This window comes from Rana temporaria, chromosome 3 (genome assembly GCF_905171775.1).
Source record: "Rana temporaria chromosome 3, aRanTem1.1, whole genome shotgun sequence".
In the NCBI taxonomy this organism is placed as follows: Eukaryota; Metazoa; Chordata; class Amphibia; order Anura; family Ranidae; genus Rana; species Rana temporaria.
Genome location: NC_053491.1, coordinates 262,096,723 through 262,212,648, shown reverse-complemented (window position 1 = coordinate 262,212,648; position 115,926 = coordinate 262,096,723). Strand labels below are relative to the sequence as shown.

General features: G+C 43.9%; 1 protein-coding gene across 5 annotated transcripts; it reads left to right on the top strand.

Annotated features, from left to right (window-relative positions):
- The first annotated feature begins 27,544 nt into the window (after positions 1 to 27,544).
- RNF14 (ring finger protein 14) lies at positions 27,545 to 102,094 on the top strand. Of its 5 annotated transcripts, XM_040344614.1 has the most exons (10): positions 27,599 to 27,682; positions 31,825 to 31,899; positions 35,540 to 35,561; positions 38,086 to 38,246; positions 44,292 to 44,443; positions 68,574 to 69,077; positions 80,701 to 80,929; positions 82,548 to 82,720; positions 97,565 to 97,695; positions 101,660 to 102,006. In XM_040344614.1, the coding sequence occupies exons 4-10, from the start codon at positions 38,093 to 38,095 to the stop codon at positions 101,712 to 101,714; spliced, it is 1,398 nt and encodes a 465-aa protein (XP_040200548.1). In that variant the 5' UTR covers positions 27,599 to 27,682; positions 31,825 to 31,899; positions 35,540 to 35,561; positions 38,086 to 38,092; the 3' UTR covers positions 101,715 to 102,006. The 5 variants fall into 5 exon arrangements, with proteins under 5 accessions (XP_040200549.1, XP_040200548.1, XP_040200547.1 ...); XM_040344615.1 differs by lacking the exon at positions 35,540 to 35,561 and having other exon boundaries at positions 27,545 to 27,609; XM_040344613.1 differs by lacking the exon at positions 35,540 to 35,561 and having other exon boundaries at positions 101,660 to 102,094.
- Positions 102,095 to 115,926: the final 13,832 nt, after the last annotated feature.

Genomic DNA, 115,926 nt, shown 5'->3' with positions numbered 1-115,926 from the left:
ATTAAATTAACCTGGAAGACGAGCGCTAAAAACAAACATTTTTATTTTTTTTTTAATAGAAAAAAAACCACAATGGTTTGGTTACAAAAACTTTTTTTACGGAAACAAACAGAAATTCGTATATACCTTTTAATAGGTGTCATCATAGGACCTGGCTAACAAATATCCCTAGAGGCTAGTATATGTGGGTTAAAAGAAACTTAACTAAAGAAGATTTTCAAATTCAATCAGAAAAACTAACAAATATGTTCTTCGATAAGGGCCATGAAAAAGTATTCTTGCAAAGAAAATGTTTCAAAGTCAAATACTTACTAAGAGAAGAATTAATAAAGGATAAAGTAACACAAGGGGTAGCTGAAAATGAAAAGATGGGAGGCGTTGTGTTGGATTATAATGTCCAACACAGGGCTGTTGAGAAAATCATAAGTAAACATTGGCAAATATTAAACAAGATCAACTTAAATATTATTATTATTTTTTTTTTTTTTAATTAGTAATGGCTGGCTGCCATTTTTTTCATGACTGCGTCATTATGGCGGACACTTTTAACGCTATTTTGGGACCATTGTCATTTATACAGCGATCAGTGCTATAAAAATGCACTGATTACTGTGTAAATTACACTGGCAGGGAAGGGGTTAACCACTAGGGGGTGAGGAAGGGGTTTAGTGTGTTCTAGGGAGTGATTCTAACTGTGGGGGGCTGGGCTACAAGTGACACCACAGTAATCACTGCTCCTGATGACAGGGAGCAGTAGATCACTGTCCTGTCACTAGGCAGAACAGGGAAGTGCCTTGTTTACATTGGCATCTTCCTGTTCTGCCTCTCCGTGACATGATCGCTGGGCGCAGGCGAAAATCGAGTTTGCGGGGCATATGACTTTTTAAAGGGAACATACAGGTACGTCCATTTGCCCACCGCTGCCATTCTGCCGACGTATATCGGCGTGCAGCGGTCGGCAAGTGTTTAACCCCATCAAACAAAAATCTTATGCTATTAAGTATTTTATATCATGTGACACCAGGGGGGTTTGTATATGCCCTCCAATGTTCTTGTGACCTGATCTATATAGGTAGAACAAAAATACACATTTAAAGTGGTTGTATGCCACGTGGGTGTCCTCTTCTCGGCAAGAAGCTCTGATTTTCCGGCAGCATCCACCGGACCTTAGGAGCGCACGCGTCGTTGATCTCAGCGGCTGCATGCAAGATTAATATCTCCTAAACTGTACAGGTTTAGAAGATATATTCATTTTACCTACAGGTAAGCCTTGTTATAGGCTTACCTGTAGGTAAAAATGTGAAAGTGAGGTATACAACCACTTTAAAATGTAGAATAAAATAACATATTTACAACAGTACAGGATACAAAAAACATAATCTCTCCTTGCATTTTAAAAATGTTCATAATGGAGCTCATAGGGGGTTGCAATTTTGAGGCATATAAGCCCTAAAAAAAAAAAAAAAACACTGGAGAGGCCCAAATGGCGTCAGAGGGCTAAGTAAGAGGGAATCATGTTATATCCATGAATTATCTGTATTGCCACCAAACGGTTTAACCACTTAAGGACCAGCCTTTGCAGTTATACTGTTCCAGATTGGCTCCCCTCGGCAAATCGCTGTATGTGTACGTCTGCCACTTTAAGATTCGTAGGGGGGTGCACACCTGAGCCAATGCGCAATCGCTCCTGACAGAGACAGAACGAAGATCTATCAGTGTAAATAGACAGATTTCCATTCTGTCAGGAGAGAGGAGACAGATCTGCTGTTCATACTGATTATGAACGGCGATCGGTCTGCTCCCCCAGGCAGCCCCCCCACAGTTGGAAATACTTCCTAGGTTACACACTTATTTTTAGCTCTGATCGCTGTATAAATGTCAATGGTCCAAAAAAAAAAGTATCAAAGGTGTTCTGATCTGTCCGCCGTAATGAAAATCCCCCAGACCTGTGTCTCCTGTCCTCCAAACGCACCCGCAGCCTGCAACCTCGCCATAACCAGCCCTTAACCCCTCAATCACGAGACAAGCCACACAGGTGTTGAGGGTTAAACATGCAGAGCATAAACTGTTTATTTAATACAAGACATACACTTTTACACAGTTAGGGGCACTCCCCTTAGCTTTGTCATAGAGGGGAGGGGGTAGGGGACAAGGAACAACCAATGGGAACGGAACACTTGTACATTGAAACAGAATACAGATAAACATAAAAGGATTATGGTAAGCAGGCAGCCTCTCAATACACATCCCCTGCGGAGAGATGTCTCCAGTCCAGACCATTGTCTATGTGCCATTGACCAACACAGTTAGACACAGCAACAAGAGGGGGGGATGGGGGAGAAGGGATGTAGCATTACATTACATTATCTCAATGCCAGCTTGTCTCCAGTCTCTTCTGGGCCATAATCTGTGGGTGAGAGGCCAGCCCACAGTCCCTTACAAAACACACAATGGCCCAGATTCAAGAAGCTATTGCGCCCGCGCAACAATAGGTTGTGCGGCGCAAAAGCTGTTTTGCTCCCGCGTAGCGAATGCCCCTGATTTAGGAACATCGCTACGCGGACTGCAGCCTAGGATATGACGGGCATAAGCCTCCTTATGCCTTCATATCTCAGGCTGCATTCTTGCGTTGTCCGCTAGGGGGCGCGGCCATTGTGATCGGCGTATAGTATGCAAATTGCATACTACCACCGATTCACAAAAGTTGCGCGGACCCTGTGCACGCAAGGTACGGAGTTTCCGTACGGCGACTTTAGCGCAAGGTTGCTCCTGCTATAGCAGGGGCAGCCAATGCTAAAGTATAGCCGCCCTTCCCGCTCGTGAAATTTAAATTTCACGTCGTTTACGTAAGTGATTCGTGAATGGCGCTGGACGCCATTCACATTCACTTAGAAGCAAATGACGTCCTTGCGACGTCATTTGCCCCAATGCACGTCGGGAAAGTTTCCCGACGGAGCATGCACTGTTCGCTCGGCGCGGGAGCGCGCCTAATTTAAATGATTCCCGCCCCCGGCGGGATCATTTACATTAGGCGCCCTTACGCCGGGCTATTTAGCATAGCGCCCGCGCAATTTACGGAGCTACTGCTCCGTGAATCGCGGGCATATCAAAATATTTGCGTGGGCGCAGAGCAAAAATCGTTGCCCTTTGCCCACGCAAATATTGCGCGGATCTACCTGAATCTGGCCCAGTGACAGTGGGTTCTGTCACAGCCACCATTACTAGTAAAAAAAAAATATGTATAATAAAAATGCCATAAATCTATCCCCTATTTTGTAGACGCTATAACTTTTGGGCAAACCAATTAATATACACTTATTGTGACAGACAGCCTATATTAGTGGCTCCTTCCTAATGCCAGTAGTGCATACCTCTCAATCCCAGCTCCATGTAAGCTATTCATCCTCAATATCTTCCCTTTCTCTCCTTCCTTTGTAATTGGAGTTTCAATTAGAGTTTATTGTTTTTTTTATATTTCTTACATAATAGTGGATGCACCTACTCCTGATGAAGTGTCTTGGTAACACGAAACACACTGAGAATGATGGGATACACCATGTTTTTATTCAATTCAACAATCATTGCTACATGCATTCTATAATATCTGCTACTTTCTAATCCTTATACTTAGTAATTACTCCATACATGGGTTACTGGAATGTGCTGCTATTTCGCTTTTATAATTTGTGTATATGTATATGAACTGTTTGGCATATGTAATTATATTATTATTGCTATGTATTCATGAACTGTACTTTATCCATTTGTGTGTATATATTCAATGGCTTTGCTATACATTTCATACTGAGTGCGATTTTATACCCTCTTTATGACAAATAAACAAATTGCTAAGCCATCTGTACGTTTATTACCCTATTTGGTTGCCACCTGCCTCACACAAAGTCCCATCTCCCTCTTTGTGTTCAATTGAATCAGGCATGGAGTACACAGTATGATGCCTCATGCAAAGTCCCAAACCTCTTTCCCCCCATTTATATTACTCCTCGTTTAACGACTTACCTGTTTAATGATTGCTCAGACTTACGACCAGTTCTCCCCACCCGAATGACATGCTGTACATCATTGTATTGTACAGTACAGAATTTTCGTGTGTTCTGTACTTATGCTAATTAAAACAACATTATTGAGCTGGAGTTTTGTGTTTAGACATTTTTTTTACAGTACAGTAGTCAAGAATGCTTAAAATATTGAATACTTGTGGCTTCTCGTTTAACTGCTTGCCAACCGCCCACCGAAGTTTTACGGCGGCTGGTTGGCTCGGCTGCGCAAAATCATGTAATATTACGTGATTTTGCATTTCAGCCACTAGGGGCACGTGCCCCCTCTGCTTGCCCCTTTCGACGACGCGGCACCCGCGATCATTCGTTACAGAACGAGAACCTGGAGCTGTGTGTGTAAACACACAGCTCCCGGTCCTTTCAGGGGGAGAAATGACTGATCGCATGTTCATACAATGTATGAACAGCGATCTGTCATTTCCCCTAGTCAGTCCCACCCCTCTTCAGTTAGAACACACCAAGGGAACATAATTAACCCCTTCCTCGCCCCCTAGTGTTAACCCCTTCCCTGCCAGTGAAATTTTTACAGTAATCAATGAATTTTTATAGCACTGATCGCTATAAAAATGCCAATGGTCCCAAAAATGTGTCAGAAGTGTCCGCCATAAGGTCGCAGTACTGATAAAAATCTCAGATCGCCGCCATTACTAGTAAAAAAAATAAATGTGTATAATAAAAATGCCATAAAACTATCCCCTATTTTGTAAACGCTATAACTTTTGCGCAAACCAATCAATAAACGCTTATTGCGATTTTTTTTTTTACGAAAAATAAGTAGAAGAATACGTATCAGCCTAAACTGAGGAAAAAAATTGTTTTTTTATATATTTTTTGGGGGATATTTATTACAGCAAAAAGTAAAAAATATTATTTTTTTTTCAAAATTGTCGCTCTATTTTTCTTTATAGCGCAACAAAAATAAAAACCGCAGAGGTGATCAAATACCACCAAATAAAAGCTCTATTTGTGGGAAAAAAAGGACGCCAATTTTGTTTGGGAGCCACGTCGCACGACCGCGTAATTGTCAGAGCGACGCAGTGCCGAATCGCAAAAAGTGGACCGGTTATTGACCAGCAAAATGGTCCGGGGCTGAAGTGGTTAACGACCAATTTGTTAACTACTTGCCGACCGCCCACCGCCGTTATACGTCATCACTTTAGAGATGAATATCTCGGTAACGGTAGCAGCTGCTGCCACAATCGAGATATTCATCTCTTCTGTGGGCGGCCATGTTAACGATAATGGCGGTCTCCGCGGCGAATCCGCCGCAAGATCGCCGTTATCGGTGGCGGGAGAGGGGCCCCCCCCCTCCCGCCGCTGTTCCGCGCCCTCCGCCGCTTACCGGAGCCGTCGGTAGCGGCGGAGGAGATCGCGACCATCCGGCAGCTGAGCGGGGACGAGACTGAAGGAAAAATCTCCTTCGCCCGTCCCCATAGCTCCGCTGGGGGGAAGTGACGTCAAAACGTCAGTCCCGCCCAGCGTCTTAAAGAAACATTTTTTTTTTTTGTCATTTGAAAAAATGACATTTCCAAATTTTTTTTTTTTTTTTTTGCATTTAAGCCTAAATATGAGATCTGAGGTCTTTTTGACCCCAGATCCCATATTTAAGAGGACCTGTCATGCTTTTTTCTATTACAAGGGATGTTTACATTCCTTGTAATAGGAATAAAAGTGATAATTTTTTTTTTTTTTTTTCAGTGTTAAAAATTGTAAAATAAATAAAAATAAATGCGAAAAGCAAAAAAAAATTTTTTTAAAGCGCCCCGTCCCGACGAGCTCGCGCGTAGAAGCGAACGTATACGCGAGTAGCGCCGACATATGAAAACGGTATTCAAACCACACAAGTGAGGTATCGCCGCGATCGTTAGAGCGAGAGCATTAATTTTAGCCCTAGGCCTACTCTGTAACTCAAAAAATGCAACCTGTAGAATTTTTTAAACGTCGCCTATCAAGATTTTTAAGGGTAAAAGTTTGACGCCATGCCACGAGCGGGCGAAATTTTTAAGCGTGACATGTTGGGTATCATTTTACTCGGCGTAACATTATCTTTCACAATATATAAAAAAATTGGGCCAAATTTATTGTTGTCTTATTTTTTCATTTAAAAAAGTGATTTTTTTCCAAAAAAAGTGCGCTTGTAAGACCGCTGCGCAAATACGGTGTGACAAAAAGTATTGCAATGACTTCCATTTTATTCTCTAGGGTGTTAGAAAAAAAAAATATATAATGTTTGGGGGTTTTAAGTAATTTTCTAGCAAAAAAAATGGTTTTGTCTCGTAAACACCGACTCTGAAAAACAGGCCCGGGGCTAAAGTGGTTAAAGGACCTAGTCATTGGAACGGAACCTGGTCATTAAGTGAGGAGAGCCTATATTGTATTGATACAATTTTAGATATAGTGCTTATTGTATTTAATTTTAATCTATTTTATAATACTTTTATTCATATTTTCATTATAATATATATATAAAATCACATTCATGCAGTAAAGATATGTGAACTGGTGGAATTATGCAATTTTTGGTTGGATTTTTTATATATTGTAAGCCATCGCACAGCCACAACATTGGGAAATGATCTTAAAATATCCCACATACATAAGAAAATTAGGCAACTCGGTTGATTAACCATGATAAATTCCATGTGCGACGATGTCAATCATGAGCAGTGGTATACACTTTGGCCCCTTTCACACTGGGGCGGGAGGCGCGGCGCTATACCATGGGAAATGCCGCGGAATTCGACCGCTAGCGGTGCGGTATTAACCCCCCCTAGCGGCTGATAAAGGGTTAATACCGCCCGCAATGCGCCTCTGCAGAGGCGCATTGCGGGCGGTATTACTGTGGTTTCCCATTGTTTTAAATGGGAAGGAGCGGTATACACGCCGCTCCTCTCACCGCTCCAAAGATGCTGCTGGCAGGAGATTTTTTTTGTCTTCCGTCAGCGCATCGCCTCAGTGTGAAAGCCCTCGGGCTTTCATATTGAGTATGCAGTGCAGGAGTTTTTCAGGCGGTATAGCAGCGCTATTTTTAGTGATGTACCGCCTGAAAAACTCCTCAGTGTGAAAGGGGTCTTAGTGTATACCACCGTACCATGGACTTCAAGAAAATGGCGGAGTAGTATAGCATACAGCGTCTTGTTGGCCAATAGTAATCACCCTGAGGAAGTCATGTGACCCTGTGACGTAACACGTAGGGGAGGGGCGGATGGTGTGACGAGACTCAGACACTTATCGGAGCAACAACTTACTTTTTAAAAATAAACCTGTAACGGGAGTCCCTTTTGGGCATAGGATGACTGAGAACTGATATCTCGGATTACATGAGATGGGACATAAATGATAATTTGTGTATTACAGGATATCTTGACATATTACAGGTGGTTTATTCTGACCCCCAACAGGTCAATAAGAGTGGCTCATTCAATGTGCAACATAGACTGTTGAGATGCTAATTAAGTCCACCTGGCTGGGGCTTGTTGTGATTGCATTCAATTGTCCATTGGGCTAACTAGGTCTGCTTCTACAGACCTTTTCATTGTGTGATGCTAATGACACTATATTGTGTGAAAGTCTATTGATGATAAGATGTGGAATGTGACTTGTCAGCTGTAGTAATTAACTCCTCTAGATTCTGTGCCAACAAGTCTAACCTTTCAGGTATAGTGAGTTAGCATGTCAATTATGTTTAGTAAAGGAATGTGTTGTGTGTAACAGGTGGGGATAACTTATCGCAGAGCCAGACCGTCTAGATCAGGGATATGCAATTGGCGGACCTCCAGCTGTTGCAAAACTACAAGTCCCATCATGCTTCTGACTCTGGTGTCATGCTTGTGGCTGTCAGAGTCTTGCTATGCCTCATGGGAATTGTAGTTCTGCAACAGCTGGAGGTCCGCTAATTGCATATCCCCGGTCTAGATAATGATTAGTAATTAGCCCATCTGAATGTGTATTGAAGCCCCCATTGTGTGATGTTGGGGGTGAAGAGTTTCATTGTCCCTGTGATTACTGTAGCATGCTTGTAACTGTATATAACAAGCTGAGTGTACCATTAAAGTATTCATTCGTTTTGGAACCAGAGAGAACAGAGCTTGTGTCTCGTCTTTATCCTGGGGGAATGGAATGGGTCCTGTCTGCTGGATTGTGGATTGTCGGATGAGCTGTCGTGGTTGGTGGAATGGAAGATCGTAAACGGTGTTAACCCCTGACCGTTACAAAACCTTTTTACTCATTTAATACACTATGTGGAGCCTTTATCATTGTTTTTACATGGTGGATATTGCTGTCATCACTTGTGAATGAGACCCAATTGGATCACATACGTCTGAATTACATCACTGGGAGTGATTGCCCTTTTATATGCGGTTCATGATCCCCTGTAATAAGGGATCATGGAGTTCTGGTAAGAATCCAATCAATAGCCTGGTGGAGGACTTATTACTGTTCCCTTTGGTCACATTATCTACTACATGACATTTGGCACAACTCACGGGTGTTTTGATGAAATCTTCGTCAACATTTTATGGACTTTTTTGTTAGTTTATAATTTAATAAAATTTATATTAGTTTATATATTATATTTTACCTGTTTTTGCTCATTTTGATTTCCAGCTTCTGTTCATATATGTTTTTTGATTGAAATGTATATATTGTTTTTGTTGGTATCACTATAACAATGCGTATTAATATTGATGGGTGGTGAGATGGCCACCTAGCGCCCTCTAGTGGCTACCCACTCCCACCACGCGATATATATTTTTTTGACACCGCTATATATAGCACTATATATCACTGGCATCTAGAAATCACTGTTTTGTGCTTTCAATAGTTCTTTATTGGGATTTTATGTGACAGACCAACACAAAGTGGCACATAATTGTGAAGTGGAAGGAAAATTAAAAATGGTTTTCACGAAATATCTGAAAAGTGTGGCGTGCATTTGTATTCAGCCCCCCTGAGTCAATACTTTGTAATTTGTCACTGCAATTACAGTTGCAAGTCTTTTTGGTTATGTATCTAGCAGCTTTTCACATCTAGAGAGTGACATTTTGCCCATTCTTCTTTACAAAATAGCTCAAGTTCTGTCAGACTGGACAAGGAGCGTCTGTGAACATCAATTTTCAAGCATCTTGCTTTTTGTAACGCCACTGGCGTTATTTTATACAAGATGAGCGCAGCCTTGCCTCTTTCCCTCGGCTGCGCTCCTCTCTCAGCTCTGGCCGCGTCACTTCCGCTGTTTGCGTTCTACGCTGGAACGCGGAAGTGCGCCCCAGCATGCTGCGCTGTTTCCCGCGTCCTGGCGGCTATTTAAATCACCAGTAATGACGGCAGGGTGTTCCGCTATTTTGTTGGACCCCTGCCGTCACCTGGAAGCCACTCAAGACTCCCCAGAGAACCTGCTCCAGTACCCAGAGTCTCCCCATCCACCATTGGGACCAGCACAACCGCTCCAGGCTTCAGTCCAAGCCCCTCCAGGCAGCAGCTCTACAGGCATTCCTTACCAGCCTATGTCCACTGACTACAGGAAGGATTCTGAACAGCCTGCAGCAAAGCACTCGCATTACAACCTCCTCATCTGATGACAGCAGTACCACAAGTATCCTTTTCTTTCATGCTAATATCACTCAGGGTGTATTGAGCTGAACCTCAAAAGGAACTCTGTATATTTATAAATATCCTTACCTGACTTACTGACATTGTGATTGAATATTCATCGCTAAGGCTGGAATAAGCAATGTTACTTGAATCATTAGCACTGTACTGAACCAGAGACTTTATTTAAGTTTATTCTACTAAAAACATACGCTACCTGCTCAGTCAGATACCTTAGTTATTACTGATTGGTACATAACATATGCTTATGACGCAATAAGCTTCTTGATTACTTTGGGATTCTATCTGAGGTTGTGATGATTTAAACCATTAACTCTTTAACCAGTTAATAGAGTGACTGTTGGTTTATACCTGAGAAACCTCCGCAGCTGAGATCCAATTAATCACAATTATATCAAGACAGGATCATTACACTTTTAGGCCAAAAAGTAAAATTTTGGTCTCATCTGACAAGAGCACCTCCTTCCACATGTTTGCTGTGTCCCCCACGTGGCTTCTCGCAAACTGAAAACAGGACTTTTCCACCTAATGGGGGAGAACTTGGGCGCATGTTAGGCACATGCATGAAATGTGAAGATAGAAGGAAGTTTAAAAGATGCCACTTTGCACTGGAACACTTAAAGTGTTTTTTTTAGCCACGTGATGGGGCACAACCGGTAAGGATCTGATGGACCAGGAAATAGGAAGAGCCTGAACATCGCTGTCACTGCTGCTTTATTTTTACTTTGATGTAAGTTTCTACAGCTTTATTTATTAAAAATCCCTTGCTGTACTTCACGGTGGAGTGTCTCTTTTGATTTTACTGGGGCTCAAATCGAGGAGAGAACTTGTGAGGCTATCTGTACCCGTGGAGACAGACAGTAGCTGGGAATCTATGTGAAGGAACCATCCCTGGACCTACCCACACTCATACAAGTCTGCATATACCTGCCTTAAGGTAAGCGCTCTGTGAGCACAGCACCTAGAAGATTTATACAGAAGATTGTGAAGTTCCTTTAAGATTTGGATTGCACAAGGACCCTCATTAATTATTTTTTGCCATTTTCTGTTCACTTATGTTTGCACTTTGGGACTATTAGCATTCATTGCACATTATTGTCACTTATCACTTATTTTGTTTTACATTAGTGGTTTTATTATCTATATTATTTATTTATTGGACTGTATGCGCTGATCACTCTTTTATCAATATCACTACAGGTATTTATTTACTTACTTACCCATATAGATTTAGCAGCATATTTAAAAAAAAAAATTACGGTTATTCTACACTTAAGTGGCGGCACGGTAGCACTATTCATATATTAATCTGGCTAAAAACGTTTGGCATAGAAATTCGATATAAAAACAGCGCAGATGAGTTGTTGAAAGTAACTAATGATATATGCTAATTGCAGTTATATAAATGGTACGATCTGAAGCACAAGTAAACATAATTATATAAGTGAATTTAATTATATATACACATACACACATGGAGGAGAAGAGGACAACAAAGGTCAAGGGGTATATATGTGTGTGTAGATATATATCTTTGTTTACCATAATAGGGGGTATTATTGGAAAGAATTATCAAAAAAATATCAAAAAATATATTATAAAAAGAATAACAAAAAAAATATATATACATAACACATTTTTTTTAAAGAATTGGCAAATAAGTAATAAGATAAATCAAATTAAATTAAAATTATATGGGCCAGATCCACGTACATGCGCCTATCTTTAGGCGGGCGTAGCGTATCTCAGAAACGCTACGCCGCCGTAACTTAGAAAGGCGAGTACTGTATTCACAAAGAAGTTACGCCTTAAGTTACGGCGGCCTAGCGTATATCGGGCGGCGTAAGCCCGCCTAATTCAAAAGGGACTGGTTGGGGGCGTGTTCTATGCTAACTAATCGTGACCCCACGTATTTGACGTTTTTACGAACGGCGCATGCGCCGTCCGTGAAACAATTCCAGTGCGCATGCTCCAAATTACGCCGCAAATCGTCAATGCTTTAGACGTGAACGTAACTTACGCACAGCCCTATTCGCGAATGACTTACGCAAACGACGTAAAACGTAAAAAATTTGACAGTGGCCCGACGTCCATACTTAACATTGTGTACGCCTTATATAGAAGGGGTAACTTTACACCGGAAAAAGCCTTACGTAAGCGACGTAAAAATATGCGGCGGACGTACGTTTGTGAATCAGCGTATCTACCTACTTTGCATATTTCTCGTGTAAATCTACGGAAGCGCCACCTAGCGGCCAGTGTAAATATGCAACTAAGATACAACGGTGTAAGAGGTTTAGAAACGGCCTCCATCACCCAAACACAGAGTCCCGCTGAGAACTGCTGATGGAAATCTTTGAAGTGTCTAGCGACACTGTATTTGTCACGACCCTTTTCCACAAAATTGACATGTTCTCGGAACCTCTTACGTAAAGTACGAATGGTGCGGCCCACATAAAAAAGGCTGCATGGGCAAGTCAGGCAGTACACAACATACTAAGAAAAGCGTGTATAAAAGTCAGATATGGTGTACTGCTTACCCTTGCACATGAAGTCCTTCTGTCTATGGGTAACATGTTTGCAGGTGAGGCATAAAGTCTTTTTGCACTGATACATTCCCTTCAAGTTAAAGAATGTTAGGGACGGAGTGGCCTTAGGCCCTAAGATTTTGATCTTAATCTGCACTATTTGGGCCTTAATATTTTTAGCTCCTCTATAGCTAACTACGGGACGGTCAGAAAGTGTGGATCTGAGATGGGGGTCTTCATTTAGTATGGGCCAGTGTTTGGAAAAAATCTTTTCCATTTTTCTAAAGTGACTGTGAAATTGGGTAACGAACCGAACTGGTAGCAAATTTTCTTCCTGTCTCTTAATAGTTTTGAGTGTGACATCTGTATTATGATAATGTTGGTAGGCACCTTCTACAAGCTCCTCGGGATAACCCTTATCTATAAATTTCTCCTTTAGCTTTAATCCATGAAAAATTTAATCCTGTGGTCTGGTGCAATTATGTTTTAATCTACAAAATTGACTTTTTGGGATATTATTCACCCATTGTGGGTGATGGCAACTCTCAAAGTGTAAAAAGGAGTTGCCTGCAGTGGGCTTGACGTAATTTTGAGCACAGATGGTTGTCTTATCATGGAATAGCTCTAGGTCCAGAAAGGCAAGTGTGTTCACATCCGTTACTGACTGAAGGAAAGGCCCATAGAATTTGAATTGCAATGTTGAAGAAACTGGGGAATTAGGGTTTCAGGGCAATCCCAAATGATCACTATGTCGTCTATGTAGCGACCAAAAAATATGAGATGGGATGCAAATGGATTATTTTGCAAAATGTGGGACTGTTCCCAATATCCCATGGTGAGATTGGCATAGCTGGGAGCAAAATTGCCCCCCATGGCGGTTCCCTGAGTTTGAATGAAGAACTCACCATTACTTTCAAAATAGTTGTGTTTTAAACAGAAATTCAGCATATCAAGCAAGAAGTGTACCTGCCGGGGATTAAGCAGGGGATCTTGATTCAAAAAGTATTGTGTGGCTAATAGACCTACTTGGTGAGGAATAGATGTATAAAGGATCTCAAAAATATTCCGATTGCACACCTTCAGGCAAAATGGCCAAGTAGTAAAAGGGTGCTGAAACGATCACCGGCTGGGAACCGGAAAGCAAATCATATATATATATATATTCGCCAGCACACCAGGGATCATCTTAAAACAACGTCCAAAGATTTAATGCATATCTATTGATCCAAAAGAGCAACGTTTCGAGGCCACGCAGGACCTCTTCGTCAGGCAAAAAGATACAAACACAATAAGGCAAAAAAATATATATAAGAAGCTGTCACCAATAAAAATCTGTGAAAAATAAAACCCACCCACCCCAAACACCTCCTCCCTCTACCCACCCATCCAATCAGGAGTCTACATCGGGTATGTTATGCAAGCACCTATTAGTGACCAGTTAATTGCAAACAGACATAAGCAAAGAGTCACATGGGGTACATACCCCCAGCTGTGTTCACGATCGCAACAGCGATAGCTGCTCAGTTGTACATTGCCAGAAAAAATGTATAAATCACATACCTGCAAAAGGAGCCATCCATGTACCCCTCCGCTGTGTCATCGATCGTAATCACGATCGCACAGCTGATACCACGTGTACTGTCCTGTGGTTTCCCTCAGCCAATGACAATCTGCAAAATTGCAGTCAGCGCCGTTATGCGGCCGCCGTCGCCATAGGGACAATGACGTCGGCGCGCCACACGTCGGCTCGGCCAATCGGCTTCCACCAATGTGACAGTGAGGCTTGGAAAGCAAGCCTACGTCACATGATACAAGGGGCCAAGGAGAGCGCGGCTTAACAATTCAAGTCAGTGTGACAGCGAGGCTTGGAAAGCAAGCCCCTGTCACATGGTAGCAGGGGTCAAGGAGAGCGCAGCCTGACAATTCAGGCTAATGTGACAGCGCGACTTGTAAAACAAGCCGCTGTGATGTGGTCCAAGGGGAGGTACTACAGAGGAAGCGTGCTATGTTCACCCAGGATAAAATAATAAGTGAAGAAAAGAAGAAACTTATAAAAAAGATGAATGACTAATAATGAGCACCAATACAGAACCACACACCTACATAAATAGACAAAAGAAAAAAAGATAAAATTAAACAATAATAGACAACTAGAAAAAAATAAAAATAAAGAATGGAAATGAAAATAAAAATAATAATAAATGTAAATTAACATAAATAAAAATAAATATAAATATGAAAATAAAAATAAAAATAATGAATATGAAAATAAAGAAATATTAATAAAAAAGGGGAAAGAAGAATAAAAATAAACATAAAAATAAATAAATGAAAATAAAAATAGAAATAGAAATAAAAATAAAGATAAATATAAAATAAAACAAAAATAAAACAAAAATGAAACAAAACAAAACAGAAAACAAAAAACAAAACAAAATAAAATTACTGAAACAAAAGAAAAAGAGGGACATTCCAAAAAAAGGGAAAGAAAATACCGAAAAGCAAAAAGGTAAAAAGCACCCGGGTGAACAGACTAATAAAAAAGTGTAAGATATGACATGTAGACACAATACAAAGGGCTAACGGTCCGGGTGAGAACACCAACAGACAAATGGTCACTCAAAACTAGCCTTATCAATGTACATCCTATATCAAACCTGCCTAAAGGTCTAAGTTGATGGGGTCATCGTCCATACATAGTCAAATGTACAATGTCTACATTGTCAACCTGAAAAAAGAAAACAAAAATATAGTCAAAAGAAGCCCACGGGGGCTTGAAAAAAACCGATGGTATAAGCAATACCATATGGGATGTCGTTCCTAATAAGCAATGGCAAGACAAGATCAGAGAATAACTTTAAATAAATACGACGGCGCAAGAATAATATATGATTGAAAAAGAACACTAGACAGATAAGCCTAATCAAAGGCCATAAAGGCATTACATAGGGGAGCTTAATGGAAGACACAGCGATCAATCAGCGATCATCTATAAAGCACGTCAGAGACAAATTAGCGTTCAACCCACCAGGTTGCACTGTCCCTAATGTGTGTATCCAATAGGCCTCGCGGCAAAGTATCCATAAGGGCATCACGCCCCTTAAAATTCGGCCTATAGTTTCCGGCACTGGTTCTGTCACCCAGCCATTGGCCCAGGTTGTGGATTATTATCTACAACCGGTAGTCAAGGATTTACCAGCATACATCCGTGATACGGGTGATTTCCTTGACAAACTTGGTCCCTCCTCCACATTTGATGACGGTTGGAAGCTTGCCACAATGGACATCTCCTCACTATATACCTGCATACCCAATGAGGCTGGTCTTCAGGCTGTTGATCATTTCTTGTCTAAACGAGGTTCCCTTGGGTTACCAAGGGCTTTCGTTATTGAATGTCTTGAATTTATTTTGGTGAACAATCATTTCAGATTTGAAGGAACGATGTATACACAGATTAGAGGGACAGCTATGGGGAGCTCCGCAGCTCCCTCTTTTGCTAACTTGTTTGTAGGCTATCTGGAAGAGGTGTATATCTATCCATCTCCTTTGTTTCATCAATATGTAAAAAAATGGATGAGATATATAGACGACGTCTTTTTTATATGGACGGGGAGTGAGACGGACTTTGTGAGATTTGTGGAGTATATCAACAGCGTTTTCCCAGGGATTGTGTTTAACCCAGAGATTTCGGGTGAATGTATTCCATTCCTCGATGTACTTATCACCATCACTGGTGGTGGTATGACCACATCCCTATATACTAAACCCACCGATAGAAACACTCTGCTACATTTTCAGAGTGCACATCCAACACATTTGCGCCACAATTTGCCGATCTCACAGTTTGTACGGGTCTTACGGATCTGCTCAGATGAGCAAGATAAAAAGAAAGAACTTGATATCATGTACCAGAAATTTCTCGAACGGGGTTATCCCAGATCAATTCTGGATCAAGCTCTAGATAAGGCATTAACTGGTAGCAGCAAAAGTTCTAGGTCTAGTTCGTGCCCTATGCTAGTTCACACGTACAATCAAGAGTCAGGCACAATTAAATGCGCCACGGAACGCAATTTGAAAATATTGCAGTCAGATAGATCTTTGAGTCCTGAAATTAAGACCAAACCAATGATGGCGTACAAACGCGGAAAAACGCTACGAGACCATCTAGTACAGGCTGACCCACGACACAAGTACGCGAAGACGGCAACTAAGATATCCCTCAAAACCGGATGTTTTAGATGCTATAACTGTAATGTATGCAACTCCCTTATTTGTGGTGAATATTTTTCACATCCACATATGGGAGGTCGCTATCCCATACGCGAATACTTAAACTGCAACACCGACTTCTGTGTCTATATTCTAAAATGTCCCTGTACATTGGTATATGTTGGAAAGACTATAGGCCCATTTAAGAAGCGTTTCCAAAAACATAGGAGTGACATTAGGGTAGCTCTGACTAAAACCGCCAAGGGGGAACAGGTAGATTTTAACAAACCTGTGGCTTTACATTTCGTGACAGTCAAACACCAGATCCACGAACTCCGGGGTATGGTTATTGAACACGTTAAAGCACCCTATAGGGGTGGCGATCGGAATCGAGCACTACTTTGCCGCGAGGCCTATTGGATACACACATTAGGGACAGTGCAACCTGGTGGGTTGAACGCTAATTTGTCTCTGACGTGCTTTATAGATGATCGCTGATTGATCGCTGTGTCTTCCATTAAGCTCCCCTATGTAATGCCTTTATGGCCTTTGATTAGGCTTATCTGTCTAGTGTTCTTTTTCAATCATATATTATTCTTGCGCCGTCGTATTTATTTAAAGTTATTCTCTGATCTTGTCTTGCCATTGCTTATTAGGAACGACATCCCATATGGTATTGCTTATACCATCGGTTTTTTTCAAGCCCCCGTGGGCTTCTTTTGACTATATTTTTGTTTTCTTTTTTCAGGTTGACAATGTAGACATTGTACATTTGACTATGTATGGACGATGACCCCATCAACTTAGACCTTTAGGCAGGTTTGATATAGGATGTACATTGATAAGGCTCGTTTTGAGTGACCATTTGTCTGTTGGTGTTCTCACCCGGACCGTTAGCCCTTTGTATTGTGTCTACATGTCATATCTTACACTTTTTTATTAGTCTGTTCACCCGGGTGCTTTTTACCTTTTTGCTTTTCGGTATTTTCTTTCCCTTTTTTTGGAATGTCCCTCTTTTTCTTTTGTTTCAGTAATTTTATTTTGTTTTGTTTTTTGTTTTCTGTTTTGTTTTGTTTCATTTTTGTTTTATTTTTGTTTTATTTTATATTTATCTTTATTTTTATTTGTATTTGTATTTTTATTTTTATTTTTATTTTCATTTATTTATTTTTATGTTTATTTTTATTCTTCTTTCCCCTTTTTTATTAATATTTCTTTATTTTCATATTCATTATTTTTATTTTTATTTTCATATTTATATTTATTTTTATTTATGTTAATTTACATTTATTATTATTTTTATTTTCATTTCCATTCTTTATTTTTATTTTTTTCTAGTTGTCTATTATTGTTTAATTTTATCTTTTTTTCTTTTGTCTATTTATGTAGGTGTGTGGTTCTGTATTGGTGCTCATTATTAGTCATTCATCTTTTTTATAAGTTTCTTCTTTTCTTCACTTATTATTTTATCCTGGGTGAACATAGCACGCTTCCTCTGTAGTACCTCCCCTTGGACCACATCACAGCGGCTTGTTTTACAAGTCGCGCTGTCACATTAGCCTGAATTGTCAGGCTGCGCTCTCCTTGACCCCTGCTACCATGTGACAGGGGCTTGCTTTCCAAGCCTCGCTGTCACACTGACTTGAATTGTTAAGCCGCGCTCTCCTTGGCCCCTTGTATCATGTGACGTAGGCTTGCTTTCCAAGCCTCACTGTCACATTGGTGGAAGCCGATTGGCCGAGCCGACGTGTGGCGCGCCGACGTCATTGTCCCTATGGCGACGGCGGCCGCATAACGGCGCTGACTGCAATTTTGCAGATTGTCATTGGCTGAGGGAAACCACAGGACAGTACACGTGGTATCAGCTGTGCGATCGTGATTACGATCGATGACACAGCGGAGGGGTACATGGATGGCTCCTTTTGCAGGTATGTGATTTATACATTTTTTCTGGCAATGTACAACTAAGCAGCTATCGCTGTTGCGATCGTGAACACAGCTGGGGGTATGTACCCCATGTGACTCTTTGCTTATGTCTGTTTGCAATTAACTGGTCACTAATAGGTGCTTGCATAACATACCCGATGTAGACTCCTGATTGGATGGGTGGGTAGAGGGAGGAGGTGTTTGGGGTGGGTGGGTTTTATTTTTCACAGATTTTTATTGGTGACAGCTTCTTATATATATTTGTTTGCCTTATTGTGTTTGTATCTTTTTGCCTGACGAAGAGGTCCTGCGTGGCCTCGAAACGTTGCTCTTTTGGATCAATAGATATGCATTAAATCTTTGGACGTTGTTTTAAGATGATCCCTGGTGTGCTGGCGAATATATATATAGATGTATAAAGGGACACGACATCTAAGGAAAGCCAGCGGTATGTGGCTTCCCATTGATATTGTTGCAAAGTCTTGAGCAGTTGGATACTGTCTTTGATATATGACGGAAGATTAATGACTAAGGGCTGTAAGAAATTATCAATATAAATGGAGAAGTAGCTGGTGACACTCTCCATGGCCGCCACTATCGGCCTTCCTGGTGGGTTGGAGGGATTTTTATGGATTTTTGGCAAATGATAAAAATAAGGTCTCTTATAAAAATCGTGTAACAAAAAAGCCACCTCCGTTTTTGTGACTAATCCCTCTACTTTAGCTGCATTGACGAGGTCATGAGCTTCTTTTGAAAACATAGGTAACGGATTGTAGCTGGCCAGCTAGAACCTGTCCTAGGTAGCTAATATAACCTACATGTATATACAGCTAAACCTGCTAAGAACCTAAAATAATGCACATGTTTACATGTGAGAGACAAAAGCAAATTTATTCAATGTGATTTTATGCTTGAATGTCATATAAGAGTTGTATGTTGTGTTCACAGAGGCAAAAGAAAAAACATGCCTTTAAGAGTCATTTATTTATATGACAGTGAAGGTAAGCTCAAATTACACAGTAGAATTTATGCCAGAAAGCATAGAGTTAAGCTTTTGTGACTCATCAGTAGCCTTGCCCAATCACAGCTAATCTCACATTGAGCAGAGTCTTGACCTATCACAGCTACCTTTGCATCCATTCTGTCTGGGAGGTTCCTAATACGACACAGCAGTAGTGGTTGGTACAATCATCAACTCACGACTCGACTACGCAAATTCACTCTATTTAGGACTACCGAAATACCAGATTTCACGTCTACAAGTCGTCCAGAACACGGCAGCCAGACTGGTAACTGGTAAAAAGCCGTGGGAACCAATCTCCCCGGCCTTGAGGTCCCTCCACTGGCTGCCCGTACAGGACCGGGTGACATTCAAGACTCTCTGCCTCACCCACAAATGTACACAGGGTAAAGCTCCTCAATACCTAAGCGAGAAAATAAAAACCTACGTCACCAAGCGCGTGATCCGATCAACCAACCAAAACCTTCTCCAAATCCCCAAATCTCACTACAAATCTAAGGGAGAACGTAGAATCTCGTTCCACGGCTCTGGAATGCTCTACCCACGACCATCCGCATGGAAGAAAACCATCGGGTTTTTAGGAAAAAACTGAAGACCCACCTCTTCTGAAAGTCCTGTACAACTCTGGTCGCCAGCGCCTTGAGGCGATTAAGTTCGCATTTTTTGCGCTATATAAGTTTCTCACTCACTCACTCACTCATACATGTGCTGCAAATTCATTCCACATGAAGACAGAGCAGAGTAGACATACAGAGTTCAGTTTTATGGAAGCAAGGGCTTAATAGGTACGTTACACAAGTTATATATATATATGTTCTTATTGTAAATAGTGTGATCAGAACTGAATACTGATCTAGTTGTGTGTTCACTTGTGGTTCCACCGAACTAAGTCACATCCATCCATCCACTTTAACAAGCTAACAGAACTAAAGCAACACTGCAAACCAAGTTGCAAACCACAGTTATACCTTTCAGAGAAATCCGAGAATGCTTTGATAACTTACAGAGAGAGAGAGAGAGAGTATAAATACTGAAGAAAGAAATATATCCACCATTTTATGTTGAATGACAAGATTGAATATTTGAACCGCCATTTTGTGATACTCATTCAACACGTGTTTGTACATGGACTGTCTGCTGCAAAGCAGCAGTGTTATCTATGAAGAAAAGTGAAGTTAATAAAGAAGTTATTTAAGCATTTGGTGTGCTCTTTAAACCTTACTGCTTCCATAGAACGGCAATAGAGGAATTTCAGAGTAATAGACAGTCTTGTTCAACTGAAAAGTCAGAGATATCACAATTCTTCTAGAGCCACAGCGCATGAGGCACTTTATAGTGTTGCGCCTGCCACACGGATCACTGTTAAGTTTTTGGTACGTAGTGCTGTCAGAAAGGAGGCGAGAGACGTTTTTAGCCAATCAGATTACTTTTAGTGTGTTATATTTTCCCTGGCTTAAGATGGCCCCTATAGAGCCTGAAGAAGAAGCACGCATGCTTCGAACGCGTGCACCCTCCCGCGACCCGTACCCGGAAGTGATCTGATTCCATCACTGTGCTCCACGGATAGCTGTCCCTCTCCTCCCTGTGTCGGAGGTCCATGGTTCCATCAACGCCGTCGACGGAGGTAGTGATCCACAGCAATCCCTGTGCACCTGTGTACCTCCTGTGTACCACCTTCAAGGTCAACAGTGCACAACAGACCAAAAACCCCACAAACAACAAATAGTATATACAGCAAGGGGCAGTACCAGAATCTCAGACGTAAGCCAGGCCAGGGTCATACACAGCAGATGGACAAGGGATGTTCCAGAAACATAAACGTTAGCCAGGCCAAGGTCATACACAGGGAGATCAGTAACTGGGCACAGGGAACCAACAGCACAGGGAGAGAATTGATCGGGATGAAGGTAAAGGTAACAGGAACACAGGAAGGACTGGGTCAGGACATGAACAGGTTCAAATAACAGGCAGCACAGTCAGGACACAAGGAGAGCGATACCAAGGCAATGAGAGTACTCATCAGCTGGGTATTTATGAGACTGCCAGTAATTGTCCTCACATAACACCTGAAGGTGCTGCCTGCCCCACACTGCCAGGATACACCCGCTGGTGGACACCGGTACTACGGCCAAGGGATCCAACAGTGCCACCAGCAGGTGAGTCCTTTTGCTACAGGTTCTGAATATAGAACGACACCCGCTGCTGGACACTGGTATTGCAATCTGAGAGACCGATAGCGCCACCAGCGGGTGAACCCTTTCCTGACACACATTTTCTCTAAATACCGTATGTGATCCTGAAACGGTCAACTCACGAAACCACTCTGTGGTATCTACGTCAAAACGCTCGGTAAATACTATATTAACAGACGTTAATCTCAATTCACAGAAGGAAATAAATAAATACATGCGGTAATTAAGTAGTGATCAAGGCATGCATGTTGATGAGCCTCTTCCACACAACCCTGGCCGGTGGTTGTGGGGGTCTGCAGGGGGCATATTGGAATCTGGAAGCCCCCTTTAACAAGACAGCCCCTAGATCCTGCTCCCCCTATATGAATGCGTAAGGGTACCCCTACTTATTCACCAAAAAAAAAGTCTAGTGTAAAAAAGTAAGCCAGGAGGAAGCTTTTGACAAGTCCCTTATTGAAAGAAAAAAAAAAGTCCCACCACAGACCCCTCCCCCACACACAAAAAAAGGCTCCCATTGTTTGCCATCTGCCAATTTTTACACAAAAAAGGGGCAAAGCCACCTGATGACGTCACCAGGCACCCCCACCCCCTGGGAACAGGAAAGGGGAAAGCCTCCCACTGGGGGTGACATTCCAACTGCAGATTCACAGAATAGAAATGCTCCACTTGAGCACCTGTCTAAAATCAGGGAAATTACTGAGTGCCTGGAAATAACAGCATTCAGCTAACCTTGGGCAAGTCTAGTATAGCATAACATAATACAAATCAGTAACAGCAGCTTTTTCAAGTAAAAGCAACTAAACATAGCACACTCTTTCATGGATATGAACATCAGTGGGAGCCAGGAGGCAAATGCAGTTCAGTATTAGAAGAAACAAACAGGAGAGAAGAATAACTTGTGTCCAGCTAATACCAACAAACAACTTGGCATATGCAGGCGAGAAGACCCACAGCACAGAGAACCAGTAGAGTGATCAGGTGGCCTTTTGTAGATATTGCAACCCCTTGAGATATTGCTGAAAGAGACCACCAAATTGTCTGTCTCTTCGTGGTCGCCATTTGTTGAGCTGAGAGATCTATCCGCAATACACATTTATTGATAGGGTAAGGGTTTATGTGTTTAAAAAAGGGGGGGGGGGTGGGTTGAAACTTTACATGAGATGCATTTTTTCAGTATGCGATTAAATAATAATAATAATAGCCAGGCTCAAAGTTACCAACCAAAAGAGCACTAAACCAAATTAATCTGTCTAGCTGTATGTAATTAAAAACAGAGGTTTAGTTGCATGTATTTGCAAATACCTGTGTAAGCTACAGGCCAACGTCAAGACACTCTGTGTACTGCAGTCCTAACTGTGAATTTTAAAGTCTCCTAAAAAGGAGCACAGGCATGCTAATCAATAGATATGGGGCAGGTGATCACCTAAACCCGCCCCTACCTAGGGTTAATGTGTTTAATTGAGCTCAATAAGGGTGAAAATGTGCCCACTGAGTAGGTGGAGGGGGAGGGACTGGAGCACTGTACCTGTAAAGTGGCAGAAGGTGCAGGGGAGCTGCTTCTGTGAGCCTGTGAAGATCGCTGTGAAGCCTCGTGTCTGGGCACCATCTTGGCTGCAGCTCTGGAGCTAGCATTGTGCAGGGTGAAGATGAACTGGAGCCCACCTGCATGAGATCCACTGTCGCTGGGAGGTTGAGAAGAAGTGTGGTAGATAGATGGCATGATCTGGGGTGAACACAGGGGGAGGAGACCACCACTGCAGTGACTTTTTTTGCCCAGGAGTAGTGGGAGCCCAAAGCCCATATGTCATTGTGCCATGCTGGTCAAGTCATGCCCTCTATAATCAATATTTTTTAATGTCCATAATGTGCCATCAATAGAGTAATAAATAAATAGTGTTATAAATCAATTGTCCTTTTTTTATCCGTGTGTTTAGAAGTCCAACTATGTGCTCATGAATACTTTTCATCTTAAAGTGCTAAGTGAATTCCATCACCATTTACTCTGTGTGCTTACCTGGAGATGTTGACCTACATACAAATACATCATAATGCCCTTTCCCCTCAAGCACCTCCTTCACATATCTCCGGATTTATCAGAATCATTCTCTATTGAAATTCCAAAAATAAAGAACATCATTGTGCTTTCTTGCTAGTTAACTACTTGCCGACCAGCCACAATACATATACTGCAGCTGGGAAGTACATGCAGGCAAAATCATGTACAGAGTGGATTGTGGATCCTGGGACCTGGTGATCACATGATTGCTATGCGGTCACATGATCACAATGTCAACAAAGCTGTTATGAATAAATTTGCTATGCTGTGATTGGCCCACAGCTATCACATGGTACCTGGGACAATCACAGCACCCTATACAACGTGATTAGCTGTAGCCAATCACAGATCACTAGTGATCTCAGCTGTCGTGAATGGTTAACCAATTCATGACAGTTAAAAACGTTCCTGTTATTAAAAAATCTTGTAAAAAAAATTCCCTTACTATCCCTCAATAGTACAGTGTTACTATGATGAAAATATGTAAAAATAATAGTAACATTTTTATAATAATGTTAAATATGTATAAAAAGTTTAAAATTTTTTATTTATTTTTTACATACTATCACCAGTCACTAGGGTTGCCACCTCATCCCTTTAAAACAGAACACATATGAATTACACAGGTTCTGAGGCTAATTTAATGCAGGTAAGGCACCAAATGAGTCTAATTACCACCTTAATTAGCCACAGAACCTGTGTAATTCATATGTGTTCTGTTTTAAAGGGATGAGGTGGCAACCCTACCAGTCACTGTCCCTGATCACCGCCACGTCAGTCTCATGATGATGCTGTACTGCATTGGTGACAGTAGGTAAAAACAAAAAATTGTGTTTAATTTCTTAATTTTCCAAAAAATTGTGACAGAAAATTACAACTTAAACTTAAAATAAACTCACTGGGCCAGATCCACAGAGCAAGTACGCCGGCGTATCTACTGATACGCCGGCATACTTTCAAATTTCCCGCGTCGTATCTTTAGTTTGAATCCTCAAACCAAGATACGACGGCTTTTGGGTAAGATCCGACAGGTGTACGTCTTCGTACGCCTTCGGATCTTAGATGCAATACTTCGGCGCCCGCTGGGTGGAGTTCGCGTCGTTTTCCGCGTCGGGTATGCAAATTAGCAATTTACGACGATCCACGAACATACGCGCCGCCGTCGCATTTTCTAACGTCGTCTGTAGTCGGCTTTTTCCAGCGTTTAGTTAAAGCTGGTATTTTGTGGCGTATAGATAGACTTGCCATGTTAAGTATGGCCATCGTTCCCGCGTCTAAATTTTTAAATTTTTTTTTTGCGTAAGTTGTCCGTGAATAGGGATGGACGTAAATCACGTCTAAGTTAAAAAAATGACGTCGTTGCGACGTCATTTCGCGCAAAGCACGGCGGGAAATTTCTGGACGACGCATGCGCAGTTCATTCGGCGCGGGGACGCGCTTCATTTAAATGAAACCCGCCCCCTGATCGCTGATTTGAATTCCGCCGCCAGAAATACACTACGCCGCCGTAACTTTCTGGCGCGAAATCGTTGAGGATTCGAAATTCCGCCAGGTAAGGTACGGTGGCGTAGCGTATCTCTGATACGCTGCGCGGATCCAATTTTCTCTGAATCTGGCCCACTATGCCTCTTACTAAATACCTATTGTCTACTTTCCAAAAAGGGGTCATTTTGGGGGAATTTTCACTTTCCTAGCATTTTAGTGCCTCGAGAAATTAGGCCATCAGTACATCAGAATTTACCAATTTTCAAATATATACCATAGTTTGTAGATGCTAAACCAGGGGTCTCCAAACTGCGGCCCTGGGGCCAGATGCGGCCCTTTGCGTGCCTTAATGCGGCCCTTGGGGCACTGTTTCATCCAACTCCAATAGGGCATAATTCTTGTTGCTAACACCAATGGGGCACTATTCCTCCAACTGACACCATCAATTCTTTCCATTAAACACCAACGATGGGGCACTAGTCCTTCCACTGACACCAAAGATATGGTATTATTTACTCTCACTGGATACCTGGACATTTTCTACTCTGAATGGCCCTAGTCTGGCCCCCCTAAAGTCTGAAGGACCATAAACTGGCCCTTTGTTTAGAAAGTTTGGAGACCCCTGTGCTAAACCTTTTTTAAAAAATCATTTAATAAACACTTGTTGCGATTTATATGACATGTAGCAAAAAAAAATTTGCCTAAATGTATGATAAAATTTGATTTTATTGTAAATGTTTAATGACAGAAAGTAGAAAATATTTGTTTGTTTTTTCAAACTTTTTGGTGTTTTTTCGTTTATATTGCAAAAAAAAAAAAAAAAAAACAGTAGTGATCAAATGCCACCAAAAGAAAGCTATATTTGTGTGAAAAAAATTATACAATTTTCATTTAGCCCTGTGCAAGAAGAAAAAAAACTAACAATACACACCAAACTGAGCATGTATTTTTGGGGATCAGTGACACTAATACAGTGATTTTATAAATGACACTGGCAGGGAAGGGGTTAACCTCAGGGGTGGTCGAATGGTTAAGTGTGCTCCTAGGTAGTGATTTCTAACTGGGGGGGGGTGGACTGACTGGAAGAAGCAAGGTATCTGTGTTCCTGATTAGCAGGAACACAAGAGATCTCTCTCTCCCTCTGTGACAGAACAACAGTCTGCCTTGTTTACATTTCCTACGAATGGCCGCCGGGACCTGCTGATTGGCTTCCACTGTGTCCAATCACTGCAGGAGCGTGGCTCCGGTGGCACGTGTGCGCCCCAGAGCCAACAACAGGAAACAATGTACAGATACCTTGTTTGGCGCACCTGGGTGGCAGTAAATGTGAAGGGGGGCGGTGTGGAAGCAGTTAAAGCGGAGGTTCACCCTTTAAAACATTTTTTGACATCACACAAAGTCGCGCCATCCTACCGACACAATGCCGGTGTTTTTTTTTTTTTTCAGCACATACCTCTTAATCCCGATTTTCACCTCACGGCGATCCCGCGGGAGTGGGCGTTCCCAAACACTGCCTGTGATTGACAGGCTTCCGAACGGCGCATACTGCGCGTCACAGGTTGCCGACAGAACCCGAACGTCGGTGCGCAGGCGCCGTATAGAGCCGCACCGACGTTCGGGTTTTTTCGGCAACCTGTGACGCGCAATATGCGCCGTTCGGAAGCCTGTCAATCACAGGCAGTGCTTGGGAACGCCCACTCCCGCGGGATCGCCGTGAGGTGAAAATCGGGATTAAGAGGTATGTGCTGAAAAAAAACAAAACACTGGCATTGTGTCGGTAGGATGGCGCGACTTTGCGTGATGTCAAAAAATGTTTTAAAGGGTGAACCTCCGCTTTAAATAGCCTAATATTAAGACAGCACCAACTCGATAGTCAAAAAGCAGGAAAGTACATAAAAGATGGGCGTTTGATGGTAGTCTCTGGATATATATTCTAACATCAAATATACACACATATATAAAAAAGAAGAAGATTAATCGGTCCAAAAAAAATGTTGCTAAAACAAGAAATACATCCATATGACATCAAGGAGCCCACGTATATAAAAATAAATATATGAGAATCAGTCAGATGTAACGTGGAGCTTGCCATCATGTTTCATGGTATATGCCACGTCTTCATGTACCACAAAACATCTGACTGCTTCTCATATATTTGTTTTTATATACGTGGGCTCCTTGATGTCCTCTGGATGTATTTATTGTTTTAGCAATCTTTTTTTTTGGACCAATTAATCTTCTTTTTTTTTTAAATATGTGTGTATATTTGATGTTAGAATATATATATCCAAAGACCACCGTCAAACGCCCATCTTTTATGTATTTTCCTGCAATATAAAATATGTCTGTTTTTAGATTTTATACAGCTTTATAATACTGCCATCGTATAACATGAATCTTTCCCACAAAAGCAATGTGCCACATGAAGCAGCTCCCAGGCACTGTCCCGCAATCAGGAGGAAACGCTCTGAGTCCTCTGGGCCGCTACGTGGCGCTGTGGTCGGTTTGTATCCCATTGTAACTTCCTGATCTGCACGTTCCTGTGTGGCCGTGAAGATAGTGTCTGTTCTTGTCAGGTTGGTGATTGTGTAGTTGTCAGGCTGTGTGATTGTGGGGAATCATGGTTTCTATAGAACGGCTCAGTGCCCAGGCAGAGTCCTGTGTGCTGGCCTGGTATAGATAGGCCGGCTGTGTTATACGACCCCTGAGTGTGATGTGTAATGATTCCCTGCACTTCCTATAGTAGGTAGAGGCGTAATGTCCTCATGTGTGAGTCATTCCTGCTCTATACAAGGAGCCAATACACACAACATCTATTCTAAGTTCTATGCTAACCATTGTCCTTGCTTCCCTCTTCTCGGAAACATTTAAAAAAAAAGAAATCCTAACTTTAGTATGCTACAAACAGCTTCTATTTCTTTAACCCCTTTTGGGCATAATCACATGGGCACATAGGTCTGTACAACATAAAAATGGCCCAAATCTTGTGTACCAACCTTCAGCACAAATCAGTGACAGGCATTGGCTCTACGCTGCTCACCGCACATCCCATTGTTTACATACATTCTGGTGTGGCTGTGCCATGAACTTTGTGTCCTTGGTTGTTCATCTGCACCTGTATGTATGTATGTAAACGATCGGATGTACCATGAACTTTGTGTCCAGGGTTGTTCATCCGTGCCTGTATGTATGTACACGATCGGTTGTGCCATAAACTTTGTGTACAGGGTTGTTCATTCGTGCCTGTATGTATGTAAACGATTGGATGTGCCATGAACTTTGTATCCAGGGTTGTTTATCCTTACCTGTATGTATGTATGTATGTATGTAAAAGATCGGATGTGCCATGAACTTTGTGTCCGGGGTTGTTTATCCTTACCTGTATGTATGTAAAAGATCGGATGTGCCATGAACTTTGTGTCCGGGGTTGTTTATCCTTACCTGTATGTATGTAAAAGATCGGATGTGCCATGAATTTTGTGTCCGGGGTTGTTTATCCTTACCTGTATGTATGTAAAAGATCGGTTGTGCCATGAACTTTGTGTCCGGGGTTGTTTATCCTTACCTGTATGTATGTAAACAATTGGATGTGCCATGAACTTTGTGTCCAGGGTTGCTCATCCGTGCCTGTATGTATGTAAACAATCGGATGTGCGATGAACAGTCTTTGTAGCTGCTAACTTCTAGATTTTTTTTTTTAAGCGCCGGACCTCTGCTTTAAGTGACACTTTGTGGGAACCAGTGACACTAATACAGTGATCATTGCTAAAAATATGCACTGTCACTGTCCTAATGACACTGGCTGGGAATGGGTTAAACATCAGAGGCTATCAAAGGGTTACATGTGTGCCTATCTGGTGTTTTGGTGTTCACTGTGTGCTGTTTTTACTAGGGGAAGAAATGTATTCTAGTCCTTGCTTTGTAGGAACACAGAATTCATCCCTTTCCCTCTGTCAGAACAGCTATCTGACTTGTTTACACATATATGTGTTCTTTATCTATGATCAGCGGGTGCCAGAGGATATCGAGTGCCCGGCACCCACAGGTCGACTTCTGCTGTTTATATGTGTGTGTGTATATATACCGTATATATATATATATATATATATATATATATATATATATATATATATATATATATATATACATACACGTGATTTGGCGCACAGCCATCACCCTGTAGTGGTTAATAATTGTAAAGTACAATTGCAGTAAAATTCATTGTAAAATGTATTCCCCCATCAAGACAGTTAGGACTCTTTCACATGGGGTGGACTCCACCAGTGTATTGGCCTGCTCAGCGGGTGATCGCTTAAGTTAAATGATTTGTTTTACACAATAAGACCCCTCTCACACTGAGGCAGTTTTCTGGCATTTTAGCGCTAGAAATAGCACCTGAAAACTGCCTCCCATGCCACCCAAATGTGAAAGCCCGAGTGCTTTCACACTGGGGCGGTTTGGTAGCGCTATATACACCGCTCCCAAAACGCCCTGCCCATCGAAATGAATGGGCAGTGCTTCAAAATGCCTAAAAAGCGATTCGGAAGCGTTAATAGCGCCCCACTAGAAGCCGAAAAGCGCCGCTTAAATATCGCTAAAGCACCGCTGGAATGGCCATGGCCCCACTGTGAAACTGGCCTAAACAGGGATATGCTTTGTTCATATTTAATGCCTGAGGTTTACAACCACTTTAAAATTTAGAATTAAACCAAGACAACTATAGACAGAACACACAAACCACAAACTGTTCAACGTACATATTGGGATTCATTTACTGAGGCTGGGTTCACACTACTACACTACTTTCATCCTACTTTGCTCTGCTACATTGGTCCTACATTTATCCTACATTGGTCCTACATCCATCCTACTTTCATGAACAGGATACTACTTTGGTCCGACTTCAATGATATTCAATGGGCCTGAAGTAGGATCAATGCAGGACCAAAAGTAGTACAGGGAGCATTTTCAAAGTCGGACCGACTTGTGTAGGACACTACAAGACGCTCTCATAGGGAAACATTGAACACAGAGCAAAGTAGGATGAAAGTAGTGTAGTAGTGTGAACCCAGCCTAGATCTGGAGCACACAGAATCTGGTGCAGCTGTGCATGGTAGCCAATCAGCTTCTAACTTCAGCTTGTTCAATTAAGCTTTGGCAATAAAACCTGGAAGCTGATTGGTTTCTATGTAGAGCTGCACCAGATTTTTCACTCTCCATGTTTAGTAAATCAACCCCATTGTGTTGATCTTTATCCTCTTTTCTTTATATATTGGAATTCACTAGTGGAAAGATCTGTCTTTTGATACAATTACACAATAGGCCCAAGACTTTTAGAGCCGGTTCACACTGGGGCGAACATTTTACACAAGTTAATCAAACTTTTTATGCTAGGATTGCAAAACATCAATCTGGAACTGATAAAAAAAAAGGACACAATTGAGATGTCAAATGTTCTCCTTCTGGGAGCCTTTGTTCCAGTGACAGCTGTCCAAGCTGGGTGTTATCTTCATTTTGGGGAGATTTCCTCTCTTTTCCCGTTTGTGTCTCTGAAGCTGGAAGTTTTTTCAAATGGGACATAGACAGCAATAAAAACCTGACATAGGTTCTCCGCTAAATCTAGAAAATAATGTTTTGCCTGAAGTTCCTTTTTTATAATTCAAGGAACTCAAGACAGAGCAGCAATGATGTTGAAAAAGCATAATTCCTAGCAACCAATTTTCTCCCACTTTTTATCAGATTTGGAAATATGGAGCAAAGAAAAATGTATTCCTGGTTAAGACCTAAAGCCCTGGTTCACACTGGGTACGATTTGGAACGATTTGAGATGCGATTTGACATGTCAAATCGCATCTCAAATCGGCGGCAATTGTCGGCAATGGCACTGTCCTAATCAGTGCGACGCCGCATCTGCGATTTCAAAAAGTAGTTCCTGTACTACTTTTTGCGATTTCGGGCCACGATTTACATTAAATTGCGGCCGAAATCGCGGCAAAATCGCAGCCGCAAAATCGCGGTAAAATCTTGCATTTTACCGCGATTTTGAATTCGCAGCAGTGTGAACCTAGGCTAAGCGATTTTGGCCCGAAATCGCAAAAAAGTAGTACAGGAACTACTTTTTGAAATCGCTGTTTCTATCCGGTCTCTCCCCTCCATTATGGCCTTTCGTAAAAGGATAAAAACTTGGTTTTTTGAGGGAAAAGCAGGCTGAGTCACGTTAGTTTTCCCTGTTGTTCCTTGGTAGTTTGCTTTTTTGTGCTCTCCTTTTTTCTTTTCCTTCTATTTTCTTTCCCTGACTTGATTTATCTATTTACAGGTATGTCTTCTGCGCTTAGACGCTTCCCTGACGGGTCAGTATTTGGCGCATTACAAATCCAATAAATCAATCAATCAATCAATCAATCGCAGATGCGGCGTCGCACTGATTAGGACAGTGCCATTGCCGGCAAATGCCGCCGATTTGACATGTCAAATCGCATCTCAAATCGTTCCAAATCGTACCCAGTGTGAACCAGGGCTCAAACCTGTTCTGAAAATGAAAAGTGTTGTTAATGAAAATGAATTCTGATTGGTCAATATACTTTGCATTTACCTTTACCTTTATCATACTAAACCAGCAAACAGCATTAATATTTGCTGTAGATTTAAAAGTGTGATGCATATTTGTTATAGGGTTATGAGCATAACTAACTGATTGTCTTTCCATTACTGTCACTAGATTCAGCATGGCTCAACTTCATGAAGAATTCCTCTAGTTAGTCCTCAATTTCCTTTTCAGTCTTACATCACCGAGGTATGTTTTATACATTTGAGGTCAATTATATATATATATATATATATATATATATATATATATATATATATATATATATATATATATATATATATATATATATATATATATATATATAGTAATAAGAGATCTAGATTGCTGTGAATCATTTTGCAAGGCTTTCTATTTGTGTGTGTGTTTTTTTTTCTTAGAGCGGAATTCCAGTAATTTGTGTGTTTATTAAAAGGCAGCAGCTACAAAAACTGTAGCTGCTGACTTTTAATAAACACACACTTGCCTGTCCCACGGTCCAGCGATGCACTCACCCCAGCAGTTTTTTTCCTCTCTCCTCCCTCGGCGGACGCATAATTTCTATGGGCACTCAGCTGTGACAGCTTGCGGCTTCACAACCGGGTGCCCACAACACGAATGCGCGAGCGGCGCTGCACTCTGTGATTGGTTCCGAAGTCTTCTGGGACCTGTCCGATCACATGGTTCAAGAGCCGCATTAGTGGCTGTTTACAGAGAAAAGGGTCGTGCTATGTACTAGCAACACGGTTTGGCCTCGATCGCTGCGCAACCCTGTGTCCACCCATATGACGTCCACCCAGAACGAGAGCCGCACCGTCCATTCAACATTTGACGGTGGGCGGGCGGCAAGTGGTTAAAGCATGTTATAAGACACAGTGCTTGTGCTGTGTCATTTTGGCCCCTAGTAACACCTAAAAAAAAAACTGGCTGATCCTGCCAGTTTCTACCCTCCCCTATGTAAACCTACAATGTTTACGCGCCTCCTTCATCGGCAGCCCAGCTCTCTCCCCCTCCCTGCCTGTCAGCTTGTGACAGTGCCGCCCTCCCTCCTGCTGCTTGAATAACACTAACTTGTGTGCACCATCCGTACTGCCTCCTATTGTAGTGTCTCCCTCTGTGTATGATTTATAAAAATTATGGCTGCAAATACCTAATTTCAGATCAGAGATCGCGATCACATGACAGGCCGGATCGCTCCTCCTCTCCCAACTGATGTCAGCGGGGGAATTTCGGCCTGGCCCGCTGCATCTCAGAGGAGGAGAGGAGAAATCTGGCTGGTCGTGTGATCGCGATCTCCGCTCAAAAATTTGGTATTTGCAGCATTTATGTTTACATTGAAATATGCCAAGCCCTCTTGATACAAATGTGAAATATATAAATACCAAATGGAGCGTTTTTCTATATAAGTAAATCTACAGTTGCAAAGCTGCAGGAAGTATCAATGAACTATGAGGGAACTCATCCGCGGTGGGGGATGGGGCTTGTAGTTTTCTCATTAACAGTTTTCTGTGAATGATTGATGCAGCTGTACCGGCAGAGCCCCGCACAGCTATGCAGTTTTTAAAATGTGACAGCATGTGCGGGAAGAAATTGCCACCTCCCCATCCACGTTGTCGAGGGGTGCAGGGGGGCGGACTGGACCTGGGATATGTAACGTTTAACATGCTCCAAAAGATGAACTTATCCTTTAAGTGAATTCTAATGGTGGTGGGATGTGTTGATTTATCTATATGCAACAATGCTGACTGCTTGTGCATTTAGACCAGGGCAAGCTGTTTTGGTATGAACCTTTCTAGGCTATTTTACAATCCTTGGTTAGTTTTCTGTTGGAGCTAATTGTAATTGACTTGGATAAAACAATGGGGGTTATTTACTAAGGGCAAATCCACTTTGCACTACAAGTGCAAAATGCACTTGAAATTGCACTAAAAGTTCACTTGGAAGTGCAGTCGCTGTAGATCCAAAGGGGGACATGCAAGGAAAATAAAATCCAGCATTTTAGCTTGCACATGATTGGATAATAAAATCAGCAGAGCTTCCCCTCATTTTAGATCTACCCCTTAGATTTACAGCGACTGCATTTCCAAGTGCACTTTCACTGCACTTGTAGTGCAAACTGAATTTGCCTTTCGTAAATAACCCCCAATGTGTATTTCTTACTTATACTACTCATATTCATCTTAATTTTTTTCTGGAGGTTTTGATTATTTATTATAAGCTGGAGGTTAAAGCTGAATTCTTGGTACAGTTTTTCTGCATAGTTATGGAGCCAAGGTTTGCTACTGTATAATCATTAATAGACAGTTGTTTTCATGTATGGGTTTGGCTCCCTCTAGTGCAGGGGTCTCCAAACTTTCTAAACAAAGGGCCAGTTTATGGTCCTTCAGACTTTAGGGGGGCCAGACTAGGGCCATTCAGAGTAGAAAATGTCCAGGTATCCAGTGAGAGTAAATAATACCATATCTTTGGTGTCAGTGGAAGGACTAGTGCCCCATCGTTGGTGTTTAATGGAAAGAATTGATGGTGTCAGTTGGAGGAATAGTGCCCCATTGGTGTTAGCAACAAGAATTATGCCCTATTGGAGTTGGATGAAACAGTGCCCCAAGGGCCGCATTAAGGCACGCAAAGGGCCGCATCTGGCCCCAGGGCCGCAGTTTGGAGACCCCTGCTCTAGTGCATGCTGGACTCTGAGTGTTTTTTTTCATCCTGTGAGAATGACCAGAGAAATGCATTATGGAACATGTAGTCTGGGACCAGGAAGTGACTCTGTTGGCTGGGCCAATCTAGACCACGGGACACAGAATGCAGTGCGCACAGAACAGCCTGCTGGGAGAAGACATAAAAAGGTGGATAAGGCCTGTTTCCACCCTCTCTGGACGCCATTCTGAACCTGCCAGCAGGAGGTCTGCCTGACAGGTAGTGAGAGTCTGTGGCCTATACAGCGGAGAGCCGGATTGCCTGTCTAAGAGGAACCTCAGAGGACAGCACCGCTACCCCAGCGAAGGGACCGGCCTGCGCTCCGGATCATCGGGGTACACCTGCATTCCAGTCCACCGGGAGGCACAGTGTGGCGCCATTTCCACAGGACATAGGCACCAGGAAATTCCGGCTGGAACCCTCCATTCATCTGATGTCCATAGTGGCGAGAGGGCACAGCCCATCCTGATAGTGATAACAGTATTGCTGAGTAGTTCTTTTACAGACTGGCTGGTGATACCTGTAGTTCTACGCAAAGTAAATCTACTTCCTTACAGACCTCACGTAACAGGCGCTTCGGGCCTATTCTTCCCCATTGCGCCCAGAAGTCAGTACTGTAATCAACTCCTTATTGCAATAAAAGAGGAACACACATGTGGTAAAATTTCTTCACACAAAGCATCAATTAGTCCATCTTGCTCTTTTCCTTTTATGTCTCCTCCTTACTTTGGATTACAAATTACACTGTAGTATAAACTACAGGCTAGCTGAAGCTATCCAGAATTGAAAGAACATTTATCATCTCCTCTTTGTTATGTGCCACTGCTTTGCATCTTATTGCTTAATCATTGAACTACAACCTAGAGGGAGCCAATTTGTAGGATATTACTCAAGTTACATTGTGTTATTTGTATGTCTATTACTGATTATGGTATCCAATACATGTGTTAAGGGTGTTGGATATTTATGTCTCTGTATACCTGTTCACATAGATCTGATAGAGGATTTATGTTGATCACCTTTGTATACCAGTTATGAGAAATACTCTGTCCAACTTAAGCTGTGTTTTATTCATGCCATTCTTTGTGTTCATTCTTTGTCTCATATCTGAGTGATTCTGTGTGAGTTCCTCATTACTAACGCAACATTGCAGGATGGAACCCAAGGTGTCAGAGGTAAGAGGGGATTTGAAAAGTCGAGGTAACCAGTGGGGTTTAGAGTCTATTAGCAGCCCCCACAGGGGTACCGCTACAGTTACATTTGTCCAGCTTTCACCAAGTATACATCTTTGACATTAGTGGTATCATTGTGAAAGTGGGCACTCACTTTAGTTGTCAGCCTGGTCTTCCATGTCCTGTGCTGAGCGGCTCCCCTTCTGCATAGTGCAGACACAGGTTGCTTGCTCAGCACAGCTGTCATTCACAGAGTGCCTTGTATTTTTTTTTTCAGTAAATAAATACAAGGCATTTTTTGATTGAGCAAGAAAGCGATCTTGATGTCACCATCTGTCCTCCCCACCTCTCCCAATCATAGAACACTTTGAATTCATTGAAACAATAATTGGCATTCTATAAATAGTGGCTGTGATGATGAATGTCATGCCTTCGGCCTACAAGGAAAATAATATCTTCTGGACTTGCAATACTACCACTAGTTGCCACTCTTAACAAAAGACTATTGATGGGCAGTGTTCTATGGTTAATACACATTTCCTGTCATATCACTGGGAACTTGCTCCACTTCCTACTACAACTCTTTCACCTTTTCCACTGAGATAGACGGCATGGAGCCAGCTAAGCCTGCACCACATGTTTCCTAGGAAAATCCTGGTCCTTCTAAGGTTCCATTCACGCTAATGCTTTTTCTGATGCATTTTGCAGAAATGCAGGGACATTTTTTAACATGGTTTCCTATGGAACATGTTCACATCAATGCTTTTTTGTGCCTCTACGTTTTTGGAAAGGATCAGGGACTTTTTTTCCTGCAAAAAGCAGCGTTTTGCATGTAATAGAATTCAATGGACCCGCATCCAAAACGCAAGTACTGCGTTTTTACCGTGATTTTTTAGCTGGTTGTTAAATGAATTGTAAAAAAATTAAAATTGATGTAAAAAAAAAATTAAAACGCAAAATCGCAGTAAAAACGCAAGTCAAAAAACGCAGCAAGCAACTCAAAAAAGCACTGCAAAAATACTCAAAAGGAACATGCATAGGTGTGAATCGAGCCTTAGGCAGCATCGCTGGTATGCTAAAGATTGTTTACCTGTATACCTAGTGGACATTTGTTTATGTTCATGTAATTCTTATATGTTCATTTATCTGTTTATTTCTAGTTTCACCGCTCGTTCTTATATGGGCACCACCTGTTCATTGTAATAAAGATCCAAATTTACAGACAGTCTGGTTATTTTAGGATGCAAGGTTTAAGCTGTATGTTGAGCCACATACATGCCAGGGGCAAACGTGTAGTGAGAACAAAACAATGGAGCAACCCCTGTGTTTACTATACAGAAGGGCAGCTGGGGAAATCACTTTACTACCACTGCCCACTGATATTGAATATATTTACTTACAAGCTGGATCAATGTAACTATGCAATAAAAAACATACCCGGAATTCAGCTTTAAATTACGGTAATTAAGTTGTGTGTGTTTTTTTTTTTCTTTTTTATATCCTGACCCTTGGTTATCAAGAAGGATACATACTCCCACTGTGGTGCTATTCTGAAACTTTGTGTGAAGTGTATTAACAGGAAGGTTAGCATTTTTTTTTCAAGGACACTTTACAGTAAAAAAATTAAAGGGTCAGTTCCCCCAAAATTGATAATTATGTATGTTTTTGGTAGATGCTGAAGAACTAAACCACCTAACAATTTCTTGCATTGCTTAGGGATCTATAGGGGAGGTATCTGTTTTTTAGTTCCTGGCTCTGCACATCTGCTCTGGTCAATATCAAGGGTTCCCTTTCTACTTGTTGATTTTATTTATTTTTTTAAGGAAGACTGCAATGGGTGGAACCAACAGTGGTTGGCAGAAACACCCAAAACTTTCAGCTAGACAGGAAAAGTATCAGGAATTTAGGCTGGGAGTTTTTGCTTTTGGGGTATCCAAGTCATAATGAATGAGGGTTTGACATAGACAACCAGGTTTCGCTTCTAAAGCCCCATAGACACGACCGGTTTTCCTGCCAGGAAAACTGCCAAGAGAGCTTTTGGCCGGGAAAACCGGACATGTGTATGCTTCTTAGCAGTTTTCCCATCAGGAAAACAGACGGGAATCCCGACGGGAAAATAGAGAACCTGTTCTCTATTTTCCTGTCGGGATTCCCGGTGGCTTTTACTAATACTCTAAGGGAAACACTGCGAGGTAGTGCCCATGGAGCATACACACGGCTGGGATTCCCGGCCAAAGCTCCATGGCAGTTTTCCTGGCGGGTTCTCGGTTTTCACGACCGACTTTTTACCGCCGTGAAAACTCTATTGCCTTGATTGGGAAAATATATAGTATAGTATTGAAAACAGAAATGCATCACTCTAAAGTTCTTAAACGTGTTATTACAAGCTTTATTGTGAAATTGACTGTAATTTTTTAACTGACATTTGGTTTTTAAACCTAATAAGGAACTGATTTTATTCTGTGTGTTTATAGTAATTGCAACTGTACTAAAATGATTAACATACTCTGTGTGATGACATTCACAGATAACCAATGTCCACTGAAAATCAGGAGGCCCAGGAGGATGAACTGCTAGCACTCAGTAGTATATATTCTGAGGATGAGTTTAAGAGAGCCGACACTGCTCCAGGAGGGGAAATCCAAGTGTGTCTGGAACTTCCTCCAAATTTTAAAATATCTGTTAAATGTAAGTGGGGGAAAATGCACCTACTCACTGACTCAAAATGCTGTATTCTTACTGTTAAATTTTTTTTTTTACTTAAAAAATGTCATATATCCCTAGTCCAGCCCTGTAGCTGCAGCTCCAGTTTAAGAATTTCCAGCTCTTTATAACAGCCAGTGGGGGGTGGGGAAAAAATAATCTCCTTGCTAATTGCGAAAACAATTTCCCATGGTTCCTTCCAGTGTCCACTTACCGAGCAAAAGAACACTGGGCACCCTTTGATATGTGCATGTTCCAGGGATAGAGCTGGCCACTGGATGGTGTAGGCTTCAGCTGTGCCCATCAGTTGTTTGATTACGTTCTATAAGGCCTGCTTTTGGAACAGTAATCAAGGGAACAATCGGCACAGCACAGCTAAACTCTGTACCATCCAGTGGCCAGTAGGGAGAAAAATGGGATGCGTTCTCTTTCACTCTGGCCTGTCATTTCTCATTACTTACACTTGTAGTCTCTGCTCTCAGTGCATCTAAATGGTTGGCTACAAAAGGGCAATATTGAGAGCAGAATGAACTGTAGATGTATGGATATAGAAAATTACGGTAACTCAAATTAAAATCTCTGAATGATTTATGGTGACTTTAGGTATATATATATATATATATATATATATATATATATATATATATATATATATATATATTATATATATATATATATACCTAAAGTCACCATAAATCATTCAGAGATTTTAATTTGAGTTCATGCTTCAAAGTTCAATTCTCAATTGTTTCATGCAGTTTCTTTAAAATATATATATATATATATATATATATATATATATATTTTTTAAAGAAACTGCATGAAACAATTGAGAATTGAACTTTGAAGCATGAAAGTAAAGTGAACCATGCCAAGATGGTGCTAATTATTAATCCCGTCCAGATGTTATCAAATTGAGGGACCTCAATCAAAGATAAAAAAAAGTGAAACATTACAGTTCTGTGTTCAGGTGTAAATAAAATGTCAATAAATGTGTTAAACTCAAATATATAACAAACAAGTGATGATCACTCTAAATCAGGGGTCCTCAAACATACGGCCCGCCAAGGCGATTTACCCGGCCCACGGCACGGACTGTCCCTTTTTTAAGATTGCAGCACTTCCCCTCCGCAGCACTTCCCCCTCCCCTCTGCTACATTGGTCACACAAGACATGAAGCGTGACAGGTCCAAACAAAGGGCGGGACTTTTCGAGTTAAGAAGCGGGTAATTGGTTACTAGGCAGTGGGACGGTCCCTGCAATCAATCATCTGCCTTTCACTTGAAAAGTCCCGCACTTTGTCCGATCCTGTCAGGCTTTGCATCATGTGTGAATAAGTTAGGGGGAGTGCTGTGATATGCGGGGGGGAGTGCTGTGCTGTGATATGCGGGGGGGAGTGCTGTGCTGTGATATGCGGGGGGGAGGGAGTGCTGTGATATGCGGGGGGGAGGGAGTGCTGTGATATGCGGGGGGGGGGGGTGCTGTGATATGCGGGGGGGGGGGAGTGCTGTGATATATGCGGGGGGGGGAGTGCTGTGATATGCAGGGGGGGAGGGGTGTGATATGGTGGAAGTTCTGTGCTGTCATATGCGGGGGGTGAGTGCTGTGCTGTGATATGGTGGAAGTGCTGTGCTGTGATATGCGGGGGGGGGGGAGTGCTGTGCTGTGATATGGTGGAAGTGCTGTGATATGCGGGGGGGGGGGGAGTGCTGTGATATGGTGGAAGTGCTGTGCTGTGATATGGTGGAAGTGCTGTGCTGTGTGTGGGCGGGACTTGCATGAGTGATCGCTTCTGCGCGCGAGCTACCGGGGATAGGGGCGTTTAAAAAAATATATATATATATTTTTATTTTTACACTTTTATTTTTAATTTTTATTTATTTTTGATCACTTTTATTCCTATTACAAGGAATGTAAACACCCCTTGTAATAGGAATCAGTGTGACAGGTCCTCTTTATGGAGAAATGTGGGGTCAATAAGACCCCACATCTCTCCTCCAGGCTTACAAGCATGAAATCAGTGAAAATACATTCACCGATCTCACACCTACAGCCACGATTGCGGCTTTGTTTACTTCCGGGTACCGGGTGTGACGTCATAACGTCGCGCCCGGGCCTCCGACGGTCATAGAGATGACTGGTGACCATCTGGTCACCAGTCACCTCTATGCTTCCCCAGCCAGCGCCGGCCGATTCGCTCTCCGGGCCCCCGATGGCACGGGAGAGCCCGGAGAAGCACCGGATGGCGGCGGGAGGGGGGTGACGTCCCCTCCTGCTGCTTATAAGAACGATCAAGTGGCGGAACTGCCGCTTTGATCTTTATTATTGTGCACAGAATCGCCGGCTGAAGACGGTGAGATCTGAATGATGCCTGTAGCTGCAGGCATCATTCAGATATCACCGCACAAAGTCAAGGACGTATTTTGTCGTACTGCAGTGGTCAAGTGCTTAATTGTGGTATTATATTAAGTTTCATATATTTTTTTTTTTTCACATGCCATTATCACTGCAGAATCACTAGGAAGGTTCTAATATTTAGAGTAATTACAACTTGTTTGTTATATATTGGAGATTAACACATTTATTGAGATTTTATATACACCTGGACACAACGCTGTCGTTTTTTACGTTTTGAACTTTGAATCGTATGTGTTTTTTTTTTTTTTTAATCAAGTATTCTTTAAAAAACATTTTTCACGTTAACATTGTAAAAAACAAGGTAAGAAAGCAGTCAATTACAGGAGAGAGACTTCCATCCATCCAATAATGCACAACATGTCAAAAATATTACAGTAATGTAGTCACTGTGCCTGTCACACTCATAGGCTAAGTAAACGCCTACAATTTTTTTCGGTTAACCCAGCGGGCTGAATAAAAAAAAAAAAAAAGAGAGGTCACCATACTACCTAAACAGTGTTAGTGCTGTGACCTCTGCTGCTATGCTGTTGTGTTTTGACAGGGGAACTGCCTCTGTGACAGAACACACTGAGCCATTGGCTGCCAGTGCTGATTGGTTGGTGGACGGATGCTGTTTTTTCTGCAAGACCATTTAACAGAAACCAGTCGTAAGACCAGCTTCTGTCGAATAGGTAGCTATACACACTGTCTGAATGTTCAGATCATGTGTACCCAAGTTTAGTAGCGCGGTGCTAAAAAGCAAAAAATGGCCTGGTCATGAAGGAAGTAAAACCTACCGGATCAAAGGCGGTTAAGGTAAATTTGGTTGATATTCTGACTTTAGCAAATAGCAGGGTGTTTTCTGGATGACATTAATATACATATAAAGAATTATTTAAAGTTCTAAGGCCTTGAGTGGAGTGAAGCACTTGACGCATGCAAGACTGTATCCCCCAAGCTCTCCGATAGGCTGACCCAGTTATACCTGGTGCACCGGGCATATCTCACCCCCCTAAGAATCGCCCGCTTTCGACAACAGTCTTCTACCTTGTGCACAATGTGCAATCCAACGACAGGAACATTCTTCCATCTACTTTGGGCGTGCCCGGTCCTTCAGGGTCTGTGGAAGCAGATTGTGGACTTCCTCCATGATGACATGGGATCCCCATTGACCCTGGACCCCAAACAATGCTTACTGGGGATATTCCCCGATTCTGAAATAGACAAATTCACTAAAACATTTTTGCATGAAACATTGTTTTCTGCTAGAAAAATTATAGCCAGACAGTGGATGAGACCCACTCCCCCCAGCTTCAATGACTGTAAACTAGATATAAATAACACACTTCCCTACAGAAAGTTAATATACATTAACAGAGGTTGTCCAGATAAGTACAACAAAATTTGGGATAGATGGCTTGAGTCCACAGACATATGCACTGAGGGTCCGTAAACCTATAAATTCTTCTAGCGTACAATCCCATGAATAGTGTAGGTTCATTTATAGTTACTGAGTCCATTGTTCGATCTGAAAAAGTTTTTTGATCTACTGTGCCTATATGTGTATAAGCCATATTTCTTTGTTTTATGCATTTCTCCAGTATTGCCTTGTAACTTGCAGAACTATGTTCCAAATGTAAATTGTTTAATAAAAAACTTTTTTTTAAAAAAAAAAGTTCTAGGGCCTTAACATGTTTTACCTTAATTCCTTGCATTAAGGGAAAAAATGTTTAGGCATCAGGATCCACCCTCACCCCCACCCAGAGGCTGCAAAGCATTTAGAAAGTAGTGGAAAGAGATGGCCAGCATCTCACAACATGAAAGTAGATTTTTTAAGTAAACTTATTATAGATTGTCAAATATAACTATTGTTTTCATTGATATTACCATGCTGATATTGTAACATGGAAGTGTTTGCTGTATGCAACCATAGATTTCCTTTAGGTTCACAAGGGTTAGGGCTGGGGGAAATAAGTTAAAGCGACTCTGTCACCATGGGTCGTCCGCACAGTCACTCCATCACTACAGCACCCAGCATCTTTTCGAAAGAACCATGATGCCCAGCACGGAACACACTATCACACACCCTGAAGTGTCTACTAGCAGTGGCACCCAGGGATGATGAAGATGGCAAATATCTCACTTGTTGCCTGTCTGAGAGGTAAGTATTTATATTATTCTGTTGCAGGGGGCAGCTAGATTAGGGGTTGGGGGGGGGGGGTGGTGTCAGGGCCGGGATCTGAACCTGAGACCTCTACAGTGTCCGAGTGTAGCTCTTCTCGCTGTGCTACCTGAGATGTTAGACAGCTTCATGACTTATCCCTTGGACAACCTTGCCTTGTATCTTGCTACAGGTGAACCTTGAACTCTTTACTCTTCCCATGAACTTCCTGATTTAAGCCATGTCACTGCACCTGCTGTTTGTCAGATTTGTGTGCTCTCTCCAGCTGATATCTTGCTTCTTTGCATACCTGCAGCTGTCCTTATCTTTGTTACCACTCGTTATTGACCCTTGGGTTGCTTGTTGACTATGCTTTCATCTAAACCCACCCAGCTACTACTCGTGACTGTGCTTTTGGCTTGTTCGTCGACTACACTTTTGCTTGTTTCTTATCTGCTTCATTCACTACCTGACCGTGGCTTGCTCTCCTCCTGCCTGAGCAATGCTGAGGGCCACAACCTGGCATTGGCATGCAGCAAAACCCATCAACACCATCAAGAGCTCTGGTGAAGACCGGCTGGTGCTTAGACCTTGCACCCTAGGTGAGCCTCGCTAAGTGAGTCTGTTTGTGTATCAGTCCAGCTGACTACTTGTTAATCTCTCAACAGCTACAGTCACTGGCCTCTGAGCCTGACTCCAGACTGGCAGGGGGTTTGTTATACTGTATGTTATACACATTGCAAGGTTTTTGACAACCTTAATTTCCAGATTTTACCTCCTGCTGCTTGAGAAGAGCACCCGATTTCCCTTGGGTATAAGATAGTGGCAATTATTAAGTGTCACAAAGGCTAAGAAATGTAGGTAGGTACAGCAAAAACTGGATGGATTTCATTCTGTATGTACTCCTCTCTGTTCTACAGAAGCCAGTCTAAAGACCAGCTTCTGTGGAATGGTCATGTTGGAAAACCGGCATTCAATCAGCGCTTGCAGCCCATAGCTGCAGCGCTGATCTGTGTAATCTGACAGGAATGAAGGAGTTTCCACTGCCAGAATATAATAGCATTGTAAGGGAGATCCCTGCATCCACATGCTTGTGTGGATGCAGGGATCTATTATTTTGTTTTCGTTCAGCCTGCTAGTTGTATTAAAAAAAAGCTGCACAAGTACACCCTGGAACATGTGGAAGGAAGTGATTTTGTCTGGCTCATAATGAACAATTGTCAGTCTTCCCTTCCAATACCCATTTATGAGTATATTGATAATTTGGCAGTATATTATCTGCTTTATTATAGACTTGCATTTTTTTTACCTTAGAAACAGTAACCCTTTAATATATTTTTATAGAAATATCTGTATAAATATGTTTCTTAATGACAAGTAAAAGTTATCTTTTCCCACTAGACATATTTACAACCAAACAAGAAAATCCTGCATTTGATAGCTTATAAGGTTATTTGTTTTTTTGCCTTTAGCCAACTCAGCAGCAAACAGCATAGTGGAGAGCTTTGAAGGAACCGTTTTATTTCTACCACCAATTGTTTTGAACTTTGAACTTCCTCCGGGATATCCCTCCACTACCTGCCCCATATTCACACTCAGCTGCAAGTGGCTTTCATCAAAACAGGTAACACATTTACTTTTATTTACTTTTTGCAAAATCAGACATTATGAGTAGGGATGACCCCCCGATTCAGTCCGCAGCAGAACATGCGAACAGGAAAAAAAAAATATTCACACTCAGCTGCAAGTGGCTTTCATCAAAACGGGTAACACATTTACTTTTATTTACTTTTAGCAAAATCAGACATTATGAGTAGGGATGACCCCCCGATTCAGTCTGCAGCAGAACATGCGAACAGGAAAAAAAAAAATCCGAACACGCGAACACCGTTTAAAGTCTATGGGACACGAACGTGAAAAATCAAAAGTGCTCATTTTAAAGGCTTATATGCAAGTTATTCTCATAAAAAGTGTTTGGGGGCCTGGGTCCTGCCCCAGGGGACATGTATCAATTAAAAAAAAAGTTTTAAAAAATGCAGTTTTTTCGAGAGCAGTGATTTTAATAATGCTTAAAGTGAAATATTTTTTAAAATGTTGTACCTGGGGGGTGTCTATAGCATGCTTGTAATACAAAATGACATGTCTAAAGAAAAAAAAGTCATTTAACCACTTGACCACTGGGCACTTAAACCCCCTTCCTAACCAATTTTCAGCTTTCGGTGCTCTCACAATTTGAATGACAATTACTCAGTCATACAACATTGTACCCATTTGAAATTTTTGTCCTTTTTTTCATACAAATAGAGCTTTCTTTTGGTGGTATTAGATCACCTCTGGGTTTTTTATTTTTTGCGCTATAAAAGAAAAACGACAGAAAATTCTGTAAAAATAAATAAATAAAAACTTGTTTCTGTCATATTCGCAGGTTATTTCTCACACATAGCATATTCATACCACGAATGACACCCCAAAACACATTCTCCTATTCCTCCCGAGTATGGCGATACCCCAAGTGTGCGACTTTTACACGGCGTGGCCACATACAGAGGCCCAACATGCAGGGAGCACCATCAGGCGTTCTGGAGCACCCAGGCCAATTCTGACATTTCTCTCCTACATGGAAAAAATCACCATTTATTTGCTAGAAAATTACATAGAACCCCAAAACATTATATATGCAGAGTATTGGGGTATTGCGGAGTATTGGGGTATTGCGGAGTATTGGGGTATTGCGGAGTATTGGGGTATTGCGGAGTATTGGGGTATTGCGGAGTATTGGGGTATTGCGGAGTATTGGGGTATTGCGGAGTATTGGGGTATTGCGGAGTATTGGGGTATTGCGGAGTATTGGGGTATTGCGGAGTATTGGGGTATTGCGGAGTATTGGGGTATTGCGGAGTATTGGGGTATTGCAGAGTATTTGGGTATTGCAGAGTATTTGGGTATTGCAGAGTATTGGGGTATTGCGGTGTATTGGGGGCATTGCAGAGTATTTGGGTATTGCAGAGTATCGCGCAGGGTATTGGGGTATTGCAGAGTATTGGGGTATTGCAGAGTATTGCGCAGGGTATTGCAGAGTATTGGGGTATTGCAGAGTATTGGGGTATTGCAGAGTATTGGGGTATTGCAGAGTATTGGGGTATTGCAGAGTATTGGGGTATTGCAGAGTATTGGGGTATTGCAGAGTATTGGGGTATTGCAGAGTATTGGGGTATTGCAGAGTATTGGGGTATTGCAGAGTATTGGGGTATTGCAGAGTATTGGGGTATTGCAGAGTATTGGGGTATTGCAGAGTATTGGGGTATTGCAGAGTATTGGGGTATTGCAGAGTATTGGGGTATTGCAGAGTATTGGGGTATTGCAGAGTATTGGGGTATTGCAGAGTATCGAGGTATTGCGGGGTATGGCAGAGTATGGGGTATGGCAGGCAGAGTATGGGGTATGGCAGGCAGAGTATTGGGGTATTGCAGAGTATCGGGGTATTGCAGAGTATCGAGGTATGGCAGAGTATGGGGTATGGCAGACAGAGTATGGGGTATGGCAGGCAGAGTATGGGGTATGGCAGGCAGAGTATGGGGTATGGCAGGCAGAGTATTGGGGGTATGGCAGGCAGAGTATTGGGGGTATGGCAGGCAGAGTATTGGGGGTATTGCAGGCAGAGTATTGGGGGTATTGCAGGCAGAGTATTGGGGGTATTGCAGGCAGAGTATTGGGGGTATTGCAGGTAGAGTATGGGTTATTGCAGAGTATTGCGCAGGGAAGGATGGCTGGATCTGTGACTGCAGTTGTCACAGATCCAGCCACAGCACTGCTGACACCCGCTCCCCCCCCCCTCTCTGTACCGAACGGTACAGAGAGGAGAGGGAGGAACCGGCGTCATCAAATGACGCCGGTTTGTTTACAAGTGATCGCTCCGTCATTTGACGGAGCGATCACGTGGTAAACGGCCGCGATCAGCGGCAATTTACCGTCATCCGTGATGCGCCGGGTCTTCTAGACCCGGCGAGCACGGACACTTCCGCGAGCGCGCCCCAGGGGACGCGCAAACGCGGAAGTGCACGAGGACGTCCCAGGGACGTCCTGTCAGAATAACTCGACCGCGCTGTAGCAGTATTTTTGCTATAGCGCGGTCGGCAAGTGGTTAAAACTACTTTCCCCTATAATGAATTGTCGGGTCCTGGCAATACAGATAAAAGTCATTGAAAAAAAACGGCATGAGTCCCGCCCCCCCCCAGTCCATTACCAGGCCCTTTGGGTCTGGTATGAATATTTAGGGGAACCCCTTGCGCCCACACACAGACCCCAAAGCATCCTCCCCATGTTGAGGGCATGTGGCCTGGTACGGTTTAGGAGGGGGGGCGCTCTCTCTCATTATAGCCGTGAGTACTTTTAAATTACTCTTTCTCTTTTGTCCATTGATGGACACAGCTTCCTTATATTCTTGACTGTAGGGTTATGTTCCATCTTTCAGGAGAGGACTAGGCAGACATGTTAATGGTTAAAACATGTAATCTTTAGCAAAGCTGGACAACCCTGCCCAGGGGGCGGTCCCTCTGGTCATAACCCCTCTCACTGCATTGAGCAGCTCAGTTTTTTTCTGCCTAGTAGAGGAGAAGGACCCTTTGGGCCCATGGTCCTCCAGAATTTTTATTTTTTGATCCTGAGATCTTCTATCAACTGCCGGCTGGGTGACAGGCTGGATAATATAGATCCTGGTAGTCTCCCCAGTCCGGCCATCGAGCGACAGCAGGACTTAACCACGCGCTGGGCCGGCTACGACATACCCCATTTTACTCCAGGGGTGGCCGGTGACTGTCTGAGTCACAGCGAGCCGTGGCCCACAGCTACTCCGTACTGCTCGGAAGTGGGTCTGTCAGGAACGCACCAGCAGTCCTCGCAGGTACGGGTAAGTACTTTTCCTCCTGTCTTGGCAGGATGGATCAGCTGGGTTTTCCTAGGGGGGTCTATTAGAAGTATACTATTGTGCTTGACTGTAGTCCCTGAGACTGTCACAGAACGGTTAAGCATTGCGTCAGAAGCTGGCGCTGGCGTTTCCCAGACATTCTGGTGGTAGCAACCGGTGCCCCTGCGGTTCCTGTGGACGCTTTGTCGGCGGTCCTGGAATCATTTGTTGCCAGGGTGGAAGCTGTGTGTGGGCGCAAGGGGGGTAAAAAAACGCCCCCTCCCCCCACCTTCTTCTGGGGATAGTTCTGACTCAGACCCGGGCCTGGCTGTGCCCCAAGGCCCAGGTTCTGAGGTATCAGAGGATGCGGACCGGGACCATTCGGACAGGGAGGGGGACTCCACGTCCAGGTCAGCGCAGGACAAGGCACTTGTTGGAGCACTTATCACCGCAGTGCGGGACACTCTTAAACTGGAGGATGCGGCTGGGGCATCTGCTGAGGTGTCAGTCCCTTTTGGGTCCCATAAGCCGACCCGCACTGCTAAGGTGTTTCCTTATGTGAATTATTTTGATAAGTTCATAGAAGAGGAATTGGAGCGACCGCAGAGGACCTTTTCGGTCCCTGAGCGCATGGCGGTGCATTACCCTTTTGAGGAAAGCCTGTTGAAAAAATGGGCATCTCCTCTGGTCGTGGACCCCCCCGGTGTCTAGGTTAAACAAAGTAACCACAATTCCAGAAGAGGGGACCCCTGCATTTAAGGACCCTGCTAATAGGAGGTCTGAGGCACTGGGTCGGTCCATGTTTACCATGCTGGGATCAGCATTGCGGCCCATTTTGGCCACGGCAAATGAATGGGCAAAGTTATTGCAGCAAGAATTGGAGGAGCATGGGGGGGGGACCTCTTTGCGAGTTTGCAGCTTGGTGGACCTCCCTGCTCTCTGACCAGTGGGTTTGCGAAGTGGTTTTATCAGGGTACAAGATAGTTTCTCTCTTGTTCACCGAACAGATTCTTTCCCTCAAACCTTACTCTTCTTCCGGCTCGTCGGGACGCCCTAAGAGGGGCCGTACAAGACTTGCTGAAGTGCGGGGTAATCATACCTGTGCCGCTGCAGGAAAGGTTTCAGGGTTTCTATTCGAATCTGTTTGTGGTCCCGAAGAAGGACGGAGTCTGTCCAATCCTGGACCTCAAGGCTCTGAATACCTTTGTAAAGGTTCGGAAGTTCAGGATGGAATCGGTTCGCTCTGTGGTCGCAGCACTCCATCCGGGGGATTTTCTGGCGTCCTTGGACATCAAGGACGCGTACTTGCATGTCCCCGTTTTCATCAGGCACCAGAGGTTCCTGCGCTTTGCAGTGGGGGAAGACCACTATCAATTTGTGGCTCTCCCCTTTGGCCTGGCGTCGGCGCCAAGAGTTTTCACCAAGGTGCTTGCCCCGATTCTGGCCTTGCTGAGACGGCGAGGAATTGTCATCGTTGGTTACTTGGACGATCTGCTTCTGAGAGCTGCTTCAAGCGCAGAATTAGAGGTGGATGTGTGACTGACAGTCAGACCCTCCGAAAATTTGGCTGGGTGCTAAACCTCCAGAAGTCGGTAAGAGTACTGACTCAGCGCCTAGAATATCTGGGTTTAATTCTAGACTCCTCAAAGGCGAGGGTTTTTCTCCCTTTGGAAAAGTTGCAGACTCTTATGCTGTGTACACACAATCATTTTTCAGCATGGAAAAAAAAAACGTTGTTTCTCTTCCGTTCATGGACGGACACAGCAGCATTGACCTTAGGGTTATATACTAGGCAGAAAAAACAGCACTTTAAGTGTTGAAAAATATAAACATATGCGCTAAAAACAACTAATTTATGTGATACCTTACTAAGATCAATCCAATTGTGATAATAATTCAAAACCCTGAATAGGGGATTAGTCGTGTTGCCACAGTGGGGTGAAGCACACAAAATATATATAGATGAGAAAAAAAAAAAAAAAAAAATTAGTGTATAGAAATTAATTAATAAATTAATACAGAGCTAATTAATTCAGAGCATCAAATAGTACTTGTGACGAGATCCTTCCTCGCCCAGGTCCTGCTCTCCCGACACTCCTCTGATACCAGTGAGTCCGCTTGCAGATTGCAACGTCTGATGGTCCAGTCATCCAAGGTTCCGGGATCCGAATTACAGCTATGTGCCATTCGGACCCATTAAGAACAAACACCAGGCAGGCTGTATGTAAGTTCCAACAGGACTCTTTATTTCAAGTACACAGCACACTTTTATACAGAATTTTGGAACATCCCACTCCCAACAACCGCTTTCCTATTGGTCAATTGTAAAGTATATCCAGTCTTCACTCAGGTCCCCCTTGACCATGCAAATGAGGACTTGAAATTGTCAACAGGGATTGGTCCAATAGCTTGGATAGAAAGACTTGTGTATTGAGACAGAAGCCCCAGGGGGTAATCAATGTACACAATAACCTGGTTCCAGCTAGACGGCCTGACTCCGACACCCGCTCTTAACCTGCAGAACACAATAAAAGGTATTTCGCAAGCTGGTTCCACTTAGCATTTCAAAAGCCTTGCATTGAATGTCCCTCTCCTGTGTAACATATGTCAAGTAGAAACACTTTAATATCTCAAGGTCCATGACATTACTTCCCCTGGGAACCAGTCCAACAGCCGCAGTGGGACCCAAACGGGTCAACTCGAGGATGTTGGAAAAGTAGTCTTAAAGTTCCAGGACTGTGCTGGGATGACCCATCTGCCTTCCTGTTTTGAGGTCCTGGCCCATAATCGGACGGCAAGAGGCTCACATTCAGTCCTCTCCAAAAGCCCCTGTCCCGGCTAGGTCTGTCACACATCTCCCCCTTTGGCAGGAGACTAACACTGGGAGAGACCCCAATTTCGGTACCCACCCAGTACCCCAGATACCTTGTCCCAAAGAGAGCATTACTCACCCAGCCAATCTCTGCCTCTCTCAGAGAACACGCCTGCCGCTGGGGAGAGGCCTGGACTGGCCCTTCTCCCTGGAGTCCTTTCAGCCGCTGGAGAGAAGACAGGGTGGCTGGGCTCAGTTCATCATGCCATTGGGAATCTGGGCCAACTGGCCACCATTCCTGGGGTATACCAGTGGAGACTGCAGTCCCATCCACTGATGCTAGGTAAAAATCCCCCGGTGCTTGCAAAGCAAAGCCGACATCCTCCTGTCTCAGTGCCGCACCATTTTCTGGGGTTGTGTCTGTGGAGATCGGAGTCCCATCCACTACCACAGGAACCCCCTCTTCTGTTAGTTGAGAGCAGAGGCCCGGGGCACTCTGCTCTGTTGCCAGCTCTTCCGCTGGGTTGCTGTGAGTGGGGACCACAGTCCCATCCACCGATATCCGCTCAAGCTGTAGTTGTGTGCAGCAGCCAGTAGCATCCTGCCCTGCTGCCAGTGATTCAGCTGGGAGTAACAGCTTTACTACCTCAGCTTGTTGCTGGGGAGGGGGGCCAACCGCCCCGGCTCCCTGGAACTCCACAGTTGGTCCCAGTGCTGGGCAGAGATGGCTAGCATTCTGCCCTGTTGCCAGCACTTCTGCTGGGGGTGCATAATCCATAACATCCTCTGAACAGTCCATACATTCTGTAATCTGTGGCTGGGGAGTGATTGCCATCTTCTCACCCTGAGCCTCCGGAACTGCCACGGGGGTGGGGCAGAGGTCTTGATCCCTCTGTCCTGTGACCAGCGCTTCAGCTGGGGAAGTTCCTTGTAACTCCACAAATACTGCCCTTGGTGCTGGGCAGAGCACAGTGAAGTTTGGCCCTGATACCAGCTCTTCTGCTGGAGGCTCCCCAGGTTGTTCTTCCTCAGCAGAAAAGTCTATCAAATCCCCTGTCTCTACAACTGGTGTCTGGGGATAGAGGTTCACCATCTCCTGTCCATGGAACCCAGAAGATGCTATGGGTACTGAGCAGAGGTTAGCAGAGCTCGGCCGTGCGGTCAGCACTTCAGCTTTGGGAATGGCAAGCTCCCGATTTTCCACTGCTGATTCATCAGCCAGGATTTCATCACTGTCAGCTGATATTTCCTCATAGTCCCAGGTAAAGGGAACCTCACCCTGCTGCTGAGCGGAGTCTAGCAGCTGTTTGTAGGTGATTTCCAGTTCCCATTCTTGAGCGGCCAGGAATTCCAAATCTTCCTGTAACCAGTGCACTTCCGGGACATTCAGTCTTCGCTCTCTGTGCTCCATTATTTCCTCCCAACGCCACTCCCGATCGCTCCCAAAGTTGGGATCCCTGGACATCCTCCAATACAACAATCCCAGGCCATCATAGTCAAAGCCTTCCGTGGGGCTGTCATCCGCTGACCACGGGCACTCTTGGACTACATACCCCTGGAGGGCTCTGTAGCTCTCGTCCAACCGCATCTCTTCCCGGATCAGCCTGCTTAACTCTGCTGTCCACTCCTGCTTTGGTTGTTCCCCCAATAACAGCATCCGTACTTCATACTGTGACCAGTACCTTACATGGATGGAGGGGAGAGCTTTTCCCTGGTGTCGCTGCTCGCGGGCTAGCGCTTCTTTCCAGAGTTCGCAGCGGATCGAATCAGACCATCCAAGCAGGACCTCCTCTGATACTGGTCCTCTGCGCTGTATCTGCTTCTCTCGCAACCTCCTTCTGAATTCCTCTTCCATGGTTACTGATATCTGTACCTCTCCTCTTCTTTCATTTGGTGCTGCTTCTTTAGGCGTTGTCACCGATCGCCGTATTTCTGCAATTCTCAGCTCCTGTTGCCGCTCTCGTTCTCTCTGTTGTCGCTCTCGTTCTCTCTCATCCTGCCGCTGGAGGTCTCTAATGGTATTCTGTATGGCGGTCTCTGATGGGTTCGCACCATATAATGCCAACCGCTGTTGAACTCGCTGCTGGAACAAGTCTTCAACTGACCGGGGTCCTGCATCACCATCCCTCTGATCCATCTCGGCTAGCGCAATGATCAGGGTGGCCTTGTTCTTCCCACCGGTCCCTCCACGGCTCTCAAGCAAGTCTTTTAGCATGGTTCTCCTCCAGGCTGCATAGCTGGTCATTCATGGTGGTGGTTTGGAGTTGTCCCAGTAACTGGAGAGCAAATCCCACCGCTGCCAACCAATGTGACGAGATCCTTCCTCGCCCAGGTCCTGCTCTCCCGACACTCCTCTGATACCAGTGAGTCCGCTTGCAGATTGCAACGTCTGATGGTCCAGTCATCCAAGGTTCCGGGATCCGAATTACAGCTATGTGCCATTCGGACCCATTAAGAACAAACACCAGGCAGGCTGTATGTAAGTTCCAACAGGACTCTTTATTTCAAGTACACAGCACACTTTTATACAGAATTTTGGAACATCCCACTCCCAACAACCGCTTTCCTATTGGTCAATTGTAAAGTATATCCAGTCTTCACTCAGGTCCCCCTTGACCATGCAAATGAGGACTTGAAATTGTCAACAGGGATTGGTCCAATAGCTTGGATAGAAAGACTTGTGTATTGAGACAGAAGCCCCAGGGGGTAATCAATGTACACAATAACCTGGTTCCAGCTAGACGGCCTGACTCCGACACCCGCTCTTAACCTGCAGAACACAATAAAAGGTATTTCGCAAGCTGGTTCCACTTAGCATTTCAAAAGCCTTGCATTGAATGTCCCTCTCCTGTGTAACATATGTCAAGTAGAAACACTTTAATATCTCAAGGTCCATGACAGTACTCAATCTCAGAATACCGTCCCTGTAGAGTAGATGGTAAAATAGGGTTAAACAATGTTGATTAGCAGCAGCGTGAGAGTGTCACTGGATACAACAGCTCTGTGAAACAGGTATCTTATACTCAGCTTCAAATCACTTCAGTAGCTCCAACGACACAGCCTTGGTCATTAGCGATGGTGCAAAAAACAGGCTTCAGCCCCCCTCTTCAATACACCACAACAGGTGTGGGACATGTAAGAAAAAGGGAAACACAATAGTGTAATACAGCCAGACACGACAATACCGCTGCCAATGCTATGCGCCGATCCACTCACGCTCTCCCCTTCTTTGAATCAAGCCACTCAGTAACGAAAAGTGTAGAGGTCCTCACTCGGGAACTTCCGACAGATCTCGTACAGCAGACTCCTCCCCCACGCGTTGCGTCACTTGCCACGTGACTTAATCATGGGTAATGTCCATAGAGCAATGCCGGCCAAACTTATAGTGCTCAGGACGGACATGTGACAGGGAGCAAGCGAATCGGGGAGAGCACACTAACATGTTACATCATTGCGGCATCGAAACCAAAGTGGATTTGATACAATACATTAACCAACTTTAATGAAACAATCTTTACGATAAAAAACATCCACAGTATTATTAAAAATTATTAAAAATTAGAGATTGACATCACTGAGCAAAAACATAAAAGTGTGAATTAGCATACACTTATGGCCACTCCCTCTGGTGGTTAAAAGGGATAATCCTACTTTGCATACACAAAGGCTAGAACCAACCACAGGCCATTGTAATAACAAGTAGAGATTATACACATTAAAATGATAAAATCGAGTTAATAGTGAAAATATATATATACACAATATATCCATATACATATCCCATATACTATATTAGTTAAAATTTAAAATTAGATTGTATAAAAATACTATAGAAATATTATATATAAAATCAAATCAATTGATACCCATGAGTCCAGTGGCTCGCAGATAATGATAGAACCTGACAAAAAAATATATATTGTATCAAAAATCTGAAATAAAGCAATTGAGGTCAAAATCGATATTTAAGCCATTGGGCGATAAAGACTTGATCTCAAAAATCCAACGGGATTCAGATTTGCTGAGTTCCCTCACTTTATGGCTTCCTCGCCAATGTGGGTTATATTTTTGTATAGCCCAAAATTTCATCCCCTTGGGGTTTTTTTGATGACAGACTTCAAAGTGCCGTGACACACTATGTTTTGGAAAGCCATTTAATATATTTTGGACATGCTCCCTCATTCGTTTCCACATAGGTCGCTTGGTGCGCCCTACATATTGTAGGGAGCATGGGCATTCCAAAACATAAACGACCCCCTCCGTTCGGCACGTAATGAGGTCATCGATTTTATATTCTTTTTTGGTCACATTTGAAATAAACTTCGAGCATTTCTGGCCCATATAGTTGGTGTTTTTACAAGCAAAGCACCTTTTACAGGGGAAAAAACCTTTTCCCTGAAAAAATTTCAGATTATTCCCCTTTTGAGGGGGGTCAGGGACGTTTTTGGCCACCAGGTCCCTTAGTGTGGGTGCCCTTCTATACACCACCCTGGGGTACTTAGGGAGAGTCCCCTGTAGTTGGCGATCCGCCTGAAGGATTGGCCAATATTTCTTAAATATAGCCTCTACTCTCTTGTGCTGTGCTGAGAAATTTAAAATTATAGGTACCCCATTTGTTGAAGTCGTTCCTCTTTGTTTATCCTTAGTTAGTGTGTTTCTAGGGATTTCGTACACTTTCTTAATATTGTCCTGGATGAACTGGCTATTATAGCCTTTATTTACAAATTTAGTTCCAATTTCATTTGCTTGCTTGAGGTACTCTTCTGGATCAGTGCAATTTCTCCTTATCCGCATCATTTGGCCCTTGGGGATATTTATTAACCATGGCTCGAAATGGCAGCTGTCAACTGGGATGTAGCTGTTTCTATCCACAGGTTTGAAGAACGTTTTGGTCATGATATGTTGGTTTTCCAAAACAATTTCTAGATCCAAAAATTGAATTGTTTTCTCACTTATCGTGTATGTTAGCTTGATGCTTCATCTCCATCCCAGATAAGTACACAGTCATCAATGAAACGCCTGTAGAGTACTAACTGCGTTGGTTGGTTTTCATAAACTGCAGTTTCCTCCCACTCTGCCATAAAGGTGTTTGCTACACTGGGCGCATATTTAGCGCCCATCCCAATTCCGTTTAACTGCCTATAGAATTCAGATTGGTGCCAGAAATAGTTGTGTTGCAAACCATATGCTAGGCATCTGAGAACAAATCTCTGTTGTTTTGGTACTAGGTTGCCAAACGTGTTCATTGCCCATTTCGTGGCTCCAATAGCTTGCTCATGGTTAATGTTTGTATACAGTGAGGCTACGTCAGCTGTTGCTAACAAATATTTTTTGCTTGGATCCAACACTGTATTCTCCAGTATCTGGATAAGATGTTTTGTATCTCTCAGAAACGCTTTTGTATGTGGTACCAGAGGTTGTATGTACTTATCCACATATTGGCCTATCCGTGAGTTTATTGATTGGATGCCATTAATAATGGGCCTTCCAGGTGGCTTCACGGGGTCCTTATGGACCTTAGGCACCGTGTAAATAATAGGGATGCGGCACTGATCCGGGTTAAGGTATTTAGCCTCCCTTTTCGAGAGTACCCCTTTTTCCCTCCCCTTTTGGATTAGGGCGGAGAGTTCATCCTTGTAGATAGACGTTGGGTTCAGCCCAAGCTTAATATAAGTATTGGAATCTTTTAGTTGATTACCCAACTCTTCATAGTAGTAATCTTTTGAGAGGACCACTATGGCTCCCCCCTTGTCTGCTGGTCGGATTATTACTTCTTTATTAGCCTCCAGTTCTTTCAGACCTTGGTGGATGGTTCTGGGGTCCGGTAGTTTTTTAACTTTTAAATTCTCTAAGTCCTTAGTGACCATTTTAGTGAATACTTCCACATGATGGTTGTTGTGGAGTTTGGGGTTGAAAAGAGATCTATTTCTTAGTTTACTATGTTGGACTCTTCCTGGTAACATTGGTTCTACCTCAGTTGTCACTGGTTGGTTCAACATGTATTTTTTTATATTCAGTCTTCTTGTAAATTTATGTATATCAACATACACATCGAATTTGTTCAGGTTCCTTTTTGGTGCAAATTTCAGGCCCTTATCGAGAGTAATTAATTCATTTCGAGTCAGATCAGTGCCACTTAAATTAATAATGCCCTCTCCTAGTACATTTTTCTTCTTTTGGGCCCTTTGTCCTCCTCGACATCCTCTCTTTGGTCTGGGCTTCGGATTTGGTGAGATTCCTGTAATCTGGGTGGGGATCTGACATCCCGGCGATAATCTAAAAAAGACCTGGAATTAGATTCTTCAATGTAATTCGCCAGAGGCTCATATTTGTTATGAGTATAGGCCGGACTTCTTCTGTTATCGTGTGGGTAGTGGTCACGATTACTTGGGCCACTTGATTGGTTCCCCTGTGGTTGGTTAACTCGATTTTGATACTGGGATTGATAGAGATCCCTAGGGTCTCTTCTATCCTGATGATCCTGCTGGTATGTTTGCCCATATCCCCCTTGATTAGTTGGTTGGTGATGGGGTTTGTGATTGTTTTTATTATTTTTCCATGCTGGTTTTCTTGGTGATTTAGACCGAGGTTTCTTATTATTTTTCCACCAATTTTGTGGGGTTCTTGGTTCATTATATTCACCTCTGGACAGTCTTGGGTGTTCATATGTATCATTATTGGGATGTCTCAAATGGGCATCACCGTATGATCTACTTGTTCCAGGTGAACAATGTCTTGGTTCCCTGGGCGGGGTAATGATCCGAACTTCCCTCTCTGGGGATGATGCCACTGAGGCCCTCCTACCTTCCTTTAGTTTTAATTGCCACTTAAAAGTTTGATGCAAACGGTAATCGTTAGTGTCCCTCCAGTATTTCCGTTTCTTCCTCTGTTTGATATCTATGTCCTTTTGGTCCAGCACTTTATTTAATTGGCCAGTGAGCGTTACAAATTAAGTGTTAACACTTCTCTCAGTACAGCACCTCCCAGGGGGCGTGTCCCCCGGGTACATGCTCTAGAGATTTTTTGAGATTTTTCGCCTTTATTTGATTTTTTTTCCTGCATTTTTGGATCCTGGGATCTACTATCAACTGCCGACTGAGTGACAGGCTGTAACTTGATCCTTGTAGTCCCCCCATGTTCGGCCATCGAGCGTGTGCCGGCCTTTAGCTAGGCCATCCAGGACATGCCCTGTTGCTCCAGGGGCGGCCGGTGAGCTACATGCTACAGGGCACACATATGACCGGTCTCTATGGCTGTGTCACAGTGTGCCGGGCCGACAGCCATGCCGTATCTACCTGCGGACGTTGGGTCTGTCTGGAATGCCTCCAGCCGGTGGTCGCAGGATGGGTAAGTAGTATCCCCTTGCCTCGGCAGGGTGGTTCGGCTGGTGCATTCCTGGGGAGGTCGACTGAGGGTCCGCCCTGCTTTCCTCTCTCCCTCCTTCCCTGTTCTGGGTGGCGGCTGTGAGGTGGGGGTCCACCTGGGGGGGGGCTCTGTTACTGCCGGGGGGCTGTGCTGCTGTGGGGTGCTGTTGTTTTTTATTGTACTTATGTGCTGTGTATGCTGGACAGTGTTTGCTGTGTGTTACTGAGTGTTTTAAACACGTGTACGGCCGCCATTTTACCGGTGACACGGTTCTATATGTCGGCGGCCATTTTCTTGTAGCCCACATGCTGTTTTTTCTGCATGTCGGCGGCCATCTTGGAAAAGTCTTGGCCTCTAGTGTCTGGAATAACGGCGCCAAGCTGCAGCATTCTTCCTGAGGGACGGCACAGCACGGACAGCGCTCTCAGCTCTGCACAGTAGTAAAGCCTGTTTCTGGGTGGTGAGTTCCCTGGGGGGGTCCCCTGCTCTCTGTGACAGCTGGGAGGGTGGCCTGTGGGTCCCGTTTTCTGCAGTACTAAGGCGGCATATATAGGTGGGTCAGCATGGAGTCTGAACCATAGGCTTCTACCCCAACCATGCCAGAGTTAACCCTTAGTGCCCCTGTTCCTGCGACCTCGGTGGATGCTATGGCAGCAGTCCTTAAGGCGTTTGTTGCCAGGATTGAAGCGGCAAGTGGGCAGAAGGGGGGTAAAAAGCGCCCCCTCCCTGCTTCTGGGGATGTCTCTGGCTCTGCTTCTGTTATGTCGGATGATGCACACTTAGCCCACACGGACAGTGAGGATGACTCTGCTTCAGGGTCAAAGCATGATAAGGAATTTGTTGGAGCTCTTATCACTGCGGTGCGGGACACTCAAAAACTTGAGGATTTGGCGGAGGCATCAGACATGCCGGTTCCTTTTGTGTTCCGCAAGCCACCCCGCACCGCAAAAGTGTTTCCTTGTGTTCCATATCTGGACAAACTGCTATACAAGGAATGGGAACGGCCACAGAAGGTTTTTGCAGTACCAAAATACTTTGCGGTCCGTTACCCACTTTTATAGGAAATCCTCCTCAAAAGGGTATCTCCTCCGTCAGTGGAACCTCCGGTGTCCAGGCTAAACAAGGCCACCACGTTGCCTGTGGAAGGGGCTCCCGCATTTAAGGACCCCGCAGATAGGAGAGCTGAGGCTGTGGCCCGCTCCATATTCACAGTGGTGGGGTTGGCGGTGAGACCGGTTTTGGCCGGGGCTCTGGTGTCGCAGACACTTACCGAACGGACTAAGTCCCTGGTGCAGGAGCTGGAGGCGCAGAATACTTCTGAGCTCTGTGTAGACCTGGCCGACCAGTTGGTGCAAGGCCTAAAATTTGTCTGTGAGTCAGCCCTGGATACGTTCCCCTTGCTCTCCAGGGCCTCCGCCTACGCTGTGGTACTACGCCGCCTTGTGTGGCTAAAGTGTTGGTCTGCGGACCAGTCCTCTAAGAAGGCCCTGGTGCACTTGCCCTTTAAGGGTGAACGGCAGGAAAACGTTTCCAGGGTGCTAAGGCGTCTACTGAAGGGCAAAAGTGCCCCCGGGTACCGCAAGCCCAACAAGCCTGCGGATAAGCCTGCCTCTGCATGAAGGTCTGCCCCGCCCACATCTCGGGTGGGGGGCCGGCTTCGCGAATTCGCGGCTCGGTGGAGGTCTCTTCTTTCCGACCGTTGGGTTTGCGAAGTAGTTTCTCTCTTGTCCACCAAACAGTTTTTTTCCCCTCCAACCTCCGGCTTCCTCCGGATCGCCTGAAGTATCTGTCAGGGGCTGTCCAGGATCTGCTGGTCAGGGGAGTGATTGTGCCGGTTCCCTCGATGGAACGGTTTCAGGGGTTTTACTCCAATCTGTAGTCCCCAAGAAGGATGGGGTCCGTCCAATCCTGGACCTCAAGGCCCTCAATTGCTTTGTCAAAGTGGAAAAATTCAGAATGGAGTCGATTCGCTCAGTAATAGCAGCGCTCCATCAGGGGGATTTTCTAGCATCCTTGGATATCAAGGACGCGTACCTGCATATCCCAATATGTGCAAAACACCAGAGGTTTCTGCGCTTTGCGGTCGGGGAGGACCACTTTCAATTTGTGGCCCTCCCGTTTCGGCCTGGCCTCAGCACCGCGGGTTTTCACCAAGGTCCTCGCCCCGATTCTGGCCCTGCGGGATCGCTATCGTGGGATACCTGGACGACCTTCTTCTGAGAGCTTCCTCAAGCTCAGAGTTAGAAGAGGACGTGTCTATCACCTGTCAGACCCTCCGAGAATTCGGTTGGCTGCTGAATATCCAGAAGTCAGTACTGGTACCGTCTCAGCGGTTGGAATATCTGGGGTTGGTCCTGGATTCCTCAGAGGCAAGAGTTTTTTCTCCCAACGGAAAAAACTACAGACACTGCAATCTGCGGTGCAGCGGTTGGCGACCCAGAAATAGGTGTCGCTTCGCTTTTGCATGAGAGTGCTGGGTCTGATGGTGGCCTCTTTCGAGGCAGTTCCGTATGCCCAATTCCACACCCGAGTGTTGCAGAAAGATTCTGTCACGTTGGAACAAGCTTCCTTCGTCTCTGGATTACCAGATTCGGGTGAGTCGACTGGTCAAGACCTCCCTAGTGTGGTGGTTGACATCTCCGGTACTTCGGACTGGAAAATCGTTTCTGCCGTGTCATTGGACAGTGATCACGACGGATGCAAGCCTCTGCGGCTGGGGGGAAGTCTGGGGTGTCCAGTCAGCCCAGGGGCGCTGGACTCCGGAGGAGTCCCGCCTTCCAATCAATGTACTGGAGCTCTGAGCGATCAAGTTGTGTCTCTCCAAGTGGTCTCTGGGTCTGCAAGGCCGACCGGTCAGAATCCAGTCTGACAACGCCACGGCCGTGGCGTACGTCAATCATCAGGGGGGCACACGAAGCTCGGCTGTAGCGACGGAAGTCGCGCACATCCTCCGGTGGGCCAAAAGTTACGATCGGTGATGTACATTCCGGGGGCGGACGCGTCAGACGCGTTGGTGGCGCCATGGGGTCACTTTCGCCTATTATACGCTTTCCCTCCTCTGAAGCTTCTTCCTCGCCTGCTGCGCTGATTGGAAGCCGAGGGGATACCAACAATCCTGATCGCTCCGGATTTGCCGCGCCGTCCCTGGTACGCGGACCTGGTGGCAGACGTCCCTTGGCGTCTACCCCTGAGAGAAGACCTTCTTTCTTGCGTCTGTCTCACAGGTGTGCAAGGCGGCGACCTGGTTGTCCGTTCACACCTTTACTAAGTTTTACAAGATAGATGTAAGTACATTTTCGGATGCTTGCTTCAGCCGCAAAGTTTTGCAGGCGAATGTGTCTTTGAGGAGCACTGGTGTATTGGGGTGAAGTTTGACTTTTGATTGCTGTTCCCACCCCTCGTTTTTTTACACTGCTTGTGATGTCCCTACAGTCAAGAATATAAGGTAGCTGTGTCTGTCAATGGACAAAAGAGAAAATAGGATTTTTGTACTCGCCGTAAAAAAATCCTTTTCTCTGAAGTCCATGGACCGACACAGCACCCACCCCTTCTTTTTAGGTTTGTACTCTTTTTTTGACGAACTGAGCTGCTCACTGCAGTGAAGAAGGGTTATGACCAGAGGGAAATGTCATTTTGTGCAGGGACTGTTCTAAACACAGGAAAAATGCACCACTTCACAGGCATACTTTAGACCCCCCCCCCCAGTCCGAAATTTAAAGGAATATTTCGCTTTTATTGTTTCACTTTTTAAGCATTATTAAAATCACTGCTCCCAAAAAAACTGCTGTTTTGAAAATGTTTTTTCTTGCATTGATACATGTCTCCTGGGGCAGGACCCAGGTCCCCAAACACTTGTTATGACAATACCATGCATATAAGCCTTTAAAATTTTGATTTCGCCCATAGACTTTTAAAGGGTGTTATGAACATAGGGCTCATCCCTTATCATGAGCATCTTGGATTTGATAATTATGTAGCACATCCTGTGATTAGTTAGATGTTGAGAATAAAAATAATCTGTCCAACTCTGTAATGGAAAATGTAATGTAAAAATAAATAAATATTACCTATATCTCTGAAATAAATGCACATTTTCATGTTTTAATCCCATTAAACATGCTACAGAAGTACAGAAATCTTACCGCTGATGTGCCAGAAATATAGTGTTCCCCTACCTTGCCATGATAACATAGTGTATTTTAGGCTCTAAATTCCAAAGCATGTGTTGTTAGCTCTGCCTACTTTACTTCTGTTCCTTTTTTTAAAGAACAAGGCCCTCTTTGTAATCTTCATAGCCCCTCCTTGTTTACAGCCAAAGAGCAAATTATTAGCTCACACGATTTCTGGCAAAATCAGCAGGTATGACAAAAAATAAATACATTGTTAATGGTATATTTAGCAGACCAAGGGGTAGAAAATTAGAGGGTTAGGGTTTAAATACACTTTAAAGCAGGGTTTGACAAATTTGCTTGGAATCTAGGAGCCAGCTAAAAAAGTTAGGAGCCAGAAAACGCGCCCCGTCCCGACGTTCTTGCGCGCAGAAGCGAACACATACGTGAGCAGCGCCCGCATATGTAAATGGTGTTCAAACCACACATGTGAGGTATCGCCGCGATTGGTAGAGCGAGAGCAATAATTCTAGCCCTAGACCTCCTCTGTAACTCAAAACATGCAACCTGTAGATTTTTTTAAATGTCGCCTATGAAGATTTTAAAGGGTAAAAGTTTGTCGGCATTCCAGGAGCGGACGCAATTTTGAAGCGTGACATGTTGGGTATGAATTTACTCGGCGTAACATTATCTTTCATAATCTAAAAAAAAATGGGGATAACTTTACTGTTGTCTTTTTCCCAAAAAAGTGCGCTTGTAAGACCGCTGCGCAAATAAGGCGTGACAGAAAGTATTGCAACGATTGCCATTTTATTCTCTAGGGTGTTAAGATAAAAAATATATATAATGTTTGGGGGTTCTAATTAGAGGGAAGAAGATGGCAGTGAAAATAGTGAAAAATTACATTAAAATTGCTGTTTAACTTGTAATGCTTAACTTGTAATACCAACGGCCACCACCACAAAAGTACACTAAATATTTAGAATAAGCGGGTAAACCACTTTAAAGGGTTTGTAAAAGTTTGTTTTTTATTTTCTAAATAGGTTCCTTTAAGCTAGTGCATTGTTGGTTCACTTACCTTTTCCTTCCATTTCCCTTCCTCAGTAAGCTGTTCTGGCTGACTAACCACCAGCCAGAACGGCTCGAATGATGGGGGCAGCTTACTGAGGAGAAACAGGAAGTGAGAAATTCAGACAAAGAAAAAAAACATTTAGAAGGGAAATCAAAGGAAAAGATAAGTGAACCAACAATGCACTAGCTTAAAGGAACCTATTTAGAAAATAAAAAACAAACCTTTACAACCCCTTTTTACCACTTCAAAACTGTGCCAATTCTAAAATTTCTCACATACATGTAAAAAATCTGTATTTTCTCGCTAGAAAAGTACTTGGAAGCCCTGAATATTATATATTTGTCTTATGCAGAGAATTTTTTTATGTCGCACCATATTTGCGCAGCAGTTAAATTTTTTTATTTTTTTTTGTAAAAGTTACTTAAAAGAATAAGTTCACTTTAAAAAAAAAAAAAATGCACATTCCTTGTAGGTAAAAAAACTTTAATTTCATTTGTTATTTTCTTTGTAGCTGCCTGTAAAGCATTGCACCCACGATCAGCAGATCGGGGGTCCCATGCAGGACTCCTACAGACTGTCAGTGTAAGCTTTCTGCCCATACATCATACTGGCAGGCAGTTTCACAAAGACCGGATGAATCAATGCACTACCACAGCACTCAAAAATTCCCTGGTAGTTTCTTGAGACCTACAAACTGGCAGCTGCAAAGGCTGCGCTCTTTTCAAATAGTGACAGCAGGTATGGGGAGAAGACTTCCTGGATGCTGTCACTGGGAGTACAGGGATCAGGGAGTGGCTGCAGGTTTGGAAACATGGTACATGTTCCAGCCCTAAAAACGGGTGTAACATGTAACCTGTTCCCAAAGGTGAACTTATCTTTTAACCAAATCCATGTCCCTTTTGGTTTCTGACGTTGCAAAGGGGGAAGAACTACAGAAGTTCCTCTCACTCTGTGTACAGCAGAAGATGCCACCGATCGGATCAGTCTCTGACTCCGTGGTGGGACGGTAGAGCCAGGTAAAAGTGATTGCAGGGTGGGAGGGAACCCTCTTCTGCCTCCTGTAAAAGCGATCAGCCACTCTGATGATCACTTACAAAATATGGAGTCTCCAGCTGAAGAAAACAGTACCAGGATCATGATTGTAGACTCAACCATGGTCCCGGTATAACCACCTCAATACGAGGCCAGATATATATATTGTAACGATCACCACCGTTTACGACCTTCCATCAACCCACGACAGCTTATCGACACTCCAACCAACAGGACCCGATCCATCCCGTTTCCCAGAATAAGACGAGACACAGCTCTGTGCTTTCTGGTTTCAAAATGAAGACAACTTTAATGGTTCACTCTCAGCTTTTATACAGTTTTCAAGGCACATGAACAATCAAACTCTCCACCCACACCCTGGGGGCTTCAATACACATATATATATATATATATATATATATATATATATATATATATATAATATATATATATATATATATAAACACTGATCGCTGTAAAAATGACAATGGTCCCAAAAATGTGTCAGAAGTGTCCGACGTGTCCGCCATAATATCGCAGTCACAATAAAAATCACAGATCGCCACCATTACTAGTAAAAAAAAAAAAAAATATTAATAAAAATGCCATAAAACTATCCCCTATTTTGTAGACGCTCTAACTTTTGCGCAAAACAATCAATAAATGCTTATTGTGATTTTTTTACCAAAAATATGTAGAAGAATAAGTATCGGCCTAAACTGAGCAAAGAAATATGTTTTTTATATATTTTTGGGGATATTTATTATAGCAAAAAGTAAAAAATATTGCCTTTTTTAAATTGTCGCTCTATTTTTGTTTATAGCGCAAAAAATAGAAACCGCAGAGGTGATCAAATACCTCCAAAAGAAAGCTCTGTTTGTGGGAAAAAACGGGCGTCAATTTTGTTTGGGAGCCACGTCGCATGACTGCGCAATTGTCAGTTAAAATGACGCAGTGCCGAATCGCAAAAAGTGGCCCGGTCATTTGGCTGCATAATGGCCCGGGGCTGAAGTGGTTAAACAAAAATTATCTGCATGGTCAAGTAGCTAGAAAGAAGCTTTTACTGCACCAATGCCACAGAAAAGGCCGGTAAAGCATGTCAAGGTTTTGTCGGGCATATTATAACCAAGCTTTTTTGTGGAATTGGCACTGTAAAGGCTTTTTTCTGGCTATTCTAATTTTTGTTCAAGTATTGTGCTCCTTAAAAACAACCACACCGTTTTTTTTCCAGAGCAGCCTGTATTTCTCCTGAGGTTACTTGTGGGTTTATCTTTGTATCACAAACAATTCCTCTGGCAGTTGTGGCTGCAGTTTTTCTTGGTCTACCTGACCTTGGCTTGGTGTGAATAGATCCCTGAATTTTCCACTTCTTAATAATTGATTAAACAGTACCTAATCTAAATTTTAAGGCTTTGGTTATCTTTTTGTATCCTTTTCCATCTTTATAAAGTTCAATTACCTTGTTACACAGGTCTTTTGGCAGTTCTTTTTTTTCTTCTTCCCATAGCTCAGTATCTAGTCTGCTCAGTGCATTTACGTGAGCGCTAACAAACTCATTGACTATTAAGGCTGGATTCACACATAGCAGGAGATTGTGACCGGCTATCTATGAAGCCGGTTCACACATTGCACAGGAGCCCTGTTGTGTGTCTTTTGGTTTGTTTCGGGTCAGAATTCAGCCCAAAATTTGGGCTGAAATCTGACCTGAAATGGTAAATGGAGACGCACCGGACTCCTGCTGTGAGCCGCAGCGTGCTGCAGTGTGAACCCAGCCTTATACACGGACACTAATTGTGATTTATAAGGCCACAGATGTGAGAAATTAACCTTTTAATTGCCAGTTTAACCTGTGTGTGTCACCTTGTGCCTCTGTACCAAGGCCAAACATTGTAAACTATCAATCAGGACCATTTGGGTGATTTCTGTTATTATGATTTAACCACTTCCCACCCGGCCACTGCATATGTACGACCGGGTGGGCGCTCTCTCTCCTTCTGAGTGGACGTTCAGGAACGTCCCCCAGAATGAGGGGGATCGCACACAGCGGCGCGATCCAAATGCGCTCGTGTCACTCGGACACGACCCATCTCAGATTGGCAGGAGGGCTCTGTGATTGGCCCTCCTGATCACATGACGGCCGTTTCCAATCAAATGTGATGTAAACAGAGAGCCGGTTGCTAGGCGATCGGCTTTCATCTCCTCACACATTAGTTGTCAGTGAGGAGAAGCGAGCGGATCGCTGCAGCGGACTGGTGATCAGTGACTATGAGCTGTTTTTTACAGCTTTTTACACACTGATCACCAGTCTAGTGTCCCCACACAATGTAAACACAGACATGTCCCCACACACATAGTAAAAACACATGTCCCCCACATATGTGACAGTAAAATCATATGTCCCAATGATTATCTGCACACATATGTCCGTGATCACCTACGCGCATCTGTACATGATCATTTGTGCTTATATCACAAAAAAGAAAAAAACGGAGTTGTGTATAAATACCTAAAGAAATCTCTATTTGTGGGAATAAAATTATAAAAATTTCATTTGGGCACAGTGTAGCATGACCTCGCAACTGTCATTGAAAATGCGAGAGTGCTGAAAGCTGGAAATTGGCCTAGGAAGGAAAGGGGGTGAAAGAGCCAAATATTGATGCGATTAAAAAGGAGCCAAATAACTGTGATAATAAATGATCACTATGCTTAAATTAAAGAGTTTTTTTGGCGTGATTAGTCATATTTTCAATAGCAATGCCAAAATGTTAAGATTTCTGCCAGGGTATGCAAACTTTTGAGCTCAACTGTATACTGCTGTTTATACAGGGAGTGCAGAATTATTAGGCAAGTTGTATTTTTGAGGATTAATTTTATTATTGAACAACAACCATGTTCTCAATGAACCCAAAAAACTCAGTAATATCAAAGCTGAATATTTTTGGAAGTAGTTTTTCGTTTGTTTTTAGTTTTAGCTATTTTAGGGGGATATCTGTGTGTACAGGTGACTATTACTGTGCATAATTATTATGCAACTTAACAAAAAAAAATATATATACCCATTTCAATTATTTATTTTTACCAGTGAAACCAATATAACATCTCAACATTCACAAATATACATTTCTGACATTCAAAAACAAAACAAAAACAAATCAGTGACCAATATAGCCACCTTTCTTTGCAAGGACACTCAAAAGCCTGCCATCCATGGATTCTGTCAGTGTTTTGATCTGTTCACCATCAACATTGCGTGCAGCAGCAACCGCAGCCTCCCAGACACTGTTCAGAGGTGTACTGTTTTCCCTCCTTGTAAATCTCACATTTGATGATGGACCACAGGTTCTCAATGGGGTTCAGATCAGGTGAACAAGGAGGCCATGTCATTAGTTTTTCTTCTTTTATACCCTTTCTTGCCAGCCACGCTGTGGAGTACTTGGACGCGTGTGATGGAGCATTGTCCTGCATGAAAATCATGTTTTTTTTGAAGGATGCAGACTTCTTCCTGTACCACTGCTTGAAGAAGGTGTCTTCCAGAAACTGTCAGTAGGACTGGGAGTTGAGCTTGACTCCATCCTCAACCCGAAAAGGCCCCACAAGCTCATCTTTGATGATACCAGCCCAAACCAGTACTCCACCTCCACCTTGCTGGCGTCTGAGTCGGACTGGAGCTCTCTGACCTTTACCAATCCAGCCACGGGCCCATCCATCTGGCCCATCAAGACTCACTCTCATTTCATCAGTCCATAAAACCTTAGAAAAATCAGTCTTGAGATATTTCTTGGCCCAGTCTTGACGTTTCAGCTTGTGTGTCTTGTTCAGTGGTGGTCGTCTTTCAGCCTTTCTTACCTTGGCCATGTCTCTGAGTATTGCACACCTTGTGCTTTTGGGCACTCCAGTGATGTTGCAGCTCTGAAATATGGCCAAACTGGTGGCAAGTGGCATCTTGGCAGCTGCACGCTTGACTTTTCTCAGTTCATGGGCAGTTATTTTGCGCCTTGGTTTTTCCACACGCTTCTTGCGACCCTGTTGACTATTTTGAATGAAACGCTTGATTGTTCGATGATCACGCTTCAGAAGCTTTGCAATTTTAAGAGTGCTGCATCCCTCTGCAAGATATCTCACTATTTTTGACTTTTCTGAGCCTGTCAAGTCGTTCTTTTGACCCATTTTGCCAAAGGAAAGGAAGTTGACTAATAATTATGCACACCTGATATAGGGTGTTGATGTCATTAGACCACACACCTTCTCATTACAGAGATGCACATCACCTAATATGCTTAATTGGTAGTAGGCTTTCGAGCCTATACAGCTTGGAGTAAGACAACATGCATAAAGAGGATGATGTGGTCAAAATACTCATTTGCCCAATAATTCTGCACTCCCTGTACTGCTTGTTACGCTTACACTTATAATACTATAAAATATGAGAATGTTCTAATCCTTTTGTTCTCAATATTTCAGCTTACGCTTTTGTGCCAGCATTTAGATGATTTATGGGAGGAAAATGGAGGATGTGTCGTTTTGTTTGCTTGGATGCAGTTTCTTAAGGAGGAGACTCTTGAGTACTTGAACATAAAATCACCTTATGAAATTCAACTTCACAATAATGGAACACACACCTTGATGAAGACCCATGAAAAAGCAAGTCACTGCGTAGCCACACCTGAAGAGGGAGCAGTTGACAGACGTGCTATCCAAGATGTCCAATCAGTGTCTGCCCTTACCAAACACATATTGAATTTTAATGAGAATCAACAAAAGAAATGTTTTGACAGCAAACCATTCTTATGCAATATCTGTTTCTCTGAGAAGCTAGGCAGTGAGTGTACATATTTTAAGGACTGCAGTCATGTTTACTGTAATAGCTGTCTTAGAGACTACTTTGAAATTCAAATCAGGGATGGAGAGGTCCATGCACTTAATTGTCCTGAGCCCAAGTGCACATCAGTCGCTACACCTGCCCAGGTAACCTGTTATTTATTTTATTTTTGTTCAAACTCTATATTTAGTTAGCCATGGTTTATGAGCCGAGGTCAGTTGCTTTGACGTTGCTATCCCTTAATAAATCTGCATGCAGAGCACATTGAGTGGAAAAATAGCTGCCTAGAAATTGCAGGGATAGCGCTGTGAAACTTTGGCATCAGTTCCTTGTGCTTGACCTTGGGATCTACGGTCACATGGTCAAGGATATGGGATGCACAGAGAACTGTCACTGTATCATACACCCTGCAATTTCCCTATGCAGCTCTGCAATAGAGAATCAAGCATTTCTTTGCTCAGCGCACTTTGAACGTACATTCACTGCTGGTGGGGGGGGGGGGTTCAGTCAGAGGCACAGCAAGCCTTAGTTCACATACATGCTAGTGCCCAGAAGAGCATCCAGCAGTTGTGATCCATTCTGACCACACTGTCAATGCTCTAGGCTAGGCTAATGAAATTAGTAGAATGGCTAAGCCTGAATGTGAATTTTTTAAGTCACTACTATGCAGTGCAAGAAGGTTGAAGTGCATACTGAATTTAAGTCATTAACAGTCCATTGATTATTTTCCTTTGCCCACTGTGTACATTATTTGCAATTTACCATCAGTAGGATAGGAATGTGCATGGTTGTCATTTACTATGACAATAAAGCCAAGAAAGCTGTTCTTTGTATTATTAGTCATCACATCCCGCTACTTTAATAATTGCTGTATTGTGGACTGTATCTAAAGCTTACAGCTTGCAAATGGCTCTAGTCGGAGGAAACCTTTAGGCCTCATGGTGGGGCTCTTCAAAACTTTTTTCTCATGGCAGCAAAAATGCTCCTAAGCTGCATTTTTTTAAATTATGTTTAGGCCTGACTATTCATTTAATTGGCCAGAATATTAATTTATTCTGGCCATTAGTGGAGGTTCACCCGAAAAGTTAATTTTTAACCTTAGATTGATGCTCATTTTGTCAAGGGGAATCGGGTAGTTTTTTTAAAATCGAAGTCGTACTTACCGTTTTAGAGAGCGATCTTTTCCGCCGCTTCCGGGTATGGGCTGCGGGACTGGGCGTTCCTATTTGATTGACAGGCTTCCGACGGTCGCATCTATCGCGTCACGATTTTCCGAAAGTAGCCGAACGTCGATGCGCAGGCGCCGTATAGAGCCGCACCGACGGTCGGCTTCTTTCGGCTACTCGTGACGCGATTTATGCGACCGTCGGAAGCCTGTCAATCAAATAGGAACGCCCAGTCCCGAAGACCATACCCGGAAGCGGCGGAGAAGATCGCTCTCTAAAACAGTAAGTACGGCTTCGATTTTAAAAAAACTACCCGATTCCCCTTGACAAAATGAGCATCAATCTAAGGTTAAAAAAATGTTTTCGGGTGAACTCCCGCTTTAAAATAAGGAAGAAATGCTCAAGCGCTAAAACCGCCAATTGTTAACATGCGTTTAGACCCATTTACCCATGTTTAGGATCGCCTCACTCCTCTCCTGAACGTACAAGTGGTGGGGTTTTTTTCTGCGTCAAAACTCCTGTTAATGCCTATAGTGTGCATAAACAAATAGGTGAAAAAGAAAAAAGGAGGGCGCACGACCTAGTGCATTACCACATATAAAATGTTTATTTAAAAGTAGAATGAAAGCAATGGTCCTACTCACAAACGAGCTGAAGTAGAAGCTTTTCTGACGTTCAAGCTGGATCTCTTGGCAGGACTTGATAACAAAAGGATCGGACGGTACCTCAAACAGCTGACGCGTTTCTTGGGCGCACCCCTTTCTTCAGAGCCTAGGCGGTCCGTGGTACCTCTCTCCTGTGTGCCCCCATATATGTATGTGTGCATACATGCGCATCCAAAAGTCTAGAGCCAGGTGACCATCAATCAATCATTTTGTCAGAAAATCTTCTACTTCAGCTCGTTTGTGAGTAGGACCATTGCTTTTATTCTACTTTTAAATAAAAAATGTATATGTGGTAATGCACTAGGTCGGTGCGCCCTCCTTTTTTCTTTTTCTTTTTAGCTATATAAACACCCATTTGTTCTGAGGAGGGCTGCAAGACTCTAGACCTTGCCCTAAATTAAAGACTGGACTACACTACTTTTATCAAGAGAAACCGGAGCGCAGGAGATTATTTGTTTTGTGAACACATAGGTGAACATGTTTAGAAGCAGAGAAAAAAAAAGCTCAAACTTCTGTAACTGGGAGAAATGTGAAGACTAGAATTGCTGCTTTTCATTCTGATAATGCTTATAACCTAGGTGTTAGGCAGAATCTCTGGCTTCAGTACTGGGTATTATTTTCATAGTAACATAGAAGTATGCTTTTGTACTCAGAACTCGGACATGAAGCCATTTGATTCCTGTCTAAAGACTTAGACTGTCGCACAATGGCTGCTGAATAAAAACATTACCCAGTCTGCACTCTGATCCTCACCTTCAGAAGAGATCATATAACCAAGTGCCTAGACCAGTTTTTCCCACGAGAGGTCCCCAGGGGTTCCGCCACAATCTGCCGTTTATCACAAGCAGATGAATGGCGGATCACATCGGGCTGCGGAGAAAACTGACATGAGCATGTGTGTGGGTGTGACATCACTCGGGAGAGGAGGGAGGAACAAGAATGGGCATGTGAGACGCCATTGCATCCCATCAGCTTCCCTGAGCTACTCTGCATGAGGTAAACTTCTACAGATGCCAGCATTGTACCCTCCAGATTCCTCCTTTCCACCCCCCACCCATAACTATACTTTACTGGCTGCCCTGTACTATTCTTTCCTAGACCCCGTTACTATTCTTTCCTTGCCCCCCAATGCTATTCTCTCCTGCCCCCCCCCATGCTATTCTCTCCTGGCCCCCTCTATGCTATTTTTCCTGGCCCTCCCTATGCTATTTTCTCCTGGCCCTCCCTATGCTGTTCTCTCCTTGCCCTTCCTATGCTGTTCTCTCCTGGCCCTCCTTATGCTGTTCTCTCCTGGCCCTCCCTATGCTGTTCTCTCCTGGCCCTCCCTATGCTGTTCTCTCCTGGCTCTCCCTATGCTGTTCTCTCCTGGCCCTCCCTATGCTGTTCTCTCCTGGCCCTCCCTATGCTGTTCTCTCCTGGCCTTCCCTATGCTGTTCTCTCCTGGCCCTCCCTATGCTGTTCTCTCCTGGCCCTCCCTATGCTGTTCTCTCCTGGCCCTCCCTATGCTGTTCTCTCCTGGCCCTCCCTATGCTGTTCTCTCCTGGCCCTACCTATGCTGTTCTCTCCTGGCCCTCCCTATGCTGTTCTCTCCTGGCCCTCCCTATGCTGTTCTCGCCTGGCCCTCCCTATGCTGTTCTCGCCCTGGCCCTCCCTATGTTGTTCTCGCCTGGCCCTCCCTATGCTGTTCTCGCCTGGCCCTCCCTATGCTGTTCTCGCCTGGCCCTCCCCATGCTGTTCTCTCCTGGACCCCATTATTATTCTCTCCTGCCCACCCCTAGACCTTCAGAATTAAAGTCGGCACTGAAAGGGAACTAAATCAGCCTTTTCTCTAGAAAATTACAAATATTTAGCTCTCCCTTACTGGTTCTTTTCTTTATCGTACATCACGGGACACAGAGCGGCATATTCATTACTATATGGGTTATATGGAGTACCTTCAGGTGTTGACACTGGCAATCTTCAAACAGGAAATGCCCCTCCCTATATAACCCCCTCCCATAGGAGGAGTACCTCAGTTTTTACGCCAGTGTCTTAGGTGTTAGTCATGGTTTAGCTTGCCTCCGCATCCTTGGGATTAGGTGAGCTAACCGGTTCTGTCCAAAAAAGCCTCAGCGCTAAAGTGGTCAGTAACCGGACCCCAAACCCTTGGGGTATAGCCCATAATGCTTTTCTTTTTAGAGAGCTGGACCCTGGGCCCAGAACTTAGAAACCTTTGGGTGCCTAATGTTTCTGTTGCCAGAGTGCTATATGGGCCCAGGACAGTGGATCCTTCATAGGAACCCAGGGCCTGAAGGTCTAGACATCCCCACCGAGATGGGGGAAGATTGGGCCTCTTGCTTGGCAAAGTCCTGCGGCATGGAGCAGGTAAGTGAGGGGAAAACTTGCGGAACTTGGTTCTTAGCAGGTTTTTTCTGGGGGGTCACAGGGGACATGCCTAAAGTTATGCATTGCATCTGGCAAACTAGTCACATATCATAAAGATAGGATGGCTCTATATGTATATTCCCCATAAGATGTGACCTCCCTTGTAGTGTTGGAAAAGCATTGAGTGGGGCCTGTGTGATATAAAGATATATGTGTGTGTCAGAGAGCTATGCTTACCTGCAAGCCTCCAGGCAATGCTCCATTCAGTCTTCCTCCTCAGTGCCTGCCATGCAGGCAAAACGCTGACCTCCTCGTGTGTTCCAGGCTGCAGTTTGCTGGAGCAGAGAGGCTCCCTTCCCCCCAACCCCCCCTGTCGGGAGGGGCATTTCCTGTTTGAGATTGCTGGGGGGGGAAGGGCGGGTCAGTGGCTTAAGGAAGGGGCGGCCCTTCCTTGTTTGTTCCATTCAATACTTTGGAACTAGGGAGGAAAGACCAGAACGGCAAGCACGGGGCGCCGAGGACACACAGTGGCCAGAAAGAATATTGCAGTCTTCAGAAAGACTGTTTTTCAAGCCTAGGAATAGGCTGTTTCTTTTCCATCTCATAGTTTTTCTTGCAATACTACTCAGGGGGACAGAATGTTTTTTTCTTTCCTAGATTTGAAAAAAAAAGATTTTTTTTTGAAAAAAAAAAAAAAAAAAAAGTGTCATCTTGGGGAGAGGAAGCATTTTTTTGTCCCCCAAACAGGTGTTTGGGCATTTAACTATTTATAAGTCCCAGGTACCAATAAGTAGCGGGTGTACCTCGGTATTGTACCATGGCATCAAAGAACAAGGGTACAAGAGGTGGGGATTCCCCCAGAGAGTCTGAGGCCTCGGACAAAGCTATGCCGCTGCTTTCCCCACAGGGAGCCTTGGGGCCATCGGGATCTGGGGCTGGAGCTGACGCGAGTCAGTCCAACCCTAAGATGGTCACGGAGAAGGTATTACTCACCTCTTTAAAAGAGATGCAGAAAAGCATGGGAAAAATGATAGCCGCAGCTATGCGGGGCAGTAAGCGGAATAGATCTCCGTCGCCCGAGCGCGGACCCTCAGAGGAGGAGGTCCTTTCCTCAGGGGAATTGGACGACCTCTTGGACAAGGACCAAGTAGGTTCAGGGATCGAGGATCCGGATACAGAGGAGTCTGGGGCAGTCTCCCTGAGGGAGAGCTGGTGGATTCAAGGATTGTCGGACTTGGTCCATAAGGCATTCAACTTGCCAGTACCAGATCTCCAGGTATCGACGGTTTCAGCTTTGGGCTCACTGAGGGCGCCTCAAAGCAATGCTGTGTTTCCGATCCATCCTCTATTAGAGGGAGTTTTTTTGTTCCAAGATTGGAACAAGCCAGATAAGATCTTCTTACCACCTAAAAGATTCTCTGTCCTATATCCTATGGAAGATAAATTTTCCAAAAGATGGGCTACTCCTGCAGTGGACGCAGCCATCTCATGTGTTAACAAATCGTTAACATGCCCTGTAGAAAGCATACAGGTGTTCAAGGATCCAGTTGATAAGCGCTTGGAAGCACTACTTAAGAACTCCTTCACTACTGCTGGGGCAGTAGTACAGCCAGCTGTGGCTGCGATTGGGGTTGCTCAAGCATTATCGGATCAATTTAAGCAGATGCTTAAACTTATTCCTGCCCAGCAGGCAGAAGAATTTTCGGATGTCCCTAAAGCCATTTGTTTTACGGTAGACGCAATCAAGGATTCTATCCAGCAAGCGTCACGTTTATCGTTATCCCTTATCCATATGAGAAGACTCTTATGGTTAAAAAGCTGGGAGGCTGAGCCCCCATGCAAGAAGCTCCTGGTAGGGTTCCCCTTCCATGGAGGACGACTCTTCGGAGAAGACCTAGATAAATACATTCAGACCATTTCAAACGGCAAGAGTACTCTCTTGCCAACTAAGAAGAAGGTTCAGGGGCCTGCGTTTAAACGACAGTATTCCCCTGGGCAGGGGCCCTCTAATACTAAGCAGTATCAACGGCCTCCTGCAAAAGCAAGCTTCGGCTTCAACAGCAGATCACAAGGACAGGCTGTTAGAGGCAAAAGGCAGTGGTTTCGCAAACCAGCAAAACCAGCCCCCAAGCCAACCTTATGAAGGGGCGCCCCCACCCACGAAGGTGGGGGGAAGGCTGCGACTCTTTTCAGAGATTTGGGAAGCCAGCATTCCCGACGAGTGGGTACGGTCTTCCGTGGCCACAGGCTTCAAACTAGATTTCCTAAGGTTTCCTCCTCCTCATTTCCAGGAGTCGAGGATTCCAAACGATCCGGAGAAGGGAGCCGCATTAAGTTCGGCATTAGATCATCTACTTTCCCAGGAGGTAATAGTAGAGGTACCAGTCCTGGAACAGGGGCTAGGTTTCTACTCCAACCTATTCATCATCCCGAAGTCCAATGGAGATGTCAGGCCAATTTTGGACCTAAAGATGGTAAATACATACCTAAAGATCCGCTCATTTCGGATGGAATCCGTGCGGTCAGCAGCTACCACACTCCAAAAGGACGACTTCATGGCGTCCATAGACATAAAGGATGCCTACCTTCATCTTCCAATTTATCAGCCACATCAAAGATATCTACGCTTCATGGTGGCTTCGCGTCACTTCCAATTCGTGGCGCTTCCCTTCGGGTTGGCTACGGCCCCCCGGGTGTTCACGAAGGTCCTAGCTCCAATCCTAGCCAAACTAAGGATCCAAGGGGTCACGATCCTAGCATACCTGGACGACCTCCTAGTCATAGATCACTCGTCTCCTGGCTTGGAGCGAGCAGTGGCCCTCACGGTCCAATACCTCGAGAGGTTCGGCTGGGTCCTAAATCGAGAAAAGTCAGCTTTCCTGCCCACAAGGCAGTTGGAATATCTCGGCATGAGATTAGACACAGAACAACAAAGAGTGTTTCTACCTCTGAGGAAGGTCAAAGCCATCAAGGAATTAATCCTACTGGTTCTAAGCAAGAAGGAACCGACTATTCGCCTATGTATGAGGTTACTAGGCAAGATGGTGGCCACATTCGAGGCGGTACCATACGCCCAGAGCCACACTCGCATCCTGCAGGCAGCCATCCTGTCAGCATGGAGCAGAAGGCCACAGGCCTTGGATATCCCGTTGCCGCTCTCATCAAGAGTCCGACAAAGTCTGTGTTGGTGGTTAGACCCTCAGAATCTACTGAAGGGGAAGTCTTTCAGCCCAGTGGCTTGGAAGATAGTGACCACAGACGCCAGCCTGACGGGCTGGGGAGCAATTTTGGATGGTTGCACTCGCCAAAGTACTTGGGCAACGCCAGAGAAGCAGTTGCCCATCAACATCTTGGAGCTCAGAGCTGCTCGACTAGCCCTCAGGGCTTGGACGTCAAAATTGCAGGGGTTCCCGGTGAGAATTCAATCAGACAATGCCACGGCCGTGGCATACATAAATCACCAAGGGGGAACCAGGAGTCAAGCCGCTCAGAGAGAGGTGAGCTTGATTCTCCTATGGGCAGAGGCTCATGTGCCCTGCATATCGGCAATATTCATTCCAGGAGTGGACAACTTTCAGGCGGACTTCTTAAGCCGCCAGACTCTATTGCCGGGGGAATGGTCTCTGCATCCACAAACCTTTCAAGCACTCTGCCAAAGATGGGGAGTGCCGGACGTGGATATCATGGCATCGAGACTCAACAAGAAGCTAGACGGGTTCATGTCCCGCTCAAGGGATCCGATGGCCTGCGGAACCGATGCGTTGGTTTACCCTTGGCATCAGTTCAAACTTCTTTATGCGTTTCCCCCGCTCCAGTTACTACCCCGCCTGCTGCGCAGGATCCGGGTGGAGCACATACCAGTCATCCTGGTAGCTCCAGCATGGCCCAGAAGGGCATGGTACTCACTAATCCTAAGGATGGTAGTGGGAGACCCTTGGACTCTTCCTCTACGGCCAGACCTGCTATCGCAAGGTCCGATCCTCCACCCTGCCTTACGGCATCTAAATTTGACGGCCTGGAAGCTGAATCCCTGATTCTCAGGGGTAGAGGTCTGTCTCAGAAAGTAATCTCTACCCTAATCAGAGCCAGGAAACCGGTCTCTAGGGTGATTTATTACAGGGTCTGGAAGGCCTATGTAGGCTGGTGTGAGTTCAAGCGATGGCTTTCTCGCAAATTCACCATTGATAGAGTTTTAAGTTTTCTCCAGCTAGGAGTGGATAAAGGATTGGCATTAAGCACAATCAAAGGACAGATTTCTGCTCTGTCAGTGTGGTTTCAGCGGCCGCTGGCCACCCACTCGCTGGTTAAGACCTTCCTTCAAGGGGTCTTACGTATTAAACCTCCAGTTAAATCCCCGCTTTGCCCGTGGGATTTAAACCTTGTTCTGTCAAGTTTACAGAAACAACCGTTTGAGCCGTTGGCTGAAATTCCTTTGGTTTTACTGACAAGGAAGTTAGTATTTTTGGTCGCCATAGTTTCCGCAAGAAGAGTATCGGAACTGGCGGCCTTATCCTGTAAGGAACCATATCTTATTTTTCACAAGGACAGGGTCGTTCTACGCCCTCATCCTTCCTTCCTACCGAAGGTTATATCCAGTTTTCATTTGAACCAGGATTTGGTATTACCATCCTTCTTCCCTAAACCTACTTCCAGAAAGGAAGGGTTGCTGCATACCTTGGATATTGTCAGGGCCATGAAGGCCTATCTTAAAGCTACAAAGAAGATCCGGAAAACAGATGTGCTGTTCATTCTACCGGATGGGCCCAAGAAGGGGCAGGCAACTGCAAAGTCCACCATTTCTAGGTGGATTAAGCAATTAATCACTCAGGCCTACGGCTTGAAAGGGTTGCCTCCTCCAGTATCATTAAAGGCTCATTCTACTAGGGCCATGGGCGCCTCCTGGGCAGCACACCACCAGATCTCTATGGCTCAAGTTTGCAAGGCGGCAACCTGGTCTTCTGTCCACACGTTTACAAAATTCTACCAGTTGGACGTAAGAAGGAATACTGATACTGCCTTCGGGCAGGCAGTGCTGCAGGCTGCAGTTTGAGACCCTCGGATTCCGGGGGCTCCTCTTTTTTTAGTTAAATTTAAAATTTAAGATTATTTTTCTCAACTAAGTTGGATTTATTATGATTTGAGTATTTCTCTAAATTAAATCCTTTTGTCTTGGAGCTGTTCTCCCTCCCCTCATTGTGAGCATTGCTTTGGGACATCCCATATAGTAATGAATATGCCGCTCTGTGTCCCGTGATGTACGATAAAGAAAAAGGGATTTTTAATACAGCTTACCTGTAAAATCCTTTTCTTGGAGTACATCACGGGACACAGAGCTCCCACCCCTCTTTTTTGGGGACCATTTTGGGAGGCATACTGCTTGCTACAAAACTGAGGTACTCCTCCTATGGGAGGGGGTTATATAGGGAGGGGCATTTCCTGTTTGAAGATTGCCAGTGTCAACACCTGAAGGTACTCCATATAACCCATATAGTAATGAATATGCCGCTCTGTGTCCCGTGATGTACTCCAAGAAAAGGATTTTACAGGTAAGCTGTATTAAAAATCCCTTTTTTCCACCTCAGGAAAAGTTAATGTTGAATACAGACCCACTTTAGTAGTGCTTGTGTATTTTTATAACAGTATACTGATAGGTGTTTAGATGTGTGAGTTGGAGGTCAGTGCATAAATATTTTCTGACGCTTAAAGGTCCATGCATACTGGCTTAAAAATCGATGCTTCTACAAGAGTTTTGCCTGTAGAAGCAGCTCCATGTTTTCCTATGTGTCCACGCACATTAGGACGTATACAGCACCCGCCATACCATGATTTCCCCCTCCCTCCCACACATACCCTCACTGATCGTGGGCGCAATGTAAAAAAATAATAAATGCAAATTTTTTACCGGAAAAATAATGTGCATTTATTTTATTTTTTGTAAAAGGTGAACTTAGCCTATAATCCACAGTTTGAACAGGGACAAGTACTACATGCTCAAAGAGATTTAATACCCCCCTTTTAATTTACGATCATAGATCTTCCTTAAGACAGTAGTAAACTGCAACTGCAAACAAAAAGCAAAAAAAATCCTGCAAGACAATGGCATGTGCTAGTATGCATCGCATACTAGCACATTATGATATATTTATTTAAAAACAAAGCTCTCCAGTGGCATTTTGTTACTGCTGACAGTGCTTCCATCTTCACCCTATCTTCCTTTCAGGTTCAAGTGCTCCGGCCGTCTGATTGGCCGAGCCACAATGACGTCACTCCTGCACGTGTGCGCTGGAGTCATGGTCGCAGCATGGAGCTCTGAAGGGACAGCACAGGTATGCCGTCCCTTCAGAGCACATGCGCCTGTGACATCACCGGCTGCATGCAGTGAGAATACCTCCTAAACAGTGCAAGTTTAGGAAATATTCACTGTAACTACAGGTAAGCCCTATTATAGGCTTACTTGTAGGTAGAAGTCAAAGAAAAGACTTTACGACCACCTTAAAATGCTTTTAGCATTTCAGTATAACACACAGTTTCTGCATTTCATTGAAATATATGCATTGTGTGGAGACTGTATTGACAGCTTCTAAATGGTACAGGTAGCAAGGTAGATGGGTAATATAAACTATACAGCTAATCCTGAAGTCACTGTGCATTACAATATAAAAATGTTCAGAATAAAGTTCAATTGAAGTTGTATTCACTATACAATTGAAACCGCTTGTATCTAAATTGTAAACAACCTTTGTAAAGGAATGAAATATGCTTAAATGGTCAACCTGCCATTGATAAAAATATAGTGCATATTAGAAATTAAAGCTGAACTCTGGGCACAGAAGCCCTAAATATATACTTCAAAAGTCACAAAAGATTTAAATCCAATTTGTGTGCCAAAATGCCTTTGCCAGCCCAGGTATTCCCTTGTAAAAGTAGCGGTGATATCATCGCTGTGTTAGACTTTGCCTGTGCAACCCAGCAGGTCCACCACTACAAGCTGCCTACAGAAAATGATAGAAGGGCGGATACTAGACCAGTCACACTACATATAGAGAGAACAGCAGTCACCGTTTTGTAGGGAATTGTACAAAGGCATTGTGAAGCAGTTTTTTTTTTCCATGTTGGCTTTCTGCACAGCTCTAAAAGAAATTCACAATAGAAAAATATACATGGCTCTTATACTATACTGAGACAATATTTGTTCATCCCAGATATCAGATTGAGGGTCCATTCACACTGGGCATAAAAATTGCTGTTTCCACAGGAGTTTTACCTGTAGAAGCAGCTCAGTGTTACCCTATGTGTCCATGCATATTAGGACGTTTAAAGGCAGAAAAAAAAACCTTCTGGTTTACATTTTTTGAGAGGAGATTTCTGGCATAAAAAAAATGATAAATGTATGTACCTAAACGCATGTAAAAAATTGCTCTATATGAGCATTTTATATTTCTGCCTAGGAAACTGGCCTTTTTTTAAATCCCAGTGTGCATGGACCCGTAATATTCAGTGAATATTGTAAATGCAGAATCTCAACACAGTTGACATTAATATTCCATTAAAGTAAAAATGTGTGTACTTTGCAGGTAAAGATGCTGGTGGGAGAACAATTGTTCAGTCGCTATGATCGTCTCCTCTTGCAATCTACTTTGGACTTGATGAGTGATGTTGTTTATTGTCCTCGCCCAAGCTGTGAGACCCCTGTAATGCAAGAGCCAGGGGATCCGATGGGTATTTGCTCAAGCTGTCAGTATGCTTTTTGTACTCTTTGTAGGATGACTTACCATGGAGTTTCCCCATGCAAGTTAACAGCAGGTAGGTCTATGTTGGTTTTGAAACAAAATTAGGATATCTTTAAGGAAGGGTATGGCAAATTATTTATCTATTACCCTTATATGTAGCATAGTTCCAGAACAAGCATAAGGGCTTTTTTCTTGCCTTCTTTCAATCATGTCAATTAAACTACACAGATTTATGCATCTCCGATAGAAAAATTACAGTGACGGGTGTAGATTATTTGTTTAGACAAAGGGAGGGGGGGGGGATGTTGCAGGCTACACTTACTTTTAAATAGTTGATTCAGATTATTTATTCTCTGTTTTGGCAGTGCCATCTTAGTGTAGGGTCTTCCCTGGCTGCTAGTTACTTGTACTACTTAAAACAGCCATCTATTTACAGGTTTGAGACATTGCCGCCATTGGAGGACCAAAGGTTCTTTGGTGGGGGGACACAGACCCTCTTCTCAATTCCTCAGCTACTTTTAAATGTCCCATCTTCCCTGAAACATATTTTGTTTTTCTCCCATGTTTTGGTGGTACTTGGTTCTAGATAAAGATGTGGTTCTTCTATTTGTATCTCTACCTCATGTATTTTAGTAGCTATGCTCTTATTTTCCCATTTTTTTATGGTTGAGGTTATCCTCTCCCTGTTCTCTTACTATGCTGAGGCACATAAGCTGTCCCCTGCTATCGACTGTCATATTCAAGTTTAAATGGTTAGAATCCCTCTTGGTTTGATATTGTTGTCTGTTGCTGTTGCCTTTTTTTTCCTGTCCTGGAAAGATAACAAGGGGGCTGCGCCTAGACAGCATCACCAGAACTGTTTCAGTGCCAACTGTAAATTTTGGGTTTCTATAACTCTCTGTCCAAGTGATAGTGGTTGACCAGGGCAAGGCATGTTCTGAGTGGAACCTGTCCTGTTAAACCAGGGATCTTCAAACTATGGCCCTCCAGCTGTTGCGGAACTACACATCCCATGAGGCATTGTAAAACTCTGACACTCACAGACATGACTAGGCACTACTCACTTTTGTTGCCAGCGGTTTGGACATTAATGGCTGTGTGTTGAGTTATTTTGAGGGGACAGTAAATTTATACTGTTATACAAGCTGTACACTCACTACTTTACATTGTAGCAAAGTGTAATTTCTTACGTGTTGTCAAATGAAGAGATATAATAATATATTTACAAAAATGTCAGGGGTGTACTCACTTTTCTGAGATACTGTATGTGGAATTCAAAGAAGGAGAAACTTCATGGTGTAGTAGAAAAATACTTGTATTTATTCCAAATATTTACACATCCATGGACAAACAAAGAAATATATGTAAAACACATATAGACATTTAATATATTTTTTAATCATTATGTGGACTTTATGATAAAAGATAACTTTCACAGTTTTGTTAGGTTTGCACACTTTATTTTACATATAATTAATAACATGTCTCATTTTTAGAAAGCAAATTAAATAGCGTATTTATCGGTGTATAACACGCACCCTAACTTTAAGTGGGAAGTTTCAGGAAAAAACTTTCCACAGCCCCCTGCGTATAACACGCAGGCACAGTTTACCCTCTATTTTCAGGCCAATAAATACAGTTCTTCCTATTCACGCTTTAATCCAGTGTTTTTTTCTATGACTTGTTTTCAGAGAAGCTACTTGCATTGCGTGATGAATATTTGGCTGCAGATGAGGATGGTAAGAAATTTCTGGAGAAAAGATATGGGAAGCGAGTACTCCAGAAGGCAGTGGAAGAACTGGAGAGTGTGGAATGGCTAGAGCAGAACTCCAAGCCATGTCCTCGCTGTGGAACCTACATTCAGGCAAGTTTCTGCAATCTGACAAAGGCATACAGAGCTACTTTAGTTGGTGTATTTAGAAATCCTGTTTGGTAAAGTGAAAATGCAGTATGCTAGCAGCATCCTAGTGCAAAAATGCAACGTTGTCTGCCTGCAGTGTCTTTAAGGTGGGCAAATGCCTGCTCACCAATCCTGTGACCGAGGCCCAAGTGAAGTATCCTAGAACAGAAGGTTGCTCAACTGGCTACCTCAAAACTGGAACACTTCACGCCATCTATACAGGTGTGCCTGGAGAACGCACCTGGGATCCCCCTTTCAGGCAGGATGTCCCTGACCGGCCGTGGATGCTTGGAACAAACTGCACAATGACCTGGGAGGCAACACCTCTCCCCTGGGTCCGGTCATCTTTCTTGCCTTGTTGGGTCTTCCCCTGCCCAGGCAGACAAGATGGTGTCCTTACTTCTCTCCCCCCAGAGCATGCTGGAAACTGTGGTCCTGTTTCCATAAAAGGCTATGGGACCATTTGTGGCGGCCGTGGGAGATGAGGGCCCGCTGGGGCACACGCTACACGCTTTTAAAATACACAAGGAGAAAACTGGTTAATGCAACAAAGTAAAAAATTAACAATTACATGAACCGGAGCTCAAACTCAAACGGCTCATTTCATACCACAGACCTAGCAGAGAAACCTCCCACCAATTATCATATGATATGTGATTGTCCTTGCCAGCGGCCACCTTTTTATTGGGGTGGCCCTGCCAGTTGTGCCAGGGGGTGAGTCAGGGTCGCCCTTCACCAAATTTGTGGTGAAAAGGTCAGGCATGTCAAGAGTCCCTTGAGGGGTGAGGATAACTTCTTCTGCGTTCTCACCCAACACATTACAGGTCAGTCTCCTGGGAGAGTGAATAACTCTTCGCCCTCCATGTTCCCCTAGTTCAGGTAGTAGGCTCACTAGCCTCTTCTTCCTGCCTGACTCTTTCTGCCTCCTGCAGATCAACTTTTCCTGCCTGACTCTTTCTGCCTCCTGCAGATCAACTTTTTCCTCGACTGTGGAAGAGTGAGAAACGTCTAGCCTGGGGACAACATAGGATAACAGCCGTTTCACCAGATCTGCGTTGGTCCCTATGATCAATGAACTTCCTGTGTATCCTGGTAAGTGAGGACACACAATGTCCCGTGTGTCAAAGTTCTGAGGCTGGCCAACCCTCAAGCCCCGTTGCTCTAGGGGTGGCCAGTGAGCTACATGCTCCAGGGCACACATATGACCGGACTATAATCCACCCCCGGGGGGTCTCCTCATTATCTGTGGCAGCTAGGGGGTGGTCTGTGTACTTGCCTTGGGTCCCTAGGGTCCAGCGAGTGGGTCAGCATTGTGTCATACTGGCGTTCTTTCCCCAGACATATCTGTGCTGGCAGCCAGTGCCCCTGCACCTGCTGTGCCTGTGGGCACTATGTCGGCGATTTCTGATTCAGACTCGGGTCTGCTGTGGCAAATGTCCCCTGCTCTGACTAGTCAGAAGATGTGGACCAGGACTTTTTCGGACAGTGCGGATCAGATCCCTTGATTCTTCCGTGTCCGGGTTAGCGCAAATGGCACTTATGGAGCACTTATAACCGGGTGCTCGAATCCCCAATATTGGAGGATACGGCAAGGGCATCTATTAAGGTGCCGGTCCCTTCTGGGTCCCACAGGCTGGCCCGCACCGCTAAAAGGTTTTTCCTACCTAGCTATTTGGTAAGTTTTTATGCTAAGGGTGAGAACGGCCGCAGAGTTTAAAAAAAAAAAAATCACATGGCTGTCCGTTATCCCTGGAAAATCTCCCCCGATGGGGCCCTCCGGTGTCCAGGGAATTACCACGATTCCGGTGGAAGGAATCCCTGTTTTTAAGGACCGAGGCGGTGTGTTTTTTCTGCCGGGCCTACGGGTAAGCGTCGACAGGGCGCCCGGTAAGGGAATAAAAGTATCCCTTTTGCTCGCAAGCAAAACATGCCTGCGAGCACATCTGCGCCCGACTATGGGGTGGGGGGTCGCCCTCGTGAGTTTGCAACTCGGTGGACCTCCTGACTTCTGACCAGTGGGTCGGTGAAGTGGTTTCATCAGGGTACAAGGTGGAGTTTTTCTCTTGTCCACCAAACTGAATTTTTTCCTCCAACCTTCATCCCCTTCTGGCTTCCTGGGCCGCCTTGTTTGGGGCAGTGCAGGACCTGCTGATGCGCAGGGTGATAGTCCCTGTGTCGGCACCGGAATAGTGTTCAAGGAATCTACTATCTTTTGTAGTCCCAAAGAAGGGAGAGATCGGTCCAGTCCTGAATCTCAAGGCCCTTAACAGCTTTGTGAAAAATAAATATAAAGAAAAAGTGCAGCGCCAATAAAAACAAATATGCCCTGTTGGGCAATATTATATGTGAACTCAACAACAAGATCAGTGTTGGTGAATGGTAAATACACCGGGAGAGACAATGATGTCCTCCTAAGTTACAAAGGTCAGTGGGGTGCTCCCCAAACCAGTATTGGTGTGAACTTCTAGGTACAACAACCTGAAAAAATCCCAGACCTGCTGGGATGGAAAAATCACAAAAAAAGAAAAAAACAGTGCACACATAAATTAAACAAATTTCTGTGGTATTCAATAAGTGCAATTCGTGTATTAAATGGATGGTTAGATGTCATAAAACACATAGTCCCATTTCCTGCATGGAGGTAACTTGTGATCTCATAGATGTACAGTCCAAAAAAAAGAAACATCAATCTTTTGGTCAGTGGTATCTCATCCCCGAAACTGATCAGTAGTAGAAATAAATTGCCCTTACCGGATGTTGTAGACCCACATCTCACCATACGGCGGGGGGTCCTCAAGGCTTGTGTAGGCCGATCGCCTTACCAGGGTCACCTTCCGGACACTCCTGTTGCACTTTCCAGCAGGGCTTTCCCACTCAAATCAAACCAGGAACCAGGAACGTATGATGGTGATGGTGATGTTCCTAGTAGCGGTAAAAATTCTCCAGGGATCCAGTATACCAGTATAAAATAAATTAAAAAGAGAGAGAGCACCTCCTCATCGCGTAAAAAATTTAATTAAAAATTCACAAAAAGACATGTTCACAGGATTTCAAGTGGGTCTTAAAAACCACAATATCACACCAAATGTCCATAAACAGACAACACTGCAAGGTAATCACAGCAATCTTGGCACACACACTTCAGAGAAGGCAGAACAGACTGTGCGCAGTTAGGGTGGATATGATCAAATGACCCGACCGGTTTCGTATAAAAATACTTCAACTGGGGTACATATCTGACTCACATCTCCCCCTCTGCGCTATAAATAATGCCTCTAATTGCCCCCATGAGACACCAGCACTCACCGTTTCTGGCGTGCGTTCCAATCACCATTACTTCCGGTATACTTGCGCTCCAGGCGCCCGGAAGTGACATAGCCTGTAATACTAATTAGCTGCCATCCGTCCCCTGTGTGTCCTGCGTTCCAGGCGACAGGAAATGATGTATCATTTACGCCCGCCCCTCTCCCGGACCTTTCCTCCACTGGCTCGTCCTCAAATGATTGACAAGAGGTCGGGCCAATCTACACGACTCCTTGCCTGTGCATAACCAATCGCAGGCGGAGCGCGCCACCATCACGCGCAAGCCCCGCCCCCTCATGACGCGGCCCAGCAGCAAGGAGTCAAGCAGACGCTATTAGCATGTGTAAACACAGCCCCAGCGTCATGCTAGTGTATAAAAGGTTCATCGATCCGTATGGGATCATAGGGCACTGTAATAGACAAAACAGGGACACAGAGATAATAGTGGCCACGCATGAGGGATGTAGAGGGCCTCCTAGTGGTGGGAGGTGGTAGCTACACACCACCACCCCATCCAAACAGTAGTCATAGGCTCATGTACAATTCCTCAATGTGGAGAGCCATCTAGTGGTCAAAAATGATAAGTGACCACCAACTCAATCTCATAGTATTAAGCTATGGAGAGTTATTGTTCAATTTTGAAACGGTCTCATGTGAGTAAATGAGGAAAGAATAATATTAAAAAACAACAATGAATATTGCCAATTGAATGGCAAATAAACATCCAATAGTATGCAAAAAATTGTAATATAAATCAGGACTGGTTAATAAAAGAGTTAACATCCCACTCCACATTGAGGCCATGGGGCACGTAACTCTTTACCTGATAGATCCAGAAAACCTCAAGTTTTGATACCCCCCGTACACTAGGCTCACCTCTCCAATGCGGAACGAAGTGATCTATAATCTGAAAGGTAGTACCCTCAATTCTTTTATTGTGTTGTTCAAGGTAGTGCCTGGGTACCGTATGTTTCGTGCACCCTTTTTTAATTTTGGCTATGTGTTCCCCTACCCTTATGGTGAAACTTCTTATGGTGCGACCCACATATTGTTTCCCACAGTGGCAGGTGATAAGATAAACCACGTGTGTGGTCGCACATGTGAAAAATTGTTTCATGGGGAACACAAGGCCGGTAACTGTCGATGTAAAACTGACAGTTTTCCTTCTGTTAGAATTATGTAGACACACCTTACATTTTCTACAGGGGTAGTAGCCCTTTGACAGGGGAAAAAAGGAAGCTTTAACTGGGGGGTCCGGGATGTTAGGTGCGAGCTGATTTCTAAGGGGAACGGCCCCTCTGTAAATCACACCTGCCTGTACAGGAAGAACTGTTCCCAACAAAGGATCATTTTTCAAAACCGCCCAATGCTTTTGAATGATGTTTTTGATCTGTCTATGTTGGGTCGAAAAAGTAGTGAAGAAAGAGTGTTTGAATTTGTTGTCTTGTGCTATTCTAGTTTTCTCCACAGTTAATGTGGACCTATCAATTGCAGAGATTTTCTTAATTTCCTCATCTATGGCCATATTGCAATATCCTTTATCAACAAACCTTTTTTTCAAAGTCTGTGCCTGGACCTTAAAGTCGTCTAGATTTGAGCAGTTCCGTCTAATCCTGAGCATCTGGCTACGGGGCACCGAGCCGAGCCAGGAAGGATGATGACAGCTATCCTTTGGGATAAACCCATTGCGGTCCGTACTCTTGAAGTGGGTTTTAGTTTTAAGTTGGTTGTTTTCCACAAAGATTTCAAGATCAAGGAAATGTATACTAGAGAAACTAGCCTCATATGAGAGACTGATCCCAACATGATTGTCATTCAAAACTGACATAAAGGTATCCAGAGATGTGCGGTCGCCTCTCCATAGGAGGAGGATGTCGTCTATATATCGAGCCCACAGAACGATCTCAGGTCGCTCTAGGGCATAGACGACATCCTCCTCCCATTTGGCCATAAAAATATTGGCGAGGCTGGGGGCAAACTTAGCCCCCATCGCCACCCCTTTCTGTTGCAAATAAAAATCTCCTCCATACCAAAAATAGTTGTGAGACGTTGCGAACCTCAGAAGGTCCAAAATGAACAACTTCTGCACCATAGGGATAGTTTCTATTCTGTCTAAAAAACACTCCACAGCTTGGAAGCCTAAATGATGGGCAATACTGGTATATAAAGATGCCACATCAGCTGTGACTAATAGAAGGTCTTCCGTATAGGGTACATCTTGTATTTTCGCAATCGTATGTCTAGTATCCTTCAAGTAAGAAGGAACATTTCTCACAATAGGCTGGAGATGATAGTCTATATATTTCCCTACCCGGGATGTTATAGAGTTGATTCCGCTTACAATAGGACGCCCCGGTGGTCGGGTACTATTTTTGTGCACTTTAGGCAAATAGTACATAACTGGTATGCGCGGAACCTTAGGCACAAGATAACTTTTCTCTTTACTATCCAATATTCCCCTTTTAGCCCCAATATCAATAAGTTTCTTCAAAGAAACCTTGAATTTGGAAGTGGGGTTCGAGGGTAATTTAATGTAGGTGGAACTGTCCCCCAGAATGTTATACATCTCCTCATTATATGCGGTTTTATCGAGGACCACTATACCTCCCCCTTTGTCCGCAGGGCGGATCACCAAATCCCTCCTTTCACATAGGGTTTTTAGGCCAAGTTTTATGTTGGGATCTGAATGGTTCCTTTTTACAGGAAGATCTTCCAAGTCTTTAATGACCAAATCCCTGAAAACCTTAATATTAGGTGCCATTGGGCATGGAGGGTTGAAGAGGGATGGGTTTGAGAGCCCTGTATGTATAATGTGTGTAGAAACTTCCGGAAGATTAGGTCTACATGGATTTGAAATAAAATACCTCTGAATGTTCATTTTCCTCACGAATTTCTGCACATCTATAAAGGTATTAAATTTACTAAGGGTTTTTGGGGGGACAAATTTTAAACCCTTATCTAAAACAACTTTTTCAGCATTGGTAAATTCGGCTGAGCTTAAATTAAAAATCCCTGCCAATGTTACACTCTTCTCCTTTTTCTTCCTGGCCCTCCTCCCCCCTCTCGTCCCCCGTTTCGTTCCTCCTCCCTGGGATAATTCCCTGGTCCCCTGCGAAAATCCCCCGAGTGGGTGGACTTGGGCAGATTTTGATTATAATTATAGGGGGGTCGATCAAAATAATCTTCCTCTCTTCCCATATAACCGTAATAGGACTCATGAGCCCTTGGGGGGTAGTCATATCGAGGTGTACGAGGTCCATCATTGGCCCTTCCCGGTGTCCCATATGGCCTGGGGGGGTGGTCAAAGTAGTCCTCCCTTCTATAAGGTGATCGATCATGATTGGATCTATCCCGTGATCGATCTTTATGTCCTTGTGGTTTGCCTTTCGGTCCCTTACCCCTCCCCCTGTTCAGGGGTGGGGGACCACCAATCGGATGGTTGGGGGTTCTGGGACCTGTTTTGTTGTTTTGTCTTGTGTCCTTGGGCATGGACACGGAGACTGTGGCCGGTTGAGAAAACGAAAGAACTTTGGCCTCACTAGTGGAGGGCTGAGATACTTCCATTTCCAAATTAAGGGCATTAGCATTAGAATCTGCGTTTACTTTGGCCTGCCAGCTATATACCAAACAGGCCTTGTAATCTGCAAAGTCCCTTGCATACTTCTTCTGTTTTTTATTCTTTTGATCTTTTTCTTCCTTCTCTAGATGGTTCCTCAAGTTGGTGGATAAAGTGATATATTCTGTAGTGGATTTGGAAGACAGGAGTTTCTCCTTGATTTCCTTAATTTCCCTATCTAGGGCAGTCATCCTAGTTTTCTTCTTTTCTATAAGAAAGTTTAAAAGGGAAATACCCTGTAAATTAAAAAATTGGTACCAGGCTTCCAAGTCTGGATCACCCTGTTGAGGGTGTACATCCCACCTTAGTCCCCTGGGGATCATACGTTCCTTAACATAATGCTCCAGGAACGCTACATCCCACTGGAGATGCAATTCCGAGGTCATCACATTCCTAAGTCTGAGAAAGAGACCACCAACCTCAGAATCTGTTTTAAGAATAGTGAATACCCCCTCAGTACTGAAAGGTCGACTACTGCGATAGTCGAAAACATCCATTGTAAAATGCAGCAATATAGACAAATCCAAGGTAAAGTAAATAAAATTAAATTATATTGCGCTCTAATACAAAGTGATATTGAAAACAGTGTGAAAGATCCAAAATGTAAGGCCGCCAGCACAACATGGAAAACTGTGAAAAATAAATATAAAGAAAAAGTGCAGCGCCAATAAAAACAAATATGCCCTGTTGGGCAATATTATATGTGAACTCAACAACAAGATCAGTGTTGGTGAATGGTAAATACACCGGGAGAGACAATGATGTCCTCCTAAGTTACAAAGGTCAGTGGGGTGCTCCCCAAACCAGTATTGGTGTGAACTTCTAGGTACAACAACCTGAAAAAATCCCAGACCTGCTGGGATGGAAAAATCACAAAAAGTGCGGACAGTGCGGATCAGATCCCTTGATTCTTCCGTGTCCGGGTTAGCGCAAATGGCACTTATGGAGCACTTATAACCGGGTGCTCGAATCCCCAATATTGGAGGATACGGCAAGGGCATCTATTAAGGTGCCGGTCCCTTCTGGGTCCCACAGGCTGGCCCGCACCGCTAAAAGGTTTTCCTACCTAGCTATTTGGTAAGTTTTTATGCTAAGGGTGAGAACGGGCCGCAGAGTTTAAAAAAAAAAAAATCACATGGCTGTCCGTTATCCCTGGAAAATCTCCCCCGATGGGGCCCTCCGGTGTCCAGGGAATTACCACGATTCCGGTGGAAGGAATCCCTGTTTTTAAGGACCGAGGCGGTGTGTTTTTTCTGCCGGGCCTACGGGTAAGCGTCGACAGGGCGCCCGGTAAGGGAATAAAAGTAATCCCTTTTGCTCGCAAGCAAAACATGCCTGCGAGCACATCTGCGCCCGACTATGGGGTGGGGGGTCGCCCTCGTGAGTTTGCAACTCGGTGGACCTCCTGACTTCTGACCAGTGGGTCGGTGAAGTGGTTTCATCAGGGTACAAGGTGGAGTTTTTCTCTTGTCCACCAAACTGAATTTTTTCCTCCAACCTTCATCCCTTCTGGCTTCCTGGGCCGCCTTGTTTGGGGCAGTGCAGGACCTGCTGATGCGCAGGGTGATAGTCCCTGTGTCGGCACCGGAATAGTGTTCAAGGAATCTACTATCTTTGTAGTCCCAAAGAAGGGAGAGATCGGTCCAGTCCTGAATCTCAAGGCCCTTAACAGCTTTGTGAAAGCACAAAGGTTCAGGATGGCAGCATTTCACTCTGTGTTCGCTGCACTCCATCCGGGGGATTTTTTCTCTACCATCCTTGGACATCAAGGACGCACTTTATTGAAGTCCCCATATGCAGCAGGCATCTGAGTTTTCTGCGGTTTGCAGTTTGAGATGAGCACTGCAAGATGGTGGCTCTCTCTTTTGGCCTGACATCAGCACCAGGTGTTTCTTCAAGGTGCTCGTCCCGATCCTGGCCTTGCTGAGAACAGCAAGGGATCGCAATTAGGGGCTTTTTAGTTGATCTCCGTCTGAGAGTAGCATCCACCTCAGAATTAAGGGAGGATGTGGCGATCGCCAGTCGGACTCTTCGGGAGTTTTGGTTGGGTACTGAACCTCCAGTAGTCTGTGTTTGGTGCCGACTCAATGCTGGGTTAGATTCTGGATTCCTCATAGGCGAGAGTTTTTTCTCTCCTTCTCAAGTTGCAGACTCTTTAGGCTGCGGTACAGCGGTGGACGTCATGCTGGTAGTGGTCCTCTGCGCTTTGCATGTGAGTTCTGGGTTTTATTCATGCTAGCCACCTTCAGGTGGTACAGGGTGTTTAGTTCCACATTCGAGTCTTGCAAATGGAGATCCTGTCGACATGGGACACATCTCTATTGTCCCTGGATGGTCAAATCCGGGTGAGCGGCTAGTCAGGGATTCCCTGATCTGGTGGCTGAGGGCTCCGGCCTTTTAGTCCGGGAAGTCGTTTCCTTTTTATTGGACAACACAGGGTCGCTGGACGCAGGAAGAACCCTGCCTTCCGATCAGTCACGGAGGCTGCGGGAGTGTTCAGTCAGGATCTAGTTGGACAATGTCACAGCGGTGGCATATGTCACCCATCGAGGGGGAACAAGTCGCTCAGCTGCAGCATGCTGTCACTCACATCCTGTGGTGAGCAGAGCGGAATGTACTGGCTCTATCGCCCGCATACAGTCCGGGCGTTGAACTCTAGCTGGGGTTCAATCACTGCTGCCTCCGTGGGATTGAATCTGGTACCCTTGTTGGTTCAGTAACCACCATTTTGGAAACATAGAGAGATTCCCCTGTTGGCACTCTCTTGGGAAGTAGCTTTTCGAGTGGCTGTTAGCTCTGCCAGAGGTTTTCTGAGTTAGCGGCCTTGTCTTGCAAGTCTCCCTACTTACTCCCCCACTAGGATAAAGTGGTGCTACGCCCGCAGCTTTTGTTTTCTTCCTAAGGTTTTTTTTCTGGCCTTTTATCCAATTGGGCTTTTATCCTTGTGTCCTCGGCTGTCGCATCCCAAGAGGTTGCTTGCCTTCCTTGGGCTTGTACGAGCTCTGCGGGTGTATCTGTCTGCTACGGCTCCGTTTCAGAGGTCTGACCCCCTTGTTTGATTTGTTAGTTGCCCCTCAGGAGGGCATGGCGGTCTTGTCGACCACCGTTTTTTGGTGGATCAGGTGGTTAGTGGGTCAGGCTTATGCCCTGACAGGGTGGGCACCTTCCTTTCCTGTCACAGCGCATTCAGCCAGGGCAATAGGTGCCTCTTGGCCTTAGGCAACAAATCTTGTTTCCTAGGTATGTAGGCGGCGACCGGGTCGCCTGTTCTCCCTTTACTGAATATTACAAGGTAATCAGAGTGCATTGGCGGATACTTACCTCAGCCGCAACACTTTGCAGGCGGCTGCTTAGTTTCCAACTCCTCCATTGTGGAGCTCTGGTTGGTTTGGGTGGTAGTTTGTTTTACTTGCTGTGCCCACCCCACGTTTTTGACACTGCTTGGGGACGTCCCTAATGTCAAGAATAAGATGCTGTGTCCGTCCATGAACGAAAGAGAAAATAGGATTTTACGGCGAGTACAAAAATCCTATTTTTTGGCCATCAAAGAAAACGCTATGTCTGGCGCAAACCCAACACATCAGATCACCCAAAGAACGCCATGCTGTGGCGATGTTTTTCAGCAGTTGGCAAACTGGTCAGAGTTGAGGGAAAGATGGATGGTGTTAAATACAGGGATATTCTTGAGCAAAACCTGTACCACTCTGTGTGATTTGAGGCTAGGACAGAGGTTGTATGCTGCTGACATTTAAAATATGGACACTTGCCTGTCCAGCGTGCCCGCAATGACGGCACCTGAGGCCGACCCATGCCTTGGTCCTCGGATTCCTGCCGCCGCTTTGTTCACTAGGGGAATCAGGAAATGAAGCCTTGCGTCTTCACTTCCCGGTTCCCTGCTGCACAATCGAAATGGTCCCTCCTGTCTTCTGTGTCCCAGAAGATAGCGGGGGATGACGGGATGTGACGTAGATCCCTGCAGAATCTATGCCTGGAAGTGGGTGAAAATACCTGTATTATACAGGTATCTGCACCCCCTTCCCCCTGAAAGGTGCCAAATGTGACACCGGAGGGGGTTCCGAAAAGCGGAGGTTCCATTTTTGTGTAGACCACTTTAAACAACTGGAGGCCATAGAGAAGGAGCAAGAGTGTTGCATGCCTTTACATCAAGTTAATATATGTATATCATGTGGAAACTTTATTGAATTGGTTCAAGTGTCTGCTTTTGGAGAAAACCTGGCTGGTTACACAATTATATGCAGTACATTAGAAGAGCATACTGAAGGGTAAAGCATATCTAAATCCAAAAGCAAAAATGTTTTCTATTGCAGCTTGCCAAAAGTGAACCTAAATTTAAACAGTGCTGTCTTTTTGCAATAAAACCAAGTTACCTACCTCTTTGTAGTCTTCTTTAGATGTACACTAAGCTGCACATTTGCAGCTCAGTGTACACTCTCCGCACTTCTCAGTGTCAATGATGTAACTGCCATTCGCATGTGTGGGATATACACCATCCCCGTTGGCCATTCAAGACAGCCTAAGGGCCTTTCACACGGACGGATAGAATGGTGCTTTTAGCTGCGAATTTTTACCTATGACATCATTCACACACTACGGTTACTTGCGGTTTTGTTCCCCGCAGTTTTGTGCGGATAGAAAAAAATAGATCTCAATGCGTCCAGCTGCGAAATCCTGCAGCTATCAGCACATAGCCGCAGGTAATCGCAGTGTCAGCTGCGTTTGGTATGAATCTTAAGGGGGAACGCCAAATTAAAAAAAAAAAAAAACGTTCTGGGTTCCCCCTACAGGCCCATACCAGGCCCTTGGGTCTGCTTCTCCTTCGACGTCTTTGGCGGGGGGGGGGGGGGGGAATGTGCAGGTCTTCACCACCCTCTGGTTCTCTTGCGCTGGGGGGGGCGCTTCTTCTTAGCTCTTTTACAGCGGCCCCCCTCCCGGGCTTCTCCTTCGACGTCTTCAGCGGGGGTGCCCGGGCTTCTGTCGCCTTCTGCCTTCTTCTCTTCTTCTTCGATGTTGACACGTCGCTTCCTCCCACTATAATGCCGTGTGCGCGGCTCGCACCGATTTATATAGGCCTCTTATGACCTCACAGTCCCATCATGCTCCGGGTGCACGGAGCATAATGGGACTGTGACGTCATAAGAGGCCTATATAAATCGGTGCGAGCCACGCACACGGCATTACAGCGGGAGGAAGCGACGTGTCAACATCAGAGAAGAAGAAGGCGACAGAAACCCGGGCACCCCCCCGCCGAAGACGTCGAAGGAGAAGCCCGGGAGGGTGGCCGCTGTAAAAGAGCTAATGAAGAAAGCGCCCCCCCCCCCCTGGCGGAAGAGAACCAAAAGGCGGTGAAGACCTGCAAACCCCCCCCCCCCCCCGCCGAAGACGTCGAAGGAGAAGCCCGGGAGGGGGGCCGCTGTAAAAGAGCTAAAGAAGAAAGCGCCCCCCCCTGGCGGAAGAGAACCAGACGGCGTTGAAGACCTGCACCCCCCCCCCCCCCAGAAGACGTCGGAGAAGCTGTCCCCCCTTTGTAAAAGAGCTAAAGAAGAGAGGGGGGGCACCGGAGCTGACTAATTACTTTAATAACCTTGCGTGGAGTTCCCCCTCAAGATTCATACCAAACGCAGTGCTTGGTATTGGCAGGGATCCAAGTCGGATCCCCATTCAATATCGTGCCGCGGCTAAACGCAACCGCAGCTAAAAGCACTGTACAAATGCAGCTGACCGCTGTGCCTGGAGTCTTGAATTCGAGCAAAACATAAACATGCTTTTATCTGCGGCAAAACAGCCGTTCGTCTGAAAGGGGCCTAAGACCAAGGAAATTCCAGAGGAATTTGGGGAGAAGGTGTTGGCACTGCATTGCTGGAGCAGACGTGAGTTCCTGCAAAGCTTTAGTTTTGCTTTAAATTTGGTTACTGCATTGGTTTTCTTTTTTGTATGCTTTTTTGCTTTATTTTCACCTCGTGATTCAGCCAGTAAATCATTTATTTTTCAGCTTTTTTCGATAGACCAAGCTGTTCAGCAAAATTGGCAGTTAGAAGGTTGATACATTACAAACCATTTGACACTGACAATGGTGCTTAAAATAGTCATATTTTATTCATTTATGTAGATATTGCTTTTATTTATCTAAACTGTTGCTGTAACTGCTTAAAAGAGAAGTATGGATTTTTTTTAAGAATCATACTTACCAAGGTGAATACAGCATTGGTGTGATGCTGCATCTGTCCCCCGCTTGTTCCAAGCCTAAGAACGGAGCGATCAAACACCACATATTGTTTTGTTCTCAGAGCTCCATGAGCACAGAGCTGGTGACTGTCAGTCACCACTGTCTGCTCCCCCCCTCAGCCAAACGAGTTTAGCTGTCAAGTCCATCTAAATTTAACACTACCCTCTCCACAGGCTGACAATGCTGCTGTCCAAGGGTGACAATGTTGCTCCTGTATAGAGTGCAGCCAACCTAAGACAGGAAGTGTGTTACAGGCTGGATCACCAGAACAGAAAGCCTTAAAAAAAAAAAAACAGCCACTACATTTAAGGATTGGTAAGCTGCAATATATATTTTTTTGCATTTGAGTTAAATAGGCTTTAAAGTGTAACTAAAGGCACAACTTTTTATTCTATTTTTCGATAGAGGGGAGAGGGATTATAACCTCTGTCAGTTTCTATTGCTGTCTGTGCCCCCGTTAGGAAAGTTCACCCTCTCTATTTGTCCTGTTCACCAATATAACCGAAAGTATAAGAAAGTCCAACATTTTGAGTTGACATAAAAAAAAAAAAAACGAATAGAGGAGAAATCTTCCAATGAGGGCATTAGTTCCAGTGACACATGGATTCCCTCACTTTGGAGGGATTTCTACTCACTTTCTTGATTTGGGCTTTGGGACAGGAAGTGAAATCTGCCCAATGTGACACAGGTGGCAAAAAAAAAAACTGACGAGGGTATTAACCCTCCTTACTCCATCCAAAATAAAAAATAAATAAAAAGTTTTTCCTTTTAGTTAAACTTTGAAGTGGCTCTAAAGGTAACATTTTTTTTTTAATTGACCTTTAATGCATTTTCTGCATTAAGGTAAAAAAAACTTGTTGTGCTCCCCCACCTCCCTAAATACAAGTCTGAGTCCTTATTGATCAAGTGCTATGCAGGGCTGCAATTCTTCTCTCCCCTCTCACTCTACTTACAGCAGTGTAGGCTCCTGCTGCTGTCAATCAAATGCTGTGAAGAGGGAGCCAAGCCATGCTGTATCTGTGTCTATAGATGCACACAGCCCGGCTCGGGATGGAGCCCACACGTCTGCCCCCCATAGCGAGCGGCTTGCTATGGTGGCAGACACAGAAGAGGAGGAGCCAAGATTGACAGTGGGGACCCCAGAAGAGGAAGTTTATGGCCGCTCTGTGCATGTGTCTTCAGAAACACTTTAAGCACTCACTGAGCTTCTTAAAGAAATTACAGTTCTGACCTCATGTTTTCCCTGTTGTCATTTCTGAACCAGTAGGGACGATCTTCCCCACCTATTATAGCCAGGTTGTGACCAGCTTTTTTAATAAGTTTACTGTTCTTGCATGAGTGTCTTCTAAATTTCTGACTGGTTGTGTGATACAAATCCAGGTCAACATTCTGTAGAAGTTTGCACAAATCTTCACATATATCTGTGGCTGCCTATACTTATATATGTTTCTTGCAATTTTATGCTGTCTTCTTGAACAGCAATATACAGTATCTGGCTTGGGTAATGGCCATATGTCAGTGACTCCATCTTTCTAATGTGGCCTTATTGCAAGTAGACGCACAGTATATGGTTAGATTCTAGGTAGTTTTGTGGTGTTTTGTCCAAGATGATGAATTGTAATATGTATTTTTTTTTCCCCTACAGAAAATTGATGGTTGCAACAAAATGACATGCACTGGGTGTAAACAGTACTTCTGCTGGCTGTGTAAGAACATGTTGTCCAGAGGAAGTCCATACGACCACTTTAATGACCCCTCTTCAGGCTGTTTTAATCTGTATGTATATGTCTTCAGTTTATGAATAATATACAATGCTAGTAGTCTTTTCCCTACCATGTCTAAATGTTAATCGGGGCACCATGTGAGAATTCAGAATTGGAAATGTGAGGGAAAAGTAGAGAGGAAGGGACTAAGAAGGCAAGGGTGTGATTGACCATCAATAGTAAGGTCAGTCCTTTGTGAAAAAAAAATTCATGTAATGTCTGTGCGGTGAATCCTGTGGGCAGAGATTTCCAGTGTATCTGGTGACCTTGCTGGCAGATGGCTATACAAGTTCAGGGCAGTGATCTCCCTGAAGGGAAGTAAAGTCCCAGAAGGCCCTGCGCCTCCATGATGGCAGAAGACTGGGTCTGCTGGCCCTGCAGCTATGAACATGATCAGTGCCTCTGGTGGAACAATGTGTCAGTTCTTGGGAAATGTTTCCTTGTAAAAAAAGAAATGGGAACAACTGCGCTAAGACAAAATTGAAGGATTGGGATTGATAAGCAGCAATTAAATGTGTAAAAACAGAACATGTGAAAAAAAGGAAATAATTGCGCTAAACCAAATAGCTTAAATATAACAAACCATCGAACATATATGGGCCTCAGCCCAAGTTCATGTGCTATATATAACTATAATAACACTCTGATATTGCAAACCAAATGTGTTAATCATGCAGAGTCAGGGGGCCAAAACCACCTGAATCTGTGTAAAAAGAGATTATGGAACCCTTAGGCCCCATACACACGAGAGGATTTATCCGCGAATACGTTCCAGCGGAACGTTTCCGCGGATAAATCCTCTCGAGGATTTCAGCAGATTTCTCTGCGATGGAGTGTACTCACCATCGCATTGAAATCCACGCCGAAATCCTCTGGCGATGACGTGTCGCCGCGATTATGACGCGGCGACGTGCTCGACGCTGTCATATAAGGAATTCCACGCATGCGTCAATTCATTACGACGCATGCGGGGGATCCCTTCGGACGGATGGATCCGGTGAGGTCTATACAGACCAGCGGATCCATCCGTTGGGATGGATTCCAGCAGATGGATTTGTTTAGCATGTCAGCGAATATTCGATCTGCTGGAATCCATCCCAGGGGAGATATATCCGCGGAAACAGATCCGCTGGAGTGTACACACCATAGGATCTATCCGCTGAACCCATTCACTGGGATTTATCTGCGGATGGATTCTATCGTGTGTATGGGGCCTAAGTGTTAAGTTGCTACAAAGCAGTCATCAACATAAGCATCACAGCACCATAGAGTTCTCATAACCATAATAATTGTGAACACAAATATATGAAAAAAAGTGAAAAAAATTGAAAAACAATCAAAGTCCATGAATCCAAGAATAAATTCAAGTGAACAACAAGTCCATGAAACAATCCAGATAAAAGGGAAGACACCCGTGTAAGCTGCAGAAAAAGAATGATGATCTTAGGCACCATACGTGAGTCCACCACCAATTATGCGGCTGCTTACCAGAGAACAGGGTCCTGCCGGACCACAATCAGCATATCGCTCAACCTTGGAGCTTAGGGCATGTAGTAACACCTCCACTGGAACTAGAGATTGATGTATCCGTGACCATACAGGGCTCAGCAGTGGGTATAAAAAAGAAAAACAGAGCTCCACATAGCATAAAACCAGGATGATTTATTAAAAACCAAATGTAGCAGGTAAACAACTCACATTTATGTAGACATAAACAGCATTGGCCTGTAACGCCGGCCGGACGTATCCAGGAACAAAACCACTCGTGTATGGAGTCTCGCGATGAGGGGGATGGCATCCGCACGTCACTCGCTCCGCCCGACGCGTTTCGTGAAAGAATCACTTAGTCTCGGGGCACGAGTGGTGTACAGCGCCATCCCCTCTTATAGACGACAAAACAAACAATAATCAAAATTAATTACACAAAACCAAGCCTCGCTCTGGGTTCCCTGCACGTGCGCGTCACCGGACATACGTAATACTACATCCGCGTCAGTGCGTTCCACAGAGTGGAACTCACCATTCATTGGTGGACTGACAGTCTCGCCCACATTGTGGGGCGGTGACTAAACACAGTGCGTGGGACATTCCCCATAGTCGGGCGTGGTGATAATCCAACCGAGAGGCGGGACCAGCACGCCATGACTCGAGGACACAAAAGAATTAAAATCAAATTAAAATATCTTTGAGGGCTGTATACCCACACGCTGCGTGGGACTATAATACATGCGTCCACACACAGCGCCAGGCTCCCAGCCCACAAAGAAAAAATTACAGTTAAACTACATTCCTAAACCAAGCCTCACTTTGAGTCCCATGAGCATGCGCCTCATCGAACACTCGTAAGTCTGTGCGCTCCACAGAAGTCGACTCACGATTCGTCGATGGGGCAGGAGCCCCGCCCACAAAGGAACGGCAGCTCAGCACAGCATGCAGACACTCCTCGGAGCTTAGCATAGTGTTATTATGTCCCGGAGCGGAATAGAAACCCGCAAACTGGGACACCATCACTATTAATTGAAATGTAATATATAAACTTTAATATATAAGAATTCATATAAAATTTAAACCTATACGGCCCTGATCCTATGCCTTGTGTTGAACACATAAATGAGTCCATCCACAGCATTAGGTCGTCAACCATCTTAGGTATAGATAAATCATTTAAAATTTAAAATGTATTGGGCATTCCCATTATACTGAACATTTTGAATTTAATAATAATATTAACCAGCTGTCCACTTATTAAGCATTCATATATCCACCCTAAGCTCATAGAGCGCATCACTGGACCCCTAATTTCATATGATGGCAAATGCCCAATGTTTCCTTGTATTGAGGCATTTCTAGACCGTTTTAAAGGATTGACATATTGCTGTGGTAGAGTACAATATGGGCAGTCTGGCACAGTGGCACATGCATAATTATTTCCCCCTTTGAGGGAGAATGTGACATTGGGGGAAATTCCCCAGGATGAGGAAGAGGTGGAAGATATGGAATGCCCTGTAGACATAAAAGGGGGGTGCTGATCAGTACAGGGACCAAAAGTCGGTAAGAATGCTTAGTTGTTTATGAGACCAGATCTATTTGTGTTTTTCACAGTTCAAAAGATGACTGACAAGTGTATAATATAGAATGGGACATGTGAGGTACTGGGGATATTATTACCCCTATTGTGAACAGATTTAGCCAGTAACAAACGCATAGAGGGCAGTTATGTTTGTAGGCATTATATATGTAGGTACTGTGCAAGTTTCTCATTGAGGGAGGATAGTCCTTTGGCTCCTTAGCAAAAGGTAATATACATTGAACAACAATAGTTGGGGTGAAACTGGGACTAAGCTTTGTTCCTTTGCAGTCAGTGTCCACTACCAGTGTTTGTATTTGCAGCCAACTTGGATGTTCTGGGTAAAGCATTTTTAAGATGCTTGCTGCCAGTTCTGATTCTTAAAAAACGAATTGTGTGATCTGAAAAAAAAAATAACACTCTTATCTATATAGCTGCCAAACTGCAGTTGTGTCCTGGCGGCTCTACACTGAGAACTGAGCAATCAAACATCACTGTTCACTCAGTTCTCGGGTGCACTCTGAGCACAGTGGTAAGTGTCAGTCACCACTCTCTGCTTTGCCCCTCAAGCGCTCACTGGAGCACGCAGCTGGGGAGGGCGCAGGAGTGGTTGGCTCAAGCTCTCAGCAGAGCCAGCTGCCAGTCCAAGCATCTGGATGGATCCTAATGTTAAAGTCAGTATCTCTTCAGAACCTGGACTGGCTGAGTGGGCCAAAGTGCACTTCTTTTGTTCCCCAGAAGTACAGCCAAAAGAGCTTTGGCCATATTTCTCCTTTAACTGAGTAAACTATCTGGATTAGAGGTGTAGCATCATTGCAGAGCGGTATGCAACCTAGACTGTAATTAAAACCTACTAATGTCAAAGCCTGATTAATGGAAGATGATAACCTTACTTCTGTGTATATTTCAGCTTGTTTCGTGGAGTTAACATGGATCAGGATTTTTTTGACGAAGAAGAAGACTGACATGCAGGAGATTGGAGATTCAACCAAAAAGTCACTTTATTTGCACAGAAAAGAATGTTGCTCATATATATTTTCACATGAATACAAACGTTATTATAATTGTTCGAATTAGGCTAAAAACACTGGAATCATCTGATAAATGTAGATGTTTTCCTTTGTCTTAAAAATGTGTCCTGATGACTTTAGAAGATTTTGGCCTTTTTTTTTCAAAACAAAGTTAACCGATAGCCGACAGTCAGAGTTATTTTTTTCATGTTCTAAAACAAGCAATAAAGTGATATTGGTTGCACTTAAAGGATAGACAAGCAAACAAACAGTCATTAAATACCGCACTTTATTGTTGCAAGTGTCTGAATAAAAATACTGCGTTGCCAACAGAATTCACTTTCCCTTTCATATTTCTATTGCCAGTTGGAAACTTTAGAGGATGAGCTTACAGTGCAATGCATTTCTTCATTCAGACTTTTACAATCAAAAGACAGTAAAGAATGGAAAGTATACATATAGGGGGTTTTTCACGAAAGGCAAATCCACTTTGCACTGCAAGTGCACTTGGAAGTGCAGTCGCTGTAGATCTGGAAGGAAGATCTGAAATGAGGGGAAGCTCCTGCTGATTTTATCATCCAATCATGTGCGAGCTAAAATGCTGTTTTTTATTTTCCTTGCATGTCCCCCTCGATCTACAGCGACTGCACTTTCAGTGCAATTTCAAGTGCACTTGTAGTGCAAAGTGGATTTGCATTTAGTAAATAACCCCCATTGTCCTCATATCATGGTAAAGACATTTTACTTTTTCAGTTTGTTTGCCTCTGCCTGTCAAGTGCCTTTTCACTGTTTAAAAAAAAAAAGCATTTTGCAATTGAACCTGGCTTTGTCATACTGGTGCAGATTGTTTTACAGTTTCTTCTTCTTGGGAAATCTTGTTTTTTCTCTGCTATTTACAATTTATATAATTAAAGCATATCAGTAAAAATCATCCTTCTCTTACCCTACTACTAAATTTTGGATGAAAAGCAATTTTGTCAGTAAAGAGCCCAATGTGGGAATTGTGCGACTTCTTTAATAGCACATTTTTGCTAAATGCGGCTACCGCTTTGGGAAACTTGTTGATATCAAACCTATACTGACATTTGGGGTTATTAACAAAAGGTAAATCACTTTTCACTACAAGTGCAAGCTACAAGCGCAAAGTGTACTTGAAATTGCAACTGAAAGTGCACTTGGAAGTGCAGTTGCTGTAAATCTGAGGGGTAGATCTGAAATGAGGGGAAGCTCTGCTGATTTTAACATCCAATCATGTGCAAGCTAACATGCTGTTTTTTATTTTCCTGCATGTCCCCCTCGGATCTACAGCGACTGCACTTCCAAGTGCACTTTCAGTGCAATTCAAGAGCGCTTTGCACTTGTACAAAGTGGATTTGCCTTTCGTAAATAACCCCCCAGTGTCTCTATAATATGAGGGCTGCAGCAGAGGTGCCCAGGTCTATACAGGCTGTGAACATTGACAAGTTCAGAAGATGTGTACAGTGCATCCACGCTGCATCTATTATAGTATGTACAGGGTATTTTTTATTTATTTTTTTAAGTATAGGGGAATCCTTGCCATATCTTGAAGTGAAAATATAACTACATTTTAAATGTAATTCTGAGCTATGCTTTGCCATAGCTCTGCCACCCTACAAACCTATAGGAGCATCGTTACTGATAGCTTAGGCACTTTCATTGGTTTGTGCTGCAGCGGTGAGATTTAATGTATATATTTTCAGCTACTCACACATTTGAAACTACAGATCATTTTCACTTTCTGTTTTGGGCCAAATGCAGTTCTGTGCACTTTTTTTTTTTTTTTTTTTTTTACAAAATGCATGCACAGTGTTTTTCATGTATTTCAATGGCTCTAGTTCATACCATGCAGTTAGTTTCTACACCGGAAACCATTGAAATACATAAAAAACACTGTGCATGCATTTTTAGTGCAGACAAATGCACGGAACTGCATCTGCTGTGAACTGCTAATCTCTGTTTTCAAGTTCTTCACATGCTCAGTTAAAAATCTTTAGAAGTTCAGCATGTAAAAGACTGAGAGGTTTTACTCACCTCTTCAGTTTAGCTGCTTTTGTATTTGCTTTCATCAACATTATTGATCTGCAACTCAATAAAACAGAATGGGTGAAGAAAAGGCCATTACAATTTTCTAGTTAGTACCACATTATGCTGTCAACTGTAAATGTTCTTTTGTTAAAAACCATTAGCCCTTCAGAAATTGTAACATTTTGGCATTTGATGTTGGGCTACAAAAGGGATCAAAACGATCCAGATGGTTCCAGGATGGGTTAGGTGTCTGATATAAAGAAATACGATCCTGTATTTCCATTGATTCTTCCTAACCAAAGTGAAATAAAACTACTTTTAAAACAAATTAACAGTGGTCTGTTCTCAATTCTTTTATCTGCATCTAAATAAATGAATAGCTCTTTGTGCTTAAGGCATGGGACTCCAAACTGCGGCCCGAGGGCCTGATGTGGCCCTTTGCTAGCCTTCATCTGGCCCTTGGGGCAGTATTGCTCCCAATGATTTGAGGCACTATTCCTCTCAATGCCACCAACAATGGGCACTATTTCTTCCACTAATGGCAATAATAGAGCACTGTTCCTCCCCTTACTGCCCACCAGCACTGGGGCCGTGTTTATTCTCACTGATGCTCGGCCCTGGGGCATTTTCTACCCCCACTGATCAGAATCCGGCACCCCTGAAGTCTGAAAGACAGTAAACTGGCCCTTTGCTTGAAAAGTATGGCGACCCCTGTGCTAAGGAATCAGGGAATACACGACTTATTTGGAAATGTTTGGCTATGAAGCAGGCTACATAAAAAGGGAGGTTGTATATGTGAATTTAAAACCCAGTGGAAGATCAGGTAAGTAACACTTAGTTTCTCCCCTCCCCTAGACAAAACAAGAGCTCTTAACTCTTGCAGTGTAGGCACAGCCCCCACTGCAGGGTAAAAAAAATAGCAATGCCTCATTCTATACAGGATTCTGCTGCCAGGTATTTTATTTATTTATTTAAATTCTTAAAAGTACAGAAACACAGTCAGTTACCCGTAGGCCTCGATGCGCCGAGAACAACAATGCAGCCACAAACCAAAAAACATCAGCCAGCGGAAAAAGTTCATAATTTTAAAAGAAGTTAGCAGCACTAGAAAACTGTAATAAAGCCTATGTAATTCCGTAGGCTTGGCTGAAAAGCTCAGTTTTTAATAACTTCCGGAACTTAAGAAGATCATTCTCAAGCCTTAACTTTAGAGGCAGGGAGTTCCAAAACTGGGCTCCCTGAACCGCACTCGTCCTCCCGCCGCATTTTTTTTTTAGGAATCACCAAAGTTTCCAAATTAGCCGACCTTAAGGTACGGTTGGGCACATACTTGGTGAATTTTTCCTGCAAATACACTGGCCCCTTGCCATGGGTGGCCTTGTGCACCATACATCCAGTCTTAAACAGAACCCATTCCTTCACGGGTAGCCAATGCAAGGCTCTCAACGATGGAGTGATGTGGTCACGACGACCAACACCCGTAAGTAGTCTCGCACCGGCATTCTGAATAAGCTGTAGTTTGTGCAAGATGTTATTAGGTAAACCCAGGTACAAGGTATTGCAGTAATCTAATCGACTTCCAATAATGGCATTAACCATGGAGATCTTATGCGATTCATCAATGAAGCGAAAGGTCGACCTCAGTAATTTCAAGTGGTAGTGGCAAGAACTCACCACCTGGTTTACCTGTGATCGCAGCGTCAATCTCTTGTCCAAGATGATTCCCAAATCCCTGACCTGGTTGACTGGCGCAGGGACCGATGAAAACGAGTCCGGCCAGGTAGGGAAACCGCCCGACCATGGCTGATTGCATAAAACCATGCACTCAGTCTTGGAGCCATTGAGCATAAGATAATTTGCCCCCATCCAGGCTTGAATTTCCTCCAGGCAGGTGGCCAGAGTTATCTGTGCCCCCCTACCTTGGGCAGAGAAAAGTACATCTGGGTGTCGTCAGCATAGACATGGAAAGATAGGTTGTGGCGGCGGATGATGTACAGCAATGGCCTCATGTAGATGTTAAACAGGAGCGGCGATAAAGCCGATCCTTGAGGGACTCCACAGGACAGGGGGACTATCAGAAGAGCAGTGCAGTCCAAGCCTTACTCTCTGAACCCTGTCCTGCAGAAATGAGGTCATCCATGCCAATGCTGTACTATCAATGCCTGCCACTGTCCCTAATCGATCAAGCAGTCTAGAATGGTCGATGGTATCGAATGCTGCTGACAGATCCAGAAGTACCAAGGCCGAAGCCTCATTTCTGTCCAGGGCCCAGAGTAGATCATCCTGGAATTTGGACAAGGCGGTTTCAGGACCTCTTCCAGGTCGGAATCCAGATTGGAAATCATCAAAAATAGAATTGGACTCGAGATGGGGCTGAATTTGCCACACTGCGGCTCGTTCCATGATTTTTGACAAAAACGGTAAGGTAGAAATGGGTCGGTTATTGCTCAACACGGAGCGTGCCAGGTTAACTTTCTTCAGCAGGGGGATAACCACCGCCTGCTTCAGAATACCCGGCACTGTTCCGGTGGCAAAGGATGTACTCACAATGTCGGCTATAAAAGGGGCCAATGTATCTGCGGCGTCCTTCACCAGTTGCGCAATGCAGGGATCAAGTGATAAGGACGAGGCTCTAAGAGACTTGAGGATGTTCAGGATATCTAAAGTAGAGACGTCCACAAAACTAGAGAATCTAGTACCTTCATAAATGGGAGATGATTCCTTAATATCTACTACTTTGATATTGTTCCTAATAATTTATTTCTTTTCTTTAAAATAATTTGATAAAATGTTACAAAACTCCGATGAAGCTTCTTCTTCCGGCTGTCTACATGCTGGATTAGCCAAAGTTTTCGCAACTCTAAAGAGTTCAGCTGCTGCGTTATTAGCATTAGCAATTTTTTCTGAGAAAAAACTGCTTTTTGGCAGTTTTTATCCCCAATTTATAACTCCTCAGGGCTGCGGTATATACCTCCTGGTGGCGGGAGCCGGATTTTTTCTCCACGCCTTCTCCACTGCTCTGCACTTCCATTTTAAACTTCTGGTCACCTGGGTGAACCAGAGGGGATTATTATTTGCTTGCCTGATGCAATGATTTCTCTTTAGGGGGCTAAATAATCAAGTGCTTTTGTAATAGCCATATTGAAAAAATTGATTTTCTCAACTGCGACCTTAGTTGTCTCAAAAGATGCCTTCTCAAAATTCAAACAGGAAGTGTTTACTAAAGGCCTCAATAGATATTTAGTGAGATTTCTCGAAAATTTGGGGATACTATTCCTATTAGGAACATGAGGTGACTTTTTTAGAAATTTATGGCTGTGGTCAAATAATATTAATTTGTGGTCACTCCATATAATCTCTTTCGGGAGGTGTACTTTCTCTATACATCCTGACTGGAAAAGCCAGTCCAAGGTGTGGCCCGCTTTATGGGTAGCTCCTATAACATCTTGGCTATAGCCAATGGAGTTTGCAAATGCAATCAACTGCTGGGCTTCCGAATTATTACATCGTCAGCCCAGCAATTGAAATCTCCCAAGACTATAGATTGGGCAAATCGCAGAGATTGGGTCGTTAGGAGTTCGCACATCTCCTCGCCAAACTAGCTTTGGCGTTAGGAGGATGATAAATCGCTGCCATTCCTATAGTTACTTCAGGGCTCAAGTTGCACTGCAGGAAAAGTGTCTCCATAGAAGCACAAGAGTCCTGAGTGCAAGTTTTAATGATTTTCAACTTAGGCCTTGAATATGCAGGCAGTTCCTCCACCTCTCCCCAAGCTACGGTCACAGGATAGTAGATTGTACCCAGACAGGACCAATTCGTCCAGTCTGAGCGGGGAAGCAGGAGAGAACCAGGTTTCCGTGATTACCAAGTAATCTAAATCATACTCTAATAAGGTGTCATAGATGGCTGTCGCGTTTTTCACCTCAGACCGCGCATTAAGGAGTCCTCCTTTTATTGTGGAGGTTAATTTGTTTATGGGCTAGGGTTTTTTCACCTATCAAAATATCTACATTAGCAACTTTTGGTGCTGTCATGATTTTCTCTGCTATAAAATTAAGCAAATTATATTTATTCAATTTCAACAAGGCTCTGATGGGAACATGTCCCCCCCATATTAAAAGCTTTTAATTGGACAGGAGAGTACACAATTTTGCTCTGACTTTGAGGAATATAATGGATGGTCAGTACCATAACGTCAGCCTACCACCAGGTTTCCATTGTAAAAATAAATATAAAAGATACTAAAAACTTTTACCAGGAGACTGTGCTGTTTTGTAAGTAGCAGTACTATGTCTATGAATGCAACTGCTTCTGTAATTTTAGCAAGGTTAGCTGAATGGACAAACATATACACTAAAAAGAAGTGGGCACAGATGGAAGACACAAAAAGTTCGACACAATTAAACAAGAATGTCTGGATTCCACCTAAATTTAGAAAAATGGGCACGGATACACAGAGCATAACGAAGAATGTATTTAAAATATGGGACACACTATATAGGCGGGAAAAGTGGGAATATAACTCCCCACTAATCCCATTAGCAGGCACAAATTATTTTCCACCAGGCAACAAGACACGAATGGGCAAGTATTTGGGTACTAAAAGATTAGGGGAAGTGGTTACACAAGGGAAAATAAGGTCAAGAAATGATCTTCAAACACAGGAAGGGGTTCAACACCTCAGTGATTGGGAATACTTTCAATTAAAACACTTTGTGAGCACTTTACCACAGCCGATAAGAGATGATAAAACATTAAACTCAGTAGAAAAATTATGTTCCATCAGAAAACCATTAAAACATGGAATTGTGGTACTATATGGGATATTAACAGACTTGGAGACGCAGGGAACATTGACATGCGTAGAAAAGTGGGGACAAGACATTGGGAAAAACCTAGAGGACTCACAAATGATAGGTGCAGTGTTCAACTATGCTACTGACATTACCACAATTGAGACAAATTATAAATGTATGGTTCGCTGGCATCTGACCCCGGAGAGAATGAATAAAATTCATCTAAATAACTCTGCGCTGTGTTGGAGGGAATGTAATCAAGTAGGAACCACAATGCATGTATGTGGGACTACCCGAGAATACAAGGAAGACTGGAAAGAAGTCTTAGAATATATAGAAGAAATTACAGGTGAAAAGATCGCAGTAGCGTCAGCACGCCGCTTTACCCTACGCTGCTTCGTCTTTGTAGACTTCCTCCTGGGGCCCCAGGACGAAGTCTACGAAAATGAAACGGCGTAGGGTAAAGCGGCGTGCTGACGCTACTGCGTTACACTGAGTCCCGGAGTGAACGGGCTGTGTTAGCCGGCCGGCTACAGAACTTTTAAACGCGATTTTATATCTACTCAAATGTGAGTGTGTTTTTAATTTTCATATTTTATTAAATTTATTATTGGATTACGCTATGTGCGCCCTTTTTTCCTTTCCTCTTGTTTGGGTGTGATCAACATCGTCCTGAGCGGCAGAGGATCCGAGAGATTTGGGCTGAAGACATCCTTGCCAGACAAACCTATAGGCTGGGTTCATAGCCACAGGCTCACAGAAGATCTCTAATTGGGATCTTCTCATCTGGTAAGAAGCTGATAATCACTGTGGTGGAAGATCCTCTTTACTATCTGGTCACCTTTCGTGGTGTTTTTTACACCATTTGTTTACTCTAGAGGAGCAGCACATCTTGAGAGAGACGATCACTCTTTGAATCACTTTTCATTTATTTTTGTCACAGAGACTCAATTTTTATTTGAGGACTAATTTTTCATTGAATTTCACTAAGATTGGGTTCTACATTCTCTTTGGAGACCTTCTTCATCTTTGATTGTCCACTCAGTGGTCGACACTTATAATATTTGCGCAGCTTGTTTTTTTCTTATTTATGTTCATTTTGTGTGTATCTCACATTTTAAGTTGCAGCATTAGTATTTGTTTGGAATCATTTTGACAGCGCAGTATTTCCATTTCTTTCAATACAACTTATATGGGTGAAAGAATCTCTGAGAATCTTTCTCCGTAAAGGGAGAACTGACCTTTTCATATTGAAAAGAGCAGTAATTGTGTCATTGATATCAATGTACTCAGTTCCACTAATGTTCTTTTTTTCTACATAAAGTTTGTCCATTATAAAATGTTTTTTTTTTTATTCCTTAAGGGATCACTAAAACTGATAACATCTTTACAGATTCTGTTAAACTTTTCCATTTTGTTGCATATACCAAGAGGGTAATACAGGTGAATTTACTGCATGTGTGCAGATGGGTGATTTGCCATATTCATTGCCCTTTACTGCCCTAAGAAAATTGCAGATGGAGGATAAGAGACCGTCAACAAATGGTTTTGTTGCTTAACTGGTTTTCTAAGGAAGTTAGAAAATGGTGGTTTAATTTCCCAGATGAATACTGGAGACATATGTGCTATAGATATATGTGAGTTAAGATGGAATTAGATAGGAAACCCAGTGCTGTGTCTTTTTGGAGGTCCTAAATGACACAGATAAAGTAAATGTTTTTTATTTGAGGGGTGACATCTTTAACCACATTGCTTTCAAACTGTAGTGTAAATCTGTAATGAGATAAAAAAAAAAAAAAAAAAAATCGTACACCGGAGGACCATTCAAAGTGTTGGCTGCAACCTTGAAGCCATTCTTGGCTGCTGTCATCTTGACCTTCCCCATGTGATCATCTATATTCAGCACCATTGGATATTGATTAATTTGATTTCTGTGAGGGGGGTAACACATTTGCCAAAAATAGGTATTTCTTCACTTTATAAATACTGTCCAACTTAGTGGGAAAAAAAGGAGGCAGATCTACAAACGGCTATAATCCATGACTTGCCAAATTCAAGCTGTTTGACCACCACTGGTATAAGATACTCATACAGAATGTGGAAGAAGCTAATTTGAAGTTAGTGTTTGCTCAAGAAGTAACAGATAAAAATGAAAACTAGAAATATGTAGGCGGACTTTGCTGACGTCCTTCTAAAACGAATGGTTAAATGTCTGTTTCTGGCTACAACACTTTGAGACACTGAACCAGAACAAGTATTCAGCAGGGGTGCATTATCTCCGCATCTGAAATCCTCAGCTTTCAAAGGTACCCGCAGTGAGTGGTGTTATCGGGGGGGATAGGTGAGACAACTGGAAGCTATGGTCTAAGGCAGGGGTGATAAACTCAATTTCATCACAGGCAGCATTAGCAGTATGGTTTCTGTTTGTGTCGGGGGTGCGCTACATATGAGTGCAGGGTTCAGGAGTGCATTGGGTTGAGAGTGTAGAGTTTGGGATTACACTACATACAGAGCGCAGAGTTCAGGAGAGTAGTTTGCACATGGACTTATTTCAATTAGCAGACTTAGCATTACAATGAACTATGTGTATTAATTTCATTGGTTGATTTCATATTTTGGACACTATTTAAAGTGGAGTTCCACCCATTTTTTTTATGTTTGTCTGTGCTGCATGCCCTAATCTCATAGTGTTCAGAATGGACACTTTTTATTTATTTTGTTGCTTGTAAATACAATTATTTTGTAGTCCTTCATTACTTCCTCCTCCTTATTAGCCTAGGCTATCAAGTCACAAGGCTATTCGCAAGGGTTTCTGGGATAGGCATCATGTATCCCAGTAGTCCTTGCAAATAGCCTATTTGCATAGAGAAGGGGCTGCAACTTCCTCTGACACTCCCGTTGCTATGGAAACCTGACTGAAACCTAATACATCGCTTGTGCAGCACTGAGCATGTGCGAGATCTGCAAGGCTGAAATCCAGGAAGTCATACAGTCTGGCTTCATGATGCCCACACTTAAGATGGCCACGCTCTATTTCTAGATTATAAACAAACTAAATACTCTAACAACCTAACAAAATGGACCTTAGTTTACAGACTAACTTTACTAGACTACATTAAGCTTGTGTATTACAGGGGTATTTATATTTAAAAAGTGAAATTGTGGGTGGAACTCCCCTTTAACTTTCAGCTGGTATATTAGATTAATAGCACTTAGTTTGCGTATGCAGTTAGGCTGCAATTCTACCACATCTCCTATCACTATATAATCTAGCACTATAATTGTATGCAGCGCCCCTCACCTATTATCACATTTTACCATATATACTCGAGTATAAGCCGACCCGAATATAAGCCAAGGCACCTAATTTTACCACAAAAAAATGGAAAAACGTATTGACTTGAGTATAAGCCTAGGGTGTCCATCTGCATGTCTCACTGTGCCTCACTTTGCCTCACTGTGTCCATGTCCATGCCTCCCTGTGCCCATGCCTCACTGTGTCTTTGACTAGACTGACGTTTAACATGGGAGTCTATGGAAGGGGTGCCCGGCTTTGAAAAATCGGTGCTCCCCGGCCGTAGGTTCCCCGGACAACAAACTTTGCACACTTGTAGAGGAAGAGTGAGGCTACATGTGGCCAGTACCGGGTCCCCAAAGTGTGGGAGATCAGGCGCAAAAAGGGGGAATTTTCAACACAAAAAAATTTGTTGAAAAACTCGGCTTATACTCGAGTATATACAGTAATTTGTCCTGCTGAGCTTCTTTGCACTGCGCTCAAAAATTATTTTACAGGATTTATATCTCGCCAACATTTTGCGAAGCACTTTACAACATGATTGCAGACAGTACAGTTACAATACAATTCAATACAAGAGGAATCAGAGGGAGCTGCTCGTTAGAGCTAACAATCTAAAAGATAACCAGCTACACATGCATACTTCTATACTGCTGTCTCTAGGTAACCCAGTAGTCAGCGGTTTATAGGGGTGACACTTTGCATCTGCCCAGGGCAGTCCCATGCAGGTGTGGATTAGGTAGACTCCTAAGCAGTATTGATTGATAACCACAAGTTGCAGGAAAAAAAATAATACGATTCTCTCAATCAGCACAGTCAGTGTTGATGGGGGAATCCCTCATGCAGAGCTATTGTGTTCAGCCATCCCTCCTGAGAGAACGAGCAAACAATGATTATTGCTAGCGGCTATAGCCGCTGCCAAGAAGGCAGGCCATACATGGATTGAATTTCGAAATAATTTTCTTTCAAAAATCTTATCTGAGAATTTTCGTATTTCGCACTATTAATGGGCTGCAGCAACAGCTGATTTTCGTGCAGCCATCGAATTTCAGTTATCGGACATGTTGGAAATCTTTTGAAAAACAAATGATTTTCTAATCAATGATGGGAGAATTGTGCGAGAAATGTAATCTAAAAAGAAATGCGCATGTGCAAGAAAAAGAAAATTCCTGGAAAGAAAATAAGATTCCCAGCTACGAAAACTTTTTTCTATAGCATCATGAAGTGAAATTAAAGGTTTGGTTAGTCAAATTTTTTAAATCAATGGTAGCAGGGGTAACTTTACGCCGGAAAAAGCCTAACGTAAACGACGTAATAAAATGCGCGGGGCGGACGTACGTTTCAGAATCGGCGTATCTACCTAATTAGCATATTCCTAGCGTAAATCAACGGAAGCGCCACCTAGCGGCCAGCGTAAATATGCAACTAAGATACGACGGCGTAAGAGACTTACGCCAGTCGGATCTTAGCCTAATTTCGGCGTATCTTGCTTTCTGAATACAGAAAGAAGATACGCCGGCGCAGCTTTGAATTTACGCGGCGTATCAATAGATACGCCAACGTAAATTCTTTCTGAATCTAGCCCTATGTGTGTATGTGTTCCCACTGGGTGGCCTATTTGTACCTCCTAAAAAACTAAATTTTGATAACAAATTTATCAGGTCTAAATTATTGCTAAAAGTCAATCAGTAATTTAATCTTACTAAAATCCTAAGGGCCCATTTGCACCAGAAACTGTGCGTTTACTGCAAGTTTTGGCATGCAGTGTACATTTAATGCGGGTTTTTCTGCACATTCACATGCATTTTTCCCTAAGCTTGTGTTTCTTTGAGGTCACTTCGATCTTCTTTCTTCATTAGGCTTTTATGTGCACACCTCCAGCTCTGCAGCTCTCATTGGCCCTGTTATGACTCCCCCCCCCTTTCCTGGTAACTTTCAGGAGTGTGAGAGACAGAGCTGTACATGATGTCATAAGCCTAGGCTTTTTAACCACTTGCTTACTGGGCACATATACCCCCCTCCTGCCCAGGTGAAATTTCAGCTTTCGGCACTGCGTCGCTTTAACTAACAATTGCGCGGTCGTGGGACGTGGCTCCCAAACAAAATTTATGTCCTTTTTTCCCCACAAGTAGAGCTTTCTTTTGGTGGTATTTGATCGCCTGTGCGGTTTTTATTTTTTGCGCTTTAAACAAAAAAGTGCGACAATTTTGAAAAAAATACAATATTTTTTACTTCTTGCTATAATAAATATCCCAATAAAAAAAAAAAGAAAAATTTTTTTTCTCAGTTTAGGCCGATACGTATTCTTCTACATATTTTTGGTAAAAAAAAAAAAAAAACGCAATAAGCGACTGGTTTGCGCAAAAGTTATAGCGCTTACAAAATAGGGGACAGAATTATTATTTTTTTATTTATTTTTTACTAGAAATGGCGGCGATCTGCGATTTTTATTGGGACTGCGACGTTATGGTGGACACATCGGACACATTTTTGGCGCCATTCACATTTATACAGCGATCAGTGCTATAAATATGCACTAATTACAGTATAAATGTGACTGGCATTGAAGGGGTTAAATATGTTTCCTATAAAGTGTTCTAACTGTAGGTGGAGGGGGGGTGACTGGGGGGGGTGACCGCTCTGTGTCTCTATGTACAAGAGACACAGATCGGTCTCCTCTCCAGAGACAGCACCGCTGTCTCTGTGTGAGCCGGCAATGACAGATGATCTCATATGTTTACATATGAGATCATCTCTCATTGGCCGTACAGATCGCATCGCAAACGGCCACTCTGATTGGCCGTTCGCGGCGATCTGTAATTGGCTGTGTCCAAGGGACACGGCCAACACAGATTTTCCCCGCTGCGCGCTCTGGAGCGCGCGCGGGGACCGCCCAAAGGGGCGGACGTCAATTGACGTCCTGTTGGCTTTTAGGATCCGCGCTGTAGCCGTCAATTGACGGCAGGCGGATCCCAAGTGGTTAACAGACAAGAAACAGAAGTGGGTTGTATAAGGTATTTACTGGCAAAAAAGAAATACAATGTTTTACTATCCAAAGTTAAATCAACAAGGGCAGCAGATTTAATAGATGGAAAATTACTGAAGGTCCGCTTTACGATCAATATAGTTGCTATGTCAAAAGCTACAGTGCCAGACGATAATGTTTTTATTGAGTTCCTCCCTTAACATCTGACATGTGAGGAATGCTGGGAGATGTTGTCCTGGAACTCAGTTGTCACACGGTCCAAACGAGTCGCAACGCAGCTCCATTTTTGGATGTATTATTAAAGCCATTATTAAACTCCAGGATATTCGCAACCCCTCCTCTCATCCTTCTAATTAATGGTATTAAAAAAATATATCCAAAAGCCTATTTAACTTGCCTGAATCCAGTTTAGCTCCCTGGTCTTTCTTTGGGTTCCAAATTCACTGCCTGAGAGGTGACGCTTCTAGTGGCAGAGTTCTGAGCTCCAGAGGCAGGAGAAGTCATGATGGCGGGGAAGGGATCAATGTCCAAGACTGCCTGAGAGGTGACGCTTCAAGTGGCAGAGTTATGAGCTCCAGAGGCAGGAGAAGTCATGATGGCGGAAAAGGGATCAATGTCCAAGACTGCCTGAGAGGTGTAGCTTTAAGTGGCAGAGTTATGAGCTCCAGAGGCAGGAGAAGTCATGATGGCGGGGAAGGGATCAATGTCCAAGACTGCCTGAGAGGTGACGGTTCTAGTGGCAGAGTTATGAGCTCCAGAGGCAGGAGAAGTCATGATGGCGGGGAAGGGATCAATGTCCAAGACTGCCTGAGAGGTGACGCTTCAAGTGGCAGAGTTATGAGCTCCAGAGGCAGGAGAAGTCATGATGGCGGAAAAGGGATCAATGTCCAAGACTGCCTAAGAGGTGTAGCTTTAAGTGGCAGAGTTATGAGCTCCAGAGGCAGGAGAAGTCATGATGGCGGGGAAGGGATCAATGTCCAAGACTGCCTGAGAGGTGACGCTTCTAGTGGCAGAGTTATGAGCTCCAGAGGCAGGAGAAGTCAT

Bases quoted from the DNA above. Each gene is read 5' to 3' on its own strand.
- RNF14 (XM_040344613.1), top strand. From the start codon at position 38,093: ATGTCCACTGAAAATCAGGAGGCCCAGGAGGATGAACTGCTAGCACTC. The intron at 44,444-68,573 runs GTAACACATTTA...TCAATATTTCAG, and splicing joins AGTGGCTTTCATCAAAACAG to CTTACGCTTTTGTGCCAGCA. The intron at 80,930-82,547 runs GTAGGTCTATGT...ACTTGTTTTCAG, and splicing joins CCCATGCAAGTTAACAGCAG to AGAAGCTACTTGCATTGCGT.